Genomic DNA, 144,179 nt, shown 5'->3' on the forward strand with positions numbered 1-144,179 from the left:
ACAAGAAAGAACTAGTGCAACACAGGCTAGTGTTAAATTATTTAACCGCTGTCACTGGAGGATACTGCGTAACTTTGGCCACCCAATTTGGAGTGAAGTGTTGCACCTATGTCACCAATGATACCAGCGACCCCAAGGAGGTGATAGACCGGAAGATGGATGAAATTCTGCAGCTAAAATGGGAATTTTCGGAAGAACCACAATGCTTCAGTGGCTGAAGTAGAGGAGAAGGTAGAGGAATGGGTTTCATGGTTGAACCCAGCGAAGTGGTTCTCAGGCCTAGGGGAATGGGTCCAGGAAATGATCGCAAGCATAGGTAAACTCCTGATCCTCATACTGGTTGTCATCATAGTAATTGGCATATGTGTCCGGTGTGCAGAGCCGTAGCTAGACATTTTGGTGCCCTGTGCGAGAAAGTTCATCGGTGCATATATATTTATATATATATACACACCGGGAGGAAACCCATGCAAGCACTACTGTAAGCCAGCCGGGGGTCTCACCTGCAGACCCCGGCTGGCTACAGCCCCCAGCTGGCTCCGGAACCTGATGCTGTGCGCATGCACAGTTTCAGCCTCCCCTGGAGAAGTCTTTCACTTCTCTAAAAGACTTCTCCTAAATGCCGGGGATATAACTCAGGGGGCCATCTATGGAGAAACAAAGGAACCTGATCTATTCTGCCAGCATACAAAGGCAGACTTACCGCGGCCAGCAACGCCCCCATGCCCTCCTGTGACTCTTGCACGTAATATTATCCAGAGGCAGAGATGGGCACTGCCCTGACCACAGCCACCATTACTGCACCACATTACAGCAGGTACTTTGCTTACATGTGCTCATTATATACAGTATTTACATCACCACCTGATGTGTACCACCTACATCCATGTGTGCAGCAGTGCTCATGTGTCCTGTCTACATGTGGAGTACAATGGGGCAATCGCATCACACACACAGCCATGTCACATTAGGAACATACTAAGGCCTACACAGCTGGTTCACCTACATACATACAAACATACATGACAGGACTATATGTAAGCAGAGATGCCCTCATTTCAACAGGGATAACAGGTGTCCTGTGAGAACCAGGCAATTCCCCCAACACATGTACACCCCGTTTCTCGGAGCTCACCTTTGCCTTGCTCGTCCCTCTCTGCCTTCATCCTGCTGCTGGATCTCCTCCTCCGAGCTCCGATGGCCCAGGTACCATTTCAAATATGGCGCCCGCCGCGAGCCAATCACAGCTCGCGAGACAGCAGCCAATCAGAAGCGGTTGCACCTGATTGGCTTCTGTTTTGCGAGCTGTGATTGGCTCGCACTCAGCACCAATCAAGGGACGCTGCTGGCGCTGTTTCACAGTGCCCAGCGGCAGGTGCGGCAGGCGGCCCAGCTAAAAATTGGATGGCACTGTCTGCTGCCTTCTTGTATATGACTGTCTCCCTACTCTGTGCTGGGCGCCGCGGACAAGCAGCAGCGGCCACCCGGCGCTGGATTGAGAGTGAGAGAATACTATTATATGAGATGGTGGACGGTCGGTGTTCCGCCCTCAGCAATGTTGCGCTCTGTGCGGAGGCACCGACCGCACCACCCTAGCTATGGCCCTGACGGTGTGTTCCTACTGTGGTGAAGTGTGGAAAATGTAAAGATAAGGTAAAACAAAGGAACAAAATTATGATTGTGGTAATTAAAGACAATATGAATACTGAGGTAAATATAGAACTGCATTACAACCCTGAACTACGTAATACCATCATATAATGTATTATCAAAATGTTATTTTAAAAACACCTCAAATAATGTAAGTCCCTATTCCCCCTCAAGACTGCCTTTATAGGATTGATGCATCCCCACATCATTCCCATGATCTTCCAAGATCTGCGGTGTGAGTATAATGGTAGTTTTATGTCCCCTCCCAGAAACACATTATTGATGGATTAAGAATCACCTTGTGCCATCCCATAATAACATTAAATAATATATATAAATGTAAGCCTAAATTAAATTGTAAAATCAGAGTGTGATAGCATGTTGTTCGCAATCAAAGGGTGGACTGTTGAAGCTGGATAATTGGCTGAGACAAGATCAGCTTAAAATTAGATTGAAACGACGCCATCTTGCGACTGGCCGCAAGACACCATCTTGAAAATGAGATTTGCAAGACGCCATTTTGCAAATGGCCGCCCAGCGCCATTTTAGCTAAACTCACACTTAAGTAAATATGGCGATGCCATTATTAGCATCAGGCGATCGCATATTTTACCATACTACATACACACATTAATACACACAGTTGCGCTGTTAACATGTCGCACATAAATTTGAATTTGGGCAACAACATTCTTATGGAAACACGCTTTTGGATTTCATTGCAGAATTACTTGTTGCTTCTAATGTGGGTTTTTCACATAACTATTATCATTTGTATTATCATGCTTATCTGAAACTTTAACTTTGTTTCCAGCCACCAAAAACATGTGTCCTGTTTAAGTTGTCTTTGTTTACTGTGTAAGTTCGGTGCTGTACTGTATATGCTCTTACAGTCATTGTACAATGCGCAGAATTCCAAGGGCTCCTGCTTGTCCTGTTTATCTCTCCTATGGCCTTGAACTCTGTTTTGAAAACATCCCCTTCTTGCTTCCTCCCACCCTCTCCTCCACCCTCTTATCCTTCCCCACTGGAGGAAGAGGATTATCACTGAAGTGCACTTGGCCGGACGCAGGGCTGATAATACTAGGAAGCGCTTAATGGCTCCAGAACAAAAGCTTGTCTTTTCTGTCCTGAATCAACACAGCAGATGGCTTGTGATATGACACAGTCTTAGCAAGTGAATACAGACTCTGCGGGTGGGCTGCACACTGTACACAAGTTGCAACAAAACCTACTCTGTTGTGTAGTGCTGCACTGGAGTAGTCTATGGGGTTGAGCAACATCCTTAAGAATGTCTGACATCCAGGAGAATCTGTCTCCCTGCGTCAATACATTTTAATTATGTGGCCATTCCATTAGTACTGAGAGTGTATTTCATGTCAGGATTGCTCATGGTGTTTGCTAAAATACAAAGAATTTTCATAAATTTTCGAAAACGAAATAAAACATGACTGGTAATATAATACTAGTAATTTACTCATATTTGCCAACTTTTCGGACATCAGATAAAGAAGGGATCGCTGTGAAGTTAGGGCAGGTCCTAATGATGCAAATTGAGTCATATCACCCCACCCCCTGCGGCACGAAAATGCGCATTGTGTCATCAGAGAGTAACATGGAATGGAGAGTAACATGGAGAACTGTTGTCTCAGTCACCATCAAAGTCCACGTTGCAACGGAGGAAAATGTTGTTTTTTCAATTCTAAATCTGTTGTGTGACATTTTCTACTCTAGTTTCCCAACAGTTTTTAGTAGCACATTATTTTTGTTGTTATAATTGTCAATGGAGGTTATTTATGTAGTATAGCAAAGTGTATATTGTGAATAAGACCATCCAGTGTGAATAGGGAAAGATGACAGACTTCCACCGTGCCAAATGTCTCCCCCATTAGAGGATGGACTCAGAGAAGCCAAAGTAGAAACCCGACACTCCAGCCCTGACCTGAAAAAAAGAATCTGTATTTAGGTGCAGGCATCCCACGTAATGACAAACTCCAAAAGAGAAGGACTGAAGTGTCAGGTACCGCCTTGTCAAGTATGGATTAGTATGACATGTAATCACACCAGGGTCCATGGCCTGTGATGACAACAAACTGAACACCCTGTGATACAAGGAGGTATGGACTATCCATAGGTGCAGTTTCGTCTGGTGTTCCCTCAGTGATAACCTGGCCTAACCAGACCCATTATTAGGAACAGAGGGACTGGATACATATTAGTTCATACAGAGGTATATGGAAAATAAGTATGTTTATTTTAACATCCTTGAAATTCACAGAAAACAACACTAAAAAGTTAAAACACATAAAAGGGAAACAATAACCGAGTAACATTACTGTTTTTCGGCCACCTCCAGGTTCTATTGCTCTCATGAGTTTGCACACATTCCAGAAAATGTATCCCCGCACTTCTGTCAATAGCCACTCCACGTTTGGCGAGACCATTTTTGCTACCTGGATCTCATAGACACTGCCATTCGCTTTGAGGCTCTCCACAATTCTTCTGGCAAGAATCAGTCAGATCGAAACCTCAGACCATTGCATCAGCTTTTCTAACATCCCCTGAGCCCTTCCCATGGATTGTCTTTTATGTCCTCAGAAATTCCTACACTCTCCAGGCAAGTTAACTCCATTAGGGACCATAGGCTTTGATCTGCCATTGACTATAGCAATTGGAAATGAGTTGGACTGGCCAAGGGCATGGTGAAGAGATCCCTTCTTTGACTCACCTCTAGGGTGGCTCTGATGTGACTTTGATGGAGACCTAGGGCACTTAGGACATCTATTCTAGATACAAATGTGCAGGATCAGATATTGGGGCTTTGTGCATGCTTTCATTTGTTGGGTTTTGAGATTTTATCCCATTTTTCCTATCAGAGGGGAGAACATTTTTAAAACTGCAAAGTGAATGGGTCAGTAGTTTGACACACATACAACAATGTAATGTATAAACACAGCATTGGATGCTCTTTCCCCTCAAAGTCGTGACACAGGACTGCCCCGACCTGTCATGGGCCATGCTTGTAAGACCTTTGGGACCTTAACAAATCCCTGACCTATTCTTACCTGTTTTGGAAGATTCAACCAATATCCCTTTGTGAGATCTATGATGAACACTTGCCAAATCTTAGGTGGCTGAGGATCTTGTCCACTAGCAACATGGGATAGGTGTCAAGTGTGGAAATACCATGCAAAATTGAGTAGTTCTGCTTTGAGACCATCACAATGGGACTACACCATTCACTTGTGGAATCTATTACCCAAGCCTAAGTATATATTGAACCTCTTGGTTAACTGCCATGCTTTAATCTTCTCCTATAGGGTCTTCACTGGCAGTGACCCCTTGCGGGTAGCAATATAATGCCAAACCAGATTCTCAGAAAAGTATGAGCTCCACCATTAAATCTTCTAAAGACTTGTTCTGCTCAGATGTTAGGAACAGCTCACAAGGGACCCCAGGCTCTGACTTTGAGTTTACATACTACAAAATACATCCAATGTCAAGGTTTACAAATCTATAAAGGGGGAAAACATGTGACAATAGTAGGTTGACAATAGTAGCTAAAGTGTACAGTATGGCTTTTTAGCTGCATATGGGTCACCTGTTAATAATATAGACTAACAGTGTTATTTCAGGAGGACTTTACAAGGAAGCCCTGCAACATGAGAGAGGAGGAGCGAAATTGGGTAGTTTATAACAGTTGGGAGTGGTGAGAGGTAAAATTATTACTTCAATGTTTAAAGGGTCTTTAAATTATTATGTGAGTCTAGAACCATTTGTTATTGTTGTAACTAAATAGCAAATGTGCATGGTAAGATTTGTGATTCTGGTTGTAGGGTCTTCCCATGGGTCTTCTGGGAACTTAATAAGATCCATGACGTTCATGACCGTGTATGACCTGTTTTGTTAGGTTATTATATTATGTTACTATTACAGTATTACAGGCCTGGCAATACTCGCCTCCGAGGTTGCCTGGGGACACAGTTTAGTAAGTCACAGGAAATTGAAGGTTTTCAAGATTCTCAATGCTGTTGGCATCCGCACCTGGTATGACATCTGTATGAATTGTTTGTATTATGCGTTCAAGGAAGTGGTGCCAGTGTAATGTCAGCAGGCTATTTATTACATACTGTTTGTGTACCTTTCCTATTTGCGCCACACAAATACCGTGCCCTTATGCTAACCCTCTAAAAAATGTCCCGTTTGGCTGAAATCTGACTTCCTCAGATTGTCCTACAAAATCCTCAACATTTCTCAGAAATTATAGAAAGAGGCCAGAAACCATTCCTTACACTAGTGCTGAGCCTCGGATAACAATAAAGAACTAGCGCTTGCTGCTTTTTAAAAAGTATTCCGCCCCCCCCCCCTATTACGGATCGCTATTGCGACCTCAGCTGCGATTACGCAAGCAGTTTCACTGCAAAAATATGCTAATGATTGCTATTGCAATGTCTTTGCAGCCTAACATAAATACGTCCACTTTACCTTACACACATCCGTAATACTTAGCAAGTCTGCGAGACCATCGGTAACATCGAGTACCATCGGAGCCTGGCGCACGCTTGCACAAGGCCTGACCTTACTCAGGAATTGCCAACTTCATCGCACGCTATGAGACCTCAGGCTGCGTACGGCATCACAGTGGCTAAGTTATGCACATCCAGACATGTCGGCTGCGGCAGTGTATACACTGCCAGGTGCGGCCAACCAATGATCGGATTAGTCGGGCATGTTGTAGGATTTTGCATGTCCAACTGTCCAATCATCGCTTATTGGCTGCAGACATACACTATACGATTATTGGCTGATCGGGTCGATAATTGCATAATGTGTGCCCAACTTTAGATGCTTAGATATGCGTAATTGGGTAGGAAGCGGACTTCATACAGTAAGGTTATTTTTGCATCGTTTAGAGAACAGAAGCAGGCGCACCAGGAGACGCATATATACACCATTCAGTAGCCAAATTAATTTGCAGGTGCCCGATGACTGGTGCAATTGCACATTGATGATGATGCCAGGATTGCCAGCACTTGCCTGCTACTTCTGATTGACAGAATCACCTCTAACTGAGAAGGAATATTATATCTGCCGTATTGCAGAACAACTTTTTATTGAACTGAAGCGTAATAGTGTAAAAGGCGTTTTTCCCTGTCAAAAGAAATGTTAACAAAGGGCCTGATGGATAGATGTACGCTAATGCATTCGCTGCTGCCATCCCGAACGCAGCTGCTGTGTGAAAATATACTAATGCTGTAGCCGGCTGGAAAAGTATCGAGACGCCCAACGGAGGTTTCACAGATTCAAGCACGTGCCTACAAATACGCAGCATTGGCCGCACTTAGGACCTGATTCAGACCCGTTCGCTAGGATGTGTTCGCACACAGCCAGCCGATTGTTTGTATTCTGCGCATGCATACACAATACGCGTGTGCGAACCGGTGCGAGAGATCGGGAAGCGTACGCTCGCCATCCATAGACAGCCCTGCAGAGTGAGTGACAGAAGAAGCTGTTTGTGGGTGGTGACGGGCTGGCCACTAGAAACGGGGGAGTGGAGGTGCGAACGCAGGCGTGCCTGAGCGTCTTCACGCCGTTTCAGAGGTGCGTATAATTAAGAGGCAGCGTCATAGTACACGTCACCTGGTTGTATTTCACACTGAAGCTTTTCGCAGTGCTTGCGGTAGGGTATGGTCTGCCACAAGCCGTCAATGGTACTCGATGTACCGATGTTTGCATACACTTTCTGGAGACGTGCGCAAGTGGGCGAACTAAGACAGGCTGGTGGGCATCTGCATACACAGAGCGATCGCACGCCAAGACATAGTGGGCATGCTAATGCCTTGCAGTGCGATCGCTTGCCTTGCCGAAATTTGCATATGCATCTAACGTGCGAACGCATCTAGCGAGCGGGTCTGAATCGAGCCCTTAATTCAGTGTTAGCAGTTATGAGTGAGTCTACGTTCACGCAGAATGGCTGCAGGATATGAGACACCAGAGCCTGGTTTACTGCGTAATAGATCGCAGACACTGAATGTTACCCGCCCCAGAAACGGTTGCGACACGCCTGCTTTTTATCCAACACTCCTTGTTACCTGCCCCAAAACAGTTCCTTACAATCACTCTATGAAGTCATTCTCAATGCGAATGGCATCGCTAAGGCACCTTGACACGTGCGCAATGCGACTGTCACGCATGCGCAGTCGGCCAATTATCACTGAACTGCGTAAATATCGGAATAGTGTACATCTCTGAATGAGGCCCAAAGATTTCATTGCTTATGACCTGGTTGGGTGTAAACACGCCGGACATAACCTGCAATATATACTATTGGTGCAGAGCTGGATGCTCATTGTTAGCGTTCTCACTAGGCTGTTTTAGCCCTGTACGATTTCAAAAGGGCAGAATGTGCCCTGCCCATCTTCGCGGCGCCCCGCTAAAACAGCTTGCAGGTGGTGTCCCTACCCTCGGGCCATAGTGTTCCACGGGTGGGGAAAATTGCAGTGTAGCGATCACCTCCGGTGTATAGATGCCGGACGCATGATTCACAGAGAAGGGAGAGCTTGGGGGAAGCCCGGCGAGTCCTTAAGTGCCGGACACGCCCCAAGAGTGATTAAAAGGGGGCGCATATTAAACACACGCCCCCTTTTCTTGTGGCCACGCTCCCTTTTGATGCGCATCAGAGTGCCCTTTCTCTAGGTACGCCACCCTACCCAGCACAGGACCTAGGCCCTCATTCAGAGGCGGTCGGAGGATGCAAGCGGTCGCTCAGAAACTGGGCGGCCGCTTGCATCCTGACTGGCCGCCTCTGTTTCGGTCGCTAGGCTGTGGGTTTACACCCACAGCTCTAACGACCGCTAGGGTGATGGTCGCGATGGTCAGAGACCATCGTGACCATCGGGGCTTACGACGAGACCCGGAAGCTCTCCACTAGTGATGTCAGTGGGGCCTCCCCCAAATGGCAGGCGTTCCCATGGGAACGCCTCCGTTTGGGCTGCCACCCCCCCGGCCCACCTTCCAAACGGGGCGAGCTCTACGACCGGCGCTGTCGGTCGTAGTGGGTCTCACGCATGCGCACGAAGGAGCCGGCTCCCTCGTGCGCATGCACACTGGACAAACATCGAGGCGGCCGTGCGGTCGTAGACCGTACGGTCGCCTCTGAATGAAGGCCCTAGAGTGAACACTACATTGTGATGCCTGTGACTCAGCATATGGGCAGAGAAACGCGCGGCTTATTAGAGTTTAGGCTATGAATGAGTATGCAGCCTAATCAGCAGCAGGGCCCATATGACATACTGACGCCTGTGGCCCAGAAGAACTTCATTTTACTAATAAGGTTCATTGATAAAATGTACGACTGAATCTCAATGTTAAAATTCTTAGATCAGCAAGGGCATATATTGATGATTACATAATAAATAAAAGACAATTTAATAAACATACTATTAATTCATATGAACATACAGAAAGAAATATCACAATTAAGCATGAAAAACTGTGTGATTTAACCTAAAAATTCCAAAATAAAGAAAATAAATGTGCATGAAGCTAGAATAAGGTATTGTACAGATTTACTGTAGTCTGCGTGTCATAGATGCACAATGGTTAGCATTGTTCCCTCGCAATGCTGGGGGCATAGATTCAGCTCCAACCAGGACACTATCTGTGTGGAGTTTATATGTTCTCCCTATGTTTGCATGGGTTTCAATTCCTCTGGGTACTGTGAATTCCTCCCACACTCTAAATAATATACTGTTAGGTTTATTGGGGGTGGGCCGAATGATGAGTGGGGACGGTGCTGTCAAGAGAGGGGGGGATGGAGGAGTGGCGGTGGGCTCCACTGTCATAAGTGCCCTGAGCCCCCCAAAGGCTCAATCCTGTTCTGTCACCGGGGCAGGGACTGATGTGAATGGCTAAAAACTACTTTTGATAGACTATGATGAGACTGTACAAGGTTTCTATTAAGCAGATGACTATTATCACACATTAACATGTCTAAAGGGCCTATTTGTAAATGATTCCGCAGTTTGCTTTGGAAGCCTGCACTGGATGCCTGGAATGTTCACTCAGTATCCAACAACTTTGGAAGATCCAGAGACTGCTCATTCTGATAAGTAAATATCACTCTATCCAGAAAACATGAGGCCAATTTGCTATTTGTATCGGCCACAGCAACCCTAAAGTCATTATACTGATTAGCCATAACAGCATCTTCAGGAAGAATGTCTTTGTATTTTGAACATAGAAATCTGACCTGCTGAATTCCAAAACTAAGCTATTGCCGCGCAATCAAAAGCAGACCGCTCCTGGGCTCCGTCCTCTGGGAACATGTCTGCCAGATGGGCACATGGGATGTTATGGAAGAAGAGCACATACAATATACAGAAGAGCTTTAACATCATCACTTCATGAAACTGCCATGGTACTGTGGCCCTGATTCAGAGCCGGTCGCTCTGACAGAGCGCTCGCTCTGAATCAGGGCCGGTCTTTTTTTTTTTTTAGAACGGCCTCCTGGCCGCTCGCAAAGCTGTGGGTGACCACCGACAGCTATAGCGAGCAGCCATGAAGATGGTCGCGATGGTCAAGACCATTGCGACCATCGGGCTTGCGACGAGACCCTTGTGGTAGGGTCTCGTTGCCGCAAGCCCCAGAGAGATTTCGGCTCTAACAGAGCCGGAATCTCTCCACTGACATCACTGGTGATGTCAGTGGGGCCGCCCCCAAACGGCAGGCGTTCTCATGGGAACGCCTCAGTTTGGGCAGCCACCCCCTGGCCCGCCCACCAAAGGGGGCGTGCTGTCACTCAACATCGACAGCACGCCCCCTTTGGTGCGAGACCCGGAGCGACGGGCAAACCGGGTCTCGCGCATGTGCACGATGGAGCCGGGTCCGTCGTGCGCATGCGCTCTGGGCCACCATCGACCCGGTTGCGAGCGCTCAGCGCTCGCGACCGGGTCTGAATCAGGCCCTGTGTTCTGATCTTGGTCAGTTCATCTTGTTCAAGATTAAATACTTCAATAGGCTTGTTTTGGAACAGCATGGTTAATGAAGCCACGTGATTTAAGGCTATTCAGTATTTCAGGTTTTATAGGTGTATTTGGATCTTTATCTTCCTCAAAATATTTCAAAAGAGGATAATAGCTGTAAAAATATTAAGTGCCTAAACAACCAGCACACTTCACTGATAAGCTGGGCACCCAGCGCAACTTCACCGGTGATGGGACCCGGCATACACACTTGCCTACACCGGGTCCGACGGGGGGGAGAGGGACGTGTCATGTTGCATTCTGCAGCATGACATCGTTAATGACATTCCCTGTCAGTAGGCCCGACAGACGATGTTGCTAACGACCTGCGGAAGCACACCTATCATGCGTACACGCTAGACGATGTACCTGATATGTCGCTCTGATCTGCAGGATCGGACGACATATCATCATGTGTGTACCCACCTATAGGGGGTTGGGTGCAAATTACAGCAGGTATGTGCGCTCCAGACACCTGTGGTATCCAATTAACATATAATTGGTAGCAGGATTTTCAGAGTTGAAAACCCTGCAGCGCGTAAAGAAAAAAAATTATACTCATCTTTCCGGGGGTCTCGGCGGCTCCCGGTGGCTTCCCCTCCAATTCGTCACTGGGGAGGGGGCTGCTGGGAGGCGCAGGGGCTGCTAGAGATGTAGTTCTCCCAGCACCAGCTACAGGGGGGAATACACTCACACCGGGGGGGTTACACACACACTCATGTACACACACTCACTCATACACACTAATAAAAACTCACATACACACACATACTCACCCTGCTGCAGAAGAACCGTCTCCCGACGCTGGATTCAGAAGACACCGCTTCAGAAGGTGAGTAATTAAGGACTAATTAAGCTAATTGGAAACTTCCTATTGCTTAAATTAGTCCTCAGGGGGGGCGCCACCAGAGTTCCAGAGCAAGTCCCACTGATTTTTCTAAAATGAACGATTTTAGGAAAAATCTGGCTCTGGAGGGGCGAGAAACCACGTCCCATTTCCAGTCCCCTAATTGAATAGCAAAACCCTGCGGCTGCGGAAAAAACCTGTGCCGCGTTTTTTTTTTAATTTCCCACCCACAGTTGGATCCCCCCTAGTCTTGAAAGCCAGAGATTCACATGCAGAAAGACCAGCTACTTCTAGAAGCTTGAACAACCAACAGAATACTGCATATAGTAGAGAGGTCTCATACCCGTTTCATTGTCTCTTGCCAGCTTACCCACTTTCCATGTCTCGGATGTTCCCAAGCCTTCACGATGTGCAATACAATGTTGCCGGACTTAGGGGGAGATGTATCAAATCTTCTAAAGAGGAAATGTGGAGAACTTGCCCATAGCAACCAATCAGCTTATAGCTATCATTTTATAGAATGTACTTGATAAATGATAGCTAGAAGCTAATTGGTTGCTATGGCAATGTCCCCACATGTCCTCCTTAGAACGTTTGACACATCTCCCCATAGGTGTGGAGCATCACGTTTCAGACACTATAGAGTTTGCTCAACAACAGGATTCCCCAACAGACATGTACATCATCATTTTCATTAAGTCAAGTTTGTGCATTATATAAAACTCTGCAGACAGCTGAAACTACATTTCACTCTTCCATTTATAACATTTCACCAAATTAGGCTTTGTAGCCTGAAAAATCTATGGGTCTACGGTATTATGGACAAAGCATGGAGCTGTTGCTGCTAGTACATACTGTACATGATGTTATTATGCATAATGCTGTTCATTATCAAAAAACAAAGGCATAGGGGTATATTTACTAAAGTGCAGGTTTTTAGAAGTGGAGATGTTGCCCATAGCAACTAGTCAGATTCTAGCTATTATCTTCTAGGAGGTGCTTGTTAATTATTAAGTAGAATCTGATTAGTTGCTATGGGCAACATCTCCACTTCTAAAAACTGTCACTTTAGTAAATATACCCCATAGATTCTACTTCTACAACTCTCTCCTGTGCACAAATTATTATACAGGCCCAGAAGCATTAAACTACACGTTTTAATAGCCAATAAAACACTCTGGAGCTGATTTAGAGATGTACGCACATCTCCGATGTTTTAAGATCTGCACATGCGCAGGAGCAAGCAGCCGCTTAGGGCTCAGCGGGTCCCAGGGGGCCTGCCGACAAGGCGTCTTTAGGCTTGTGATATAGTTCTGGCCCCTGTCAGCAATGCACATTTATATGGCCAGCTGCCGAGCGCTGCTCTGTCTAATCTCTCTCCTCTCCCCTGCACTGTGTTGTGCTCATGTGACGTCACACAGACAGAGAGGGAGAGAGGAGCCGAGAAGCTTGCTGCTGTCCAGAGAGGGTACAACAAGATTAGAAGGTGAATGCCAGTGCCAAAGTGCTAGTGATTTTTACTGTGGGGTGGCGGTTGGGTGGTAGTTTGGTTGTTTCCAGCAGCACTTCTCACCTACTCCAGAAGCTGGGGAAGGGGGTGGGGGAGTCCGACTGGCTGCACAGGGGGAGTATATTGGTTGTCTCCGGCAGCACTTACCTGCGGGGAGGGTGGTGGGTGCGTTGTGCGGGTAGGGGGGGTATGGTAGTTTCCACCACCACTTATCTGCTCCAGTAGTCCAGGGAAGGAGGGGTGCAGGCCGTGTGGTCGTTGTTTGTTTCCTGCTGCACTAACTTGCTCCAGTAGCCATGGGGGAAAGGGGGGGGCTGCTGGTCCATGGGCTCCAATTGGCTTGCGCCTGGTGCCAGATCTGAATAATGGCGGTGCTCTCTCTCAACTCAAGGGCTGCGCTGCCTGCTGCTGCAGCACCAAATCCAGGCAAGTGGTTGCTGGAGGCACATGGGGAGTGAGGTGAGAGGCTGGAAAGGATGGGGGGGTAATTTGCATGGGTAGGTGCATTGCTGGGGGGTAGGGCATAATGTGTGGTATAATGTTATAAGAGGCATTACTATGGGTGGCATAATGTGTAAGGGGCATTACTGTGTGGTATAATGTATAAGGGGCACTACTACTGTGGGCATTATGTGTATAAAGAATACTACTGTGTGGTGTAATGTGAATGGGTACTAGTGTGGTGTAATGTGAATAAGGGACACTACTGTGTGGTGTAACGTGAATGAGCACTACTGTGCGGTGTAATGTAACTAAGGGACACTACTGTGTGGTGTAATGTAACTAAGGGACACTACTGGGCGGTGTAATGTAACTACGGGTCACTACTGTGTGGTGTAATGTAACTAAGGGACATTATTGTGCGGTGTAATGTAACTAAGGGACACTACTGTGCGGTGCAATGTAATTAAGGGACACTACTGTGCAGTGTAATGTGAGGAAGGGGCACTACTGTGTGGCATCATTTGAATTGGGGGCACTATTGTGTGGTCACATCCCTTGCCAGCGAGACCACACCTGTTTTTATTTGGCGCGCGCTTTCCCTGCTTCAAATATGGATGGGGCACCGATGATCTTTATGTACACAGGGCATCAAAATGTGGCGTAATGTGTATAAAGAATACTACTGTGTGGTGTAACGTCAATGGGCACTAGTGTGGTGTAACGTGAATAAGGGACACTACTGTGTGGTGTAGCGTGAATAAGGGACACTACTGTGCGGTGCAATGTAATTAAGGGACACTACTGTGCAGTGTAATGTGAGGAAGGGGCACTACTGTGTGGCATCATTTGAATTGGGGGCACTATTGTGTGGTCACACCCCTTGCCAGCGAGACACCTGTTTTTGCTTGGCGCGCGCTCTCCCTGCTTCAAATATGGATGGGGGCACCGATGCTCTTTATGTACACAGGGCATTAAAATGTGTAATTACGGCTCTGCTTTGGTGTGCACAGATGTGTCATCTTCTGTGTTCAGCACCCCTGCCCTAAAAAATTCCTACAGTGAACACTATCTAAATAATCTAATCCTCTACAACTGCTGAGCTCAGACTTGGTCAACTGGGAAAATACCTTCCCTTTTCTTTGTCAGTGACCTTCAGTTTTAATAAATATTTTGTATTATAATTACACTGTGTTTTTATGTTCCTTTATAATGTTTGTATTTCAGTAATAATTACATTTTTAAAAGTTGAACATAAGGAGAAAAAACAACAAACAATGTCAGGGAAATAAGTCAGGAATGAAAATATAGTGTTATGGATTGTTTGAGGAAGGGGGGCCCCGAATCAATGTCTTGCTTAGGGCCCCATGAGATTTAAATCCGCCTCTGGATGTGGGTGTGACACGTGGTCATGCCCATAAAATGGCACACAATAAGGGGTGTGGCCTTACAGGCACGAGGTCACATCCCTTTCGCTCAAGGAGTCAGCAGGTGCCGCACCACATGTCACCACTCACAGCCACCATTGCATGGCCGGCATTAGTTTGCAGAAATCGTACAGGTGTGACCAGGTTCGAACATGCATGCTCAGACTGGGGTTGGCCTAAATACGAGGGTCCTAGTTTTTTTCCAGTAGTCCTTGGCACCCCATCAGTGGAAAACCATCATGTTTTGCAAAATGTTCCCTCTCTATACTTCTGGACCGTCATGGAGAGAAGCGCTTCTGGAAGATGGACAGTTTGCAAAAAGTTGCTTATACTGCTTTACACCGAAGTCCCAGGTCTGAACCAGGATTTGGAATGTTTCCAACCCGGATCAGACCTGGGACATACACTTTCAGTACCTACTGTGGTGCCATCCCGGGGTGTAGCAGGGTCGGCACCGTTCACACAGGAGCCGGGTCTGCAGTCAGGGCCGGATTAATAATGGGGCTGATGGAGCTACAGCTCCAGGCCCACCACTAGAATAGGCCCACAACAGCATCTGTTGTGTGGGCTGTTGCAGACAGGATAAAAAAAAATATCTTGCTTCATGCCTTCATTAGCCTGCCAGTTCGAGGCCCCGACCCCTCAACCCCGGCCGAGACCAACCCTCCATCCCCAGCCCGGCTGCTGTGCCGGGGGATCAAACGCTGCCTTCGCCTCGCTGCATGACATCACTGCGTGTGACATCACTAAGATGTTGCCCGCCACCACATTGTCTTGAAGTAGCCCAGCATTGTCCAGCAGTGCTGTGAAGGCGGCCCGGCAGCGGCAGGATGTCTGATCCTCCCAACTGGGGTGAAGTGTCAGTCCTGCTGGCCTAGCTGCTGCTGATAGTATAACTGGCATGGTGTGCATAATGCAGAGCATGCTGTGGCATCAGAGTTTAATATATATATATATATATATATATATATATATATATATATATATATATATATATTCAGTATACTCTAAACATATTATATACACATATATCATTATAATATATATATATATATATATATATACAGTATATACTGTGTATACATATAAATAAATATAGATACATGCATAGATATATATCTACTGTGTGTATATATATATATATATATATATATGCATATGTATATAATACGTCAAATTAATATATGTATGTGTATATAATATAAATAAATATATATGAGTGTATATTAAAAATATGTAGAGAGCATGTATGATTTGTCGATGTCTGAAACAATGGCAAATAAATGCGCAATATTTGTATGAGATAGGAAGGGGCAGGTGCAAGATAAAGATTTTTGTCAGGATGCATACAAACTCAGGGCCTCATTTATCAGCAAGTTTTATCATCGTGTTGTGTATAATAAATGGTGCTCCAACCAATCAGTTCCTAAATGTTATTTTTCAAACAGATGACAGTTGGGAGCTGATTGGCTGGAGCACCATTATCATACGCAATGAATTTTACCACTCGTTGTGAATAAAATAAATTCATTGATAAATTAGGCCCTTAATCCTTACCAAGCTTAATACCCACACTGGACCTTATGCTCATCCCACGGTACAGACCCCCTCCCCCCCGCCATGCTGGTCACACCCCCTATGGCATAACACAATAGGCCCTTCATAAATTTCAGCTCCAGGCCCATGTGGACCTTAATCTGGCACTGGCTGCAGTGACTTGGCTCTTCCAGCGTTGCAGTGGACGCTTAGAGATTATGTAATTGAAGCCACCCAATTAGGTAGCATGTGGAACGATCCGGGCCATCGTGACCGTTTACACCGCAGGGTAGCACGGGAACGACCTTTAGCCAACCCTGCAAGCTCCCCGAGTTGGATCCCCGGGTCCCTGGACCCAGGTGGATCCATTATACTGACAAAAATCCCGGATTAATGCGCGTTCACGTGTAAAAGGGGTATTATAGTGCCATTCACCTTGGGTTTTCCTTACACTCTTGCTGTGCAATTGCATATGTTTATTTATACACATTACACATCATCTGGTCACATCCCCACTCAGGCCCCTAATTTGTCCACATCCCCTTGTAGAGAAATGTATCCCTCCCTGACTTTACTGCATCCTTGTGTAATCTGCAAATCCCAAAACCACGTGAATAATAAAACTTTATGCATCCCCAGAAAACCTAGTGAGGATTAAATCAGGAACGAAAACGTTCACCTCATCTGTGTTTGTTTTTTCATCCTTCTTGTCATTTGCTAATTGAAGTGCTGGTGACACGGAGCAGACCCGCAGAGAGACAGATTACTTTTGATTTGGCTAATTCTGCCTTTTATCACTTAAACAAAGTATTTTCAAAGAGTATACGGAGGTAACCATTCCTATATAAATCTGGACGAAAGCCCCTTTGGAGGCACGCAGTATGTAATTACGCTGGGGTGCTTGATGGATCCGGCAAGTTTAGATTACTTTAGCCCTCTTTACATCTGTGAGTAATCTGCAGGCTGGCTGTACGGAACAGTGGAAAGCGTTAGACCTTTCAGGTTTATACTACTAGTGAGCGAGGCTGAAGTCAATGTTTAACCCTTTTACTGCCAGAGTTTTGAAAATGATCATTAATCGATAATTGCGTTCTAATTAAATAAATTGTAGCTAGGAATTCTAAGTAATTGTATACAACATATTAATACCCCTTTTACACCGGAGCTAAAACCCGGGTTATTGCAGGGTTAACCCGGGTAGCTCCTTGGTGTAAAAGGGGAGAGGGTTGGATTGCCGGGTTAAGTGACCTGGCAATCCAACCCAGGTAACTTGCAGAGTTTAACACGGGATTAACCCTGTAAAACCCTGCAGTGTGAACGGCGCGCTCTGGGTCATGATGACCTGGAGCGCGCCGCATGCCGGCCGATAGGTCCGGCTTCAGTGGCGCTTGGAGATGACGTCATCTCCAAGCGTCCATTTCAACGCCGGAAAAGTCGGGTCTATGCAGACCCGGCTCCGGTGTGAACGGCGCCAACTCAGGAATGTCCTGGGTTGGCGCCGGCTAAATCCCGGGTGTGATCCGGATTGGAACCCTGTTCCAACCCCGGGTCAGACCCGGAATTTAGGTGTAAGAGGGGTATTATTTTAAAAAAGCTATTTTTTTTTAAACATATGTTATTGGGGGAGATGTATCAAGCCTTGGAGGGAGATAAAATGGAAAAGTTGCCCAAAGCAACCGATCAGCTTCTTAAGCTGCATTCACACATAAAGATTTTCTGTCCAACCATATAACTAGTTGATTGGTTGGAATGAAAATCTGGTAATGTATGGGAGTAACTGATGATCAGCAATTTGCTCCTAAATGCCAGAAAACAGATGAAAATGGTCGGTCAGACAAGTTTGTTAAATGTTTGATCTAAACAATTTGTTCAAAGAACAGTTTTTGATCATTTTCCGGCATTTGGGAGCAAATTGCTGATTGTCTTTTGCTTTCATACGTTACCAGATTTTCATTCCAACCATCAACTAGTTGGCTGGTTGGACAGAAAATCTTTACGTGTGTACCCAGCTTAACTGTCATTTATCTAGCACAGTCTTTGAAATGTCAGAAGCTGATACGTTGCTATGGGCAACTGCTACACTTTATCTCTGTCCAAGGCTTGATGCATCTCCTCAATAGTGTAAAAAAAATAATGTTTAACTAAAGTATTAATTCATTTATTTATTTTTAATAGCAGGTGTCACTATTGCAATGGCTATCCACATAAAACTTTATTCTTTGATTATTGAAATCTATGTAGAGCGTAACAATGTAAGTTTTAGCTATATTGTCAGTTACAGTGATCAAATATATTTAATATTACATAGCAATAGTTTTTGTAAATCTATGCTATGCTTTTGATCAGACAAGTATGGAGTACTGGTCTTGCAGACCTTCTGCAGCTGGAGAGTCACAGGTCATATCTCTGGTTTGGTTTCATATTCATATATTACTTAATATGTCGATCCAACCATCTAAAGTGAATAGTACCTCATAGCGCCTCCTTAGCAACAATAAGTTCATATCATGCCACAATATTTCAGCTAAGAGTTAAGTCAGGACACTGAGTCAGCCAGGCTAAGCTCATGATATTTCTTCTGTTGTTCTGTTTAGACTCACTTACATTTTATGGCCACATCGTCATGTTACAGGACTGCGGGGTCTATTCAGCATTGATTTTTTTTTACATGAAAAATACGGAAACTATGATTTCCGTATTTTCTAATGTAAATCCCCTATTCAGCAATGGGTTAATGTAGAAGATAACGCAATTATCTTCTCCACTAATTCCCATCTCGCATAGTACCGCACTATAGGGATCACCCATTGATCTTTACCGTGCTTTAACGCTTTTTGCTATTCAGCATAGAAAAAAGTGTTAAATCACTCGATGAATCATTTCAGAATGGCGTTATATGAAGAAAATGCCTCAAATTTCCCGAAAACTGCGGGAATACGGAAATCATAGTTTCCGTATTTTTTATGCAAAAAATCAATGCCGAAAAGACCCCTATATGTTGTCAGGCGTCAGCTCATGGATACTCTTATATTCTCCTGTTGAAATTGCTGAGACAATCCAGAATGCATACCGCTCCTGCCAGTTCTAGAACTACCCTCACTTCTGGCCCCACTGCAGTGCTGCTGTCTGCTGATAGGCTGGGAGTGCTACCTGGGCTGTGATGCCATAGTATCAATCTGGGAGGAGCAAAGGATCTTGGTTCCTCCTTCCTGCCTGCACAGCTCTCAAGGGTGATAGCACCCAAGGGAAAGGTGGCCTAGGGCAACTACGGACATTCCTCCAGTATTGCACTGGATGAGCGCTAAAACACATACCAGTGTGCTATCTTGTTAATTAGGACATTTCACAGAAACGTACCCTTTGATAGAAATGCTTATCCCAAAGGTTCAAATGCTCTCTCTAAACAACAGTGATTAGTGGGACAATTTATTCCACATAGTAAATCACAGATGAAGGTCAGATCATTTTACTAACTCATTTTAATTAATACAGAGATACAGAAAATCCTAAAGTTTTCAATCCAGTGCTGCTGTATCTCAACCATCAACCCCCTGTATTTCCCTGATACTCCTGTATAACAGAGAGAAGGAATGGCGTATTGTGTGTAATTGCAGTCAGCCCAGTACACTCACACGAGACATTCCGCAATCCAATTGCTGCTGAGGAGTAGTATTCATCCTATGCAGAGAGGTAAAGATTGCTAAGGGCAAGTTTATCTGTTATGTGTTGGATGTTTTAGTATGGTAAGCTCCACATTCTCAGCCTTCAATCACTACTCCACCACCTACTTCTCCGACCCCATCTCAATCAACACTACCTCTCGCCCTATCCGCTTCTCCTGTTGGTCGCCTGGCTTCCTCACTGGTGGAAATATGTGTGTACAGGGCAGAGTTTCTGTACAGACCAGCGGATGCCCTGAGACAACGAACGGCCCAGTTACTTAACCAGTGGAGTGGCTTTATTGTAAGTAAAGCTGGTATGGCTGTACTCACTGTTATACACACTGGTAGATGGATGTCATACAGCTCACCAGCCGGTGAGTATTTGTAGATAGCGGTGCAGGCTGTATTTACTGTATTGTGCCCCCCACTTATCTGTATATATAGTATTATGCTCCCCTCCCTCTTATCTGTATGTCTCTTATTATGCCCCCCCTCCCTTTATGTTGATTATTGTGCCCCCTCCATCTGTATGTCCTACATTGGGCTCTAACCCCTCCCTCATTTGTAATTCCAGTTTTGTGCTCTTCACCCAATGATATATATATATAGTATTGTCCTCCCCTCCATCTGTATGCCCAGTATTGGGCCCCGCTACATCTGTATGTCCTCCATTGGGCTCTAACCCCTCCCTCATCTGTAATTCCAGTATTGTGCTCTTCACCCAATGATATGTACTGTATATATAGTATTGTCCTCCCCTCCGTCTGTATGCCCAGTATTGTGCCCCTCCCCATCTGTAGGTGTACTATTGCGCTCCCCCCCTCATCTGTATGTCCATTATTGTCCCCCCTCATATGTATGTCCATTATTGTGCCCCCACCCTTCCCTCATCAGTATGTCCATTATTGTGCCCCCTTCATCTGTATGTCCATTATTGTGCCCCCTTCATCTATATGTCCTACATTGGGATCTTACTCCTCCCTCATCTGTAATTCCAGTATTGTGCTCTTCACCCAATGTACTGTATATATAGTATTGTCCTCCCCTCCATCTGTATGCCCAGTATTGTGCCCCTCCTCATGTGTATGTGTACTATTGTGCTCCCCCTCCTCATTTGTATGTCCATTATTGTGGCCCCCCTTCCCTCATCTATATGTCCATTATTGTGGCCCCCCTTCCCTCATCTGTATGGCCAGTATTTTGCTCCCCCAGCCATCATCTCTATGTCCTTTATTGTGCTCTCCCCATCTGTATGTCCAGTATTGTGCTTCCCCCACCTCATCTGTATGTCCAATATTGTGCTTCCCCCACCTCATCTGTATGTCCAATATTGTGCTTCCCCCACCTCATCTGTATGTCCAGTATTGTGCTTCCCCCACCTCATCTGTACGGTCATTATTGTACTCCCCATCTCATCTGTATGTCCAACATTGTGCTTCCCCCACCTCATCTGTAAGGTCATTATTGTGCCCTCCATCTGCATGTCCGTTATTGCCCCCCACTATATGTTTATTGTATTCTTCTCCCTACATCCTGCTAGCTCACCTTCTTTTCTCCCCTGTGTTCCTCTGTCTCTGCCGCTTGAATCCTCAATGAGTCTCACACTCTCCAGCAGGTCTTCATTGACAATCAGGCAACAACATAAAGTCATTACATGACATCTGCGACGTTGCCGGGAACGGATACTGCAGGCAGTTGAGATAGAGGGGCGTCTCTTCAGGCAGCCAGGAACAGACGCCACCGGGGCAATGATGAGCTGCTACGGTGGCACCCACACAGGGCCTTGAGCCCTGAGAGTCCAACCTGGTCGCATTGCCCTAGTTACAGCCCTGCTCTGTCTTGTTGCATTTAGTAGTCATCTTAAAATTATAAGGGGTGTCTGTGGTCTGACTGTCACACTTGTTGGTCATCATCATCACTGTGTGCACTGCGTATTGCAGTGTGGCACTACTGCCAGATTAGCACAGCTTCGGTACGGGATGTAGTTATGCGGCCGCCGGTCTTAAGCCTGACTGCAGAATCTCACCAAGGGATTTAACAAAGGTGTTGAAATACCAAAGCCTATGTTAATCCCGACGCCGGAACACTGATCCCTGCCATTCCGATCGTCCACGACGGGTAAGTATAACACTTAGCCCGGGGATAGGGGGATTAGGATTAGGCACCCCCCCAGGGAATGTTAGGGTTAGGCTAGGGGAAGGGGGGGTTAGGGTTATGCACTGGGGGGGAGGTTAGGGTGCAGGAAGGGGGGGTTAGGTTTAGACACCCATGGGGAGCAGGTTAGGGTTAGGCACCCCTAATGGAGGGTTAGGGGGGGGGAGAGGGTTAGGGATAGGTAAAATACTTACCCTGTCGGGATCTCCTCCGTCGGGGAGCCACTGTCGGGATTTGAACTGGCGGCTGAATAGCCGCTGACATTTCAATCCCATTTCCCTTGGGTACAGCTGCAGAATAGTTGTAGTGCTGCAGCTGAAATTCATACAATGTGATCTTCATTTGATATAACAAAGTAATTCCTAAACTGGTTATTCATTTAAAATGATCACTGTGAGCATGTGGGTATGCAATCGGGAAGCCGACTGCCTAAATACCGGCAGCCGGCTTCCCGACTGTCATTTCCCGGAAAGGGTGAAATGCCGGGCGTCTAGATGTAGACGCCCGCATTTCCCCGACGCCGGGAGACCGGCGCCCGGCATCACGATTGTAGTGATGCCGGGCGCCGCGAGCGGACAGCCGTGGGGGGGTGGGTTAGGTTTAGGGCTCCCGGGGGGGACTTAGGGTTAGGCACCCCCCGGGAGGGTTAGGGTTAGGCTAGGGGGAGGGAGGGTTAGGCACCCCCCCGGGGGACTTAGGTTTAGGCAGCGGGGAAGGGTGTGGTTAGGGTTAGGCACTTGGGGGGGAAGTTAGGGTTAGGCACCCCTAAGGAGGGTTAGGGTTGGGGGGTTGGGTTAGGTTAGTAGATACTCACCTATCCACGATCGGGATTTCCAGCGCTGTCGGGCTTCCGCTGCTTTGAACTCTGCTCATGTCGGGCTGCCGCTGACGGGAATCGTCATTCCAGCATGTGGTTGTCATTGTACTGTGACATTTCAGAATTATCACTGTTCTGAAATGAGAAATGGTGAGATATTGGACAGTCAGTGTACTTTGCTTCAGCACCTTCATGCGATATATATTTTTTCTCTATTAATAATAATAAAAACAGAACATGCAGCAATAGAGTGTGATAAAACGCAGACCCAAAGCATGGCTTTTAACAGAAGCTGTAAATTAAAATTATAGCCATCAAACTGAAAGGGATGCAGCTGCTGTACTGGTGCTTTGAGCAGTGGTAGCAGAAATCCATGTAACCTTAATGAGGTCAATAAGGAGGAAAATGGTCATGCTGTAATGAGCCACACGGAACAAGATGACTTACACATTGGTGTCATTAAATAATTTAAGAGAAGTCCCTCTTGTCCCTTAACAGGAGCACGACCTGAAAATCGGAATACCATAATGCCCTCATGTAGTATCCTTCTTAGAACCTGATGTATGCTATTTCAATATCTACGCAGTTGAGCGAATATTGGTCAATTGTGCATACGTCACGGTCGCACTGCGCATGCGCCAAGGTACCGCAGCTCGCAGTGAAGATCACTTCGCAAAGTGATTGCCACTCAGAGACAGTTGGGGGAGGTAACGGGAAGTGGCGATAAAGAACACAGGAGTGTCCTGCCCGTTTTCGGGGCATGTCGTAGTCTGCGTCTGCAATCTCATACGCAGATAAAGAGGTTCTGACGGCTCAGGCGGCCATTCTGCATGACCATAGGGCTACTCAGATGCCCGATTATCGAATGATCTGCGATGGTGGCTGCGTATTTTGCACGCACTTGCTTGGCTCTGGGAAGCCGCCGGTAGGCGTATTAAAACATTTCCAGCCGGCTACAGCATTAGTGTATTTTCACTGTGTTCACATCTCTGCACCAGGTCCTTAGCATTGAAGCAAACTGAGAGGCAACAACATCTGTAATTGGTCAAAGTACAAGGACGCAGCATTGGATCACCTGCAATCCCTTAGTCGCGCAAGCTGGCCGCCGCAGATGAGTAAAAGAGCCCAGGAAATCTCCGTCAGCCGACGGAGATCCTGGCCTCTTCACTGCCCCCCCCCCCCCCCAAGGGCAGCGACACCTCGGTTTTGGGAAACGGAGGCCATTGCCGCCCACTCCACGACCATGAAACAGCAGTCTGTCAATCACTGACAGTCTGCTGCTGGACTGCGTGCAGGATCGCAGACCCGTACTGCACATGCACAGTATGGGTCAGGCGCATGCACAGATTCCCGATAATCAGGAATTCGCGCAATCCCTGTCACTGCGTCCGCAGCTGAATCACCCCTTGAAATCACTCTGCGGACCAACATTGAAGACCATGTCTAGCAGGGCTGCCATCAAGGGGGGAATGCCGTGACTGGAGTCCCGTTCCTGGACAGAAGGGGACCCGTCCACAGTGGCACTGTGTGGCTGCAATCAATCTCCCCTGCTGTTTATAATCTCCGTATGGTAAGCTTTGCCAGGATCAAATATTGTGGATTGATTATGCAGTCTGCCATAGTCAGAATGTATGGATTGCTGATCTGCTCATGAACCTACCAGGGTGTGTATGAAGACAGCCCCAGAACTTGTGTAATTTAAGAGTGTCTCGGTTTTATGGGACTGTGTGACAGTGTGTGGCCCTGACGAAGTTCAAGCCTAGGCAAAAACCTAATCCTGGTCAAACTACACCACCATGCCAAACTTGGTGGAATTAGGTCCAAAACTCTGGCTGTGCATAAAGGACAAACAGACAGACATGCTGTACTGCTACATTCATTGGCCTATGATGCCAAGTTTCAATAAACGCAAAATAAAAGAGCGTGGCAAAATAATGGGGGTTTAAATTGAGAATTTTATATTTTTTACTTGACAGCAGTTGGAGTAACCAAGGCAGCGAAGAAGGGAACAGGCTGCGGCAGATGTTGAAGTTAGTTGTTAGAATGAAAGGCTGCGAGGAGGTAACAGAAGCTGATGCAATGAGTAAATGGTGATAGGAAATCTTCATGGGTGCCCCCCCACCCACCCCCCTAATAAAACTGTAGTGTCATGTGTCGAAGTACAAATGCATATTAGTATCACCAGACCTGTTCTAAACTCCTAACAGCTTACCAGTGACACTAGCATCAGAGAGGGTAAGGAAAATATTTGGACTGAGAATTTTAATGTAGGCAGAGTCTGTCAACTACTACAAGCTGACTAAATCAAATGAAGAATTTGAATATGAATATTTAACAGAAGGTGCAGGAAAAAGCTACTCAGGGTCTGGGATAGACCTTTATGGAGGTCTTTAGGAGTTCAGTAGGTCCTGCCCACCTTTACACAACACCATGTCAAATATGTAATAACCTGTGAATTCAGTTGGATACATGGAATTAAGCATCCAAGAGAACATGCCTTCCTATGTCTTCTACTTTCCTTCTGAGTTCCTGTGTTCTGGAGATGATAGAAGTGGAATGGTCAGGTTCACAACACGGTGGATGCATTATCGCAGCATTGTATGGATAATACCCTAAGATAAGTGATAAGACATGTGGAACCACTTATAGAGGTTTACACCTATAGCAGTCACCTTCCCCTTAAAGCTGAACCCACTTACCGGTACACAGATGCTCCCAGGACCTCAGCCGTAGGTAGCAGAGGATTATCGATTTGGGTTGAAATGTCAAAAGTAAGAAGGTCAACAATGAGTAGGTCGACACCAGATGGTCACGGGCACAAAAGATGGACTAACAAGGTAATATCACCAATTGGATCCTGCGGCGCTGAGACAGTTTCATAAAGTCTTATTATTCTTTTTCAGTACATCCCCAGCTCCATAAATGAGAAATCTAAATGTGGAAAAAAATGACACAATAGTGTAACCCAGTATAACAAATGGTACAATTTTCATGCACTCTCTATAGTTCTGCCTACCAGAAGATATGGTCCACATTAATAAGTAGACAATAGGACATATATGGGAGCGGATAATAACGTTCCACCGATGTTTATATCTCCTTCTACTGCTCCTCCATTTCTTGCATCCAGTGTATATAGAAAAAATTCAAACAGACGGGGATCCCATAGCGTAATACTGCATTTATTAAGACATCCAAAAACAATACTTAACAAAAAAATTGATAAAAATAGGGGGAAATGGCCTCTCACCAGATGGTATGGTCTACCAGATGACACAAGTAGACAAACAAGCAGAAGTCAGGACAATATTCCAGGCATCCCAGGTATACCTACCCGTCCCTCCGTGAGATCCACAATAATTCCCCAATAAGGTTTCTCCAAAGATAGCCAACGCATTTCGATACTTGCCAATATGTATCTTTCTCAAGGCATAATTGAGAAACCTTCAGGAACAGGGTTTTATACCCACTTCACCAATCTTAAAATCATACCTAATACCAGACATAGGCCCTCATTCAGAGCCGTACGCTCTGAGCAGAGCGCACGCTCTGAATGAGGGCCGGGCTCCATTTTCATGGAGCGTCCTCCTGGACGCTCGTATAGCTGTGGGTCACCACCCACAGGCTATACGAGCGTGCATTGTGATGGTCGCGATGGTCGAGACCATCGCGACCATCGAATTTGCGAGCCGGAGCCTGCGGTTGAGGTTTTCAACCGCAAGCTCCGGAGTGATTTTGGCTCTATCAGAGCCAAAATCACTCCCACTGACATCACTAGTGATGTCAGTGGGCCGGCTTTTGACGGGAGGCGTTCCCATGGGAACGCCCCCGTCAGGGAGGCACGCCCCTGGCACGCCCACCAAAGGGGGCGTGCTGTCAATCAACATTGACAGCACGCCCCCTTTGATCGGACACAACGAGCGAAGGACTTTCCTTCGCTCGTCGCGTCTGGCGCATGCGCACGACGGAGCTCCCTCCGTCGTGCGCATGCTCAGTCCATAACATCGACCAACTTGCGAGCGGACAGCCGCTCACGAGTGGGTCTGAATCAGGCCCATAGATCGTCTATCCACTAAAAAACCTAACTACATCACACCTGTATTCCAATCCACTTAATGCCACTCCGTTCATTCTCACGGTCCTACATTCCCGCTCTGAAGTCCCGTCATCAATCCAGCAAGTCGCTTCCCCCACGTCCCGTCCCTCACGTGCTTTCCATCTCTGGCGCACCCAAAAGTGCGTCACTTGGTTCCTTCCAATAGACGCTCCCTGGATAGCTATTACATGTACTATGAGAACCGGAACTTGGCGTACATGTAATAGCTATCCAAGTTTAATGTTTTGCACTATCATTCCTGCCGGTCATTTAAACCTCAGAAACTTTTTTTTTCTTCACATTTTTGAGTTCCTTAGCAATAAGCAAGAGTCCCCTATATGAACAAATTCACCCAAGATATGCTACGCAGATATAAGAACGTTTAAGACAAAATGTTAAGTATTAACGGTTCCCCATCAGTACTGATTACCGGTAGGGAGTCGTATGCAGCTGGGGACCTGGGTTCCAGGTACTGATGATGGCGTGCATGGGCGGAAACCTCAATTTTGTGAATTATAACCTGAGATTACCGGACAGTATTATCCTGAGCTACGGAAATATTATTTCCATAATTTTGGGAGGGCTTTAAAAGAAAGATAGTAATCCCCCCTCCATTCATAGCGATAGGTTTTCTAGTTTGAAAAATAATAACCCCTGTTGGAGTTATCCAATCGATTTGTCAACATTCAGAAAGTCGACAGTCAAAATGTCGATAGGCTCTGACTGTCGACAGTCAAAATGTCGACATGATCATTAGGTTGACAAGCATTTAGGACGACATGGCTAAAATGTCAACACATTCACACTGTTGCCATTTAACATGTCGACACAAAAATGTCAACATATTGTTGATTTTTTTTAGAGTTAGGTAAATGAAAATAACAAAAACAGTCAACATTTTTTGGTAAATGTCGACATTCTGAACGTGCGAACATTTTAACCAATATCTACATATTGATTGTCGACCTAATGACCATGTCGACATTCTGAATATCGAGCTTCTGAATGTTGACAAGTCATACCACGGGATGTAGTTATGACGTTCTCAATCCTGACAGTGTAATCCCAGCAAGGGATTTAACATAGGCGTCAAAATACCGACGCCTATGTTAATCCCAACACCGGAATGCAGAGGACACCGGACCTATCGCCCTCTCTGCCGGGTAAGTATACACTTAGCCCGGGGATGGGGGGGTTAGGATTAGGAACCCCTGGGGGGACTTACGGTTAGGCACCCCCCTAGGAGGGTTAGGCTTAGGGTGAGGGGAGGGGGGTTAGGTTTAGGCACCCATGGGGGGGAGGTTATGGTTAGGCACCCCCTCCGGGAGGGTTAGGTTTAGGCACCCATAGGGGGGAGGTTAGGCACTAGGGGGGGTTAGGGTTAGGCACCCCTAAGGGAGGGTTAGGGGGGGAGGGTTAGGGTACTTACCTCGAGGTGTGGGGATTTCGACCCGCCGGCTGCCGCTGTCGGTATTTGATCCGACAGCTAAACAGCCGCCAGAATTACATACCGATTCCTATACCACACCCTTGTTGGACTACCGTATTATTCCTATACATTGTAAGCGTTTAAACTGACATGGTGAAAATTACCAAAGAAAATCCATTATCATTCGCAGGTGCAGATGTTTAATGAGAACCTACACGTAGAATCCTGCTTTTTGCCATTTTGGAGGGGTGGATTAATGCCGAAGCATTTACTTGTGGTGTTTCTAAGGAATAAAAATCACATTTTGCTTTTGGGCCACTTTAACGAATTTCAATTAAAAAAAAAAAATCTGTTTTGCTCGTTTTGTGTAAATTGTACTTGACGTGTTAGACGGAGCAAATACACTAATAGTATTTTAAGAAAATGCAAAGGCTTCTGAAAGGAACAAGGTATAATTTGTGCGGATACTGCATAACAAAAAGATCAATGATACTGATGTTGGAATATAACAAGTGCAAATATTAAAAATTGGGCTCAGCACAGGAGTGAGAGAATACTCAGCAGTAAAAGAGTTCTACCATACTTCTCTATATTGGTTTACTTAATGGTAATACTTAATCTACGGTTCCTTGAAGGAATGCCCAATATTTTAAATAGTTCCTATGCTGTAAACTGCTGCTTATTTCATGAACAGGTTAAATAGACAGTGACCTAAAGAGCTTGCAATCGAACATCCAACGTAATATAGGATACAAGCCACATACCTCAATGATTTTATGCATGCAATGTTCTTTGGATCTCTTAAGAAAGTAATCGTTCCTAATCCTGCAGTAAAAGCTATTTTAATTTGACTTTAACTGAGGAAAAAATAAATTTGTTGGCACAATACATAATTTATTAAAGTGTGCATATTGCTACCATATGCTGATATGTGAACTGGATGGGGGATATCAGAACATTATTAACATCATTTATCATTATTGTATATTGGCTTTCACAGCACATTACTGCCCATCTGCAGCCACATCATCAGGATATCTACCAATCAGAATAAGTCAGCATAGTAGAATTGATGTATGTCTGTATATACTGCCCAGTCATCGGTTTCAAGTGATTTTTTAGAAAAAAAATTTAAATGGAGTTTTAATATATAGGTTTTCCTGTATTTATACATGTTTTGGGACATTGTATCCAGAATGTTTGGTTTCTGGGTCTTTTCTGTATAATATTTTTTTTTCCTTATTTAAAACAGATTTTATTTTATTTTAGTTGGAGATGTTCGGGTCCGGATTTATGAAATCCGAACACATTCGAATTTAGGGGTTTCGAGTAGAATCAGGTCAAAGTTCGGATCCACTTATCTGTCCCGTTTCGGACCTGAGTCCTGGTTTGGATCTGTTGCCGGTTCGGAACTCTGATTTAAAAAACGAACTTGAGGTTTGGATTCGAACATTTTAGCTGTGTTTATCAATTTTCAATCGATTTTTTAATCGTTTTTTTTTTTATTATTTTTTTTTTTTATCAGAATCCAAAATCAATACCAACATACTTGAGGGTGCTTTTACAAAACCAAAAACACGAGATAAATCCAGATCCAAAAAAACAAAAAGCACATCTCTAAATTCAGTATTATTGCCAATATACCAGAATCAGTGAGAAAAAAAAAAAAGTTTTCCACGTGAATTGGTCTTTATACAGCCTTATTAGATGTGCCTAATCCTGTACAACTATAAAGGTGTATATTGTTTTTGCTACAAAGCATCTGACAAAAATGTTTATTGGTACATCTATCCCCATTACCCCAAAGGCCCCTGCAAGAGTTAATTACGTCTCATGCCTGAAGATGATCATTACACAGTCTCAGTTGTGAAAATGACTCAGAAATCCCAGGGCCCCCACTTTCCTGTGTAACCTGACATCAACTCAGACCTCTATGGTACTGTGAAAGCCCTCCCTGAATCCCCTATCAGCCAGTGCTGTGCAGCAGGCAGGGCTTCAGGTTGTACACAGCCTGCACGTGTACTGGGAGGAGGATGCAGAGGAGTGATGGAAGGAGGGGAGGAAGGAGGGGCAGGGGCTCGCTCCTATATTTTTTTTCTTTTTTTTTTTTTTTTGGTAAGAGGAAACACAGCCGCCAAGCTGAGCTGGAAATCATTAAAAGTCTTGCCTGCCTGCCAGCATGCAAAGACAAGAGCTAAAGATTGAGGCAGGTTCTGTCTTCTCCCCTGGCCATCCTAAGGCTTCCTGCATGTACCACTGCAACAAGGGTTATGTGTCCACTTCAGCCAAGCTCGCCAGGTAAGACCGTAAAATACTGGGACTCACTGTCTGCATCTGGAGTGGGCGGTGGGGCTCAGGGGATCTGCAAGGAAGTCCTCATCGCTGAAAGGGTTGGAGGATTTGTGGAAACAGCAGAGGCAGTTGGTGGGGGGGAGGCGAGCGCAGCTATGGAATGAAATAGGATGTACAGATGTTGCCTGTGTGACTGTACCAAGTGATTTGGAGGCTGTGCCATTCTCTCCGGGCATTGCATCCATTTACAGAGATTTGTCTGAGTGGCTGGACGTTTTCAGGTTGGTCTTGGCTCTCATTACAAAAGTTCCTACTAGGGAAATGACGGAACAGCGTTACCTATGCATTAGATGGAATGTTAAAACACTGCTGTGATAGAAAGTAAAAAAGGGTAAATGAATGGTGAGATGGGAAAATGAAATGAGAAAATATTACTTTCAAAGCATTATATGCCCAGTCAGAACTATTTTTATCCTTGAACCATTACCATGAAGGCACCGACATTTGCCAACACTGCTGTCACCCAGAGAGTTTAAGTCATGTTGGTATTTTGTATTGAGAAGATTTTATACTGTGTGTGGGTACAGCTATCAGGGCGCAATGCTTGGGAGCCTATGCACAGAGTTTGGGTTCCTCATTGCCTGCCATTAGTTCCCCAATCTAAGTAGAAACCTCCCCCCCCCCCCCTGTAGGATTATATGGTAGAGTACACACTGTTAAGGTCATGGTATAGGAATTATTTAGGGTAAAAGTTTGTTTCGCCTACAGAAATATAGCACAGGGTGGAATGGAAACATGTTGATGTTCGAGAATGTAGGAGTTTGGGAAGCATTATGGTGTTTGGGGAAAACAATATGGGCAGAGGAATACAGAGCAAATGGAGACAATATGGTGCTAGATGGACCAAATATTCCCTGTGCTTGCCAGTTTCTAAGGAGGTTAAAATGCAGCTTCACAAATTCTGTCCCGATGATGGGAAATGTTTGTGTATCCGCCATATGCCTGGATCTGTTGATCAGACACATTGTTTCCATACTTATTATTTTTTTATGTTTTGCCTTCTACTCTTTCACAAATCTTAGTCTTAAATCTACAGATCACTGATCTATCCCATAAGAGCACAATGACAGGACCTTATACTCAGCTGCCTGGGAGTAATACAGAAATGCAAAATGCAGATATGGCCAAAGAAGAAGGGTTGTAAACGTCTCTTTTTTCCTCTCTCTTCCCCCCTCATTCTTTCCCATCTCATATCGCTGTCTCCCGCTTCCCTCTCTTCCTTTCCCCTCTGTCTCTGCTTTTCCTCCCTCTCTCTAGTACGGAGGCGAGCAGCACATTTTCAATGCTCTGTAAGGCTTTTGATTCACACAAATCCCTGCCCAGTCTCTGCTTCCAGGCTGATGTTATAAAGGAGACTTTGTGTCATGCAGTGGTGAAACCACTAAACGGAATTTTAGGGGGGATTGCCGGGGGCAGATGACTTTCCGGCATTTTTATGGAAGGGCAGCATTTTAACATAGGATGCTGAATTTATTTATTTATTTTAAAATCTTATTTTATCATATTTCGATGATGGCCAAGTACAGATGTTCTGCGGCATCAGACTAGTCATAGCTCATGAGTATCATTTGGTTTGTCCTCCCCTCATTCTTAAATTCCTCTTGTATGCGATTCTTCAATGTCATTTTTGTTGTGTTGGAGTTTAAGACAAAGTACACATACAATACAGACGCTCCCCTTAGTCCTAGAGGGTGGTCACATATATCCACGAAAAACTCGCACTGTTTAGTCGTCAGTTTTTTTAAAGCATTTTCCTTGCACTATGTATGTGCTGCAATAATACCATTATAAACCTCAGGCATTATTTGGCTGCTGGAAAGCCAAGTAACAGCAGATAGGTGTAAATGAGCCCTCGGGATATCCCCATTTCCAGTGGTTTGGTCTCTGCACAACACAGTAATTGTTGCTTCGAGGTTACAAAACAGTCACAGCATTGCTACTGTGGATGATCATTTCCCATGATGCTCAGCCTGACACTCAGTATAGTCAAGGATCAGCTGTGATGCCAAATGGTGCCCATTGCCAGTATAAATGATGGAGTGTAAATAAAGCAAGATGGGGAGTTTTGTTTTTTTGTATTTTTTTCAATGACACCAAGAAATATTATTGTTATGGCCACACACGTGTTTCTCATTACTACCTATTAAAGTCAGCAATGCTATTTGTGGCAGCACATGACAGTTATCCACGAAAATAGCTCCAAATGCATTAGTACCGGCAATGCCCAAGCATGTCGGCAACTCCCGATGTATATTTTAGGAAACACAAAGAAATGAAAATGGCGCTTCCTGTTTGTCACTTCTTCGATTACGCAAAGGGGAATTTTCATGGGTGGAGGGAAGGTGGTGCTGTCCCAGAAACAGCAAAACTGCCTATGTGAAATGTAACATATTTATAATTTGAAGCCTATTAGGCTTGTGTTTAGAAGTATAGGATTTTCTCTACCCCCCTTTTTATTGTTAATTACTGTCCCTTGCTTTCATTTGTTCTACTGTCTACATGTGCAGACAATTACTTCCCTTTACAGTATAATTATAGCCGATACACAATTTAAGTTGTTGTTTTACATGCCGACCAATATTCACATCCTTCCATTTCACACGAAGCCTATCACCTTTTATACCAAAAGTCCCGGGTCTGACCCTGGGTTTGGACCACGTTTCCAACCCGGATCAGACTCAGGACAGAGCCCTTTTCCACTGCGATGCCAACCCAGGTTAGGCCCTGGTCGGCACTGTTCACATTGGACCCGGGTCTGCAGTGAGCCAGATCTTCCGGCAGTGCAGTGGACGCTTGGAGAGGACGTAATCTCCAAGCGCAGCTGAAGCCGTACAATCAGCTAGCATGCGGCGCGACCCAGGTCATCGTGACCCGGGTCACGCCGTTTATACCCTTCACACTGCCATCAAATAAACCGAGTTACTGCACATGAACGCACAGAACCCGGGTTACTGCGTAGTGTGAAAGGAACCAGTTTAAATAATCCAGGTCGACACGGCATTTCAACCTAGGTAACGAGCAGGGTTGAACATGAGTTCAACCCAGCTCGCGGTGCGAACTGGTAACCTGGGTTAAGGCGACCCGAGTCCCATTTACTGCATAGGGAGAGCTGGCACTTGGAGATGATCTCTTCTCCAAGCGCTGGCTCAGCAGTGATGGTGTTGACATCATCGACCCGGCAAGTCCGAAAGGGGTCTCAGGCAGGTCGCATCTGGGATCGACATCGACGCGTCTACAAATCCCGGGTGCAACCTGCCAATTGTGATCTGAAAGGGGGGTACACTGCAGGGTGACACGGGAACGACGCACGCTCAACCCTGCAAGCTAGCCGGGTCGGATCCCCAGGTCACTGGACCTGGGTTGTTCCATTGACACTGACAAAAATCCCGGGTTGATGCGTGTTCACGTGCATCAACCCAGGATTTTGAAGTCATTGTAAAAGGGGCAGCCATCGGGGACTTTAGTTATCAACATTTTTAAATCACTTTAAGGGAAACTTTGGCGCCTCTATGCAAGTCATACCTCCCAACATTAGATGTTAAGCTAATCGGGAGTGGAGAAGTGGCCACATCATGAATGGTCATGTCCACATCACACAGAGGGCATAGTCAAATCAAGGATAGACCTGTCTGCATTATGGAGTAGGGATGGCCCTTGGTGGGTTGACCATCAATGGTACCATTGGTGATTAACCTCAATGGTGTGAAGCCATCAATGGTTTAGCCCACTGATGGTATTACGCAACATCGATGGTTTCACTCACCGATGGGATTATACAGTAAGACATTCAGAGGTGGGGTGTGGCTTTGTGGGTTGTGTTGGAGGGTGGAGCTAGGCTCAGTGCCCTGGCGCCAGGGAGAAAGAAATAAAACCATTGTTGTGGTCTGTGCCATCGATGGCGGAGAACCATTGGCTCTCTCCCATCGATGGCAAAACCATCAGTTTTAACCATTGATAGACGTTGGCCATCTCTATAATGGAGGGGGCATGTCTTCATGTTTGAAGCTTTCAGTGCTAGGCTGCCCCTAATCCCTCTCTTGTTCCCCTCTTATCACCTTTTCTATGTGCCCGACACCCATTCACTGCATGACTGAGTCATACCTTCCATCTCCTGGGCAGAGCAGCACAATGCAGATCAAGGATTCCAGTTCCAATGCACATTTGTGATCCGATAAGCATGATCACGCCTACACAGATGCCCCTAGAATCAAAAACTTCTGTTACTGCTGCCAGCCATTATTGCCGCAATATTTTGTAAGTTAACAGCGGCAAAAAAATATTTCTATTGCTTGCGAGTAGAGGCAATAGAAAATTGTTTTTTTTTTATCGCCACATAATAGTAAGTAAAGCTGTGTAAACATCAACAGTGGCCAGTGTGTACGCACTGCTAATGACCAAGCTCGCTCCCGTTTGGTCGTCAGTCACATCATCCCTACATGTAGCTCAATCTGACAATCCGGCTGACGACCTCATACAGCTGTTGCCGACATATTGGGCGGTTGGGCACCGGATCGTGTAATGTGTACCGGGCCACCCAATATGTCGGCGGTGCAGTCATACGTCACGTCGCTGGGTACACAAATTGTTAAGTGTGTACCCGGCTTAAGGGCTTTGGTCCTAAACATTCTAGATCATATATTCCCGAACTTAGGGCCTGATTCAGAGCTGAACGCTCTGGCCAGAGCGCTCGCTCTGAATCAGGGCCCTCCTACCTTTTTTTGGAGCGTCCTCATGGACGCTCGCATAGCTGTGGGTTACCACCCACAGCTATAGCGAGCGGCCATGATGATGGTCGCGATGGTCTTGACCATCGCGACCATCGGGTTTGCGACGGAGACCCTGCGGTAGGGTCTCGCTGCCACAAGCCCTGGAGTGATTTTGGCTCCCACTGACATCACTAGTGATGTCAGTGGGGCCGGCTTCAGACGGTAGGCGTTCCCATGGGAACGCCTCCATCTGGCAGGCACGCCCCCAGCACGCCCACCAAAGGGGGCGTGCTGTCAATCAACATCGACAGCACGCCCCTTTGGTGCGAGACCCGGAGCGACAGCTTGGCTGTCGCAGTCCGGGTCTCGCGCATGCGCACGACTGAGCTCCCTCCGTCGTGCGCATGCGCAGTGGGTCAACATCAACCCGTTTGCGAGCGTCCTTTGCTCGCGAACGGGTCTGAATGACCCCCTTAATACCACATTGTAAAAAAAAACAAAAAAACACAGCAACATTACAAGATCAGCCTATACTTACTAGAAGCTTACTGTATTTTGCAAAGAAATACAGAAATCAACCCTTAAATAGTTAAAAAAAAGAAGAAAAGAAATGCATCTGTTTACAACAGAAATTGAAACCAGGCCGGTGTGTTTGTGATTGTGCGTTCATGAGGTGATCTCAGCTGCCTCAGGAAACAGGAACATAACTAACTCATACCAAAGCCGGGTCTGACCAGGGATTTGCAACACGTTTCCAACCCGGATCAGCCCGGGACAGACCCCTTTAACACCGTGGCACCGATCCGGCATTGCAGTGGATGCTTGGAGATGATGTCATCTCCAAGTGCCACTGATGCCGGCCAATCGGGTAGCATGTGGCAGGACCCGGGTCATCGTGACCCAGCTTGGGCCGTTTACACTGAAGGGTGACACGGGAACGACCCATGGCCAACCCTGCAAGCTACCCAAGTTGGATCCCCGATTCACTGGATCCTGGTGGATCCGTTTAAACTTTCAAAAATCCTGGGTTGATGCGCGTTCACGTGTAACAACCTGGAATTTTCATGTCGTTGTGAAAGGGGTATCAGTAACAATGGCCCCTGCAGACCCCGCGGGGCTTGGGGGCACCGAAGGTTCGGATTAAGGGGGGGGCGCGGGGGCCGTTGCTACGGCACAAAACGTCGATCACGATCCAGCAACTGTGAGCGCTAGCGTGGAGCCAAAAGTGCCCAGTGTGGTAAGGTAAGTGTTGCACAAGGGTGTGGGGCCCACTGAGGGCTGTTCTGCACTAGGAGGGGGCACTAGTACTGGGCAACTGCATAACGGCAACTACAGGGGGCACTGCATAATGGGCACTACTACAGGAAGCATTGCATAAGGGGCACTACTACAGGAAGCATGGCATAATGGGCACTACTACAGGAAGCACAGCATAAACGGCAAAACTACTGGGGGCACTGCATAAGGGGCACAACTACAGGGGGCACTGTGTAAGGGGCACTACTACAGGGGGCACTGCAAAAGGGGCACAACTACAGGGGGCACTACTACAGTAAGCACTGCATAAGGGGCGCAACTACAGGGAACATTGCATAAGGGGCACTACTGCAGGGGGCACTGCATAATGGGCACTAAGCTGATATATGCAGAGTTTACATGTTATTACCTATGTTCCCAATAATCTAGTTCTACACGGACATAGAAACTGCAACCTGTCTTCAACTGAGGTGACAGACTGGCAGGAGTGGAGAGGAGGATTAGTGAGGTATATCTTTCAGGGTGGGATGTAATGGCCATTACTGTGTGGCACAATCTGCCTTAAGGAGTATTACTTAGTGTGGCATATAGTGTTATAAAGGGCATTGCTGTGTGGTATAATGTAAGGGGCATTATTGTGTGGCAAGGGGCATTACTGAGTGGCATAATGTGTTATAAGGGGCATTACTCCGTGGCATAATGTGTTGTCAGGGGCATTACGGTGGTCCATAATGTGTTGCAAAGGGCATTATGGTGTGGCATAATGTGTTGTCAGGAGCATAACAGTGTGCCATAATGTAGTGTAAGGGGCATTACTGTGTGACATAATTTGTTAGGGGCATTACTGTATCACAAAAACAAACCTTTTTCGGGAGTGTGCATGCCAGAGGCATGCGCAGAAAAACGTCTTCTTTGTGGAGGGGGTAGAAACATTTTTGGCAGGGAGGAGCAAAATTTATAGTTACGCTACTGAACTGACTGCTGCAAACATCACACACACATAAACCAGGCCGGGGTGTTTGTGAGTGTGCGTTTATTAGGTGCTCTCAGCTGCCTGTGGAATCTGGAACATCACTAACTGACTGCTGCAAACATCACACACACATAAATCAGGTTTTATTTGTCGCTGCCCTCTCCCAAATCAGATTGCCATAAATACAAGAAAATGACATTTTGTGTGGTGAATTGTGATTCATCTGAAATCATTGGTGGATTGATGTCACTGCAGATTTTTACCTCATGTTTTTACAAGCTCTCTTTAATTATTCATCATAAAATACAAGTTGCCTTGCATAAAAAGAGCTTTTAATATTAGTCACAAATGGCGCCTGCTTACTTTTGTTATGGAATGGAGTGGGAGCTCTTGCTCACTATTATCAGTCATTTCTGAACAATGAAGCTAAAAAGGAGCTGAAAGGTCCTTGGGTGGTATTACCTACAGGAAGTAATTTCACCATATAATAAAAATGTATCTCATATATCATACTCCTGAGGGGAAATTTGAGACAAAACATGCCATGCCCCTAACCCAAGCATTCAAGCCATCACCAGACCTTCCTGAATTAAATGCAGAAGGTTACAATGCAATTAAATCATGTCCATTTGGCGAAAGCACATCCTCCCAGCAGGACATACACCTTTCATGGATTGTTGGTAGGCATGATAAGTCCATGCTTGCCATCTTCTCAATGGGCACCTGTAGGAGATCCCTGAGAGGGAGATCCAGCTGCAAGGTGCGAGGGGTGTGACATCGATATTTGCATTATCGCAGCCCCACCCCTGCTGTATAGCGATGTGCTTTGTGCCATTAATCTCCCAGGCTGGCTACTTCAATGGGAAAATGGGCGGGACCCAGGAGGATGGGCTACTTTCCTGTGGGAGACAACCACGGAATTAGGGAGTCTCCTTAACGTTCCGGGAAAGTAGGGAATGTTGCTGACGGGCGGACTGGCCATCTGGCCTGACAGAGCAGCTCCGCCTCCCAACGCTCTGCTTGGCCGCCATGCTGAGATAGATAAGTGCCACGAGGCCACACTCTGTGACACATGACACACCCCTGATACATGTGGCCATGCCCTATTTACATGTGCGTGCACACAAATACAAAACATGCACACAAACAGTGCCAGGACCAATATCTGCCACCATTCTGTCCCTGTGTCCTGTTAAACTCCTGAAGCTTTACGTCAGGGATAGGGAACCTCCTGCCCGGGGGCCTAATAAGGCCCTCGGTATCATTTGGTCTGGCCCTCAGAGCTTTTATCTGTTAGCCTCATCTGGCTGGCAGGGTGTCTAGAATGGCACATTGCAGCCAGAATCTATGCAGCAGTGCCGCCTGGAGCATCCTTATTATGCTCCAGGCGGTCACACCGTTACTCTTACAGCTCCCCAGAACATCCTAAGAATGCTCCGGGCATTACTGTAATCAATGGCGATTGTGGCCCCGCCCCCGTGTGTGACATCACACGGAGGGTGCATGGCCTAAACCAGGCCCACAAATAATGTTATATACATCAAAATGGCCCTCGGCAGAAAAAAGGTTCCCCACCCGTGCTTTACGTACACAGTTATGCATTTTATTAGTATCTATTTCGTCTGGCATTTTAGGTTTAGATGTCCTATAGGCTGCCTAGATCTGCATTTATTATATTTTATAGTGGAGATTTATCTATTTTATAAATCTAATTTTAGACCTGGGGTTTAAGAGCAGAGACATGGGGCCTAACATTACTAAGCCCAAATCAAGCCCCAAATGTGACTGTTAAAATAAAACCTTAAGGAACATACAATACTCAAAATTGACCAGATAATAATAAATATAGTGCATGGTGGATGTAATACCAATGTAGGTAGGTTAAATGGCGTTTTTTTATCAGTTGCTGGATGCAGACAGAATTTATATACATACTGTATCTTCCCAGCTTACAACGCCAATCCTGGCTTTCTCCTGCCGTCAGTCTGTCTTATATATCTACTTCTTATTAGCACATCCCAGTCTAATGCCAAGCTAGTCCTCATTTATATAACTCGCTGCCTCACTCTCAGTGACTCTCGCAGCTCTGACAGCCTTCAAATAATTTAGTGGAGCTAATAAAAAATACTTTACTTTAAAATTGTGTCACAGAAATTTGTTTGTACAGTTAAAATAGAGATAAATATTACATCAGCTTGTCAACCTCAGCCTTGGCTGACTAGAAGCTGCCATGATGGTGCATCTCAGTAGTAGTCAGTATACCAAGGAAAATCCTGCGATATCACAAATGTTTCGCTCTATGAAAAAAATAAGGTTAAAAGGTAAAATAACTAAACAACACAATGTAGTATATTTTACAGCAATATCAAAATGGGGTGATTTACCCATTTTATTTGTAGAATTCTCTTTCTCATATACCTACATTGGTATCATAGGGCCTGATTCAGACCCACTCGCGAGCGGCTGTACGCTCGCAAGTGGATCGATGGTCTGCACTGAGCATGCGCACGACGGAGGGAGCTCCGTCGTGCGCATGCGCCAGACACGACGAGCGAAGGACTTTCCTTCGCTCGTTGTGTCCGATCAAAGGGGGCGTGCTGTCAATGTTGATTGACAGCACGCCCCCTTTGGTGGGCGTGCCGGGGGCGTGCCTCCCTGACGGGGGCGTTCCCACGGGAACGCCTCCCGTCAGAAGCCGGCCCACTGACATCACTAGTGATGTCAGTGGGAGTGATTTTGGCTCTGATAGAGCCAAAATCACTCCGGAGCTTGCGGTTGAAAACCTCAACCGCAGGCTCCGGCTCGCAATTTCGATGGTCGCGATGGTCACGACCATCGCGGCCATCAAAATGCACGCTCGTATAGCCTGTGGGTGGTGACCCACAGCTATACGAGCGTCCAGGAGGACGCTCCATGAAAAAGGAGCCCGGCCCTCATGCAGAGCGTGCGCTCTGCTCAGAGCGTACGGCTCTGAATGAGGGCCATAGTTCAAAAGTCCTAATTACACACTGTCGGTGTCCCACTCATTGCAGAGCCCAATCACTGTGCTTTGAATGACCATTGGACTTGTAGCTTAGCTGGACATTGGGACTGGTAATGTGTATGAATAAAATAATGTGACAGAAGCAGCAACCGGATATATCCACATATATCATATAGCTACATCCTGATCAGCACCAAACTACAGTACAGTGCCTAATCTGACCAATCCATGCCTGGATTTTTTACACTTAAGCTGGGTACACACTACTCGATCCTGGTTCGTGGCCGACAGCACGACTGACGGAATATGTCAGTCAGCATTACGCAATAAACGATATATTGTGCAACCACACGATATATCATTCAGAGGCCACATCCAGGAGCCATGGTGTCGTCAAGATTCTCAGAAGATGCGATGAATGACCTGTGGGAGTGCGCAATAGTCCATACACACTAGACGATGTGCCCAACATATCGGCCCGATCCACCATATTGGACAACATCGTCTAGTGTGTATCCAGCTTTAGCCCCAAATGGATATGCCACAGTTGTTTATACAATAGGGGCTTCTTTGGACAATCAACTGAACACAATATGTCTGATTTTTTTTTCACATTGCTCCCATTAAAAAGTATAATGTCTTCTACGCATAGGGCCCTTCCCTTAATTCCGTCAGTAGATGACAATAATAACCATTATGTTTTTTTTATTATAGCCACTTATCACAACATTTAACGCAGCTATGTATCAATAAAATATCACCCGGCTGGCCAGTTTGTGCATGCCCAGTCCTGGGTGTTACAATCTGCTAATAAAACATATAAATATATATACAAATACATTGTTGTAAAACAGATAAAGAGTACAGCTATTAAAAAAAATTCTTCTGATATTGTCATCCAGTATTGTGATACTCGCTACATAGACCAGGCGAGGGGCGCACAGAGATAAGGAGGGACATTCAAGGGGGCACAGATTAGGAGACGAAGGCCTAGTCCGTCATACATAAAATAAAAGCATGCAAACCTATGCATACTTGCTCCTGCAATTGGGAGTGATGGTGGCATGGCACTGCCAGATGGGCAGACCGGCCCTGGCAGTGTCTTTTAGATCCTGACTGCTCATTCACTTGCAAGTGAATGCAGAGAGGTCAGTGTAGTGTTTTGCATTGACTCCCCGCCCAGACCACAGATGTAAGCGCTGATTACCACCGCATGTCAAACACAAGCACATTTCTCACTGGTGTTTTCAGAATGCCAATGGGTAACCGGCCCTAGAAGCACTACACATTCTCAGACACCAAGTGCATGCAAATACAGAATGTAGAGTCAAACGCATCCTGATCATATCTAGACATGTGACCGGAGAGACAGGGTGTGAAGGGCCGTTCTCACAAAGTGCAGTAAGGGTGTGCAAACGCGGGGGGGGGGGGGGTTCCAGTTGCCCGGAAAACCCCCACCGTTACCTGGTCTATACTAAAGACACTCTACAGTTGTGGCCAAAAGTTTTGAGAATGACACAAGTATTGGTTTTCACAAAGTTTGCTGCTTCAGTGTTTTTAGACCTTTTTGTCAAATGTTACTATGGTATACTAAAGTAAAATTACAGCATCCTCAAGAGGCGGGTGGACAAACAAAAACCCACAAATTCTGACAAACTCCAAACATTGATTAGGCAAGAATGGGCGGCCATCAGTCAGTATGTGGCCCAGAAGTTGATTGACAGCATGCCAGGGCGAATTGCAGAGGTCTTGAAAAAGAAGGGTCAACACTGCAAATATTGACTCTTTGCATAAACTTAATGTAATTGTCAATAAAAGCCTTTGACACTGATGAAATGCTTGTAATTTTACTTCAGTATACCATAGTAACATCTGACAAAAAGGTCTAAAAACACTGAAGCAGCAAACTGTGAAAACCAATACTTGTGTCATTCTCAAAACTTTTGGCCACGGCTCTATAGTGTTATTTATTAATACTATATCACATACACTATTGAGTGTATAAGGAGACTTATGTCAAGGGCTGGGAACCTCTGCCGCTCCGCAAGACTCCCGGACTTGCTCGAGGGCCCCACAGAATAGGGGACTTGGATTGTGGAATGGTGCCCACATCCAGGAAAAAAAACAGAAGCACGTACGGGATCAGTCGCGGGCCCACAAACTTAGTTCTGTCCTCTATGGTCAGTACTACCTGAATGAGCGCACCGCCATGGGAAATCAGTATAGAAATCCCGGTGCTGAGCTTTCATTGGCTGAGACAGACGAGCCTTCCACCTCTCAGCCAATGAACGGGTCCCACCATTGACTTCAATGGTGAGAACAGCGAAGGTTACTTAATGCCACAGCCAGGCTGGCTGTGGCATTACCCCCCACCCCATCCACTAGAAACAGTTCTCGCATTTGTTTCCCCTGTATTTCCAAAACCAGCTCAGAGCCCAGTGCTGGTTGCGCTTAATACAGGGGGCCTCTACGTCTTTTGTCCCCTGAATTTTGGCAACCAGGACTGGTTCTAAATAGCCTGGTGCTGGTTGTGCTTAATATGGGGGACCCCTATGTCATTTCTCCAAAACCCGGTGCTGGTTGTTTTTTTGGGGAGGGGTCAAGCCATTTTTTTTTCTAATTTTACACTCATTTTCATTTTTTAAACACAGAAGCACAGCCGAATCTCACTGATCCCGTCCGTGCTTCTGTGTTTATTTACACACAGATGCATGTATCACGGATCTCCTTGATCCCTGTATGCATCTGTGTAGGTTCAGATATGAAACTCTAATAGAAAAAGGTGTTCTATTTGAGTTTTCTATTTGGGTTCTTTTCTGTGTGTTTTGCGGCTGATTTGCACCATATTTTGGCCGTTAAAACATATACGAATCCTTAGTAAATTTGCAGGTCCTATTGCTTTCTGTGTCAAAGTGCTGCCGAGTTGTTCCGATGGTCTATGTGTCCGAAAACATGTTACGTCTGAGTTACAGGTTTTTGTCGGCAGAGTTTTAGACATCGAATGGAGCAAAGTCGGCAGAGTTTAGACTTTAGTAAATTCCAAATATGCATTTATCGTGTGATTTAGCCGCATTCGATGTCATTCGACCTTAGTAAATTTACTCCTAAGCAGGGCCAGATTAGCAATGGGGCGGATGGAGCTACAGCTCCAGGCCTCCACATAAAAATAGGCCCATTATCATGGCAGGATGATGATGACCAGCTGCCTAGCTGGCCACACAGTTGCCATAAATCATAAGTATTAAACAATTATTTCTGGGCTACTCACAAAATTATGATTTTTCTGTATTTAGGGAGACAGGACCTCATTCAGAGTCGGTCGTTGCGGCCGCACGGTCGTACACCACCGATGTTCGCTAAACTGCGCATGCGTAAAGTTCGCAATGCGCGTGCGCAAACTAGCCGCTACGATCAGAAATTTCTCTCTCCTTGAACACAGCCAGGTCGGTAGTTTGAGTGACAGAATGAGGCGTTTGTGGGTGGTAACAGGGGAAGGTGCTTGAAAACGGGGGAGTGGAGATCCGAACACAGGCGTGCCTAATTATGCGAACAGCGTTTTATGGGAGTGCATAATTAACAAAGTAGTGTCATGGCACACGTGACATGGGAGGTTTTTACACTGACATGATCATAGTGCTTAAGAGAGGGTATGGTCAACCTTAAGCTCTACGACCAGTTCCGATGGTTCCCGATGGTCTTGATTAATCCTTATATGGCCGGAGATGACGTGTAATGCGTACGAGAAGGGGGCGTATTTTTTGTCTTCCGGCCGCTTCCTCCCCTTGGTCGGCCAGCTAACGATCCGAACTTAGGGACGCAACATGCGAGTGCATCATTTGCATATCCGGCCCCTTTTCCCGTACGACCGTGCGGCCGCAACGACCGACACTGAATGAGGTCCACAGTGTGGCTGTACACACCCACTTGGCTCAGACCACACCCACAGAGCATTGGTCACAGCTACCTTGCATCTTATAATAGGCCCTTGAACATTTTCAGTTCCAGGCCCATGTGGCCCTTAATCCGGCCCTGCTCCTAAGTATGTGGCAGACTATAGCTTATTATGTGCTAATTATACCCTCTTCATGGACTGGCCACACTCACTCTGAAATCAAGCATTTGAAAACACCTCTCTAAAAATCCGGCGTTTGCCCCTAGCATGTTCCCTCCAGTGTGGCCTATGCAGACCTGCATGTAAGTGTAAATAATATGCCTATAAGGAGGCGTATCTGTCATACCTAATACAGTGGAGGTGTACTGATGACGCAGACTAGTAGCAAACCATGGGGCATATGCGACCGATTCGGACGCATACTTACCACCTTGTGTTACCTACACCGATGCACCGGTGTAAAATAAGCTACTTTTCTAAGCACGCTTCTATTGAGTAACATACACTCATTTTCCTTCCAAGTCAGCCCTAATATGTGCAATTTAACACATATCACATTTTTGGACAAACATTCCCACGTAAGGTTTTGTGCAATGCAATCTAAATGTAGGATTTGAGCACGTACCACTCCGTGTTAATAAATATGCCTATAGCTTTAAATCTGCGTTTCAAGCCATTCACACATACTTCTCGCGTATTTAGAAAACGTGGATTAGGGCTAAATCCGTATTTCTCATACTCATGTGAAAGAGCTCTCAGTCTTACTGGCCTTTTACTTTTCATGCTAGTTACAATAGGCACTTATTGTATTATCACTGATTAACTGACGGTGCTGCCTAACTAGCCTAAATCTGGCTACTCGAGAGATTATGCCTGGAAGATTAGATTGGGAGACATAGCAGCTCTTGTAGATTCACAGTCAGCTTAGACACCCAGGGTCTCCTGTAAGGTTGGACACATGTTACATGAAAAACCGAGGCATGAATCACAGATGAATAAAAGACGCAATTATTTGTGTATACTGAGTTGGGTGTATCTCACGATGTGTCCTGATCTGCAACAGTAATATATTATCCAGGACAAAATAATATCATATGATTATGTACTAGGAGAAAACAGTAGCATAAGCACATGGTTTATACAAGGAGTAACAAATGCATAGTTACAGTGAGATGTAGTCAGCATTCCGACAGTCAGGATGCCAACGGTCGCAATGCCGACAGATTGCGAAGTTAATTATTAGGGTTAGGGGAATGGTTAGGCACTAGGGGGAGGGTTAGGGTTAGGCTGCGGGAGAGGAGGGTTAGGGTTAGGCTGTGAGACGGGAGTTTTCACGCTGTGGGAGGGGTGGGTTAGAGTTAGGGGGAGGGTTAGGATAAGGCTTATAATACTTAGGGCCGTAGTCAATTTGAGCCGATCCGCGATACTTTTTCGCGGCCAGGACTTTCAGCCTATTTCGCCTGTTTTGTAGGCGGAAAAGTATCACGACCGTCCCTGCTTTACCCCGTATTCAATATGGAAGTACGCGAAAACGGGACCCGGCGTAACTTGAACAAGCGGAAAGTACTGTCAGTTTTGGGGAAATCAGCCTGACACCCCCCAAAAGATGCTCTGACAAGGGGGTTGCCTGTGTTACCCCCCGATTTGGCTTGCTGAAGGTATTTGAGGATTTTAAATGGGCTGAATAGCTGCTAAATAGTGTTTTTGTATACATGGTGCAGAATAGTATTCTGGAGTATTTTTTGCAGAAAATAAGTTATCCCAGCAAATTTGGGGTACTTGAAAATGGGGGTCAGCATATTTAAAAGTTGCTAAAGTGAAGTTTAAAAAATCATGAAAAATCCACCTGCCGCAAACCCCTGCAATGAAAAAAACACCTGGGGCATACTTGGGGACCCCCCCAGAGTCAGAGTCAACATTGTTTTTTTTTCGCCCCCTTTTTCAAAGTAATTTTTTGGAGTGTCCTTAAGTGTTTTGTTTTTTTTTGACACAGTTTACCTTTGGGGGACTGTCTGAAGGCTGCACGGGGGATCCTGCAACGTTGCACCCCAAAACCCCAATTCTGCACTTTTTTCCGCCTCCGATTCATAGGCAAAACTTTTTTGCCTATTACATTGCATTGACTTTCCACCTAGGCGAAAAGTCTTCCAAATTGAATACGGGGTAAAAGTCAAACTGGCGAAAATGACATCATCGGTGAAAAGTTGCCACCAAAAACACACGGAAATGGACTTTTCGCCTCAAATTGAATACGCCCCTTAGAGTCTGTCGGGATTCTGCTTGTCGGGTTGACGCTGTCACTATTCTGATCGTTGGCATCCTGACCGCCGGGATCCTGTACCCAACCCGTTACAGTCCCTGTTTTGTAAATAATATAATGCTGCAATATAATGTCGCAACAGTTTTAGCATTTGTGACGTGATGGGAATGCTAGCAAAAGCCCCTTCCACTGGTGTACAAGCATGCCTCTGGGACGCTCAATTTGTGTGTTTGCAGTCGCAGCCATTGGAAGAACCATCGGGGGTTCACCAGCCCCATGCCAGGTGCAGAATCTACATCAGAGAATGGCCTCCAATGTACGCAATTAAGCATATCTAGTGTGTACAACCTTATCAGCGACGGCACACGGCAAGGGAGCCGGCATCGGCAAGTGCATACACACTTGCCGATGCCGGCAGCAACAGAGCGACGGCGGGGGACATGCTGCATTCGGCAGCATGGCCCTCGCTAACGACATCCCCCGTCGGCCCTGCGTGCAGGAACGCACATCATCGGCGACATAGCGGGTACACACTAGACGATGTGCCCGATATGGCGCTCCTATCCACCGGATCGGACAACATATCGTCTAGTGTGTACCCAGCATTAGTCTGCAACCACTAATGCAATACGCTCCCGACACTCCCATAACACACCTATCAGATGAAATAGAGTATATGATGCAGGCAAATCTGTATATTATGGACGCAAGTGTAAATGTTTTTGGGCATGCTATGCAAATGCATTTTTCTGGAAAGAAACATACAATTTTCCTACACTACATGAGCCCCTGACAGTGCATCTAATTCAGTAACATAAAAGTTAACTTTGAATTATATTATTGTAACAGTGATCACATACAGTATAGAGACCTACAATTAACATTATAATTGTGTCCTTTTAAAGTTGTAATGCAATACTTTACGGGTAGTGTCATATTGGTGGTCTTTTAGCTGCAGTGTGACACAATGGGGAATACTGTAGCTGAATTTATCTTTTACAGTGATTAATTTATTATTTATTAGCATTTCTTAATATAGAGCCCGCATATTCTGTTGCACTTACAATTGGGAACAAAACAGTAATAAAACGAGACAAGATAATAACAGACAGATATAAAAGTATGAGGGCCTTGCTTGCAAGCTTACAATCTACAGATGTGTCCTCATACATTTAGCTTCAATACGCCACATTTAGCTTCAATACGCCACGCAACACAACTTGTGTGACTGAGCCGCCAGGTCAAGGGCAAATGCAGGATTTTTACAGGGGGGTTTACACACACACACACACACACACATATATATATATATATATATATATATATATATATATATATATATATATATATATAATACATACCCACACATAGATATAAATAAACACATATGTCACATACATTACACACACCTACTGTATGTCACACATACATTACACACAACTGCTGAATGTCACACATACATTACACACACACTTACCTTGCAGCAGCTGCTGGTTGTAGACCTGTGATGAGGATGGGACATGGCAGGCTGGCACCATGACATTAGGCCCCTTCCCCTAGCGAGAAAATGCAGCAATTCAAGGGTCAATCAGGAGGGGGGCGGATTCTAATAGAATCACGTCATATTTGCTCCGCCTCCTCCCGATTGACCCGCGAATCACAGCATTTTGCCATGAGGGGGTGGGGCTTAAAAAGATGGTGTCTGTTGTCCAGTCTGTCGGGGGGGGGGGGTGGAGTGCAGCGTCCGTGCCACTCTGCCAGCGTTGGGCATCTTTATTTTGCTAAAAATGTGTGATTGTGCTGATAACCTTGACACCGACAGGGGCTATGTGTAAGAACATTTTTCACACACAGGGCCTGATTCAGTAGCAATCGCAACTGTGATTACGCACGCGATCGGCCGATTGTTGCGTTCTGCGCATGGGTATGCTTCACAGTGCGTGTGCGCGAACACTCCACTGCGATCGGGACTGCGATCGCAGTGACTATGCAGAGTGATTGACAGGAAGTACCATTTGGGGGAGGTGACAGGGGGGGTGGTCGGCGAAACGCAGGCCTGCCAGTGCATTTGAACGCCGTTACAGGGGCGTGCATAAATTAGCCACTGCGATGCCAGACGCAGCTTGGGCTTTCACTGCGTGCGACGAGTTTAGCAATTCCTGAGTAAGGTCAGAGCTTGTGCAAGTGTGTCTGAGGCTGCGACTGTACTCGATGTTACCGATGGTTTCACAGTCGTGCTAAGTATTACGGATGTGTGTAAGGTAAGGTGGGTGTCCTTATGTTGTGTTGTGACGGCATAGCGATCGCAGAGGGTTAGCATATCTTTGCACTGAGACTGTGTACGTAATCGCCATTACAATCGCAGTTGCGATCCGTACTGAATCAGGCCCACAGTGAAATATGCTGTGTGCGCCATTTCATTGTCAGATAACATTTCAATAAAGCTGCATTTGCAGTGGCGTTGGAACCGCTAGGCTTAATCTGTCAGCTGCTACAGTTAGGGGATCACGAGAGGAAAATTACTGGTGTCTAATAACGTTTAGTTCATATTTATGGGGGAATGTGTATGCAACCTTCACTCTAACAGACATAGGGGACTATTTATCAAAAAATAACAGAATACTCAATGAGCAATATGGTCTGCAGCAACTTATCAAGCTTAGGGCAGAGATAGAACCCAGGAAAACAGTGAGTGCGACCTTGATGGAACAGGCAGTGATTGGAGCCACTGTCCAGGCCTCAGTTTATTGCTAAATACCCCCATTACTATATCTACATAACTGAGCACCAGTGTGATGGATAAATAAACCTCATATATATACTGTATATAATCACTGCGGCCAGTTTAGCGATACTCTAAATCCTCCACTGCCAGCCAGTTACCAGGTTTTGGGTCCAGACTTATTTCCGAGTACAGCTGATGCTTTTGCAGATTACTTTTTATACCACTCTCAGCCTCCATGTACATCAGGGATGGGGAACCTCAGGCCCGGGGGCTGTATAAGGCCCGTGGAATCATTTGGTCTGGCCCTCTGAGCTTTTTTCGGCTAGCCTCATCTGGCTAGCAGGGTGCCGAGAATGGCACCCTGCAGCCATAATCTATGGAGCAGTGCCGCCTGGAGCATTCTTAGGACGCTTCAGCCAATCACACCGCTGCCCTTACAGCTCCCTGGAGCATCCTCAGGATGCTCCGGGCATTGCAGTAATCACTGGCAATTGTTGCCCCGCCCCTATGTGACAGCACACATCGGGGGAGTGGCCTACATCGGGCCTGCGAATAGTGTTATATATATCAAAATGGCCCTCGGCAGAAGAAAGGTTCCCCACCCCTGGTGTACATCATACTTACCTACTGGTCACACCCTTCCTTCCTGGAGATGGTACATTATGAAAACAAGACTTGGGTAGAGCTTGATTATGTGATTTAGGGATCAGTATTCCAGTGCTGTGTGCTCTAATTAATTCATATGTGTTTCAGATAATATTTCTTCTTGATTATGACTTGATTTTTTTAGTGAAAGGTCAATGTCATAACATCTGCACGGTTTCTAATGAATTTAATGAAAAATATCGCTTATATTAAAACAACGTTGGTTAAAGGGTTTCTCATCGTCGAAGTTTGAACCCTGATGGTTGTATTTGACAGCGATCAGGCCGTGGGAGATTTGAATGGGATTGTGACTAGTGACTATGTAACAGTGCATGTCTTAGGTGAGGGCCCACTGATGCCATTGTCACCTTCTGTGCCCCCTGCTTTTAAAAAGGAGAGGCATCTGCTAAGCATGCACATCAGGGGTGTTTACCAACTTCATATGCACCACTCAGAAGTGAAGTACGCTGTTATCTCAGGGGGTCTCAGGTACCTTCGGGGCATTGTCACACCGCACACACCCGAGCCCCGTAGCAGCAGCATGTCCAGCTCCCATAGTGATGTCATATCACCCAACTTCTTCAATTATCCCTGACTAATACAACAATGGCATAATTGGCAACCTCTGGGAAGTGAGGGGGGGGCAAGATGGGAATAAGATTTCCATCTTTATTGTCGTCCCCCCCACTCTGTAGTTCTGTGTATAGCGGCATCAAAAAGTGAGGATGGATTTTAAAGAAACGATTCACAGTGAATCGCGTCATTAAGCCCCCGAACCAGCCATTTCCTCGCCAGTCCGGGAGATGTATCCAGACCATTAAGGGGTCTATTTACTAGGCAGTGTTAGGAGACAGAGTGAAAAGTGATAAGAAAGTGATAAGGTGCCAGCCAATCAGCTCCCAACTGTCATTTTTCAAACACAGCCTGTGAGATGACAGTTGGGAGCTGATTGGCTGGCACCTTATCACTTTCTTATCACTTTTCACTCTGTCTCCTAACACTGCTTAGTAAATAGACCCCTAAGAGAGATAAAGTTGAGAAGTTGCCAAATGCAACCAATCAGCTTCTAACTGTTATTTTTTTAAAACTGTGCTAGATAAATGACATAACCTGATTGGTTGCTATGATATATCTCACCCTGAATCTTGTGAGTCTACTGGACATTGTGGGAGTGTAGACAATAATGAGCAATAGAGGTTTAGGGTGAAAGTTTGCTGAAAAGTTTAGGGTAAAACAGTTTAGAACAGGGTTGGGCAATAAGCGACACCCAGCCATGGGCATAACTACCATAGGTGCAAGGGGTCGCAGCTGCTATGGGGCCCAGAGCTGAGGGGGCCCATCTTCCTTGTCAAATTTACATACTGTATGTCATATACATTTTTCACCATTGGGTGGTACATAGGGACCCTTACAAACTTTTGCTATGAGGCCTTAAAATGGCTAGTTACGCCTCTGCCCCCAGCTGCTGTAGAACTACATATCCTAGCATGCCTGGGCACAGTTTTGCTATTTGGCCATGCTAAAACTGTGCTAGGGCATGCTGGGATGTGTAGTTCAAGCTTATTGCCCACCTCTGCTTTAAAATCACATTGCAATGATATTTTAATTTAAGTAACATGACATGAGTTGAGTCTCAGCCAATTTTAGGCATTTAGAGTCAGCACCACTTGGCACAGGCTGTAAATTAAAATGTTTTCCAATTTACACAGGCAGAATGGCTGTGAATGCCGTGTAAGCTGTTTATTGCACCGTTACAGCCCTAGGGCATCACATCTGGGTTTTTTTTTTATGTGTGCAGAGTTCTACTGTTCCCTTTGGCATGGCAGGGGTTAACAGAAAGTGTCCCCGCAGCAGTGATCCCCCAGCATGTCCCAACGCGCTCAGGTAGAGGACTCCCGCCTCTCCTCACCTCAAACCATCTCTCATCCCTCTGCGAGTCACTGCCTGTTCTCACTGCCAAGTCATTTTCTTAGGCCGGCAGTTGGAAATCACACATAGGCTGTTCCAGGAACCTGCAATTACACATCCAGGAAAAGAGGAGAGAGATTGGTGGGCATGTTCCAGGCCTTCTTCCCTTGGAGCTAAAAAAAAAACAAAAACGTGTGAGCTCCTGTAACCCCTTCACTGCCATAAAAGACTGCAAGCTGAAGGGAGAGAGTTAATCCAAACTGCTGTTATGTCAATCACTCCTTGCGGCATTTTGTTTTATTTTTGTCTTTGGGGGGGGGGGGGGGGGGTGTTTAGTGCTCTTTAACCATTCCTTAGCCTGAGAGGAGTACATCATGTTTTTAGAGTAGACAGTGGCAGAGAAGTGGTTAAGGCATATAGCTTTGGGACCCCTTTAATATGTGCTGATAGAAGTGCCATTGTTGGGGAATGGAGGCTTGCAGCTGCAGGCACAGTGTGCTGGTGTGTGCTCTGTCACGAGTTGGTATGGGTACAAAATAGAGTACACTCACATGATTAGCTACATGCAGTGATGTGATTCTGCCAGTAATATCAGTACCCGCTAGTTACCATCCAGTACGGCCATGGCAGAGCCATATACTTATTATTATGTTATTTGAACTTTGAAATGTGCATCACAGTACATACATACATATCTATCTATCTATCTATCTATCTATCTATCTATCTATCTATCTATCTATCTATCTATCTATCTATCTATCTATCTATCTATCTAATACTTGCCAACTCTCCTTGATTGTCAGGGAGACTCCCTGAAATAGCAGCAATCTCCCTGTCTCCCTGAAGAGTCTGGTAATATTCCTGATTGCACCTTACCCCAATTATGTAGCTGTTATATAAAAAAGAAAAACAGAGATATATATAGGGCCGCTTGCAAGCGGGTCGATGTTGGGCCAGTGTTCATGCGCACGACGGAGCCGGCTCCGTCGTGCGCATGCGCGAGACCCAGATAGAGACGGGCAAGCCGTTGCTCCGGGTCTCGTACCAAAGGGGGCGTGCTGTCGATGGTGAGTGACAGCACGCCCCCTTTGGTGGGCGTGCCGGGGGCGTGGCTGCCCAGACGGATGTCAGACGCGCTCGCGAGCGGGTCTGAATCAGGCCCAATGATCCCTATGGCTACGTGCATTTTCTGGAAAGTATTAGTGTGTTTTCATCAACAAGTAGATCTTACTGACTGCTTTGGGGCTCATTTACATTTGGATGCAAATCAATTTTATGAGGCGCCTCTCAGATGTGGCTGCGGAACTAAAAGTCTCAGAATGCCCTGGCAAAGTTCCATAAGCTATAAAGCCACTGGTTGCCTAAGCCTGCTGTGTAGTGCTTTCTTAGAACTTCACTACCCTTCTAGGTTAGTTTTAAATGGGTAGAGTACGGGATGCCGGCGTTCGGGATCCCGGCAGTCAGAATCCCGGTGCCAGCTTCCCAACAGGGTTAGGATACTGACACCTGTCGGTAAGTATGCTAACCCTAACTCTTCCTCCCCACACCCTAAACCTAACCTCCCTCCTTAGTGCCTAAACCTAACACTCCCCCCCCAGTGCTGTACCCTCCCACTAGTGCCTAACCCCACTACTTACCGTGCCGTCGCCGGAATTCTGACTGGTGTCAGGATTTCGGTACTGGCATTCTGAGCGCCGGCATCCTGATAGCCGGGATTTTAACTACCTCCCCCGAGTGTGCCTAACCCTAACCCCCCTTCCCCTAGCCTAAACCTAACCCTCCCGGGGGGGCGCCTAGTCCTAAGTCTACGCGGGAGCCCTAAAACCTACCCCCCCCCCCCCGCGAGCGGCTGTCCGCACCCGGCTTACCTTCGTTCGGTATGTCGGGCATTGGGCTCCCAGCATAGGTCTAATGGCAGGTGTCGGGATTTCAACGCCTTTCATTAGTACCTTACCGGGGTTTGACAGGAAGCCGGCGGTCGGCATTTTGAGCGTCGGCTTCCTGACTGCATCCCATACATATATATATATATATACTGCATAAGTGTGTGTAAATGCAAAAATAATTATTGATGTGATCACTTATACCTGTTAATGATGTCATTACATCAGTAAATTAGAAGTGATATACGCACACCTGACTTTCAGAAGGCTAAGAGAAGTCACCGCAGATCTGTCATGGCACTTATTATGGTCACATACATTTTTGATTTAATCTACAGTTCGGTGTACAGTAATCAGTTATATTATACTGACTTTTGAAGCTGCACAAACTGTCTTCAGGAGTCATTTATCCCTAACTCCCAAACGCTAATATTGTGATGTCCCTCTTCCTGGTCAGCTGCTGCTTGCAAATCTACAGAGATGTCAGTGCGCGGTTGTTTATCTAGTGTGATTGTGCAGCAAAGTACTGTATTTCTCATGCCACCATCAGAGAACGTCCCACGGGAACATCGGAATGGTGGAATTTTGTAGCAGCTATTAAACTATGACCATCACTTTGGTATGTTGCATTAAAAAAACGTTGGTTTAGTTCCCTTGTGATATGGTCGGAAAAACGGTGTGAGCTAAATAATGTACTATGTAAGTGCTGGACGACATTGATGTGACGGTCTCTTGAGGGGGATAACTCACTAATGTCCGAAGTGACCATTACTGGTGGGAAGATTCCAATGGAGTCAGTAATGGCTAAATTACTATTTCAGAGGTTGGGGGGTTTAGGATTGTTTTTACTCCATTAGCAGTCAATAAATTTAAAAACATCAATTTTACCAGTATCTCACCAGCTAAGTAGTTATTCTGACATAATGTACAGTACCTGTCATGCAGTCCTCAGCCTTTGCTTATGAATTAGACGAATTAGACGCTCACCGTCATGGGGGAGCTAGAGAACTTGTTTCGGGTCTTACTGCTCTTCTGTTCCTACGCTCGGCTCCATTGGTGGACCAGAACACATGCTGGAATGAAGGCCCAACTTTAGACAAGTTCTCGCCTGGGGCAGAGATCAAGAATGGGAGTCTCAAGTCTTACCGCAGATCTCTTGAGATTGTTTTTCACACTCTCTCAAGACAGAGTGAAAGGGCCCTATTTACGCATCCTTTTGAGTGTATAGAAAGGACTGATAAGAGTATCTTTGCTCAACAGGTGTAAAAGATCATTGCCCTGTGCTAGAAAACCCTTACTTACCTAATGATATATATGAATGAATATGAATATATATAGCAGCCCCTACATACCTTAGCCTGTATTGTGGGCCTGATTCTCAGTTGTACGGTATGCAGATGTTTTCACAGTTGAGCGATAATCAGCAAACTTTGCATGCGCCTGAGTCGCTCAGCACGTCTCAAGGTGCATTACATTAGTCACTCAGCACATGCCTCAAGCTGCATTACCGTAGTCACTCAGCACATGCCTCAAGGTGCACTACCGTAGTCACTCAGCACATGCCTCAAGGTGCACTTACGTAGTCACTCAGCACATGCCTCAAGGTGCACTACTGTAGTCGCTCAGCACATGCCTCAAGGTGCACTACCGTAGTCACTCAGCACATGCCTCAAGGTGCACTACCGTAGTCGCTCAGCACATGCCTCAAGGTGCACTACCGTAGTCGCTCAGCACATGCCTCAAGGTGCATTACCGTAGTCGCTCAGCACACGCCTCAAGGTGCACTACCGTAGTCGCTCAGCACATGCCTCAAGATGCACTACCGTAGTCGCTCAGCACATGCCTCAAGGTGCACTACCGTAGTCGCTCAGCACATGCCTCAAGGTGCACTACCGTAGTCGCTCAGCACATGCCTCAAGGTGCACTACCGTAGTCGCTCAGCACATGCCTCAAGGTGCACTACCGTAGTCGCTCAGCACATGCCTCAAGGTGCACTACCGTAGCCGCTCAGCACATGCCTCAAGGTGCACTACCGTAGCCGCTCAGCACATGCCTCAAGGTGCACTACCGTAGTCGCTCAGCACATGCCTCAAGGTGCATTACCGTAGTCGCTCAGCACATGCCTCAAGGTGCATTACCGTAGTTGCTCGCAGCAATGTTACCCTTGTTTTGTTTTGTCTTTTAGTTAAGACGAAAGAACTGCAGTAATGTGTTCATATAGGGCCTGATTCAGAGGTGAATGCAGACGCCTTTTGCGACAGCCGCGCCTGCCTCTTTATGCCAATACTGCGACTCATTTTGGGCCTCATTCAGAGATGTCTGCTATTGCAATGTTTACACAGTTGGGCGATTATCGGTCAACTGCACATGCATCACGGCCGCACTGCGCCCATGCCCAGGTACATCTGCACCGCCGCCCGCAGCGAGGTTTCCTTTCACAAAGTGATTGACAGTCTGGAAGCATTTGGGGGAGATAACGGGGAGCGGCGGGGGGCCTGCGTCTGCGAACCTGTATGCAGATAATGTGGTTCCGACGGCTCAGTTCATGCGGCCATTCTGCATGACCATAAAGTTACCCAGATGGCCGACTATCGAATGATTGACGGCGGCGGCGGCTTCGTATTTGTACTTAGTTGCTTGGATCTGTGAAGCCGCCGGTGGGAGTCTCGCTACCTTTCCAGCCGGCTACAGCATTAGTCTATTTTGGAACAGCAGCTGCAATTGCATTAGTGTACATATATGAAACAGCCCTTTGTTCCTAGTGAGACTCCCACTTGCAGCATCGGTGCAAATCCGTCTCGGTGCATCTTTAGATGCAGCATCGATGCACCATCGGTCATACCATCAAAACTTGCACTAGCCCTTTGGTAAGCGTAGTTTCTCCACATGAACTCCCAGGAATACCCCCGAAATCCACAGCTCTTGCCTCCAAATTCGCTCTGCGTCTCCCTGCTGTAACCATCAGGACACGTGCGCAGTGCGAATCCGGCACGTGCGCAGACTTAAAACATCGGCCAACTGCATGTGGCATCGACACTGCCTCCAGCCCCGAATCAGGCTCATAGGGAGAAAATAAAAAGGCTAAACGGGAATAAATAATATAATGATTGTGATTCACAGTTTCCACACTACTGGATTAAGGGCCTGATTCAGAGCCGTTCGCTATTTGCGGTCGTTCGTTTAAAAACAAGGGGTGGCTATTCAAATGAACCGTACGCACATTGCAGTCTGTTCACACCTCTAAGTCTGAACGAGCGAGCAAAACATACGCTCGTTTATTTGTTAAAAACGCCCCCTGGCCGCTCGCACCATACGTCATGTCCGCTATTTATTAGATTAATCGAGTACATCGACAAGCGTATGAACTGCTCGCTATTCTTGTGGTTGGTGTTTGCTACCACAAATTTGCGAGCAGTTCTGGCTCTAAAATAACCCAGTGACGTGGTCAATGACGCTGCTGTTTTAAATATACACACCCATAAAACGCCCGTTTTGACCTTTAAGCACGCCTGCGTTCGGATCTCCACTCCCCATTTTCAACCACCTTCCCCCGTTACCACCCACATACGCCTCATTCTGTCACTCAAAATAGCAGGCACTCGCTATATAGCGTACAAACGATTTTCGGCCGCACTGACTGGTTCGCGCATGCGTACTAAAAAGCGTACGCATGCGCAGATGTGCAAACATCGCTCGGAACGAGCGTACTGCCGCTAACGAGCGGCTCTGAATGAGGGCCTAAGTTGCTAAAAATGAAAATGCAGTAAGTTAAACATAGCACATTGGCTGGTGGGTAAAGTCGTGCATAGAATATGTTTCTCCTTTAGTTCTGTTGCTGAACTATTACTTTTTGCAGATGAAGGATAATGGGCCGGATTCACTACCGTACTGTGATTACGCACGCAATCGGCCGATTGTTGCATTCTGCACATGCATCACAGTGCGCGAACTGATCGCAGTGGCTGCGCAGACCCATCGCAGAGTGATTGACAGGAAGTGACGTTTGTGGGTGGTGACTGGGGTGGGGGGTGGTCGGCGAACCAGTCGGCGTACCAGTGCATTTGGATGTCGTTGCAGGGGGTGTGCATAAATTATCCACTGCAAGCCTGAGCACTCATAGCGTGCGCTGAGGTTAGCAATTCCTGAGTAAGGTCAGAGCTTGTGCAAGTGTGCGTGAGGCTGCGATGGTACTCCATAGTACCGATGGTTTCGCAGTCTTGCTAAACATTTCGGATGTGTGTAAGGTAATGTGGGCGTCCTTATGTTGTGTTACGACGACATAGCTATCGCAATTGATTAGCATACTACTATCGCAGCGAGACTGCACGCGCAATCGCTATTGCATTCGCAGTTGCGATACTTGCTGAATCAGGCCCAATGTGCGTTGTGGCCCGACAGCAGCTGTAGGGTTACTGGTTGGAACTTCTGATCATTGCAGGTAGATCATGAATAGGGTAGGACCCCCAATCCCCGATGGCTCCCGGCCCCGCTCCCCCATTTACTGATGCTCCATGTATTTATTTAATTGTCACTCATGTGTGCTCCTTTAACACTGCTGGTTGTGTGATGAAGGAGATGGTGTCACATCCTCTTCCACTGCTGAGGTCATGTCAAAAGGAAAACCTGCTAGCAGCATGGAGACACGCGAGGGGTTTGGGGGAGGAAATTGGGGGGGTGGATTTCCAGGAAAAGAGGCAGCAAAACCTTCTCCCTCTGGTTTGTCAATTATTCCCCACATGTGAACGTAGCCTTGCCAACTCAGTCTGCTTTTTTTCCCTCTTTGCAGATCTCTAGGATAAAGCTTTAACCATACTCCATGAAGTGACACTTTAGGACTTTCTCTATTGGACCGAAGAGAAACAGGAAAGCAGATTGTGTGTGTGTGTGTTATCTCACTTTCTACACTGGAACACACCTGGATGCCTTCTCGCCAAAGACGCACGGTAAAGAGGAGGGCGGCTGTTTTAACTGAATTGCAGCTTGGAATGTCTTGTGGCTTTGGATAGAAAGACACCTGTAATCCGCTCACCTTGGGTGGGGGGACAAGGAACCGCCTGCATTCATACCACGAGGACATGCCTGGTATTACTGAGCACACACAGAGCTACAGGGCAGAGACAGAAAGCACAGCTATATTTTCTGAATGAAGAGGAAGGCACAGTTTGCAGAACAGGAACAGTCACATACTGTACACAGGCTTGCAACTGGGACATTGACGTTACTGATCTGGATTAACAATCTGCCTAACGCCATTTAAGTATTTCCTGAAAGCAACACACAGTAATTAAATAACATCCAGTTAAATCACAGTGGATCATTATGTTTGCCAAGAGGCTCAGACCAAATAGTAATTCTGCATTGTGAGACTACAGTACCTGCTGTCTGGCACAGGCTGGGAACAAGATAAGGATTTGGATGAAGAGGTGAGTGTCTGCCTACACAGCTCTGTGAGTGCTGGGGGAGCCCTAATGTATTATGCAGTCGCAGGCACTAGACGTGTCTGTGCAGGGTCTTTTTCAGTGATATGGGAAGGGGTGGGAGGGTAAAGTGCGTCCGGCAATCATTTAAAAAAGTTGGCTTCTATGTCTGTCTGTGTATGGGGTGATATGTAAGTAATCGAGGAGCAGACAAATTATTATGGTTTTATGAACAGTCTGTAGATATTCTGCAAGATATGTCTATATGGGCCTGTTTCCCCATCACAGATGGCAGCGTCTACCTGGCATTCGCCCGTCAGTTAATGCAAGTGCCGCTACAAGTTCCTTTCCTCGTGTACTTCCGTCCGGCTGATTGTGCAAGGACTGAGACGCCCAATTTTAGCGCCAGTATACGCTGTAATACCTATTGGTGCATTCTTATACACCACCATTGGTCGCATCACCGGAACTTGCGCAAGCCCTATGGCAATTTCAGTTTCCCAGTCTAACTATGGCCTACGCCCGTGCGTCTGCGAACGCAGCCGCCTGCACTGACACGTACGCGGCACTCCCATAACGCATCCAGTGAACGGCCAGTTGATGTCTGGTTTTCTAGCCACCGCCCATCACTTATCCCCAAATATTTCTGATATCGTCGGTCTCGATCGCAACAGCGCCCTTGTGCATATAACACTGTGTAACGCGTGCGCCCTATGAGTCTTTAGAAATGTTCGCGCGGGTTCAGTTGTAAAAAATGGCTCAACTTACGTGAGCATCGGCACTACGCAGAATCAGGTCCTATATGTCCTACCAGGGGTGCAGCAGAGGGGCAGTGTTATTCCAACAGTGTTAGCAATGCTCTGCAAAAGCGGAACTATGAGGGGTTGGGATGGTACAAGCTTAAGAAACTATGTAACAAAAAAAAAAAGCAGAACAGAACTGGAACATACCTGGTGACAGCAGCTCTTACTAAAGGATGGTTCAACTGTAGGCTCCCAGCAGGGTGAATGCTGAGGACTCGCTTATAGAACTGTAGCAAAGGTTTGTCTGCTTCGCTTGCTTGCACAGCACAGCTCCCTGTCCTACCAATATACAGATGTGTCCACATACATCTAGCCTCCTTGGGTGATAAACAGCCCTTCTAGTGGTGCCATGCCGTGGCGCGACTCGTTAGCGCATAGCGTCTTTCCATGCGAATAGGACGCACAAGCAGCTTCTGCTGATTAAAATGATATGCGGCATGCCGATATTCTGTGTGCAACTGCGGCTGTATCTGCAAGCAAAATGCTACGTTACAGTGTCAGCGGCTGTGACACTATAACGTAGCATTTCACATGCAGATACACCCGAAGTCGCACACAGAATATAGGCATGCCGCATATCATTTTAATCAGCAGAAGCTGCTTGTGTGTCCTATCCGTGCGACTAAGATGAACTGTAAGGGAAAAAGTAACACGAAAAGATGCCCGTGACCGCCCACAGCTTTAGCGAGCAGCCAGGTGATGGTCGCGACCATCGGGCTTGCGACGAGACCCTTGTGGTAGGGTCTCGTCTGCCGCAAGCCCCAGTGAGCTTCCGGCTCTAATAGAGCCGGAAGCTCACTACTGACATCACTCGTGATGTTAGTAGGGCCACCCACAAACGGCAGGTGTTCCTTCAGGAACTCCTCCGTTTGTCCAGCCACCCCCCCGCCACGCCTACAAAACGGGGCGAGCCGTCGATCAACATCAACAGCCGCCCCGTTTGCGCAATGCCCCATCATCGACCCGTTTGCGAGCGGGTCTGAATCAGGCTCATAGTGTATAGAGGGCTATCGATTAATTAAGTTTTACCTTCGATAGCGGAGATATCTCCTGCTTTCCGCCCACCAGCCTTCGCAGCAGCCATCCCCATAGTTGTCTATTGGGACAGTATTTGGATGGAGGGAGGGAGGGAGGGAGAGACGGAGAGAGAGAGATATGAGAGATATGAGATAGACATGAGATAGACAGACAGATATGAGATAGACAAACAGACCCCGATAATTAACATTCTAACTTGCCGCGGATTCCGGTGCAATTCATCATTGCTCCGGTGTGGTGACAGCTGATGCGAAATCAGCTGTCCCTGCGAGTGGCTTCACTGCTCCTTTTCGGAGCAGTGATTCTTTTAACTGCTTCTTTCGGAGCAGTGACGGGACTGCGCACGCACGACCTACAGGTCACGCATGTGCACAAAAGCTCCGACGTCCAGCGGAAGGAGCCAGACAGGGTTGCGAAACACAAGCGGGGGTATTCACCATCTGAAGATGGCGAATGCTACCGCACTCAGGCTCCGAAAATATTGTATTTCCGGAGCTTGATGAATTCTGTCCCCATACTAGTATATGGGGACAGCGGGCCTTTCCGCAAAAGGTAATCAGGAAATATCTGGGATATCTCCTGCTTTACCTCCATGATGAATGGCCCGATAACTTAATTTTTACAATTGTAGGTGAAAAACCTGCTTTTGTAAAAATTAAGTGATGATGAATAGGTCCCTTTGTGTGTTAAGATCGCATAATTAAGCCCCTGTGACGGCATACGCAACCTGAGCTCTAGATACCGGCAGGAACTTTAGCAGTTTGTGAGTGAGGTCTGACCTGCCTTCATTGTGCGTGAGGGTCCGATGGTACTCGATGGTTCCGATGTTTTCGCAGACTTGCAAGGTATTACGGATGTGAGTAAAGGGAAGTGGGCGTCTTTAGGATGGGCTGCAGCGGCAGCATTGCGAACGCAGTTATTTGCATAATTTCACATCAGAACTGCGTACGCACTTGCTGGCGCGATCGCTTCAGCGATCCTTGCTGAATCAGGACCAATGTACCTTGCACAATACATTAGCACTCAGATACCTGGGACCAATGTTACCCTTTGTAATAAATACTGGAGGAACTATATGGATATTTATGTTTATTTGTATTGCAGTAAAGTGTTGCGGCTGTGTTGCTTGTTACATTCAATGGAAATTCTCTGATATGAAGAAAAGTTGTTTTCCTTGTTATTCAAATGTCTCAAACTAAGAAAAATAACTAGATATATAGCTTTCTGGATTATTTATGGGACATATATTCATTGTACCTTTTTTATGTCATATGTACAGTACGCCAGACACTTTAAATCCTGAGGACTACAGCAAGTTGCTGTTTTTTTCTAAATGTGTTTTATGAGGCTTGGTCATCTTATCAACTGACTTCCATGTATCCAGTCGTGATTTATTAGACACAGTTTAAAAAACCTGTTGTCTGTTGATAATAAATGTGTTTGTCCAGGATAAGTAAATGGACAGTTTTATTGATGAGCTATCTTGCTGTGTCAGGACAGTGATAAAAGTCACCAGTACAGTAGCATGTTAAATATTAGTTATTAATTAATATCATAATAACTAGATCAGGATTAAACAGCAGGTCACTCTTAATCCTATAGTAGCTGGGGCTGGATGCTTATCATGCCCATATAACTGGGTCTGGCAGGTTATATTGCCTAAGTAGCTGTGACTGGCATTTTATAATGCATAAGTAGCCTGGCCTGGCTGCTTATTATGCCCATGTAACTGAGGGCCTGATTCAGAGCCGCTCGCTTTTTTTTTTTTTGAATCGGCCTCTTGGTTGCTCGCATAGCTGTGGATGACCACCCACAGCTATTGCGAGCGGCCATGATGATGGTCGTGATGGTCAAGACCATCTCGACCATCGGGCTTGCGATGAGACCCTTGTGGTAGGGTCTCGTGGCCGCAAACCCCAGAGAGATTTCGGCTCTAACAGAGCCGGAATCTCTCCACTGACATCCTCGTGATGTCAGTGGGGCCGCCCCCAAACGGCAGGCGTTCTCATGGGAACGCCTCCGTTTAGGCAGCCACCCCCACGGCCCGCCCACCAAAGAGGGCGAGCTGTCACTCAACATCGACAGCTCGCCCCCTTTGATGCGAGACCCGGAGCGGCGGATTGCCCGACGCTAGCCGAGTCTCGCGCATGTGCATGATGGAGCCGGTTCCGTCGTGCGCATGCGCTGTGGGCCACCATCGACCCGGTTGCGAACGCTCAGCGCCCTGAGTCTGGCAGCTTATAATGCCTAAGTAGCTGGGACTGGCATCTTATAATTCCTAAGTAGCTGGGCCTAGCATCTTATAATTCCTAAGTAGCCTCACCTGGCTGCTTATCATGACCAAATAGCTGGGTCTGGCAGCTTATAATGCCTAAGCAGCTGGGACCGGTGTACATCATGACTAGATAGATGGGTCTGCCAGTTTATAATGCCTTGGTAACTGAGGGCCTGATTCAGTAAGGATTACGCACACAGTTCAACCGATAGTATGCTAATCCATTGCGATCGCTATGCGGTTGCAGCACTATATAAGGATGCCCACTTTACCTTACATACATCCGTAATGTTTAGCAAGACCGCAGAAACACTGGTACAATCGAGTACCATCGTAGCCTCACGCACACTTGCAAATGGTCAGACCTTACTCAGAAATTGCTAACTTCAGCGCACGCTATCAGGCCTCAGGCTGCTTAAGGCATCGCAGTGGATAATTTATGCACGCCCATGCAAGAGCATTCAAACGCCCTGGCACGCCTGCGTTTCGCCGACCACCCCCGTCACCACCCACAAACGGCACTTCCTGTCAATCACTCTGCGAAGGGTCTGCGTAGTCACTGCGATCAAAGTGGCTGGTTTGCGCACTGCGATGCATGTGTATTAGCAACTGCGATCCAAGTTGAATCAGGCCCTGAGAACGGTTGATTATCATACTCCTGACAGACAGGTGTAAATCAAAGATATAAAATATTAAAAGAGCAGTTTATGCAAAACATTTTAGCCCCAAGCCCAATGGCCAACAAGTAGCATAGTTGCCAATTGTCTCTGATTTCCATATTTCAATATCAAGTGACTGTACAATAACATTCCTCTTTTCTGCATGTTAATTGCAATTCCCACCATGTATTTTTATGTAACACCTTCTCATCTGTATTTGTCTTTCTTTATAGATGTAGGGCCTCACTAACTTGGACAGATCCTGTGTCTTGGCCTCTAACCGAGCCTTTATCTTCCTCCAGTAGATGGGGTACACCAGGAGTCAGCATGGCACGCTATAGAAACATAGAATTTGATGACAGATAAGAACCACTTGGCCCATCTAGTCTGCCCCATTTTAAAACATATTGTTACCTCAACCCTTATTGATTTTTACTTCTTCTGAAGGATATCCATAGGTCTATCCCATGCATGTTTAAACTGCTCTACTGTCTTAGCCTCTACCACCTCTGATGGGAGGATATTCCATTTGTCCACTACCCTTTCTGTGAAGTAATTTTTCCTCAAATTTCCCCTGAACCTACCTCCCTCCAGTTTCAGAACATGTCCTCTTGTTCTAATATTTCTCTTTCTTTGAAGAATGTCTCCTTCCTTTACCTTGTTAAAACCCTTTATATATTTGAATGTTTCTATCATGCCCCCCCTATCCATTCTCTGCTCCAAACTATACATATTAAGATCTTTTAGTCTTTCCTGGTACGTTTTGTGGTGTAGACCTTGCACCATTTTAGTTGCCCTTCATTGTACAGTCTCTAATGTATTAATATCCTTCTGGAGATATGGCCTCCAGAACTGAACACAGTATTCGAGATGAGGACGTACCAATGACCTATACAGTGGTATTATCACTTATTTCTTTCTGCTACTGATTCCTCTCCCTATGCAACCAAGCATCTGACTTGCCTTCCTCATTGCTTTGTTACAATGTTTGCTTGCCTTTAAGTCACCTGAAATAGTGATTCCTAGATCCCTTTCCTCTTCAGTAGTTTCCAGTATAGTGCCATTAATACTATATTTAGCCTTTGGATTTTTGAGGACCCAAGTGTATGATCTTGGATTTTTTGGCATTAAACTGTAGTTGTCATGTTCTTGACCATTCCTCTAGTCTACCTAGATCATCAATCATTTGTTTTACCCTCCTGGTGTGTCTACCCTGTTGCATACATTTGTGTCATCTGCAAAAAGGCATAGTTCCCTTCACTACCATTTGCAATGTCACAAATAAAGATATTAAAAAGCTCTGGTCCTAGTACAGATCCCTGAAGTAACTCCACTGGTAACATTTCCCTCTTGAGACTGCACTCCGTTTACTACTATGACCTACTGTATAGGTGTTATGAACCTTGGTCTCACCATTTCCAAAGTAGTAACACATTGGCTCAGAGAGTATAAAATTAATAACCCAAAAATCTAATAATAATCCCTAGGCCTTTTGACTAATATACAATTTTACGATTAAATGCTGGGGAAGTTTTTCAACTATTGATTATTACTTTACCAGACATTTATTTGAGATACAATAGGGAATAAATACTTCACTACAGATATTTATACAATACTATAATATAGATTCTAGCACACCCTAACCAGTTCCCCAGCGGAAGTTTCCCTCCCCATTTGTATAAACTTACTTCAAATTACTCCTTAACTTAAATGCACAAAACGAATCCCCTGATCTATACCCTAAATCAATATCAAAACCTATACCTTAATTTAATACCAATCCCCAATAATCCCAACCCTCACTCTACATACCCACACTAGAGGGCATATCCAATTAGCTGTGGAGTTAATGGAAAATAAATGAATAGCTCCTGGCGTGATTCTCCAGAAATTTTCTGATCTTCCCGCGGTTTAGAATTTGGATTTTAAATTCGAAATTCGGGTTGTGGTTTGCAAAAGTTACGTGATGATTTTATCTGTTTTTTTTTTTTTTAATTATCAATTTTTGTTTAAAAAAAAACCAATAAAACCCCAGATCCAAAACCAAAACACGTGAGGTTGGTTTTGCAAAACTAAAACAGAAAGATGAATCCAGATCCAAAAGCAAAACACGGGGGTCAGCGCACATCTTTAAAGGAAACAATTTTTTATATTATTATAAATGGCCAAACCCTTATTATAACAGGGTCCGAGTTTTTTAGAAGAAGCCTACAGATTTAAAGCGGCAATAATCAATGGCAAAACCAGCCATATTGGTATTGTGCATTGTTGTGTGTTTAAAGCACATTGGGGGACAGGGTGGGATTGCTGGGGTCTGGGCACTAGTTGGGGGGTGGGGACATGGGGAAAAGATGTGGGTGGTGCCAGTTAAATGCCCTATGGAGGTGTTGCCAGAGTGGCATGGCTTTATCCATGTAAACTATGTTTACACCTCCCTAGGCCCCCAGAGAGTCTTGGGCCCGGGAACTTTGTAACCGCCGTCCCCTCTCTGCACCACTGATAGTGGGACAAGCATTTATTACAGAATTTGATTGGTTGCTAAGGGCAATGAATGGTACAGATAGTCCCTACTGCGTGGTAGTATTGCATGTTTATGTTAGATAGGAGTTGCCGTATTTGCAATTTAAGAGCTTCAAAACTCATGGAAACAGATACCATCTTAAATGCAATAGTGAAACTGAACATGATAGTATAAGTAGCCTAATATTTTAAAATGTTAACAGTCAATAATACTATTTTATTCTGTCCCCTGTAAATACATTTGATGATTTATTTCTTCTAGTCTAAAAACCGTGCTGCTGCAACAATAAGAACGGTCTAAGGAGGCGATTAGAGATGACCACTCAGCATACTAGTGGATGGGTTTTGCAATAACATAGGGGTCTAGTTACTAAGCAGTGTTAGGAGACAGAGTGAAAAGTGATAAGTGCCAGCTAATCAGCTCCCAACTGTCATTTTTCAAACACAGCCTGTGAGATGACAGTTGGGAGCTGATTGGCTGGCACTTATCACTTTTCACTCTGTCTCCTAACACTGCTTAGTAAATAGATGTTGTACAGTAGTTCAGTTGTATTTTATTTAACCGAGATATTGTACTAATAGTCCCTATTTCCTGTTCTGTGTAAGCTGGCCTCCATGCCTATTTACAGCTCCTGTTAATAACACTATTTACAGCTCCTGTTAATAACACTAGGGGTATTCAAAATGAAACGTTAACTTCACTGTCGAAGTTAACGTTTCATATCAGAGTTTTTACCTGCGTTAAAGTATCGGGCGCGCTCCTGCTTATACCCGTAGTCAATATAAAATTAACGAAAACGGGAAACTCCGAAGTTGGATTTGCGTAAAGTTACGAATTTTTCCTTAAAAAAATTGTAAGCAGTAAAAACATGGGGGAACACTATGGGTACCCCCGTTTTAGCCTTTAATTGAAAGTCGGGGATTTAAATAACCGCAGCAGGTGTTTTTTCCCAACATTGAAGAAGTGATGCAGAAGAGCACTTAGGTTATTTTTTTCATTTTTTTAAGTGGTCCCATCAAATTTGGGGTACATGAAAATGGGTACTAGCATATTTTTATGTCCCTAAAGTAAGTTTTTAAAAATTCTGTATTTGTGCACCTGCCGCTATAATTCTATTCTAGAAAACATTTGCCGCATACATGCAGAATAGCCCTGAACCTATTTCCGTATTGTTAAACAATTTTTTCCCAATTTTTTTTTTTCACCCCAATTTTTAAATCAATTTTTTGGGGTGTCCCTATTTTTTTTTCAAACTTTTTTTGACACAGTTCTTTTTTAAATGTCATACCCAGGGGTGCAGGCTATTTGTTTAAGCCTGCACCCCTAAACCCCAATTCTGCACTTTTTTTCGACACCTATTCAATGGTGAAAACTTATCCCCGTTTTTTATCAAAGACTTTTCAAAACTGCGATAAGTCTATGAAATTGAATACGGTGTAAAAGTAAAACCTGCGATAATGACGTCATACCTCCGATATTAACGCAAAAACGATGTTATCGCACCCATATTGAATAGCCCTGTTAGTTTTACCACTACTAGCAGTGTTCCTCTGCGTAGCCAGATCATCTAGGAAGCTTGGGACCAGTGGGAAATGAGATGCCTGGAGTACCCTAACCCATTTTTTATGTTTTTTGAGGACTAGAAGGTATATTGCCCGGCTTATATACTTATATTTGCATGGTAGTTTGACCTTGAAATGCTCTCTATGCCATAGGTTACCTAACTCGGTCCTCAAGGCACCCTAACAGTCTATGTTTTAAGGAGAAACATGCTTGGGCACAGGTCACTTAATTTGTACTTCAGTCTTTTCATTTAACTATCTGTGTTCAACCATGGATATTCTTAATAATTGGACCTTTTGGGTGCCTTGAAGACCGAGTTTAGGAACCTCTGCTCTGTGCCAAATTATACTGTAAACCTACGGAGAAAGAAAGTAGATGAGGAAACTTTATGTAAAAAACATATATTGTAGAATATTAGTGAAGACTAGAGCACAGGTTCTCAAACTCGGTCCTCAGGACCCCCAACAGTGCATGTTTTCCGGGTCTCCTTGCAGAATCAAAAGTGAAATAATTAGCTCCACCTGTGGATCTTTTAAAATGTGTCAGTGAGTAGTGAATACACCTGTGCACCTGCTGGGTGACCTGGAAAAAGTGAACCGTGTGGGGTCCTGAGGACCGAGTTTTAGAACAACTGGACTAGACTGATAATACATCTGGACATAAGTTTTGTCAGCTGTAATACTAATTATTTGTTTGTTGTTTTTAATGTAAATATATTTTAATTGTCTTCTGTCTTATATTTCTGTTTTCCAGGGAAATGCCCTGAAACAAGAAAGAAAACGTAACCATAGTGTTGATAACTCCACCATACTTTGAGGGAGAACTCCCAGACTTTTCGAAGAAATTTAATTTGGTGCACAGACTGTATGGTCCCTTCACTCCCATGGTTTTCCCTGTGTGAGCTGAGCAGATGGAGTCTCTGGGTAAATCAGCAATATGGCTGCGGGATGAGCTGGACTCTCCTGCGCAGAGTGTTCGCATCCTGGACTGTCGTAGCAGGGAGCTTTACGACTCTTCACACGTGGAGAAAGCTCTTCATGTAGCGTTGCCGGGGCTGATGCTTCGCAGGCTACGCAAAGGCAACCTCTCTGCCCATTCCTTGCTCCCGGGGTCCCCTCCAGCGGTGAGAGAGGTGGCACTGCTGTATGATGAGTGCACTGCCAGCCTCCCAGGACGCCAAACTGAGGAACAGGAACCGATCCTTGTGACTCTTCTTCATAAGCTCCGGAAGGAAGGGTGCCAAGCCTACTACTTGCAAGGTAAGGAGACTTTATTTTGAGACAGTTACTATGACAATTGCGCAACCCTCTTGAACTTGGATAAACCAAAAACAAATACATTTGTATATATAGTCAAATAAATTGCATACTTGGATGACAGGCGGTGACTCAGTGTTTAAGCAGCAATGTCATTATTTATTAGTAGGTAGTTATTTTATGAATTCAATCATGTGAGTTTCAGAAGTTAGAAGAAGTAAAAAAGTTACTTCCAAGAAATGCTTCTGCAACAGAAAAGTTTTGCAGAGGTGTTTTCTCCAGCCTAAAGCTGCACACACACATAAAGATTTTCTGTCCAATCATCCAACTAGATGATTGGTTGGAATGAAAATCTGGTAACGTATGGGAGTAAATGATGATCAGCAATTTGCTCCTAAATGCCAGAAAACAGATGAAAATGGTCGGTCAGACAAGTTTGTTAAATGTTTGATCTAAACAATTTGTTCAAACAACAGTTTTTGTCCATTTTCCAGCGTTTGGGAGCAAATCGCTGATTGTCATTTGCTTTCATACCTTACCAGATTTTCCTTCCAACCAATCAACTAGTTGGATGGTTGGACAGAAAATCTTTACGTGTGTATGCACCTTAAGCCTTTTGTCCCATCCACTCAGTATTCATTATCTATTGCTAATGCCGTATCCCTGTTTAACTAGCAAAATCCTGGTGGTTTGTGCAAAAAACCCCCAGAAAGTTCTGGTGGCTAGTATAAAAAAACATTCCCAAGTTTGGGTGGCTGTTATTAAAAACACAATAGACCCAAGTTCTAATGGGATGTAGTCAGAAAGCCGATAATCACAATATCGACAGCGGCATCCTGATGGTCAGAGGTGGATGTACTGTGAAACTAATGAAGCTTAAGCTTAAGAGCCCCTAACCCTGGAGGGGCCCTGCGGCAATTTTTTTTAATGAGTGAATTTTTCAACAAAATCAATGGAGTGTTTCAAGTGTGTGTTATTAAAATAAGGTTATTTTATTGATAGAATCATAAGCCAATGGGTTGAAGTACTTAATATTGACCTTAGAATATGCTCTACAGGGGGGGTTTCTGAGTACCCAGAAATCCCCCCTGGTCAGTACTGGCTGGCACACACTCCATGTACAGCTCTAACTAGAGGATTGCTCTTATGAGCTGGCCGGGCGCAGAGTAGAGAGCTGCTGTCAGTGTCACTGCTGAGTGCAGTACAGCCAGGTGCCAAAAGATGCTCCCATCACCATTTGTGCTGTCCTACCTGCCAGAAGTCGGCCCTGCAGTGCTGACCACAAACTGAAAGCTGAGCTGACTGAGGGATGGCATGCAGCTCAGAGCCGGGAGCATGCAGTGTGGGGGAGAGACCTGACTCAGAGGGATTTCAGAGATCCCAGTAGTAGTAGTGCCCCCTGTGTAATGCCCCCAGTAGTAATGCCCCTTGTGTAATGCCCCCAGTAGTAGTAGTGCCCCGTATAATGCCACCAGTAGTAATGCCCCCTGTGTAATGCCGCCAGTAGTAGTAGTGCCCCCTGTGTAATGCCCCCAGTAGTAGTAGTGCCCCCTGTGTAATGCTCCCAGTAGTTATGCCCCCTCCGCTTATGCAAAAAAAACAAAAACAACAATTACCTTAAGCCCCGCTCCTACGTGCCTCCGGTCCGCCTGGCTGCTCCAAGTCCTGTGAAGTTACTATGGGAGAGACGTCATGACAAGTCTCCGATAGTGCCCGCGGGGGGAGCGGAACCGGCATTGCGAGGAGGGAGCCGGGTGCCCGCTGGTAACAAAATATCAGCGGGCATCCGGTAAATGGAGCCTCCCTGCGGCGCCGGTCTAAGGTGGGTCGGAGGAGGTGGAACTGGTTCCGTCTCCAAATAGAAGTGACGGAGCGCAGTTCCGCCCCGTTCCAGTCTATCTATCTATCTATCTATCTATGTACAGTATTTATCTATCTACAGTCTCTCTCACTGGGGGGTTTCTATATCTATTTATCTATCTATAGTATCTATCTATCTATCTATTTACAGTGTCTCACTCTCTGGGGGGTTTCTACATCTATCTAACTATCTATAGTCTCTCACTCTCTGGGGGTTTCTACATCTCCACCACTTGGACCTCAAGATCCTTTGGACCTTGTTGGATGTTGTCCTATTGTTGCTGGTTGCAAAGGGGCCCCCATAACAGTTCAAGCTTCAGGGCCCCAAAAATTTGGATTCAACAATGAGTACAATACAGTGCAGGGCAATGACCAGGTTTATATACATTGCTGCATTAGTGATCATAAAACTCAAATATGCAATAGGGCGTAGGCAACCAGGTGTTAGGCGCCCGGGGGAGGAGTACATGACATTATAAGTAAGGAGAAGCACAAAAGGGTAGAGGGCCCTGCTCGTGAGTTTACATTCTAAAAGGGCGGGGCAGACACACACATGTGACACAGATGGGGTAGACATCGGATATCCATGCTATCATTGGATGATAACGACCCTGTTGCCCCAGTGATAGCACCAGCTACTCCTGCACCTCGCGCACAGTTACTGCTCTGTAATGTCAGTTCCGTGCAGTTTGTTCATGTACAAAGCGCATCTGCAGAGATGGTGAATTAAAACAAGACATTCTCCTGCTGCCCTCTGTCCTACTCACAGATACCAGCCTAAGGCAGCCGTGTCACCTGCAAGGTATAAACGCAGACTAAGCAAAGTACTGAAGAAATGAGACATTAAACCAAAATATCACATTTCCCTGAAACATAATATTTTACCCAATGAAATACATTGCACGTCTTAATCACATTTCACTTTACACAACATATTACAATTATTGTTATTTATAGTTTTTCCTTTAAGTGTTCTCATTAAGCTGCCACATAAACTAATCCCTTGTTCTGTTTGCCATTTTTTAAATCAATAAATATTATTTTATATATAAGTATAAACATTAGAGCATGATTATACGTCAGATAAAGGACATCTGAAGAGGGATTCAGTATGATTGGTTCATATCCCGACAGCGGCACCCCGTCAGCCGCGAAAATCCCGATCGTCGAAAGGTAAGTATTCACTAACCTATTCTCTCCCCTAACCCTAACCTCCCCCCTCTAAGTGCCTAAGCCTAACCCCCTAACCCCCTTTCCCCACTGCCTAAACCTAAGTCCCCCGGGGGGTGCCTAACCCTAACCTCCCCCCGGGGGTGCCTAACCCTAACCCTCCCTTCCCCTAGCCTAACCCTAAACTCCCAGGGGGGTTGCCTAACCCTAAGTCCCCCCTGGAACCCTAAACCTAACCCTTCACCCCCACGTTGCTGTCCACGCCCGGCGCCCGGCTTACCTTCGATCGGTAAGCTGGGTGTCGGGTCCCGGCATAGGTAAAATGACAGGCGTCGGGATTTCGATGCCTGTCATTTAGCCCTTGCCGGGATTAGACAGCCGGGAAGCTGACGGTCGGGATTCCGTCCATCGGCTTCCCCTGACAACGGGAACATAGAAGCTATTTAAGCAATTATCCCCCACATGTTCCTCCATCTGGTGACCCTCACTGTTACCCTGGGTCTGACTGGGGCATGAAGGGCCCACCAGGGGAATGCAGTAGCAGGAGCCTATGCTTAAGCGCGGTGGCCATCCCCCACAGGGGATGTGGCCAACCACCACAGAGGCTTGGCCAGCCATTCGAGAGACAATATGAATACTACAGTGCATGGGCTGAGCCCCTTTATAAATAAATATATATATATATAGTAAATACTAATAGCTCATGCAGTATTGTCTAAAACAGTGGTTATCAAACTCGGTCCCCAGGACCCCACACAGTTCATGTTTTGCAGGTCACCCAGCAGGTGCACAGGTGTACTCATTACTCATTGACACATCTTAAAAGATCAACAGGTGAAGCTAATTCTTTCAATTGGTATTCTGTCAGGAGACCTGCAAAACATGCACTGTTTGGAGTCCTGAGGACCGAGTTTGAGAACCTGTGGTCTAAAAGATTGTGCATTGTAGTGAATATAGCATAGTCCTGGGAATGCAGTATAATGTAAGGGGATGCGGTCAATATCCGCCTGCGTGGATTCTGGCGTTTAGAATCCTGGCGCGGCATCCCGACCGCCGGATCCCGAAGGTAAATAGCGGGGTTGGGATTAAGCACTAGGGGGAGGGTTAAGGTTAGGCACTAAGGGGGGAGGGTTAGCTTTAGGGTGCGGGGAGGGGGAAGTTAGGTTTGGGGACTAGGGTGTGAGGTTAGGTTCAGGCACCGGGTAGGGAGGGTTAGGGTAGAGAGAGGGGGAGGGTTAGAATACCGACCGACAAGTGTCAGTATTCTAACCCTGTTGGGTATCCGGCGTCAGGATTCTGATCGCTGGGATCACGTACCCATCTCTAATGTAAAACATGTATAATAATAAAGCACATGATGGTGACCCTGTCTATATATATATCACATTAATGCGCTCTGTATATGATAGGGGACCCCTCTACTCACCAGCCAGTGTCTAAAACTCAATGAGAACTGCATTAAGTCTAGTAAAGGCCAAATACATGCCATTGTATAAAAAAAAAAGAAAAACTGTTCAATGATCTAAGAAGTTATTACCAAAGGGATGACTTAAGTGTTGGTTACTTTTTATTTTTTACCACACTTAGGGACTAATGAGTTTTATCACTAAAACGAGTGATAAATATCACTGTGTATGATAAATGGTGCTCCAGCCAATCAGCTCCCAACTGTCAACTGTTAGTAAAATGACAGTTAGGAGCTGATTGGCTGGAGCACCATTTATCATACACAGTGACATTTATCACTCGTTATGTTGCGGGGCACACGGGTCCATGGGGGACACCCTGTACCCATATTATTTTAAACTCACCTGTCCATGGTCCCGCATCAGGTGTCAGTGCTGCTCAGAGCACCGAAAAATGGCCGCCACCGCCTTTTTTCCCACGTTCTGCGCATGCGCAGTAGACTCCGGGCACACTCTAGTGCCCGGAGTCTACTAATGCTATGGTGGCTGGCCAGCCGCATCAGTCGGCTGCCGGCCACCTGGGAGATGGGAGGGGGCCCTGCACGTGGAGTGCACACGGGCCCCCTCCTCTCTTAAGACGCCCCTGTGTGCATTTGTACCTGCCAGCTGTTTGGCTCAGCTACTGATCAGAGAGACGTTAGTTTGAATGCCTCTCCAAGCAGTGTCTCCTCTACAATTGGTCATTGTGACATAACTGGGAGCCAAACACCGGTAACTGGAGGACCCAGAGGCCAAGATATGACCACAGTAGGCATCTGTTTAATTGTATTATGTTTTAAATGATTACCTTCAGTAAACCTAATATTATACAAAACAAATTGTTAAGAATTGTACTCAGGGCCTGATTCAGCAAGGATCGCAAGTGCTAAGACGCACGCATTCGGACGATTTTCGTGATCTGCTCATGCGTATGCTTCGCATTGCGCGAATTAGCCAGTGCGATCGGGAATAAGATCACAGTGTGTACGCAGGCCCATCGCAGAGTGATTGACAGGAAGTGCCGTTCGTGGGTGGTGACGGGGGGGGGGTCGAGCGAACGCAGGTGTGTCAGTGCATTTCAATGCCGTTACAGGGATGTGCATAATTAAGCCCCTGCAACGGCATACGCAACCTGAGCTCTAGATACCGGCAGGAAGTTTAGCAGTTTGTGAGTGAGGGTCTGACCTGCCTTAATTGTGCATAAGGCTCTGATTGTACTCGATGGCACCAATGTTTATGCAGACTTGCAAGGTGTTACGGATGTGAGTAAAAGGGAAGTGGGCATCTTTATGTTGTTCTACGGCGCCATTGCGATCGCACTCATTTGCATAATCTCGCAGCAGAACTGCGTACGCGCTTGCTGCCATGATCGCATCAGCGCTCCGTGATGAATCAGTGTGTAGATCAAAGAAAGTGGTATTATGTGGATCAGTGGTGTCAAACTCGGGCCCTTCAACTTTTGTGGGACTACATATCTCAGCATGCCCTGCCACAGTTTTAGCATGCCCTAATAGCAAAACTGTGGCACTGCATGCTGGGATGTGTAGTTCCACTGCAGCTGGAGGGCCTGAGTTTGACAACACTAATGTAGATGGTCAATAAGTCACACAATGAACTTTTCAGAAACATTTCCAGGAACCAACCTTCAGAACCCTGGGTTACGGCTTTGACACTTGAGACTGTCATGTGTATGAATGTATGAAACTCAGAAAGCGATGCTCTCACTATGAATTATGTCCTCCGGTTTTCCTGTCAAGTAACCTACACACACGCACAAGTTAATTGAAGTATAAACCAACTCTAGTGCATTTATAGAACCTTCCTGTCGATGGCCAGACCTTCACCGGGGACTTATGAGAACATCACCTATTTATAGCAGTTCTGCAAGTCGGCAGTCAATAGTTCACTTATTGCCTTTGTTGTCCAGATCAGAATGTTTCACAATTCATCATGTGTAATTCTCTATTTACTGCAAATGATTCAATGTAGAGGACAGTAAGCTGTAACTGTACATGTCATCTAAGACGGCTCTATGGTTTGGGCTTACAAAATCAGCTCATCTTCAGTCATTTTCTGTCCGTTGCAGTCAGTCGGACCTACATATTGTTTGCAGTTTCTGATAACAAGCTAAAAAGACACAGAAACAAAATACATACAGACATTACAGTTACAGCCCATTAATGCGCATTGTGTTATGTTGTATTGAAAATGGTAAGAAATCTTTTCAGCTACCAGGAAACAGTACAGTCCAGGGAGCACAATAGAGATGGAGAAAGCACAGATATAGACAGAAGAAATTATAGAATGAGGATTGTTGTAACATTATATTACAATTAATTCCATCTAAGAAAAATTACAGGACGGATTCAGGGACGCATGCAAGTCAGGTACAATTGCATTTCATTGCGTGCACGGAAATAAATGGGGATATTCACCATGTATTCAACGGCTCATCATTGCGGCCTCACCGCCTGATAGGATAAGTAGCCACCATCACTATCAGTGTGGACTTGTACCTGCCTGTACTTGGCACAGGAGGTCCGTCTGAGTTTGCCCAATTCTGCATAGACCACAATTCAGACAACATTCCAACATGAATTTAGCAGACATCCGGTTGCCACCCAGTTTTGCTAACTGCGTCCATCTCTGAATCAGGCCTTATATGTAGACAAATATTTAGACATGTTAAAATGATGGACAGGGTCAAAATTCAGACAGTTAAAATGTAGACATTTAACTATTTTGACGCAGGCAGCTCTTAGCGGTGACTAAAAGTCGCCCAGCCCCAAACAGTCGCAGCCTGTGATTGACAGACTGTTCCTCAGGGGGGCGCTGCATGCAACGATACAAGCCCCGTGCTGCACATGAGCAGATGGGGTCCTGTGCAGACGCCCCACCATCGGATGTACGCTAACCATCGGGCTTGCGTTCATCTCTGAATGAGGCCCGTAGTCCATGTCTAAATTTTGGTTGTCTAAATACCTGTCAACATTGTGGTGTTTAAAGGGCAGATTTATCAAAGTATCAGCCAATCAGCTCCTGTAATTTTTCAAACACAGCCTGTAAAATGACAGTTAGAAGCTGATTGGTTGGTACTTTATCTCTCTCCAAGCTTTGATACATCTGCCCCTAAGTTTTGAATGTCTACTCACTGAACGGCCATCATCTGCTTGTGCCCTCGGGCCCCAGCGGCCGGGGGGGGGCTGAGACCCGGTGGGCGGGTCGGGGACGTGTCCCTCCTCGTGACTGCCGCTGTGTGTGGACGGGTGGTCTGCAGACCGCCCGTACACACCTGCCGATGGACAGATACAGTATGCATGCAGACATATCTATCCATCGGCTGTGCAGCACAGTCAATGTGATATGTCGGTGAATGCCGACGTTCACCGACATATCGCGGGTACACACTGCCCGACCGGGAAGCACATACATTGGCCGATCAATAGATCAGCCAATGTATCTATCAGTGTGTACCCAGCTTAAGTAAAGTAACCCAACCCCGTCTATACTGTATCATTAATTAGATCTAGTCAAGAGAGTAAATAGAAATGTGGCAAAAGTATACCTTACGCCTACTTTCAGTTGAAGCAGCCATTTTGTCATCTGAAGCAACCTTTTCCTCCCGCCTCAGTGATATATGGAGTTCATATGTCATAGTGAATTCATAGACTAAATTCTCATGAATATTGGTGTAGTAAAATGTCTGCCTCCATGGTTGGAGAAGAAAAGTTCACTTTACATAGAATGATGTTTGATTTCTATGTTAATAGATTTATTTTCTCTTTCACAGGTGGCTTCAGCAAGTTTCAGGCTGAATTCCCTCACCATTGTGAAACCAACCTAGACTCCACCAGTTGTGCCAGTAGCTCACCGCTGCCACCAACTCCAGTGCTAGGATTAGGAGGCCTGTGCATTGCCTCTGACTGCTCTGATGTCGAGTCTGACCTTGACCGGGAGCCGCTGAGCGGGGTGGACTCCGAAGGCATGAGCCCACGCAACCAGCCCCCGTCATTCCCTGTGCAAATTCTGCCACATTTATACCTGGGAAGTGCAAGGGATTCTGGGAACATGGACACTCTGGCCAAGCTAGGTATTCGATACATCCTTAATGTCACCCCAAATCTACCCAATATCTTTGAGAAAGATGGCGAGTTCCACTACAAGCAGATCCCTATATCTGACCACTGGAGTCAAAACTTATCTCAATTTTTCCCAGAAGCCATTGAGTTTATTGGTGAGTATAAAGCTAACATTATATATGTCATACTATAAATACATTATTTACCTGTTTGATAGAATTGCATTTGAGATATATTTAACACAGTGCTAGCTGTGAGTTATAATAAGATGCCACGTGCCTGTTTGCACTTATTTGTCTGGGAATGGAGAGTTCACATGGGAAGGGAATAGACGATTGGTTCACCTGCTTATACAGTACAAGCCAAACCGTCCATCTCTATCCTGAGACAGACGGAACTTGTCTGGACCTGTCTTTCAGAAGAAATGGGCATTATGGTACGTGATCTGGGTGGCGATAATGCGAGCACACTGGACTGTTTTCTCTAGTGGGAGTGGCATTGGTGTGTCGCTTGAGTCCCGTGCCATTCTGAGTTGTGGACACTCTGGGCCTCATTCAGAGGCGGTCGGAGGATGCAAGTGGTCGCTCAGAAACTGGGCGGCCACTTGCATCCTGACCGCCCGCCTCTGTTGCGGTCGTTAGGCTGTGGGTTAACACCCACAGCTCTAATGACCGCTTGGGTGATGGTCGCGATGGTCAGAGACCATCGCAACCATCGGGGCTTACGACGAGACCCTAGGGTAGGGTCTCACTTGTCGTAAGCCCCGGAGAGCTTCTGGCTCTGTCAGAGCCGGAAGCTCTCCACTGACATCACTAGTGATGTCAGTGGGGCCTCCCCCAAACGGCAGGCGTTCCCATGGGAACGCCTCCGTTTGGGCTGCCACCCCCCCGGCCCGCCTTCCAAACGGGGAAAGCTGTCAATCAACAACGATAGCTCGCCCCCTTTGGAAAGAGACCCGCTACAACCGCCGCTGTCAGTCGTAGCGGGTCTCACGCATGCGCACGAGGGAGCCGGCAAAACATCGAGGCAGCCGTGCGGTCGTAGACCGTACGGCCGCCTCTGAATAAGGTCCTCTGTTTCAGATGGATCTCTTATACCTAGGATGGGGCTGGTGCAAGTGCCAATAATAATGTTTGCGACTGTGGACAGAAAAACAGTGGGCGGCGCCCCTTCCCACTTGAAGCCGCACGGATCCCTGCTTTACCCTACGTAACATTGCATTAGCAAATCGCTCAGAATCAGGCACACTGTATAGAATGAATGGTATACAGTATATGGCAAGTGTAGCCCTTTCTTTTATGAACTCTTTGGACTCTGGAGCTCATTCAGACCCGCTTGCAAGTTGCGTCTGCTCGCTGGCAAAAAGGGGCTGGAACTTTAAGGACGCCCATAATGTTTTAGCGAGCTACGGCAAAGTGCGCACGCAAGTGTATATAGACGCCCCCTTGCCGCTCGCAACACAAGTCATCTCCGGAAAATGTAGGATTAATCGGAACCATTGAGAGCCATCAGAGCTGCTCGCAGCCCTTGAGGTTGCCTTAAACCGCCGCAAGCACAGCGATCAGTGCGGGCTGAAATACATGCAGGTGACGTGTACAATGACGCTACTTTGCTAATTATGCACGCCCAATAAACAGCGTTTATGGCGGCCTGACACGCCTGCGTCCGCAACACCACTCCCCTGTTTACAAGCACCTTCCCCAGTTACCACCCACAAAAGGCGCTATCTGTCACTAAAAGCAGCGACCTGATAGTGGCTTACGAGCAACCAAAAACAGATTGCAAAGACTGGCTTGTGCACGCGCACTGCGAATTATACGTATGCACAGACGGACAGAAAATCGCTCAGAGCGAGCGAGCGCAACTTAGCGACCGGGTCTGAATCAGGTCCTCTACCCAAAATTATTTTATTTACTTTTGTGTAGAATTATCCTTTAAAATTAAAAATCCATCCATAGTCTTACATATTGCTATGTTTATATATTGACCTATATGAGCTATAACAATCCACTTTGAGATAAACTATTGATCACATAACAGTGGCAATAAATAATAGGTAGCAAATGAAGCTCATCGGCGCGTAGCTATCTGGGCATCTTAAGGACATGTTTGTGTGTGCATGTCTTTGAGACTGCCCTTCAGACTGGTAATTTGCTGCCTCCCGGATAGGGTTACCTTAATGGACGTCCCTCCTCCCTCTTGCTCTGCCACTTATTGCTTTGTCTGAGAGCTATTTTTAAATGACTCCTCTCAGTGGTGTTATGGGGAGTGTTGTTTGATGAAAGCACGCGTATTGTTGGATAATGATGGAGTGCCTTCTACTGGCCCTGGGTTAAATACTTACACCTTATTTTCTCCTTGAACCAAAGCATTGTCATTGTATAACTGAAGACATGCTGCCACTGGTATCATAATGATCACCTAATATGTTAATGATTGTAGTCTTTAAGGTTCTGATGCTATGTTGACACCCCCATTCCACCTCTCCGGTTGCAAGGCTAGTTGCATCCATACTGCAATCTCGCATTTGCGTGCGCTTGTTGTACGGACGTGTGCAATGGACAAAATACGCGAAATGTTCTGCGGAGACTGGCCCCCTATGTCTGTATGTATCCGTACATTTCCTGGGTGGAGTCAGAGAAATGACCAGGATTACATCTAATGCAAACAAGGGTCAGTGGCACAACGACCGTCCCTACGTGTGGACTGTCTGCTTTTGGGTCCCTTTGGTTCTATTCCATATATGTACCAGGCCAGCCTCTGTGCATGGGCACAAAGCATAGTATGCTTACAGTAAATACATAGAAAATGATGAAAGCGCTAATAATGGTCTGTAAAAATACTATACAGCGAGAATTGAAATAAGTAACATCATAATATAATAGAGCATGTGCTCATAAGAAAAAATGTTTATGGACCTTTTAGGGTTTAGGAAGTCTGCTCCTTGCTGCAGGACCACAGAAAATAACTTTCCCTATCTTTCCCTAACAAACCCACTGGGCTCTCCCTTACTTTGCATCTTGTAAACACAAGCAGGTTCTCAGAGCACGTTTGAAAACCATTGTAATCAAATTTTATTTCAGATTTCAAACGCAGCCCAGTCGTGGCCAATGGAACGCTGTCCCTATTTCATGATTGTAATAGTGATTCTCCCCGTTTCTTTTACAGATGAGGCAGCTTCCCACAACTGTGGGGTACTTGTGCATTGTCTGGCTGGCATCAGTAGATCCGTCACTGTCACTGTCGCCTACCTCATGCAGAAGCTCAACCTATCCCTTAACGATGCCTACGATTTTGTCAAGCGCAAGAAGACCAACATCTCCCCCAATTTCAACTTCATGGGTCAATTGCTGGATTTTGAAAAAAGTTTGGGCCTCAGTAGCCCAGATGACAATCGGCCACCTGGCCACTCTTTCTTTACCAGTCCATCCAGCGATGATGTCTTCGAACTGGACTCTTTAGACTCCACGTAGGACAGTTCTTTGGGATTTTCACTACGAGTGTTTTCATATATTATCTTTTTTCATTCCTTTTGTGAGCCTAACCAGCTCAGATATAAGGGGGCAGCTATGGATAGGCTGCAGGAAAAAATGGTCACCCCTACACGACTGTGGAGATCAAATATGGAGAGCATGACTCTGTGTTAAACTGAAGGGAGGTATAGAGTATTGAGCAGGCATTTCCAAGACCTATTCCCCCCTAAGGCGGTTCCAGTCTGGTGTGAATTAATATGAATGACCAAGGTCTTCATAGAGGATGATAAGATGATCACGAGTAAGAACCAAAGCATTTAAACCGAAAGATGACCTTACAGAAGACTCTTGTTGAGAATTTGCAGAAGACCAGCAGCAATTTGCATGGAGCAAAACATTGTAGCCTTCGATGTAAGATGGCAGCCAGTAAGCTATTAGCACTATGCTACCCTTCCAGCATCAAATGGGTTAGTATTGTTCTATGATCTGATTATTATTATTATTATTATTATTTTAATAGCTGAATTTTAAAGCAGAGGCATCAGATGCTCTAAATGAAACATAGTCAACTGGGAATACAAACTAAAATCAGGAACATACCATGCTCCTTTTTTAAATGGATCACGACAAGGACTGACTCACTTGTTTTGCTTGAACTGGAATAATAAATCCTGTGAGCGGAATCTAGAAGTTTACAAAGGGAAGAAGCAGGTGGTGAATATACAAATTCCATCTGTAGCCCACATACAAAGATCGAGCTCTACTTCACTACTGCACGGGACGATTCCAGGCCAATCTGGGGTTGGACATCAAGTACAAAGCCATGTGTTTCTCTTTTGACTTTTGTACAGTGTTTTCTTTTCTAATGTTTTGCTAGCTTTGCAATTGAAATTTGATTGTGTATCTCCTTGGCACATTACTATAGGTGACTTTTCTATGATATCACTCTTCTCAGGCCCAAGGCTATAATAATGTACAAAAAAAACAAAACCTCAGGATTACTTCTGGCATTTAAAGACCCACTCTAGGACACAGCTCCTGTGGGCAGAAGTGCAGTTGTCAAGTTTTTGTGTTAACACACAGCTCTTAAAAAAAGTATTACATAAACTCCGCAGCCCTGCAGTGCAGGATGGGAATTATTACTGCCTAGTGTCATGGATTTCAATAAGGTCCTAGTGAGTAAGGTTTGAACAGACACACAGCCATATATGGTCTAGAAAAGACAAACGTATAGGTAAATGGGTTCTAAGTAGGATAACAAAGTATTAACTCATGGGTTAGATATAGATGTTCTGGACAATTACTAAAATCAGGACTTTTTTTTTTTTTGCTCATTTTTTAAATTTTTTTAAAAAAGAATATTTAAAAACACTTTGCCACCGCAAATTACCAAAAAAAAAAGTCAGTTTTTCTCAGCTGCCTTAAAACAGGGGTGAAAGCTCCTATGGCTCCTGAAATTTTAAATCTGACTAGTATGTACAGTATTTGGGTTTGTACCATAGAAAAGTGTATTATTTGTATTCCCACTAGTTCCTAAAAAAAATGGTTAGCTCTTTAAGATATATGTACTTTTATTTATATCCGACCCCCAAGGTCTTAAAGGCTTGTGGGAAACAGGGTTATGTGGAAAATATTTTGTTATTCACCAAATAGGCCTGAAATTTAGCACTTCGTAAAGAAATATTGCTTTTTGAAAATAGCATGTAGTTTGCTTCCAGTTGGTTAAAACACTAGAATGGAAGGCACAACGATCAACAGATATTTCTGCTACTTTTTTTTTTTTTTAATCATAGTGGGCAATAGGAATGTACAATTAGTGAAAGTTACCCCTCCACCCTCTTTGTAGCCTATTTATTAAGCTTACATTTATCACAGCCAAAAAAAAATGTATTGCTGTAATTTAAAATTGTTAGCGACTCAGCAGCCACAGTGCAAACTATCCAGAGTGATGAAGGGGAACCCCTGCTCTGTTATACTGAACAATATGTGGTGTCCTGCTGCACGCAGAGATAAATCTAGAAGCCCAGCTTGAGCTTCCAGTTTCACTACCAGTACCAAAGACGAAAAAATATTAAAAGTGCTCAAATAAAACCACAAAGATTTCATATATAAAAATATAGCGGAAGATATAAAATGTTATATTATATCTACTTTTTTTTTTTCACCCCAGATTTTTTTAGGATGTGGGGCAATTGTCCCATTTATGTCAAATAGATCTGCAATTAAAATGATAATTTATTTCATAATATTTTTTTTTTTAATTCCTTGCCAAGTACCGCTCTGAGGTATTTAGCCCCCCCCCCCCACACTCAAAAACCCTTGAGAATGATAATTTTATTACATTGGGTGAAGCAGAAAAAAACAAACACTATTGCTGACAAAAACACCAGTTTTCACCAACAACAGCGCATTTCACCCATTTGTCCTGCATATTGGTCTCTTGTGTAACCTCACAGCCCTGTTTATCTATTATGGATTTAATATTGGTAAAAAAATTTAATTGTCTTGCCAAGTTCCACTCTGGGGTACTTAGGCCCTCCCATGCAAAAGCCATTTAGATTTACCCTTTTATTTTGTAGGATGTAGCAGAAAAGAGAAAAAAACAATGTTGCTGACAAAAACACCAGTTTTCACCACAAACAATGGCGCATTTCGCCGCCCTTGTCCTGCAAATTGTTCTCTTGTGTCACCTCACAGCACTATATATTTATCTATTATGGATTCTTGAAAACTGCAATAAATATGTACAGGTGCTGCATTGTTTATAAATACTGGTTATATCAGTCAAATATGAAAACGACTAGTTTAATCTGTATAACAAATGTATTGTATATGTTACAATTTTTCCAACTTTTCTTAAAACCTAAAGATGTCCCTTTTGATACTGAGTGACGCTGAGAATTGGTCATTGACTAATTCTGTAAACCCAGCTTTATTGACACCTGGAGGCCAGACAAAATACTACAGTAGAAAAAGGGTACATTTTTTTCCTAGCTTTTGTAATCTGTACCTCTCAAAAGTGACGGTTCACATGTTTTAACCAGAATGTTAAGTCTACGTTACAAAATATTAGACTTTGGGGGAGATGTATCAAATCGTGGAGAGAGCTAAAGTGGAGAGAGGTACAGTACCCAAAAACCAGCTACTAACTGTCATTTTTCAAACACAGCCTGTAAAATTACAGTTAGAAGCTGATTGGTTGGTACTTTATCTCTCTCCAAGTTTTGATACATCCGCCCCCTCCTTTAACTTTTCATAATCACTCGCCCAAGTACACCAAGTTTTAAGACACCGGAGGTGCTAATGTCTTCTATTAAAAAATTGCTATTTTAGTTTTTATTCAAATTAATATTGAAACCAGAGTTTCATAATAACACTTACTGAATTTTTGTAGGAGAAGTAATGAGGTTCTAGCCATGTAATGACGGAAATGTGAACCTTTTGGGCAGATGGTCAGATATTATCAGCAGTATAAAAAAAAAAAACATCTTAAGGAGATGTTCATACTATTTATATGATTTGTGGTTTTTTTTTAGCACTGTCGTGTTATATTCTTCTGTGTTGGATAGGTCTGCCACCCAGTGTTATCTCAAATTTCAAAATAGTGGTCTGTATTTGTGTGGTTTTTCTTTGCTATACATTCTGCAATCCCTCCATAGGACTTCCTGTTTCTTATAACACAAAAACCTCATCTGATACCGTGGTGCTACACAACAGGGATTAACCCCTGTCGGAATGCAGAAGCCAACAGCACCAAGCTACATACAAAATAAGCCAGAGTTAGCCTTTACAGTAGTATATACGAGTATATAGGCTTGCCGTATCAACTCTTTAATTCAGGACACATGGTAATTACACAGGTTCTGTGGCTGATTGAAACCAGGTGAAATGGAGACTTGAAGTCAGCCAGCCACAGAATCTGTGTAATTCATATGTCCTGAATTAAAGGGACGATATATGATGATATATCATACAGGCACTTGTTAAGTATGTATATATATATATATATATATATATAATTTTATAATTAATATATATTTATATACATTATGTAGACAAAAGTGATTGGACACCCCCGCTCAAGTGAAATTGTCCAATGCATACCATTGCATGCGAGTTCCAAATGTCCATTAATGTGACGTTTTTCACAAAAACACTTGGTAGGGAGGTCCATGCACTTGCAGTTGTATGGAAACAACAAATATTTTAATCAGGACGACAATGACACCTGTCAGTGTTTCCACGGCGACGCTGGACTGGTATACAGAAAATTCGGTAACCCAGATGGACTGGCCAGCTCCGAGTCCAGATCTTAACCCCATTGTGAACCTCTGGGACGAATTGGAACACCGGGTGCATTCTAGGCCGAATCGACATTCAGTGTCACAGTTGGTCATTGTACTTAAGACGGAATGGCAAAACATACCGCCTGCTATTTTCCAGGAACTTGTGGACAGTTTGCCAAGAAGGGTCTCTGCAGTAATCACTGCACGTGGTGGACCTACAAAGTACTGACATCAATAACATCTTGTTGATCTTTTTTCTATCAGTGTCTAATCACTTTTGTCTAAATAGTGTATATATATATTTATCTATCTATGGGTTGGGTATGAAATCCTGGCTGTCGGGATGCCGCTGGTCAGAATACAGACAGTGGCATCCTGACAGCCAGAATCCCCCCTAGTGCCTAAACCTAACCTCCCCCACTAGTGCCTAAACCTAATCTCCCCCTCCCCGCATCCTAATCCTAACACTCCCTACCCGGTGCCTATCCCTAACCCTCCCCCTAATGCCTAACCCCGCTACCTAACCCTAACACCCCGATATTTACCTTCGGGATGCCGGCGATCAGGATACTGGTGCCGGGATCCCGACCTATCAGGATTTTGGCACCGGTATTCAGACCGTCGGCATCCTGCATGCCGACTACATCCCCTATCTATCCATCTATCTGTCTATACGACTGTCCATTCTGTCTCAACTCCCTCTCTTCTTCTCTGTCTCTCACACACGTTATTTGTAACTAGCTTGTATTGCTAGTTAGTTAACTCATTGACAGTTGATTTAGGATTATGTATGTGTTAAAAACTGCATTTTGAAATGTAGCTTTCTGGACCATGTTTTAGACCAATTGTTGATATTCAGGGGTGTGTAACATCTCTTATTCAGGGGTGTGTAACATCAGATTATATGGACATCTCTTAAGCTTTGTACCAGCTACTAGAATGTATCTTTAGGACTCAGTAGGTTTAAGATAGTCTTATAGGAAGGATGGCCACTTATACTTGTTACCTACACAAACTGGAGGCGAGCATTTTGTGGACGCAGTCAAATATTAATGAGGTTACAGCCTCACAAGTCACTTCACTAGTGCGCAAACTGCTTCATGCCTTAGTTTTGCCACTAATTCTTAGTGAATTGATGGGTAACATTCCCATCAGTATTGGCTCAAACAACTGGATGTCCCAAGTGTGGCACAGGTACATTGTTTTAAGAATGAAACCTAAATAGATACATTTAAATATGTATATAATATATATATATATATATATATATTATATATATATATATACTGTATATATTTTTTTTGCACAACAAAAAAGTAAAGCAACCTTTGTTATACCCAATTGCACAGCTGGCACATTTTTTTTCTTTTTAATTTCTTTTAAGGATGTGACCGTCCTTTAAGGATTTGACATTTAATACACAGAAGTACTTGCTGGCTTGTGGACATTGCAGCCCCACATTGTTTAATTGAATTTCATATAATGGAAAAAAAAATTAGTGTTCTAATCCCACACCCAAAATGTGAGACAGTCAGTGCTGGCGTTTAGCTGTCTATGTTACTGTGTCACCTGGCACCGCTGCTCGTCTCCATGAGTCAAGTCTTTCTCTTTTAGACATTCACTTATGTAAACCTCTGTTTATTGTTGGCAAGAACCAAAGAAAAACATTTGAAGTGAATTCTGGCTCCTCCCGTCACACCTTAACAATCTGTCCTTGTAAGCCGGAGAAAAAACCTTTGCCTCATTCTCCTGATCTATTTTCTTAAGGCTGCGTTAGTAGGTAATAACCAGTTGTTGAGTGCCGCCAGTGTTCCCGATAAGGACTTTATAGACAACCATTTGTGCAGGAATGTGGGGGAAACATCTCATAGATTGGTTTTGGAGGGCAGCTATGACGTTGTCTTTATGCTAATTCTGCGGACGATTTCTTAATAATGAGACGCCCACTAAGACGTCGCACCATCGGATGCATCGGCAAAACTTTCTCCGTCCTGTGTGAGCAGTTCTGCATCTAAGGGAATCGGTATGATATCCCGACACTCAGGATGCCGGCTGTCAATAGCCTGACAGCGGCATCCCGATGCCTACAATCCCAACAGGGGAACAGTAAGTACTGTTCCCCTGCCACATTCACCCCCTAACCCTCCTTTACTGTACCCTAACACTATCCCTCCCTACCCTGCACCCTAACCCTCCCGGTTAGTGCCTAAACCTAACCCTCCCACATTAGTGCCTAACCATAACTTCTCCCCTGGTGGTGTCTAACCCTAACACACCTCCCCACCCCTCTGCAGCCTAACCCTATCCTCCCCATAGTGCCTAACCCTCCCACCCACAGCCTATCCCTAATATTTTAACATAGCACAGCTTAACTGTCGATATTGTGGTGTCAACATTGTAAATGTCGATCTGTTGACTACATCCCTTCTGACACATGGCGTTTGTTCAGGCAACAGTTGGGCAGACAGAAGACTCTTCGTAAAGTGCAAAGTAAGCTTTACCAGTGCACTTAGTTTTGCTTAGCGGATTAGATTAATGAAATGAAATAAGGAGTTAAAGACCCTAGACTTTCAATAGAACCCATTTTATACCTCCATGTCGCACTTTGATGGTGGAGGACTTATAGAGGTGGAGCAATGCAGTGGTAAGGAAGCCATAAATTAGACAAAACCAAGCAGTATTTTGAGAGAAAAATGGAAACATTTACTAAGTGAAAGGGGAGGTTCTAAACAGTAGGAGGTGGGATTTCAGGTGTGACTCTGGAGATCGTTTTGCTACAGCGCCCAATGAGGAGCACTTTCAGTTTGCAGAGACGTCTGTCAAAAGCGGCGAATAGGCACATGATTTGAGATGTAGTGCACAGGCCGTGCAGACTGATGCAAAGCCTAGGGGGTCTATTTACTAAGCCTTGGATGGAGATAAAGTGAATGATAAAGTTCCAGCCAATCAGCTCCTAACTGCCATGTTACAAGATGTGTTTGAAACATGACAGGAGCTGTTTGGCTGGTACTTTATCTCAGTTCACTTTGCCTCCATCCAAGGCTTATTAAATAGACCCTTAGGTGCTGTGGGTGCACATTCTGAGACTGATCTCATGAATATTAGCTACTGAGCCTACGTTGGAGCCGAGAGCTTGCATCTACGGGCGATTCAGTGTGATACGTAGCTCTGTTGCATCTCACTTGCGTCTGAAATTGGGCATAAGTGACTGGCAACAGGGCATTTGTGCGTAGGCAAAGTATTCTGAAGGCATGTCATGAGTGTGTAGGCCGAATTGCAGGTCTGATTTCAGGTGGATCCCTTGTTCCAAGCATAGAGTGGTACAAGTCTGCACTGATAGTGGTTGCCTGCAGCGAATCTCCCCATTTATTTACTAGCATGCGCTGCGGCTGACTTCTGTGCATGTCTATATCAGCTTCTTCGTGCTTTGTGAATGAACGCCAACATTTTCCACAAGGAATGAGTCACAAGCAAACATCTGCAAATAATTCCGCAAGCATTGGAATCATTGATGTATGCTGTTCATAAATAGCATTTTATTCTGGCCAGAGCAAATGCTGGAGATCTTTCTTGCAGACTTATCTGGTGTGTCAGTCTGTCCTGCAGCTTATACTACTGCCACCAGAGCAGTGTCTATCCCTAATGCTGCAGTACACTCATTGCACCTCGTTCCATATGGAAATCTGAAAAATGCTCTACTGAAGTAGTTCCTTAATGATAGAGGCTCCGTTGAGTGTAGTGCTCAACCCTGATGCAGAATTGACACCACTAGGCAAGTCTAATTATTTTAGGTACTTGTGTACTTTACGGACTCATTGCAGAGAGAACCCAAGTGTCCTAAACTCATTATTCTAATCAATCATGGTAATGTCTAAATCCCTTTCACGGAGAGGACCCTGACGTCATCAGCCAGTGCCCAGCGTCATTCCCAGTGCCCAGCGTCATTCCCTACCATCCAAGTGGGCATAGGGGGGAAATATAACCTTGTGGCGAGCAACTGAGTCCGAAGCGTGGTGAGCGCAGCGAGTCCGCGAGGGGACAACTTTCTTCTTTAGGTGGGGACGACTTTCGGTACTTGTGTACGTAAAGTACACAAGTACCATTTAAAACATTCATTGGGTTCTCTCTGCAATGAGTCTGTAAAATACACAAGTACCTTATTTTAACCCGCAGGAGAGAATGGACATTGGTGATGTCATAGAAACACCGAACCCGATCAGTATTCCATGCAGGTGCACTGCATAATGCACAAAGGTAACATAAGGATAACATGTTATACCAAGAAATAAACAAATGGCTGATCAACATAAACCTAATTGGTGGGAAGTTATACAGAGAAAATAATTCAAACATGATTTAGGTAAAAAACTTAGATAAATATTTCTCTGTTTGCGTCTGCAATCAGTGTCATTAAAATAAAACGTCAATTAGTGTTTGTACTGTAGGTCTATTATATCTATGCAAATTACTTGTACAGCAGATAGGTCTCATCCTTTAATATCTCGTACCCTGCTCACATAAGTTGCCAGATTTACAACTTCCTAGGCTATACATAAAACTATAGTAGAGTGTCACTTTATAAGCATCTGGCTGCTAATTACATGGTAACTTTTGTGTAGACGTGATGGTTACTGTAGCTGTATTTTATTTTTTTTACAACTTTAGTCATTTTCAAGAAAATAACTTTCAAACTTATTTGTACAAGTTCACTGGGGCTAAAGGATAACTCCACATTCTGGAGCTTTCTTGCTAATGAAAACGATTAATATTTATTTATAAAACAGCGCCAGTATACTGCATAATTCTTTACAATTGGGGACAGTAAAAAATGAGACAGAGTATTAACAAACAGGCAAAAAAAAGCCTTAATAGACCCCTGTTGCATGCTTACAATCTACAGGGAAAAGAATATCAAAATGTAATCTCTATTCTATCTTTAGTCCTTTTCTGTACATACTTTCTAATAGGGTGTATTTAGTACTTACCTGTCTTTAAGCTCTTGTGACCTTTGCGGAGGAAGGGGAGGGGGGTTTGAATAAAGTGGGGGATTTTAATTAAATTATTCTGCCCCTGTCCTCCCCCCTCTGCCTTCACTGCGCCAGTTTACCGTCATCAACAGATTTGAACCTGGTATCTCAAAGATCTGTTTTATTATGAAAATGGGCAAGAGCTGTGGCAAAGTTAATTGCTGCAAAAACACCGATATAGGGATTATAGAGATTGGTTAGGAATCCAGTGTGCAAAATAGACCTCAGAGTAGACGGTAGTGGAGTTAGCCGTTAATAATCTCAATTTCTTAACTTGCATAAACTACACTGAGCTGGTGGCTGAATGCCACAAGGATAAAAATTGCTGTGGGGTCCCCATAATATTCCTAGTAAAGATTTCTACATTGACACTCAAATGAAACTGATTTGATGTATACCGTACTTTGCCTACTTTTTTAACTCCTCACTAGGAGAAGCCAGGAGTGGAGTTGCAGCTGACCACTGAGGGGGCGTGGCCAGGTGTTTTTTTCATTGAGCCCGCCCCCACCGCAACATTATCCTCCGTAATATTGGCCTCACCGCCTCTCCCACGGACCCTCGATTTCCATTATTATTTGCTCCATCCACTTTACTAGGAAATGGGCAGAATGCGGGAGATCCACCCACTCGTCCGGGGGACTACCCAAAAAATCTGGCATTTCCCAGACATTCCAGGATAGTAGGTAGGTATACATGAGCATGCTGGATAACCAGGCTTGTGTATCATTGGCCAAATTCAGTATAGAAATAAAAGGAGATTATATTCCTCATAAATGATAGTAAACAGTGCAGATATAGGAGTCTGATTTATAGATGCTCCTTGGAGCAAAACTGATGTACTGACAGGGATAGAGATAAAATTGTGAAATATATATCACCAACCAATCAGCTCCAAACTATCATTTCGTAAACACAGCCTGCAAAATGTAAGTTAGAAGCTGATTGGTTGGTGGTATATATCTCCCAATTTTATCTCACATCAAGCTTTGATACATATGCCCCTTACTGTAGATGTGCCTTCCAGAGATTGGTAAATTGGAGAAGACCGCGGTCCCCGCTGAAAAACCTGGGTGCTGCGTTATTCTTTGTTACTTAGCTGAATGAAGGAGATGGCTCTGATGATCCCTGTATTCAGTCTATGGCCAATTGCTGGGATGCTTAAATCATGCAGAAACGCTGTTTCCACCTGATTTATGGGGCTGATACATTTGATAAATAGGCCCCTAAATCAGTCCCACAGTGATGATAATCCTAGAGTGAAGTGTATCATTGCTCTTCGGGAGGAAAAAAAAAACAATCTTCAGTTTGATGTTTTTTTATTGTGAAATTCTTCTTGTCAGTAAATTGTGACAGTGCAAACACAAACATAGGGTTAATAATATTGGACCATGTTTTCCCTAATTTACAGTATGTTTCCCGAAACACAAAGTATTTAGACTCACATCCAGGTGGCTCGGTCGGAAGGAATTGCTGGCTGCTGCATTTTGCAACTCACAACCTGTTTTCCCCACTAACTGTACATTGACAATGATTAGGTTAGGAACTGAGGAAGTTCCGTCTTTCACCTGTCAAAATAACTCTAGATTGGAAAGAGAAGTAAAATGTATTATGCAAGTTCGGGGATCTACTATTTTAATTAATGACTTGTATATTCATTTTTTGTTGTACGATTTTTAAATAAAATAAAATAAAATGCACTTTTTTTTTCTATACCTGTGCAATGGTCTATTATTGTCCTTGAACATGAATTGAGCAGTTCAGATAGAAAGGATGAATAGCCAACACTATAGCCCTAGGGGACATATTTACTAATAATTGTGTTTCAGACCCGATAATTATAATTTCTTGTTGTCGCTATTTGTGGTAATAAGAAATTATACTTTGCCCGAATGTACTATTTACATACATGGACAGGGGCTATGAAAGTGCCCATCCTTCCCATGTGTACAAAGTGAAATGATCACAATTGCGATTGTTTCACTTCTGCTTTGGGGTTCTGCAATTGAGCCGGCCATTGCCAAGGAGGCCTCCAGAGGAACTCTCTCCTGAGAAGCTTTGTGAAATGTAGACCATAGGCTACAGCGGCTGATGCCATCTGAAGATGGCGCTAAGCTGCCAGGGTCACACTCCGGAATGCTTCCCATTGCATAGCTTGGTAAGTCTGACAGCTTCGCAGCCCCCCATAGAATCTTATGGGGGCTGCGGCTGCTGTCGAAACTAACTGTGGCAGATATGGAGATCTCTTCTGTGGTCTCTCCTTCATACATTTGGGGGATCCTGAATATTTGCGAGTATCCCCTCAAAAAACTGTTGATTTCGGGGGATATGCCTCAAATATTCAATGATAAATAAGCCCCTAAATGAGAAGGCTGCTTAGACAGGAATGGATTCAAAATATATTGCTGAAGTGTAATACAGCATGATTTATAATACCAGGAAAAGCAGATTACATCCTTCATTATGTATTATCATTAATACCTGTTCCACTCACACATTTAGTTTAATGTTTTCCACTGTGCCATATGCCTCTAATGTTATTCTAATCTTTAGCTGTGAAGCACATTTGCATTTCTCTTAATTTGGTATCTACGGATGATTAACAAATCTTCTTTCTCTAAAAATAGAATCAGTAAAGAAACACAAACAACAATTATCCCTGGTGAGTAATCCCCCCTATAAGTCACCAAGCAGCAAGTATCTGTCGTTCTGTAGAGTCACCCTTTGACCCTTGGCTACTTTTTGGACCCGAAGGGGAGGTCTAGGGGAGAAAGTGCAAAGGGAGGCATCATCATCATGTAACGGTGGCTTGATCTATACGTATCGTGTCATCAAGGCCCTTCACAAGAGAGGTAACGGCTTCCGGGAGGATGACCTGTGCTACGGACCCCCCACCACCACCCTGCCATAATTTGGTAGCCTTCTGGATGTTTTGTGAGAGTAGGCCTGTATGAGAAAATTGGAACCATTGTATATTTGTAGTTCTCCGCTGCTATCCAATTTGAGCTTCCATCATAGTAAGGTTAATCACTGGAAGCTTTGGGCCTCTGATCCTGCACATATCTCACCATTGCCACCATGAGAGACCAGATCATGCTGTGCACCTGTCTGCTCTGCTTCCCGTAAACCTCACAGATAACATGTCAACAGAATAGTAGGAACTCAATGGTGCCACTATGTGAAATGACATAAAAAGGTACAGATGACAATTAAACTCAGTTCTTCAGTAGCTTGCATGCCCCTTGATCTGATGGAAGAGCCCCTGTACATGGAGAAGGGCAGTAACCTGTTTGAGAGGAGGATAGAGCCAGCAGCAGCAGCAGCAAAGTTATGAGCAAGTAATTGTCATTAGATTTTAAATATATGGCTATGTGACAGTGACAGATGAAGGGTTCCCTCGTAAAGAGTTCCCATAACGCGAGAGGTGGCCGCTGCGATTAGGCATTCTGGCTACAGTTATTGTTCCTGGTTTAGGGAACAGTTGGAGGCTGGAAGGATTGATCTTTGCTGTAGGGGATGGTTATGTTGCAGCATAATCCTGAATGACTGTGACACTGCTGTAGAACATCATATATATACATATATATATATATTATATATATATATATATAACCTATTATGGCTGCAATTAAGAACTATGCTGGTGGAGAGAGGAGACCGTTGTCAAATTTCAAAGCATAGTAACATCTGCTAAAGTATTGTGCTGGTGTGAGAAGGCATTAACATGTGCTTAAAACCATTTACATTTATGATAGAGGAGATTGGTATTAGGAATGTCTTTATGTAACTTTATGCACCCATAAAGATCGCACTATGGGGCCTAATTATGATGTTAATAATCGAGGTCTGAAAAGACTCCGATAATTAACATTCTAATATCTGTGATATTTCCCACTTTACCTTCTTGATGAATGGCCCGATAACTTAATTTTTACAATTGCAGGTGAAAATGTGCATTTTCACCTGCTTTTGTGAAAATTAAGTGATGATGAATAGGCCCCTTAATGTTATCATCCATGTCCACCTTCTATAAACTTAGGGCCTGATTCTGACCCACTCGCGAGCGCTGTACGCTCGCAAGCGGGTCGATGGTGCCTAAGTGCGCACACGCACGACGGAGGGAGCTCCGTCGTGCGCATGCGCGAGACCCGGTGAGCGACGGGGAAACCGTCGCTCGGGGTCTCGCACCAAAGGGTGCGTGCTGTCGATGGAGAGTGACAGCACGCCCCCTTTGGTGGGCGTGCCGGGGGCATGGCTGCCAGACGGAGGCGTTCCCATGAGAACGTCTACCGTCTGGGACCGGCCCCACTGACATCACTAGTGATGTCAGTGGGAGTGATTTGGCTCTGATAGAGCCAAAATCACTCCAGGGCTTGCGGCAGCGAGACCCTACCGCAGGGTCTCGTCGCAAGCCGATGGTCGCGATGGTCTTGACCATCGCGACCATCATCATGGACGCTCGCATAAGCTGTGGGTGGTAACCCACAGCTATGCGAGCATCCAAGAGGCCGCTCCAAGAATAGGTAGGAGGGCCCTGATTCAGAGCGAGCGCTCTGGTCAGAGCGTCCGGCTCTGAATCAGGCCCTTAATCTGTTAATTCACCCATAACCTAACCTCGGTTTACAAATAAGTGGTCTATGTACTAATAATCGCCAAACAGCTGCAATTATTATCTATCCATATCGCAGGGGTATTTTTAATCTATCATGAAAATATCCCCGCTATGTACAAAGGGAAACTCGCAGGGACTGCGGTTGCGGTAACTACTATCCCTGCAAGTTATATTTCAGACATTTAGTAGAAGTCTTTCACGTTTGTGAAAGACTTCCCAGGGGGAAGCTGACACTGCGTATGCGCACAGTGTCAGCTTGCGGAGTGGGACGGAGCCTGCGGGAGGCATGACACCTCCTTCTGCATGACCATATTATAGCCATCGCATCTACTACCATGTTAGCAGCTGTGATAGCCTCTGCATCCGCAGCTGAATCACCCGCTGAGAGCTTAGGCTGAGGTGGAACCTTCTTAAAGGAACACCTCTCCTATGTGTATGTCCCAGGTTATTACTGCAGACAACACAGTGACGGGCAATAAAGTCTGCAGCGTTTCACCATGACCTCATGCCTCTGTATCTATGAAGACAAGAAGCGAAATCACAGCGATGACACACAGTACAGGGCTGTAGAGGCTTTAGGCTTCCGTTCCCATCGGCTCCTTTCCCTCAGCACTCACCAGCATCCTGCAAGCTGCTCCCAGGGCAGACTTTCCTGCACATAAAGGGGAAGTGTAGCTTCCGGACATGGCACTGATAAGCAGTGTTAGTGTATTTCCTAACACAGGATGACGATATGTTAACTGTTTCCAGACAACAACCTCTTTACTCACAGTTATACACTCCATTATGGAACACTTTCAAAATAAAAATTAGTAACACTTCAGGGATAAAGTCTAATATTGCAATATTAGGAATATCACTAAATACAGATGGGATCTTCACAAAGATCCTTCATTCAGTTACAGCTATTTTCCAGTAGCTGTAAAGGCTCCCAGGCTGATGTTGGCTTTTGTATAAGAGGTTGATGAGTAGGGAGTCAGGAACACAGTCCCATTTTTGGAGTGTACATATGTTGTGGTGGGAGAGCAGGCAGGGCCTGTTCTACATTTAGGCAGCTGCCTAGGATGCTGGGACCTGGAGGTAACCTGTCAGGTTATGGCCTAGGATCGGTCGTTACCTCAGCACCGGCTTTCCCTGATCTCTCCAGTGGTCAGAAGCCAGGTGCGGGGACGAGTGACGCACTGAGGATTATACCTGGGGTCTGCTAGGACATCCATGTGCTGCTCCGTGATTTGGTTTCTGCAGATACCATCATGAACGCAGCCATGACAGTCTACATCACCTGATTAGCCCTTTACCTAATAGTAGCAATGGTTACTGTCAGCTGACACTGTCCTCCAATGGACTGCTACCTTAGGTTATTTAGCTGGGCTCTGGACAACAGGAAGTTGCCTGTACAATGTCATTACTTCCAGTGAATACTTGCTGTTGCAGTGTTCCAGGTTCCAAGCTCCTTTCATCTAGTGATATCTTCCTAGTGTTGATCCACAGTGTGTGTACTCAGTACATCTTCCAAATACCATCTCCTAAGTATCATTCTCCTGTGCCAGTTCTGCGTCTGGATCTACAGTGAGTGTACTCAGTACATCATCCGAGTATTATATCCTAAGTGTCATTCTACTGTGCCAGTTCTGCGTCTGGATCCACAGTGTATGTACTCATCCCAGAAAAAAAGGGATTTGCCCTCCAGCACACTGCAGCAAAATCAACAAAAAATACTTAAATCCTACATGATAATAGAGATTCAGAGGTATTAGTTACATACATTTGCAAATATATGAATAAGTGCCAGGCCATCGTCAAGGCTCCTCTCTACTGGTGGCCCTAACATCAAGGGGTTCACGTCCGAGATGCAAGGTTCCCCAAAAAATTCCAGCCAAGGACCATCCCCAGGGAATTACATGAAAAGGGGAAAAAAGGTGATAGTGAAGTGTAAAGAATAGATGTGTAAAGATAAATCAATAAGTGTTAATGAAATAAGAAAGAATTAAAATTACATAAATAATAAACAAACAATTAGAAAGGTGATAAAAAAATTTCTATGTGAATTAAGTGGTGATGCCCTGAAAAAGATCCAGCCAGAACAACTCCGGGGGCCCCACTCCCAAATGCTCACCCCAAAATAATTATTGCTACATAATAGTAGCACCCACTGTGGGTCATATAATTACAAATTGGTGTACTGCATAATAACAGCACATGTATAAGCTGAGAGCAGACTCACTTTGGAGGCACCCCAGAAACCTTCACATGGCACTATAAGGACCAGCACATCCTCCCAATGCTGGCCCCCTTCATGCCTCTCAAGACTGCAAACAAAAAGTATGGTGGTTGCTCATATCAGCTTAATGACATAGCACAGGTGCTTGTAAAGGGCGGGGTTTACACTGAACACAGAAAAAAAGGGATTTGCCCTCCAGCACACTGCAGCAAAATCAACAAAAAATTAGAAAGGTGATAAAAAAATATCTATGTGAATTAAGTGGTGATGCCCTGAAAAAGATCCAGCCAGAACAACATATTTTCTTTACACTTCAAGTGGGTAGGGTCGTGTTGAAGTGATTCGCTGTGCGATGTGACCTCTCCTACTGCTGCAAAATACTGCATATTGCATCATTTTGCAACACGGGTGGTGCCATGATGATGTGATTCATGGTGCCATTCCACCTGCATTTGCCCGTGGGACCTCTGTAATCTAGAAGAGGGGTGTACGGCAAAGTCGGCAACTACAGACTAGGGATGACCACTGACGAGTCTACCATTGGTGGTTTCCTTCGATGGTGCTATTAGTGGTTTACGTCAATACAGCGCCTAGAGGCAGGATTCAGTGGGCCAATAAGGGAACTGGATGGGGCTTCATGGGTCGCATCGGGACCAGAGTTAAACTTCATGCCCCCGGCACTGGGATAAAAAAAAGTAAATATTGTAGGGCTCTCTACCATCGATGGTGGAAAACTATGAAATCTCCGCCATCAATGGTGAAACCATCAACAATCAGTGGCAAATCATCTATATATATTTTAAACATAATTGCACGCACTCCAACATGATCCCTTCCACCAAGGTATAAAATGCTCTGCTCCTCGGTAGGGATGGCCATCGGTGGGGTGTCCATCGATGGTTACCATCGATGGGCCCATCGGTGATTACCATTGATGGTACACAAACCATCTATGGTGAACCATTGATGGTTTGCACCCCCTCGATGTCACCTCTGCTGCGAGCACGGCGGGCCAATAAAAAATGGGGGTCGGGCTTAGTAGCTGCCAGAGGTGGGGCTAAACTCCGTCCTGCCACTAAAAAAGAGAACCAATGGTGCCATCAATGGCAAAACTAGTTAACATCAGCCATCAATGTTTTGGAAGAATTGATGGTTGATGGCTATCTCTGCTCCTGGGTTTCCCACTATAGGATTGTAGTCACCTGTGTTAAAATAATTCATTTATGAAAAGGGTGCACAAGTGACTGCAATCACAGATTAAGAAGGAAGCCCACGGGCAGAGCATTTGTGCCATGTTGCAACTATGACTAAAGTAAATATCCTTTTGTCAGGCTTTTATCTCCTCATTCTATAAATCAAAGAAAAGAAACCATGTCGCTCTTTATGTAATTACACATCCTCTTTCCAGTATATGATCACAATCACAGTAACAAGTTTCTCTCCTCCCCACCACTTGTCACTTACAGATTAATAGGGTTAACATCCCATTATTTCCTGCTGCACTTCCACTGGCTGACCCCTCAGCACACACATATATACTCAGCTCCGTTACATCCTCTAATACATCATCACCCCAGCAAGCTGTGTTATTTGTGTAGGCCCTAATGACTTATTTAGTCCTGTAGCTGCACGTGGTATCCATGGCAACAGCACTGAGGGCCATCCGGCCGAGGCTGGGCCGCCTCTGTCAGCATCCTTCCTATCCTGCATTGCCGATTCTGCTTTCTGAAAGGGGAAGTGAACCTCACCTACAGTATGTGCACAGTAACCTCCACTCAACATCAATCTGCAAACTAGCTTTGGCTAAAAATAAAAGTTGCTTTGAAGACGGTGTAAAGTGGCCAGTATACAGACAGAATCTGAGTGTTAGGTCTCTATTATTATGCCGTACTCTTGCCAGCTCTAGCCCACCTTGGCGAAATCTTCTACATGCTTGGTCATAACATGCATGTACAGTACCACTGCAATCCTTCCGCTATCAAAATCTCGGTCATGATAGCACAATACATAAAACTGACAAATTTATCATTTAAATAAATCAGAATAATATCTATATATATATATATATATATATATATATATATATTTTTTTTTTTTTTTTTTTTTAAAGAAAAACTATATATGATATGTATTTTTTTTTAGCAGGGCTTCCTGTTGCACTTCTGAATGAAATCTGGATAATCGGGAGGTTCGATATCAAATTGTAGTTGCCCACTAGTGTATTTCCCTTGTTCCTCATCGGGAGATATGGCTTGCGGACTTAGATTGCGGCATGTTTACAGGTGCGAAAACGGACGATCAGAAGAGTAGAGTGGATGATGGGTATTTCTTAAACACAAATTAGGGGTATATAAAAGTCGATTTTAATCGGTTTTGATCACACTCTACTCTCCCCCGAGAACAGCACCTTCCCACACTGCCCCAAGTGGTTGCCCACTTACTGAGCAAAAGTGGGTAGTCTGGGGAAGGTGATGACAGGATTTGCACTGAATTGCCTGTAATATCGGCACTGTATGTGAAGCGATCAAGCCGCCATGCCCCGCCCCCTCCCCCGTACCACCCACCTATGGCGATCCACACCCCCCTGCTGCGAGGAGGCAACTGACCTGACTGCCCCCACCTGGAAAGTTGATTTCGATTGATTTAAAAATCAATGAAAATTGATCAACATCGATGTTGTGTTTCTGGGGCTAAATCACACATTTACTAACGTACAATTTTTTTTTAAGTATTAGTAAATGTGTGATTAAGCCCAAGAAACACATCGATGTTGATAGATTTTTTTACATCGATTTTCATTGATTTTAAATCAATCAAACTCGATTAAAATGGGCCCTTAGTAAATATACAACTTAGAGTCTAATTTTGCCCTGAAGTGCAGAAATGAGATGTCATTTTGCAGGATGGGATAATTTGAATGAGATGAAAAGGTCAAGAGCTATGTGTATATCTAACTGCTCTTCAAAATATATATTAAAGAAATACTTGCCTACTCTTAATAATGTCTGGGAGACTCTGGATATAGTGCCGGCCCTGCCTAATTTGGTGCCCTAGGCAAGAATCTAAGGGCCCCCCCCATGCCCACGGACCTAATTCTCTAGTGATCTAAGGTGGTAATGCGTAAAGGGTGTTCTACTGGGACTTGCCGACCTTGGCGGGCACAGAGAGGGTAGCCTTCCCCTCAGGCATCAGTGCCACTACTCAGCCGCCAGCTATTTGAGTCTCGCCGGACTTCATCTGACCGGCAATGGACTAGTGTAAGCATTTTTGCAAGAGCCCCCTTACCACCAGGTCTTAGGCATCTTCGAGTCTTCTGGCTTTACCCAGCATTTTCTGTCTTCCTTCTGCTGCCTCTTCTAGTCTTCTGTCTTCCAGCATGGCGTCTTCCACTTCTCTTTGGGAACTCTTCTATACTCCTGTTCCGCCATTGTACTGACTTTGCTTGACTCACTCCTGCTAACAAAAGCCGCAGCACGGTGACAGAACAATGATGCAGCGAGCCGCAATTGGCTTGCTTGCCAACTCCTGATTGGCTGCTAGTCCGCAAACCACTATTGGCTCGCGGCCAATGCCAAATTTGAAAAGTGGCTGCTCAATCGGTACTGGGATCTGAAGTCCAGTCTTATTGCCAGCCACAGATGTGTCTCCAGTAGGACACATCTCTACACCCGTCCAGAGTCTGGTGGATTTCCAGACTGAATGGGTGGTGCCCCTCTGTCACTTGCAGATATCCCTCTCGGGGCCATAACAAGGGTAATGTGACATGTTCCATGGCGCAGGGCAGGGGGCACTGTTCGGGCCTGTCAATTTTCTATTTATAATCATTCTCATTTGTAACTTCCTCTTCTTTTATCCCTGGCATCTCCTGGCCGCCCCTATCTCGCCAACTCCCCCTCCAACTCCCCCTCCATCTGGCCACCTCCCCAAGCACCTTCAGTCACATCCTCTTTTATGTAACACACATTTCAAAATACTGTCATACCTGGGTCTCAAACCTATCACCTCTCACATAGCAGTCAGACACCTTACACATGGAGCTATCTGTCTAAGAATTTCTGATGGCAGTACTGAACACAGCCACCGATTCCCGACAAAGGTGTTACCAGCACACCTCAAGTACCCTTGCCGGTGAGTTCAGCTGCCGATGCAGGGTACATACATGGACCTCTCCGCTGCTGATTTTTGCTGCATATACACTACAAGCAGCACTCTTTCTATATGTGCAGTCGGTGATCTACACTGCCAGCTCCAGGCTTGTGTCTGGCTCCTCTGATGGACAAATCCTGCTACAGGTGCAGCATCACAAGTGCTCCCCTATATCTAAAGCTGGTATTTGTACAGTAACACCTGGATAACAGTGGCACAATGGAAATGGTACCTCTTCATCATCATATGGGACAAATCAGATTTGTCATAGCTCTTCCCCATGATGCCATGTCTCTTTTATGGCTCTGATCCCTCTGGAAATGTCGCTATGTAGTTAATAAACCTACCATCGGGATGCTGGCTGCCGAATTCCTGGCGACGGAAAACCGAGCTGCGGGCAGAAGACTGGCGCTGGAATCCCGACAACAGTGGAGATACCAATGTCGGAATCCCAACAGCCAGCATCTCGACCGTAAGTATAGAGGGGCAACGGTTTTAGAGTTAGGCACAATGGGGTGGTTAGGGTTAGGCTGTGGGAGAGGGAAGCTTAGGGTTAGGCACCCCCAGGGGCGGGTTAGGGTTAGGCACCACCGGGGGGGGGGGCTTAGGTTTAGGCACTAAGGGGGGAGGGTTAGGTTTAGGCACTAACAGGGGGGTTAGGGTGTGGGGTAGGGAGGCTTTGGGTTAGGATGCAGGAAAGGAGGGTTAAGGAGTGAAGGGGGGAGGGTTAACATACTTACCTAACTCCTGTCGAGATTCTGAGCATCGGGATGCCGCTGTCGGTCTTTTGACAGCTGGCATCCTGACTGCCGGTCTCCCATACCCAACCCAGCTCTCCCTCTGTGATTCTGGCAGCTGCCTCTGGTAAACGTGCAGCTCTTCCTTTTAAACCTGCAAATTTATATATAAAACTAGCAGCTTTCTCTGTTATACTGGTAGATCTCTCCATTAGACTGTCAGCTCTCTTTGTTATACTGGCAAGTTTTCATAAGGGAATTTGCATTCAGCCTCTCTGACTGTGGGCCTGATTCAGGGCCTGATTCTGACCCGCTCGCGAGCGCTGTACGCTCGCAAGCGGATCGATGGTGCCTAAGTGCGCATGCGCACGACGGAGAGAGCTCCGTTGTGCGCATGCACGAGACCCGGCGAGCGACGGGGAATCCATCGCTCGGGGTCTCGCACTAAAGGGGGCGTGCTGTCGATGTTGAGTGACAGCACACCCCCTTTGGTGGGCGTGCCGGGGGCATGGCTGCCAGACGGAGGCATTCCCATGGGAACGCCTACCGTCTGGGTCCGGCCCCACTGACATCACTAGTGATGTCAGTGGGAGTGATTTTGGCTCTGATAGAGCCAAAATCACTCCTGGGCTTGCGGCCAAGAGACCCTACCGCAGGGTCTCGTCGCAAGCCCGATGGTCGCGATGGTCTTGACCATCGCGACCATCATCATGGATGCTCGCTAAAGCTGCGGGTCAGAGCGTCCGGCTCTGAATCAGTCCCTCTGACCCGCTCGCGAGCACTGTACGCTCGCAAGCGGGTCGATGGTGCCTAAGTGCGCATGCGCATGACGGAGGGAGCTCCGTCGTGCGCATGCGCGAGACCCGGCGAGCGACGGGGAATCCGTCGCTCGGGGTCTCGCACCAAAGGGGGCGTGCTGTCGATGGTGACTGACAGCACGCCCCCTTTGGTGGGTGTGCCGGGGGCATGGCTGCCCAGACGGAGGCGTTCCCATGGGAACGCCTACCGTCTGGGTCCGGCCCCACTGACATGTCAGTGGGAGTGATTTTGGCTCTGATAGAGCCAAAATCACTCCTGGCCTTGCGGCCAAGAGACCCTACCGCAGGGTCTCGTCGCAAGCCCGATGGGCGCGATGGTCATGACCATCTAGACCATCTTTTTGGCCGCTCGCATATGCTGTGGGTGGTCACGAGGCCGCTCCAAGAATAGGTAGGAGGGCCCTGATTCAGAGCGAGCGCTCTGGTCAGAGCGTCCGGCTCTGAATCAGGCCCTGTGCCTCTACAATAGTAATTTCTCTGCTCACTAGCAGGCTTCCTATTCTCAGCTGCATGGTTTTACAGTACACCCTCCTTTAGCTTCTCTCAGTCAGGCCATGGTCCTGGCAATGAATGTGCCTCCTTCTTGCCTGGCCAAACTATTTGATGCTTAACTGCTCATTAGTGGTGGTCTCTCGTCATTTCTAGCCACCCAGTTTCTTGGGCATAGCTTTCAAATCAAAGTATTGGACTGTACCAGCCGGCAGCATCTCCTCCTTATCGGGCTACTTTTCCAGGGTTCTTGTTCTGTTTTGAAAGAAGTTTTTTATATGACAGGAAAAAACGCTACTGCCACATAAACTTAAAATACCCCTAGCTATCCGCTTAATGTAGAGTGTAATCCCGCAATGTTGTAAATTCCAAATCAGGCATTTTATAACCATGGAATATCCTCATTTACTCAGCAAGGAAAGCTTTCTGCTTTCCCATTTACTTGATTCGAAATTCATAGCCAAACGCGATCATTTATTTGTGTCATCTTTTATCTAATTTTGGGTACCAGTCAATCTGCTAACTGGCATAGATGCACTTATCAAAGCATTAATCATCCCAAGCTTGGCAAGCCAACGTCTGTCAGCAGAATGCGAATGAGGACAGTGTACAAACCGGCCCTGTCGGCTGCTCACTACAGTCCTAATCGTCCGCTGTGGATGACAGCAGCGTGTCTATTGGCCCCCTTGGAGAAAAGTCAACGAATATTCATGGTGTTAGACAACAGCGATCGGCTGCATGTAGATTGTAATGTATAACAGGTGTTAGAGGAAAGAAAAAAAAAAAGATAAATCTGTGTGTGCCTGAGGGACTTTAAATGTTAAAGATCCTTATTGAGGGCTGCGTATAGATTGTGGCTTCCTTCTGGGTGCAAATACAATGTTAAGTGCTCCCAGCAAGTACCCAGCCCATTACATTAGGAGCAGCAGTGACTGATCCCGCTGGGGGATTACTGAGGAGGGGGTGAGTGGGCGTGTGGAGAATGACTGTAAATGCATGTTTCAGATGAGTCTATCCTGTGTGTGTTCTGGTGATCTCACCAGCCAGCAAAGCCCCGGGGAGGGGAAAGTACATGGAGCTGTAACTGTTCCAGATTATCATCTCTACATATCAGATTGAAAATTATATTTACAGATTCTGTTACTCCCATTAAGCCCAACGGCCGTATAGCACATATGCTGTGAATAATGGGACTGATCCAGCAAGGATCGCAACTGCTAAAACGTACGCAGACGGGCCATTGTTGCGTACTGCGCATGGGGTATGGATCGCAGTGTGCATGCGTGAATGCCTCACTACGATCGGGACTGCCTGGGTACGCAGACCCATCGCGGAGTGGTTGACAGGAAGTACAGTTTGGGGGTGGTGATGAGGGGAGGGGGGGTGGAGAAAGGCAGGCGCGCCAGTGCGTTTGAACGCCGTTGCAGGGGCGTGCATAAATTAGCCACAGTGTCGGCATACGCAGCCTGAGCTCTCACTGCGTGCAGGAAAATAGCAATTTAGTGGTAGGGTCAGACCTGCCTTAAATGTGCGAGTGGCTCCGATGTACTTCGATGTTACCGATGTTTTGGCAGGATTGCAAGGTATTACATATGTGCGAGAGGGGAAGTGGGCGTCTGCATATTGTCCGTGCAAGTGCTTTGCGATTGCAATTATTAGTATACTTTCACAGCAGAACTCCGTGCGCGCATCAGCGATCCTTGCTGAATCAGGCCCAATGTACACTGGACCTCATTCAGAGTGCCGCACGGTCGTACGCCACCGATGTTTGCTAAACTGCGCATGCGTAAAGTTCGCAATGCGCGTGCGCAATCTAGCCGCTACGATCAGAAATTTCTCTCTCCTTGAACACAGCCAGGTCGGTAGTTTGAGTGACAGATTGAGGCGTTTGTGGGTGGTAACATGGGAAGGTGCTTGAAAACGGGGGAGTGGAGATCCGAACGCAGGCGTGCCTAATTATGCGAACAGCGTTTTATGGGAGTGCATAATTAACAAAGTAGCGTCATGGCACATGTGACAAGGGAGGTTTTTACACTGACTTGATCGTAGTGCTTAAGAGAGGGTATGGTCAACCTTAAGCTCTACGACCAGTTCCGATGGTCCCCGATGGTCTCGATTAATCCTTATATGGCCGGAGATGACGTGTAATGCGTATGAGAAGGGGGCGTATTTTGTATCTTTCGGCCGCTTCCTCCCCTTGGTCGGGCAGCTAACGATCCGAACTTAGGGATGCAACATGCGAGTGCATCATTTGCATATCCGGCCCCTTTTCCCGTACGACCGTGCGGCCGCAACGACCGACTCTGAATGAGGTCCACAGTGTGGATAGTGTCTGGATCATACAGGTATTATCCTCACTGTCACAATGTCACAATAAAACCCAGATATACAGTATTTTCATAATGATATTTCATCTATAACAATTACAGCAAGAAAACTGACATTTAAAGGAATTTTAATATCTTGGCTCCATTTCTTGTCCTATCTTCTCCAGTCTCGTTTCCTAACCTGATCTGTTTTCTCCCCCCATCCCTCCATTCCCCTCATTATAATGGTGCAGATATGATCATTCAACCCAGAGCCATAACTAGACTTTTTGGTGCCCTGTGCCAGAGAGAGCATTGGTGCCCCTCTCCCATTTTTCAAATAGGAACATAAGACGCACCCAAAAATGGGCCATGGCCTCATGGGGAAGGGCCAGGGAAGAGATAGGGGAGGCCAGGAGATGCTGGGGATAAAAGAGGAGGAAGCTACCAGTGAGGATGATTATAAACAGAAAACTGAAAGGCCCAAACAGCGCCCCCTGCCCTGCGCTACCCTGTGCCATGGCACATGTCGCACTGCCCTAGTTACAGGATGGGTACGAATCCGACCCTGGAAGCCTGACACATCATAATCCCGACGCCGGCTGGTAAGTATATTTAACCTTCCCCTCTCCCCCCCCAAACTCTAACCCTCCCTTGGGGGTGCTTAACCCTAAGACTCAGGGGGGGGTACCTAACCCTATCCCCCCCTCCCCGAACTCTAAACCTAACCCTCCTGGGGGGGTACCTAACCCTAACCTCCCCACTGGTGGTGCCTACCCCTAAGCCCCCCTTCCTCTAGCCTGACCTAACCCTCCCGGAGGGGGTGCCTAACCCTAAGTCCCCCAAGGGTGCCTAAACCTAACTCTTCCCCCCCCCGCGGCTAACAGGTCGCGATGCCCGGCTAACCTTCGTTCGGTATGCCAGGAGTCGGGATTTCGGCGTGGGGCTATTGATAGGTGTCGGTATTTAGACTCCTATCTTTTGTCCCATGCCAGGCTTTCAGTGTCGGAATTCTGGCGGTCGGCATTTCAACCGCCGGCATCCTGACTACATCTCCCTAGTTGCGGCCCTGATTCAACCTGTTGGTGCAAAGACTGGACCTGTGCACACACGTCTGGTGGCCCAAATTACAGGTGAAAGGAAAGGGTGCCATAGGGCCCAACAGTGTGGCTGCCAATGAGCACAATACCGTACAGACTACACTCATCGGCTGGCTATATAGGCATATCTTCCAACCACTGGCGTCACTAGGAGGGTGCGGGCTGCACCGGGTGACAACCTCCGAGGGGGTAACACCAAAATAGCAGAGTTGCTCTCCTATTTTGGTGTCACCCCCTCGAATGGTGTCACTGAGAAGACAGTACCCGGAGAAAGGCAGGGGGAAGCCCACTGTGTGCCGAGAACAGGAACGCCCCCAAGATCGGCACACATAAGGGGGCATGGCTTTGCGGGATGAAGCCACGTACTTCCGCAAAGCCATGCCCCTTTCGCTCGCGCGCATACAGTGAGATGAAGAACACCAACCAGCCAATCTGCCGCACCGGATGTCACCCAGGTAAGTGATGCCTATGCATCCAACTGTCCCTAATTTCCACCCACAGTCCCTGGTTATAAAGAGCTGTCCCTGGAAATATCTGTATTTTTTAGTATTGACTGAGGGGATTATATATGAAGCAGGGATGACCCCTGTTTGCCAAAGGAAGGGGTAATCTCTGCTTCATCCTATTTAACAAGAAGGCTGCCACAGAGACATGATAGATTCTACTGCGGCCCCTGTCATCTCCACTGGTTAATTCAACAAGTCACGGTAAGCTCTCCTTCGTCACTGGGTAATGCCATCTTGAATAAAATGAAAAGAGGACGGTGACTTGGTTGTACATTTACCTAGCTGTGGCTTTTGCAAAGCACCGCAAAATGTCTAATAATAAGTGCAAAACACACTGGGTTATATATACCCCATGGAGCAGAGAGAGAAGATTGTATTGGGTTCTGCTAAACTGTGAAGAATTGCTTTCTTGTCATGTGACGTTAGATGTGACAAAGGAGAGACCATTGGGGCAGGTGCTTGTACTCGGCTTTGAGCAGTTGCAGTGAAAGCAATGGCCCGGATGTGATTATATTGCATGTGCGGAGCGATGTCATGGGAAAAGCAACGTTTACGCTCAGTATTTGCAGGAACATAGGGCCTGATTCAGAGGCGCTCGCAAAAAGCGAGCGCTCGCTCTGAATCAGGGCGGCGGCTTTTATTTTTTTACCCGGCCTCCTGGCCGCTCGCTAAGCTGTGGGTGACCACCCACATTTTGCGAGCAGCAAGGTGATGGTCGCGACCATTGCGACCATCGGGCTTGAGACGAGACCCTTGTGATAGGGTCTCGTTCTCGCAAGCCCCAGTGAGCTTCCTGCTCTAATAGCAACCTCCGTTTGACCAGCAACCCCCCCCCGCCTACAAAACGGGGCGAGCGGTCGATCAACATCGACAGCCGCCCCGTTTGTAGCGAGCCCCGGAGCGTGCGCAGTGCCCCACCAACGACCCGCTTGCGAGCGCATAGCGCTTGCGAGCGGGTCTGAATCAGGCCCATAGAGCATGGTTCAGAGGTGGACGCAATCGTGATGTTTGCGCAGTTGAGCGATTATTTACTACTGCTCATGCACGGAAAGTCCTGTAAAACCCTACAGCGCACTACTACTGAGTGTGCACAGAGGGCCTGATTCATCAAGGAAAGCAGATGCTAATACGCAGGCAATTGGTGGATGTTTATGCTCTGCGCATGCGTATGCATTCCCTAGCAATTGCAATGGGAACTGCAATTGCTGAGGCTACGCAGACCCAAAGAAGAGTGATTGACAGGAAGTACCATTTGTGGGTGGTGACGGGGGGTGGTCGGACGAACGCAGGCGTGCGTATAAGCAGAATCGCGATCCGTAGTGAATCTGGCCCAGAGACCGCTGCTGCGTATGGGATTGCTCCCATTTGAGCTGGCGGTGGATAGCCCTGGTGGTGCCTGGACAGTTACTGAGAGGTGGCCTGAAGTGAACGCAAAAAAAAGCTCATAGGCATATTATGGGAGTGTCATGGGCAGTGTGGGAATATAGGGCATGAAGGGCCTCAGAGCCGTAACTAGACTTTTTGGTGCCCTGTGCCAGAAAGAGCATTGGTGCCCCCCTCAATTTTCAAAGGGACATAATACACCCAAAAAAGGGGAATGGCCTCATGGGGAAGGGCCAGGGAAGAGATAGGAGAGGCCAGGAGCTGCTGGGGATGAAATAAGAGGAAGCTACAAGTGAGAATGATAATAAACTAAAATTTGACAGGCCCAAACAGCGCCCCCTGACCTGTGGTGCCCTGTGTGATGGCACCGGCCGAACTACCCTAGCTACGGCCCTGAAGGGCCTACCAGGAGAATGCAGTGGTAGGGGCCCATGCTTAAGAGGTGTGGCCAGCCTCCAGAGGGGGTGTGGCCAGCCACCACAGAGGCATGGCTAACCATTAGAGAGTGCATGGTCTGGGCCCCTTTATATATATACATAGTAAAGAAATAGTGATAGTGCATGCATGAAAATGTACCAGATTGATAACTATAATGTATCCTGGAAATGCACTATAATGGAATATATGCACAGTCTGCAACCAGACCCCAAGAGAAGTGGATGGGCCTTTAGGCAGTGGAGCCCACTGGATATTTTCCTTGTCCCGCTGTGGGCAAGTCCAACCCTGGTCATGGACATGTAAATGAACGCGGTTGCGTTCTCAAATGCAGATCCATGGCCACAAAGGCCATGTTTAGAGGATTTTAAGAAAGAGACACTGCCAGCCATAGGCTGCCGTAAGTGTCAATGATGCAAGTGATGATATGCTTGTGGAGTATTTACAACCACCGGAGGAGCTGCACTGTCCACAAACATTGAAAGTGGGCGTATCAGGGTTTGCACGGTCTGTCCTATGCTAGTACACAAAGGGGCGGCTGAAACCAGCATTTGCATATTACCGCTGCTGCAACTACACCAAAATTTTCATCCACACATGCCATCGCGTCCGCCTCTGCATCATACGCACATGCCTGGTTGCTCAGATGTTTGATGGGTGTATGGTAGCTTATTCTTATATTAAACATTGCCTGGTCTGGCAATAGGCCACTAACGATAAGGCATTAAACAGAAGTCTCAAAGTTGTGTAAGAAGTAGCAGTTTAATTGGGATTTGATGGAGTGTTTGCCATCAGGCATTGGGAATGAGTGGATTTCAGACCTGGGTTATATATACAAAATGGGGTGATTTTATTAGATTTTGGCCTGGGCATAATCAATATACATATATTAGAAGCAGCCAGGGCTGGACTGGCCATCTGGCACTTCTGGCAAATGCCAGAAGGGCCGATGGCCTGATGGGCCGGTCCGGATTGAAACCCTGGCCGAGCAGCTCAACCTCAGCTGGGATACTGGGAGACGGGGGCGTGCGTTGAGGCTACGCCCCCATGCGATCAAACCACACCCAGTGTGGTGAGGTCATGCCCCAGTGCGACAAGGCCACACCGCCTTTTCACGTGCGCATGCGCACTGGGATTCATGCATGGGCTGTTATGCAGCCCCAGTCCGTCCCTGGCAGCAGCATACATACTTACTTTCCAGGGATGTCAGGGAGACTCCGGAAAGTGTAGATGGCCCCCCCGCATACTGCCCATTTTCATAAAACTGTAAAGCAGGGTTCCAAGGGAAGGCAACAAGGCCAATTGGCTCTGTCCCCTCTTTATAGACCCGTGATTTACACCATTATGCAATGAGGGGGCGGGGCCTAATGTCGTGAAAGGACCCCCACCGTCCCATCCCATCAGCTGTCAGCTGCATGTCCAAGTATGAGGGGGCCATTGATGGAGACTTGGCAACATTGGCCCTTTAGCAAGTGCAAAAGATACTCCTCCTAACAGGTGCATATTCACGGTTCTTCAGCTACAGTTGCATAAACACATCTTTAATGTACTCATCCTATGTGCAGTGTCCCTTCCCTCTCTGTCCCACCTCTCCAAGGGCAGGCGGCTGTGAGAGGCACAATTGCACAAATCTACATAGGGGTTCACTTTCTGAGTAAAATCATACAAGTTAGGCTCCATAATGTTTGAGTCCACTAAATTTCCTTGTGCAGTACAGTAGAGTTTTTGATTTGCAGCAGATGCTGTGTAAGGAAATGACAAGGCTGTATGTTTCCTCAATGGAAAATGGAAGCGCAAAACAAACATGACCTTAAAGTGAAAACAGTACAACGTTGCCACCTTGTGGTAAAGTGTGTTGGTGACAGGGAAAATTACTTGTTCATACAAAACCTCTTGAACAGATGAAAAGCATCTTACAACATTGAAAACTGAAACTATGGGTTCTCTAACAACGTCAAAACAAACTTGCCATTGTGATGAAGGGAGCATAAAATAAGTAATAACAATTTTTAAATATGATGCAGATTATAAAAAACATATTTGGTAAAATGATGACTGGTTAAATGTACTGTCTTAAGTCCTAAGTGATCATTTTACAAAAGTTTATTTACTAAGTATTGGGTTCTCAACCCGGCGCTTCTGATTGTGTTTGTGCCTGAAATGTAAAAATGCAATGATTTTGCTAGTCATGTTTTGCTAGTAAAATCATTGTCCTTTTAAATTTCGGGCATAAACATGTTTAGAAGTTCCGGGTTTTAAAAAATAATGCTTAGTAAATGAGCCCCTGCGTCTGATTGGGGCCAGGTCTGTGGATGATAGACGGATGGTTTTATGTATTTATATTAATTAAGTTATTTATATAGCGCACACATATTTCACATATTCTACAACAGTGGTCTTCAACCATGATTGGGGTGGGAGCTACTTGAGGAAAATTAGACATCTTGAAGAGCCACTTTTTATTTTTGAAAGCCAAAATCTGGCTAATAACCAAATTGTTCATTGAAAAACAACACCTGTATTAATACAGTGATAAAGGGGTCTATTTACTAAGGTTTGGAAGGAGATAAAATGAACAGAGATAAAGTGCCAGCCAATCAGCTCCTAACTGCGATTTTTCAAACACAGCCTGTGACATGACAGTTGGGCATGGGCGCCGAGAGGGGGGGGAGCGGGTACAGTTTACCCGGGCTTGCTAGAGGGGCCTGGCGGGGCCTGAGTCCGGCGTCGCCCCCCCCCCCCTCCCTCACAGCAGCTCAGCACACAGCTTGTGCTGGGCTGCTGTGTGAGATGGCTCGCGGCTGCTGCAGCAGCTGGAGCAGTCTCCTATGGCTGTGGGGGGGAGCCATCACACTGATCGCGCCCCCCTTCTGCTTAGCACCAGGCTGGGGGACGTACAGCGCCCCCCCTCCCCAGCGCGCAGCTTAGTGGCGCTGAAAAAAAATCATCATTGTTTTTTTCAAGGGGGCGTGGCCACGCCTCCCACGATTAGGCCACGCCCCCCATTACCCAGGGCCCGGACAGGCTCTCAACGGCCCTGCAGTTGGGAGCTGGTTGGCTGGGACTTTACCTCCTTTCAAAGCTTAGTAAATAGGCCCCATGTAAGATGGACTCACATACCATTTTGATGTGCTCAGTTGTGATGTTCATGGAGAGTGGTCAGCGGGAAGCAGGGAGCTGCTGGATTATTTATGCAGGCAGAACACAGTGGATGGCCAGGTCTCACGCCCTCTTTCAAAGTGCCCGATCTCTACTGTGATGCTCGTGGAGAATGGTCAGTGGGGAGCAGGGTGTTGCTGGATGTATTATGCAGGTGGGACAGTGGATGGCCTTTTCAAAGGGCCCAATCTGTACCTGTAGAGAACAGCCAGCGGGGAGTAGGGTGCTGCTGGATGTATTAAGGCTATACACGCGGTCATCGATGAGCCTGCTGGCAGTGACTGTCATGCACTGCCTCCGCACCACGTATGACATCCTATGCGTGGCTTGTGCGCCGTGAGTTCAGTGCCATCAGGCAAGCCACTGCCGGGCTGCCATAAGGAGAACTACCCGGATTGTGGCCATGAGCCACCGGTAGCTCGTGAGCGATGGATTGGCGAAAGTGATTCTACAGAGACTCTTGCTTCTGCTGGTGGCACAGAAAAATTAGCTTTTCTTGCAGCTGCTGCAATCTTCTATATGCAGTTGCTGAATGGTGAAAATGTCCTGAAATTTTTCTGGCCACAGACAGCATCTCCTGCATGCCCCTGTCATTTGAAAAAAAATTCTGCTCCACCAAATTGATTGTGTGAGCAAAACATGGGACATGTTCAAATTCATCCAGCTGTAATGCTCTCACAATATTTGTGGCTTTAACAGAAATCAAAAAGCCAGAGGAGAGTCCAAGCTGGGTAAGCCATTTTGCAATGACATCCCTGAATTTTTCTAAGAGGTTGACACCGTTATGCCTCTTAGTGAAGTCGGTGATACAGAGAGGAGCCTGCCTAGGAATGAGCTGACATTTTTTTTTGCTACCTACTGCTGCTGCTGCTGAGGGCAATACACCCACCCAGTGGGCTGTCAAAGTTATGTAATTTTTTGTTTGCCCCTATCACTTAACCACATATCTGTGGCTACGTGGACAATGGGTACAATGGCATTTTGTAGGCAAATAATTACTTCTTTTTTTTTAACGTCCGGTACAGACTAGGAATTGCTTTTCTAGTAAAATAGAATCAAGATGGAATTTGGTAGCGGGGACACAGGACCTCAATTAACTGTCTAAAACCTGATGCATTAATGGTGGATATTGGAATCAGATCTAATACTAGCATAGCCATCATGGTGTCAGTGATCTTGTCACAACCCTGGCTAGTTTTTACCTTTTGCCATGAGACTTACCTCTGCCAGCTGCTTTGTGGATCTGTGTGTGCAATTCGCCTGGGAGATCTGCTCTAAATCATACTGGCTGTAACACTTATGTGTGTGCATTTGGACTGTGCTCTCCTCTCCCCTCCCCATTGATTATTCACCTGGATCCTTTCCTGTCTGTGAACACTGCTAGTCTTGATTGGAATTGCAGGTGTAGTGCTGACTCTCAGTGCTGCAGATGTTTGCTCTCTCTGCATGTTGTGCCCTCCACCACTCAGAATGCTACTGCCAGACCACCTGACTGTATCCACCAATTCCTGTGAGACCCATGGTATAAACATCCTCCTCTGATAGCATTCAGGGCCTGAACATCTCGTTACCTCCCATGGTGTATAAAGTGTGCTATTTCTGTCTCTCTGTGTACAAGTGTATCCCAGGCTCCTGCTGGCGGTATCCCCTGGTGCATCTGGAAAACTTGCTGGTTTTCAGACCAGTCATCCTGCTAACAACAATACCTGGCATACCCAGAAATCCTTCTAACAGCAATACTTGGCATATCCAGAAATCCTGCTAACAGCAAGCCTTCCTGCCGGTCCCAGTCCGGTTCCTCCAAGTTATCTACTGGTTCTCAGTCCAATTCAGCAAGTCTACCTACTGGTACCCCGTCCAGCTCAGCAAACCTGTTTTTTTAAACTATTACTAGTAGTCTTCTTGGTCCACTTCTGGGTTGAAGATCCACCTCCAGCAACAGCAGGCCTAGCGCTCAAGGCTTATTTTGAGGAACCCTGGATAGAGGAGGACCTAGGTAGCCTTAGCAAATTGGATGCAGGATTAGCTCAGATCATTAGTGAAGATATTGATGATGAAGGTGTTGGATCTAGCTTTTTAACAAAAGTTTCTGATTTTGACAAACTTTTCATGAAGGCACTGCAAATGATGTAACAGGGTGGAGGTTTCTAGATGGTTAAGGTTCCTACCAATACTTACTGTGGCTTTACAAATGCTACAGATGGCAAGACAATTGTTGACAGGATTTGGGTAGAAATAATTCCACACATAAGAGGTGAATTTTTTCATCTTATGCCCAGGCATGACAATGGCCTTTTGCTTATCATGGGCAAGAACTGCTCCCACTGATGCCTCACTTACACAAACAACATCATCATCTTCAACATCCTCATTAGTGCTGGCATCAGCTACACAAATATCCCCCTCATCCTGTTGCACTTCCATAGTAGCATCCTCAATTTATACGTCAGCATCTTTACTTGTATTGCTCATCCACACATTGGCAGAGGGTGCATATATAGTGGAAGGAGTCTTCTCTATGAGTACAGTATCATTAAGGTCAGGCTCACACAGTACTCGGTGACACACTTAGACTCTCCTCAGGGATTTGTGATGTTTCTGAACACATAGTTTGTTCTACTGCCTTAGTGGGGTTTTTTTAGCACTGACATTCCAGTTTCAATTTTTTTTGACACCTCATCTAGACTCAAAGTGATATGGTATTGCATGATCATGTGAGGCAGAAGAAGATGCATGACTGATAGCAGTTGCAGAACCACCACTCAGAAATAAAGGACAAGGCCTGAGCCTTTCCTTGTCACTGCATGTGGTGTATGGCATATTGGCAATTTTATGTTGTTCTGCAGGAAACTTTCCCTTTATTAGAGGTATTTTTTTCTTTAACAATGTAAAATATTAATTTGAGTTCAGATGCCTTGACTTAAACCCTCTATGCCCTTGAGCATCGGCTTTAGTGGATGACGTTGAAGGACTAGTATTGTCATGACCGGTGGCAGCAGCTGCAGCACTAGTATTTGGTTGCTGCTCCTGCTCTTCTCTTGACTGATCGTCATGATCCACATTGATGAACACAAAACAACAACAGCTTTTTTTGTCACTAATGACAACTCTCACTACAGCACACACCAGTTGTGCAAAAAACTATTTTTATTTTTGGTCACTAATGACAACTCACACCCTGAAGTCGCAGCACTTATATTTATGTGAACGCATTTGGGTACAGCTAGACAAAGACAAAAAACAGTGGTTAATGCTGCCATATATGGAGCTCTGGGCTGCAATGTAATTAATGCATGATGTAATGATCAGCAGCACCAGTGCAACACACTTAGGGGCTGATTCAGTAACGATCGCGAATTTGCATGGAACGCAGCTGTGAAAATATGCAATGCTTTCCAAAGCTCAGCCACCATACTGCTTTCTCATATTCGTCCAATGTCGCACCTCTGCTTAAACAGCATTACCATCAACACACATCAGGCAGTCACGCAGCATTTACAACAGGTCTGACCAGCCACAGACAGTGCAAGTTTACCCACACGCAGAGAGCTCTCAAGCTGCCTATGGAATCTAAGAGGCTAATTTATGCACGCCCAGGAAACGGCATTCAAATGGACAGACACACCTGCGTTCTTCCGTCCACCCTCCCGTCACCACCCCCAAACGCTGACAGCCTGTCACTCACTTTGTGATGGATTCCTCCGTGTGTCCGTAGTCTCAGTGCAATCGCTGCACAGGCACAGTACGGCTTAAACGGATGCACAATAATAAACAATTGGTGAATGTACATCCATAATCGCACTTGCGTACGCTACTGAATCAGGCCCTTAGACAATAGATGTCCCATCCCAAAAATGAATGAGTTACCTCTGACGAAGCTGCGATTGACAGAGAAACGAGTTTGGCGGACCCTATATTCCCCGGATTACCATACCAGATTGACCTGGTTCATCAAATAACAGCAAAGAATTCCGTTCTGGTCCTATTGAGCCATACCTCCCCAATCCTTTCAGGAGTACAGGTACACCCCAAGCGGGACAGCACAGAGCTGCAAGAATACCTCAATTCTCCTGTTGAATTCCCATCACCCCCTTTTATGGGACTGCACAGAGCTGCAGGAATTATTTAATCCGCATGAACATCTCTACTGGATGGTATGGACACTTACTTTTGGACACGGTAACACATTCATTTTCCTACCTGCAGGTTAGGTTTGATTTTTGAACCAGTGACTTGTACACTTTACATCGGGACGCTCGCATTATATTTTTATTTTTTTTACTATAATACACCTTTTATTTGTTCACCAATTTTATGGATATATAATTCTATATAATATGTATCAATACATTTTTGCTTTAGGACCCATTCTGTGCAGTGGTTTTATACACTTACAATATCTTTGCGCTGTTCCTATTTTTGCATGCAGCTGTAAGGATTACTGTATACTGGTCCTGAGTCAGCTAGGATCGCAGTTGCTAATATGCACGCAATCAGCCGATCGTTGCGTTCTGCACATGTGTATGCATCGCGGTGCGCAAACGAGCCATTAGAATCGGGACTACGATCGCAGAGGCTACGCAGACCCCTCGCAGAGTGATTGATAGGAAGCACCGTTTGTGGATGATGACAAGGGGGTGGTCGGGGAAACGCAGGCATGCCAGTGCGTTTGCACACCGTTTCAGGGGTGTGCATAAATTAGCCACTGCGATGCCATACGCAGTGTTGCACTGGTGCTGCTGATCATTACAGCATGCATTCATTACATTGCAGCCCAGAGTGCCATATACGGCAGCATTAACCACTGTTTTTTTTTTCTTTGTCTAGCTGTACCCAACTGCGTTCACATAAATATAAGTGCTGCGACTTCAGGGTGTGACCAAAAATAAAATATATATATTTTTTTGTACAACTGGTGTGTGCTGTAGTGAGAGTTGTTATTAGTGACAAAAAAAAGTTGTTTCCGGGATTCTGAGCAGCGGCAATGTGTGCTCCAGAATATTCACTACATTCCCCTCCCACAGTCCAAAACCTACTATACTGTATATTAGTGTGTTTGTGGGGTGGGAAATGTAGACCGTACGATCCCCAGGGCTTAAGCACGTCTTGCTGTAAGGGAAAGACAGCTTGCTAAAAGGTGTAGTCCTTATGATAATGGTCTTATCATCTCTCTACTGCTACTGCCCTTACATAAACATTATGAGATCTAAGAATAATGTTACAAATGAAATACAATAAAATAAGTATAAAATAAAATCAATAATGAAACGTAATGAAAATAAACCACTAATATTACCAATGATATTTTTTTATTTGGTAAGATGTTATTTGATAAGTGGCCGATGGTGTTATTGGACAATGCAACAAGGTGACGGCCTCGGCCCAAGCGGATCTTTTCATCACCTTCTATGGGCACATTCCAGATGGATGACAGAACGTGCGCTACAACCAGCTGTAGTCTTGATCTAAAGGGAATTCAATGAAAGTTTCAGATCATCAATTCATAGGAAGAATTAAACATTTATGTTTTAACAATAGTGAGAATACTCTAAGTATAACAGCAATGACAGAGAAATTGTAACCAGAATACAATTCCCCAAATAATTCTAATGAAAAGTATATAATGACAAAGTGTAATGACAAAGTGTAAGCAATCATAGTTTTAGTTATGTAAAAATAAAAAAGTAATTTTTATCCCAATTTTTAATTTGTAATCCAATGGGATTGTGTTATACAGTACATGGAATCCACAGGTAAATATTTTTAGTTTGTCATCCAATGGGATCTTCTTAATTTTAAAGCAAATACATTTTAAATATTTTTATCTACAGGAAAATCTTTTTAATTGGTAGTCACATTGATTTTTTTCTTCTTGTAATTTATAGGAACTCTTCCTAATGTGTAATCCTCAAGAAATAACAAAAAAAAAAATACTATGAGGCGCCATTCCTGTCAATTAATTTCCTATTGATTTCAATAGAGTATCTATGTGTAGCACACAACTCCATTGTAACAAATGGGCCACTGGAATGTCCATTGACAGGAATGGGAAAAATACAGCACAATGTTGGTATAACCAATAGCATATACAGATGCAGGATCAAAGGGTCTCTACCCAGCCTCTTGTCTTATTATCCCGTCCCACCCCCACTGATGAACCTGAATAAAGTGTAGATGATAAATTAATAACCCATCTTTGAAGCCTGTTTAATGCACATACTATTAAATTGGAATCTACTATACATGAGCTATCAGATTATGGGACTGTTTTATACAACACATACTAGTACCTAATTGAGTATCTGATTTATATGCCAGCCATCAGATTGGGGTCTTCTTAGTATACTAAACACCAGATTGGGTTCTGCTTAGTATACTGGTCACCAGATTGGGCTCTGCTTAGTATACTTTCCAGCAGATTGGGGTCTTCTTAGTATATTGGCCACCAGATTGGGGTCTGCTTAGTATACTAACCACCAGATTGGGTTCTGCTTAGTATACTGGTCACCAGATTGGGGTCTTCTTAGTATACTGGCCACCAGATTGGGGTCTGCTTAGTATACTGGCCACCAGATTGGGCTCTGCTTAGTATACTTTCCACCAGATTGGGGTCTTCTTAGTATATTGGCCACCAGATTGGGGTCTGTTTAGTATACTGGTCACTAGATTGGGGTCTTCTTAGCATACTGGCCACCAGATTGGGGTCTGCTTAGTATACTGGCCACCTAATTGGGGTCTACTTAGTATACTGGCCACCAGATTGGAGTCTGCTTAGTATACTGGCCACCAGATTGGGGTCTGCTTAGTATACTGGCCACCAGATTGGGGTCTGCTTAGTATACTGGCCACCAGATTGGATTCCTTATACATGCAGATCATCTCCACCTTGGGGTATTTTATTTGGACACAGGATTTTTATTTCCTAAATTGAGAATAAGTGAGCTCATCACTACATCTGGAGGTTCTCCGAAGTATTTGAGACACTATCCCTAATAGATCTCGCTGTATAAAACTGTCTTTTAAACCCCATGGAGCGGCTAAGTGTGGATATGGTGTATTCATCTACATACTATATACCTATACCTGTTTGTACTTTAGAATTGTTATTGATATACTAAGATATATATATTTATTTATTTTTATTTTTTTGTAATACACATGCTAATATAGTTACAGTTATGGAGAAATTAAGATCCGCAATATATTTGTGACTGAGAATTTTTAAATGAAGGTATAGTACTGACCAGAATGGTCTCTTTTTAGTATAGTAGCCAAAAGGAAGGAGGGCCCTGCTAGAGAGAGCTTACATTCAAAAGGGAAAAGATTAAAATAGTGGCACAAGGGGGTGACATGAAGAGGGTTTGGGGAGGAGGTGGGAAGGGTAACTACTCTCATATCCTCAAGGGCAGTATTAATTAAATAGAAATAGAGCATATGACTTCCGGTGGGCGGACCAAACAACCTGGCCGCACTTTTAATGGGCTCCCAAGCCGGCTCCATATAGCCGAGACATAGCGCCGCCGGAGAGACTCACTGCCTCACCTAAAGCCACCCTGAGGTCTCTGGGATAACGCGGGTAAGAGCGGCGCATGCCCCGGCCCCCCGCACTGCCCCACAACACCGGAGTACAGCCGCATTGGAAAAGCGGCACTGCCCGCGGCCGCCATCTTGGATCGCGGCCGGGCATAATTTCTCCCCTCCACACTTTCAGCAACAGCCACCGGAGCTATCATTGGACCCATAGGAACAAGCGGGACGCCTGGACACCGTTTCAGGGACGCCCCTCAGTTACAAGATCCCCGCTGGCCACACATCACCCGCGGCCGCCATTTCTTGAGACCTGACTAAGCTACTGCAGCAAGCGCTTACCTCCTTTCACAATCCTCTCTGTTTGCTGCTCACACCAGGGAGCAGGGTGGTGTAGCTGGGTCCTCATACTGTGATCTTGTCCTGTCTGGTCCAAGGATAGTGCTCACAAGCCATACTATAAGTTTTAATTTACAGACCCAGTGTCATATATATCCTGAACACCTGGGGCTCCCCCTAGTGGCTCCTGATTAAATCGCACATCACATCCCTATACCATGGAGAAGTTTGTGGCCAGACCACAGCGTGCACCTAAAGGTCAAACTACTAAAGGGAAAGACAAAAATGTAGCTCCATCATCATCCCCTGACTCTCCTACTTCACCTCCAGCTGACAATATTCTGGACGGAACCTCTAAATTGACTCAATTTAGTACCGCCTCAATAGCTAAAGCCCAAGAAATATCTGAGCTTCTTTCTCCCTTGCTTGACAAAAAACTGTCCGGCCTCAAAGAAGCTATAGAATCAGCAGTTTCGCAACTTAAGGAACATGGTCGACGCTTTACGGAAGCAGAACAACGTATCTCCAATGTTGAAGATGAGCTAACAGAGGCACAAAGCGTAATACGTACACAGGAATCAGCGATCTCTGCTATGCAGGAAAAATTGGAAGACTTAGAGAATAGGAATCGCCGCAACAATTTAAGGTTAATAGGCCTACCGGAATCTGTTAAGCAAAGAGATCTCATGGATTTCGTCTCTAAATGGTTACCCTCTGAGCTCAATTGCTCGGCTTCTTCCAATACCCTCATCATAGAACGAGTTCACCGCATAGGCCCTGACCGTGCTTCTGACCAGAGAAGACCTAGGCCTGTCATAATGAAAATGTTGAACTACCTAGACAAAACTCGCATACTGGACGCCTACCGCAAATCAGAAGGCCTCACCTATCAGGGACACAAATTGTTGTTGTTTCAGGACTTCTCGTATCAAGTAGCAATGAAAAGAAGGGAATACTCCACTATTTGTAAAGCATTATTTGATCTGGGACTGAGATTTGCATTAATGTACCCTGCGAAGCTGAAAGTCCTACATAACGGCAAACAACACTTTTTCGATTCTCCATCGTCTGCAAAGACTTTCCTGGACTCTCTAACTGACCAAATCACTCCTCAAAATGATATCGTGACTTAAGAAGATACATTTAATTGTACAAATCCGTCTCCTATCGCAAACATGGAGAGTTTGTTATTGGAAATATATATCTTATGCTTGTTTTCAAGATTTCTGGTTATTTTGACAACTGCTAAACGTCAACGGCAGAATTGTCAAGATAATCTCTGGTTTGTTGTTTTCTCCCCTTCCTTTTACACATTTACCATTCCTCCTCTTTTATATCCCCTTTTTTATTTTCTTTTATTTCTTTTTTTCAATTATCGATACTTTTATACCTCACTGGGTTTAAATAGGCCCGTAGAGCCTTATTTTTTGGTTCTTAAAATTTTCAAAAATTGTAAGACTGCATTATGTTTGTTATATTCCATACATTATGGCAGGTCATGTTTTTGTTTTTGTTTTTGTTTTTGTGTTATGTGTATTTTTGTAATGGCACTTTCAAGGTTTTACTGCAGGCGCTCTCTGCATGCTGGGACTGAGAGCGTGATGGTCTATTTACGATGGTTCATTTTTTTGATCTACAGAACAGGTATAGGATAATACAATGTCTCACTCTATTGCTGATCTCACTAAAACACAAAAAAACATAAGATTTTTAACTTGGAACGTAGAGGGTTTAAACACCCCGATTAAACGGCGTAAAATACTACAACAACTTAAAAAATTTAAACCTGACATAGCAGTGCTACAGGAGACCCATTGGAGACAGGGTGACCCTAATACTCTTAGAGACTCATGGATAAAAGATTATACAGCTGCATCTTTCACATCTAAAAAAAGAGGGGTGCTGGTGATTTTCCATAAATCTTTAAAATACACAGTTGTAGACTCGATCCTGGACACCGAGGGCAGATTTCTTTTTCTTAAACTGAATTTAGAAGGTGAATTAATCACGCTTGTCACTTTGTACGCTCCCACAGGTCACAACAATGCATTCTTCTCCGATCTCTACGCCCGACTCCAGAATTGGGCAGAAGGCGCCCTCGTCATAGGAGGAGACTTCAACACTACTCTTTCTCCTAGTCTGGACAGAACGGGAGCACCCGGTGAGTGGCGGGGCAGCACATCTCCAACGCTACAACTACTAATTGAATCCCTCGCCCTAGTAGACCCATGGAGACACCTCCACCCCTTAGCACGTGATTACACGTTTTACTCCCACCCCCACCACTCCTCAGCTAGATTGGACTTCTGGCTGGTCTCAAGCTCATTAATTAATAGGATTCAAACATCTCATATAGAAAACATAATCATCTCCGATCATGCGCCTACATGGTTCACGTTACAACTATCTACCCCCAAAACATCTTCCTTCAATTGGAGATTCCCCTCATACTTATTCACTTCTCCAGACTTCAAAAAATACTTAGAACAACAATTTCTTAATTATAATAATGATAATGCTTCTCATATTGGCGACATATCATTGTTCTGGGCCGCATCTAAACCAGTAGTGAGAGGGCATATTATGGGATATGTTTCCCATAAACGCCGTAAACTTAACACACGTTTCACGGAATTGAGTAACGCCCTATCACAATCGTATGCCATTATGCTGCAAAATAACAACACAGAGACACGGCGGAATTATTTGAATAACAAAAATTTATATGACACATTGTGCACTGAAAGAGCCCAATATTATCTAGATTTCCAGAAACATCGCTATTTCCGTTGGGGAAATAAAGCGGGCAAACTGCTAGCTAATATAGTGAGAAGTCAGAAAACATCCTCTCCCATTCTTTCTCTTAAAGGTCCCCTAGGATCATTACATACCAACGAGGACATTGCGGCCTCTTTCTTACAATATTACACAGACTTATACTCCGCACAGGATGATAACCCTGTTCTGGGGATGAACTTTTTGAAAGAGGCTAATCTACCTTCCCTCTCTGAAGAGGCCCGCGACTCCCTAACAACTCCTGTTTCGGAGTTGGAGGTTGCTCTAACTATCAAGTCCCTGGCCAACGGAAAGACACCCGGCCCAGATGGCCTTAGTGCCGAGTACTACAAAATATTAAATCCACTTGTAACCCCTCATTTAGTTTCCTTATTTAATTCAATATTGAAGGGAACCTCAACACCACCAGACTTTAACCAGGCCCGAATTATCCTTCTCTTGAAACCTGAGAAAGACCCTACGCTGACCCAATCATATAGGCCAATATCTCTGCTCAACCAGGACTTCAAAATCCTCACTGGTATTATCGCTCAACGTTTACAATTAGTATTGCCACATCTCATACACACCGCACAAACTGGGTTTATGAAAGGACGACACTCAGTGATCAACGTCCGACATTTGATTGCAGGATTAACTAAATCTCACCAAATGAGAAATAACCAAACGCTCCTTGTCAGCTGCGACGCTGACAAGGCCTTTGATAGGGTGTCGTGGAACCACCTCCTGCGCATCTTCCAGCTACAACATTTTGGTCCCGAATTTATTACATTATTCAAAACAATATACCACACCCCTATAGCATTCCTAACAGTTAACGGCCTGAATACTCCATCCCTTAGACTACATAGGGGAACCCGACAGGGTTGTCCCCTATCTCCTTTATTATTTAACCTGGCTATAGATCCTCTTATCCGCACCTTTTTGCTATGTCAACAATGGCAGGGAATAAATATCGGAAGTAATACTTTGAAAGTCTCCGCGTATGCGGATGACTTATTACTGTATTTTGAGAACCCACATTCTGCCATACCTAAACTCCTTCATATCCTGAAAAACTTCCATATTATCTCTGGTTTTTTGATAAATTATAACAAAACAGAGGCCTTGGCCCTACACTCGGACGTCACAAAAAACTGGAAAAATTCTTTCCCATTTAAATGGGCCAAAACAACTCTAAAATACCTAGGCCTTAATATCCCGGCACATCCCTCCGCCCTATACTCAGTCAATTTCCCTGCTTTAATACAACGTACACTTTTAGATTTTAAAAAATGGAAACATCTCCCACTCTCATATCTCGGTAGATGTCAATTAATTAAAATGATATCTTTTCCTAGGATTTTATATCTTTTTCAGATGCTCCCCTTGCTTCCTTTAGAATCTGATTTAAAATTGATTAACAAAGCGATCAGCAAGTTCATTTGGGCGAACAAAAAACCCAGGATTTCATTATTCAAACTCAGACAACCACCTGCTTTAGGCGGAATTAATCTCCCTTGCTTAAAATCTTATGCTATTGCGTCAAATTACCGATACGCAATTGACTGGATTAGAGGAACAAATGGATTTGCTGACACGCTAATAGAGCAATCTTTTAGTGTTGAAATGCCATTAGCTAGTTTGCTACACACACGACCCTTGTCCTTTCCACCTCACGTAGTACAAAATCTACTACTACATACTACATGCTTGGCTTGGCGCCGAGCCAGAACTCAAATGAGAGTCCCTCCCAATGTCTCCTTGTTCCTTCCTATCGGCCATAACCCAGGGTTTGATGCTGGTTTTCTAACACAAACTTTCAAAACCTGGAACACACAGGGATTGCGTTACATATATCAATTATTGGATCTCTCCACAATGACTATTTACTCTCATAACCAAATACAGGAAAAATTTCCCTGTATCCAAATCCCTTTATTTATATATTTCCAAATACGTAGTTATGTCAATACTTTACTCCCTAAAATTCCCATTATACCTGGGAAAAATGGTTTGGATGATGTGCTGTCTCGCTGCCTCTCTATGTCATTTTCCACTTCTATGCTATACACCTATATACGCCGGGAAATAAATTTGGAAGTGGAGACGGTGGGATTTGCCAAGTGGCATTCCACATTCCCTAACATACCCCTATCCACCATTTTGAAATCTTTTGTTAGACTCAATAAGCAATTAATTTCGGCTTCATACGCGGAAATGCAATATAAATTATTGCATCGTGCCTATTTCACCCCCAAATTAAGACTCATCACAGGTACTTCCACAGACTCAAATTGTTTTAAATGTGGTCAACCTGATGCAGATCTAATGCATTGTATGTGGCACTGTGCGGAGGTACAGAGGTTCTGGTCCTTGGTACACACCTATATTTCCACCAAGTTGGGAATTGCCTTTGAACTAACACCCGAGTGGGCTATGTGGGATATTGTACCATCATCTGGATCATCCTGTGCCCCTGGAGGTGCCCGTCTATTACTAGCAAAGATTGCAGCAGCTGCAAAAAAAACAATATTATCTCAATGGATATCCACTGACACTTTAACACTCAGTCTTTTACAACCTAGAATTACGCACCTATTTAATATGGATTGGTTAGAACTATCCCTTAATAAAGACAAGGAAGCAGAGAAGTTCTTTAATATTTGGCTCCCATATGTTCACACATTAACACCTCAGGTTAAAGACACGCTTCGAGCTGCAGTTCAACTTACAGCCTGGTATAATGAAGAAACCTTGTCTTCAGGTGAACCACCATTTTAATTCCTGTATTGTTACGTTCCTCATGGATACATTGTATTGCACATCACTGTTGTGGTCTTGTTGATGTCTTGCCATTTTCTGATCAATATGTTATATTGTTTATTGCGGTTTTACAATAAAAATATGTTTTAAAAAAAGAAATAGAGCATATTTTACTACAAGCATAGCTTCATTCTAAAACATTATAATGAAAGACTAGATATATTATATATTATTGGAATATATCAGTTTTTCCAGTTTTATCTGGAGGTTTTTCATGCTTATGTTCACATTTCTTAGTTTTATATATTTAGCTTATCTAATAGACCTGTCCACTGCTGGACACAATAAATGTAAGACTGACAAATATTTTTATTTCATTTACAACTATAATGGACTATGGACCTCATTCAGAGTCGGTCGCAAGCGCTCAGCGCTTGCAACCGGCTCGATGTTTTGGTCCTGCGCTCGTGCAGCGGCCGCACTGCGCGTGCGCAAGCCTTGGAGTGAGAGAGAAACTCTCTCGTTTTGGAGCTCACCTCACTACAAAAGGTGCGGCTGTCGATGTTGATCGTCAGCTCGTCCCGTTTTGTAGGCGGGGTGGGGGGGTGGTTACACAAACGGAGGCATTCCTGACGGAACGCTTGGCGTTTTGTGGGCGGCCGCACTGACATCAGCAGTGATGTCAGTGGGGAGTTTCCTGCTCGATCAGAGCAGGAAGCTCCCTGGGGCTTGCGGTTGCCGAGACCCAACCTTAGGGTCTCGTCGCAAGCCCCGATGGTCGCGATGGTCTTGACCATCGCGACCATCAACCTGGTCGGTTGCGAAGCTGTGGGTGGTAACCCGCAGCTTAGCTAGCGACCAGGAGGCCGGACAAAAAAAAAAGAAGCGACCGCCCTCATTCAGAGAGAGCGATCGCTTCTTGCGACTGCCTCTGAATGAGGGCCAGTGTCTCTGCCAGGTAATTTCCATTACAAGAAATGTATTTTTCCTTTCTCCAAATTGTGTATAAATTATGATACACGAGGAGTAATATGAGATGTAAATGTCAGTGTAATAAGAATTACATTGGTATGTAGGGGTTAGGGTTAGGCACAAGGGGGAGGGTTAGGGTTAGGCACTATGGGGAGGGTTAGGGTTAGCCACTAGGGGGGAGGGCTAGGTTTAGGCACTAGGGGGGAGGCCTAGGTTTACAGTGCTGGGTTGTATATGGGTTGTATAAATGCAAAGTCATAAGGAAAGTGAAACTAGACACAATAATACTGAGAGCACTTACGGTATTGCCAGATGTTTCCTTGGCATTGCCAGATGTTTCCTTGGCATACAGATCACAGGGGGCAATTTATGTCGCAAACCCCTAAAAGAGTAAACAGACACCATATTACTTAAATTACTCCATGAGAACATTATACAACTTAATGAGGCTGATAAACGTCATTGGGACACTGTCCTCCTCATTTTATACTCATCAGTTATTCTATATTTTATAATACAGAAAGATAAATATATTACAATGACATTTAAGTAAAATGTAATATGCTCTATGATAGTTACTGAGATGCAAAGATTAGTATATGAATGGGATCCATAACTAGATATTATGGCAGAGCTGTAACTAGACATTGTGGTGCCCTGTGTGAGAAGGAGCATCAGTGCCCCCCCCCCATGTCATATTTTGATATTACTCTTAGGGCCTGATTCAGAGACGGACGCTCTGAAAGAGCGCTCGCTCTGAATCAGGGAGTTTTTTTTCTTATTTTGGAGCGGCCAGATTGATGGTCGCGATGGTCAAGACCATCGCGACCATCGGGCTTGCAATGAGACCCTTGTGGTAGGGTCTCATGGCCGCAAGCCCCAGAGAGCTTTCGGCTCTAACAGAACCGGAAGCTCTCCCACTGACATCACTGGTGATGTCAGTGGGGCCGCCTCCAAACGGCAAGTGTTCCGTTGGGAACGCTACCCGTTTGGCCGGCCACCCCCCTGGCCCGCCCACCAAACATGGCGAGCTGTCACTCACCATCGACAGCTCGCCCCCTTTGGTGCGAGCCCCGGAGCGACAGAGCACCCATCGCTAGCCGAGTCTCGCGCATGCGCACGACGGAGTCAGCTCCGTCGTGCGCATGCCCAGTGGGTAAACATCGACCCGGTTGCGAGCACTCAGCGCTTGCAACCGGGTCTGAATCAGGCCCTTAGTTTGCAACACTGGAGGGGCCATGGCAAATGTTCCTGTACCAGTCTGGTCCTGGGGCTCTTGTCTGTTAATATTGTTTGTGCCCATTTTGTGTGTTTAAATGCAGGAAGGTATGTACATAGGGTCTGATTCAGCTTGGATCGCAGTTGATAATACGCATGCAATCGGCCGATGGTTGCGTTTTGCGCATGTGTACGCATCACAGTGCGCGTGCCATCTACTGCAATCAGGACTGCTATTGCAGAGGCTACACAGACCCATCACAGAGTGATTAACAGGAAGTGCCATTTGTGGGTGGTGATGGGGGGGGTTGTCGGTGAAATGCAGGCGTGCCAGTGCGTTCGCACGCTGTTTCAGGGGCGTGCATAAATTAGTCACTGCGAAGCCATACGCAGCCTGAGGCCTCATAGGGTGTGTGGCTGTCAGCAATTTCTGGGTAAGGTCAGGGCTTGTACAAGTGTCTGTATGGGTCCGATGGTACTCGTTTGTTCCGATGGTTTCGCTATTCTGCTGAGTATTATGGATGTGCGTATGGTAAAGTGGGCACCTTATGTAGTGCTGAGTATTATGGATGTGTGTATGGTAAAGTGGGCATCCTTATGTAGTGCTGAGTATTATGGATGTGTGTATGGTAAAGTGGGCGTCCTTATGTAGTGCTGAGTATTATGGATGTGCGTATGGTAAAGTGGGCATCCTTATGTAGTGCTGAGTATTATGGATGTGTGTATGGTAAAGTGGGCACCTTATGTAGTGCTGAGTATTATGGATGTGTGTATGGTAAAGTGGGCGTCCTTATGTAGTGCTGAGTATTATGGATGTGCGTATGGTAAAGTGGGCATCTTTATGTAGTGCTGAGTATTATGGACACAATTCCCTAACAGTAGAGGCTGGCAGTAGTGTCCTTACATTATATTCCCCATGGTGTAACGTAATATAGTATAATATATGTGTTCCAGTGAGTCCCTGACTGCTGCATACATACTATACATATTTTATATTAGCCTTACTATAGGTAAAATGGTGTAACTGTCAGTATGAGGACACTGTGATATGTGTAACCTATTTATGCTGTGACTGTGCACTGGAGTCCTGTGTGTCAAAGTGACACTCACACTGGGCCCTTCTATGTAGGATACTGGCGCCGGACCTGTCACGCTGCCTGCCGCTGCTGCCGTCTCCTGCACTCCCATGTCCCAACTTCCAACAAACAGCTTCTCTTGGAACTGTGAGAGCTGAAGAGAGACGTCATGACATCTCTCCCGTCCCTGCAGGTGGGTCAGGAGGCGGAGCAACCTGAGAGTGACAGGCAGGGCTGCAGCTACAGTAATGTAGCCAGGTGCAGTGCTACTAATACATAGCAGTGGGCGCCCAGTGGCATATAGAGATTGCGCCAGGCAGCCGGATCCGTCCACAGGGCATGTTACACCCTAGTTATGACCCTGTATTATGGTATATCAAGAACATTTAAATAGAACTAGCTAAAAATATTTCATAATAATCTATTCTTATTTATAAATAACTATTTTTCATTATGTTCAATTTTTATCCATAATTCCCATTGTAACATATTGTTCATGCGATACCAGCACAAAGTACGTACGTGCATCTCATAAGAACAATGTCCCTGGAACTGAGCCTGTTGTCCTTCCAGTCCGGCCCTACGGAAAATAATACAGAAATGGTACAGTTACTATTATGTCTGGTATATGTTGTGCATCAGTTATTCAATGGATTATAGCTTGTAAGTATAAACCTCTATTTGTTCCTATTGTTCCCAGGTCAGTCGCTTCCTTTGCCTAATCTGCATTACAGTCCTATGTAATATACACCCCTCCATTACAGCATACCCCAAGGCAGACTTTTTTTTTTTTTTTTTTATATTGCACAGCTGTAAAGACCACCATATGCACACACATCCCAGCATGGTAACTTGCGGGGTAACTACAATTTGTATTGCTGTGATAAACTGTGATGCAGATTGTTAATCCACAACTATGATAAACAGACCCCTTAAACTTTTAATTACATGGTACAAGAATACCTGGAGGACGAGTCTCAGCTGAACATTGGTTGCTCTGGCGCCTTCAGGGATCTTGTGGGCCAGACTCAGATGGTGCGCCTTCACCTGCAGGAGGAAGGGTGACAGCAGAGAGTTAGTTACTGGGCACCGGCACACTCAGAGTACACAGGGAGACAGGAGATTATGGATGGGTAACCTACGTGTCCTCACACAGACAGGTAATACCACAGGTGTATCTTTTATGACTGATTGAGCCTGTAGTAGATATTTCTAATATATTTTAATTGGCAGCTGAATTTCTAATAGAATTTCAGTATTTATTTATATAATACTACAATCTATGACTAGATATATTATATATAATTGGAATATACTGTATTTGTTTTACTAGTTTTATCTGGAGGTTTTTCAAGCCTTTGTTCACATTTCTTAGTTTTATATATTTAGCTTATCTTAGTGTCCGTGATTCAATTCAGCGCACTGTTAAGTCGGAGAATGACGGTTCTCGTGACTTTACATGGGTGTTTAATCGCAAGAAATGCCATTCTCCGACTAAAGTGCCGGCCACGAGGCTGTTAGCGCACTTTTGTCGGGTTTCTCCTCGCACCCCCACGAGGGCGCGAGAAGAAATCCTTTAGTTAGGCCAAACATCAGGCTGAATTGATTAGCTCTGATAGCTCCCTCCCGGGGCTATTCATCATCGCTTTGATTTGAACCGCGGCCACTTTCAATTATTTTATTTCATTGACAACATATACGATGTATATGTCAGTGTAATAAGCATTACATTGTATGACAAAGAAATATATAAATACTAGGACATAAAGGAAAAGGTAAGTAACCACAATGACACTGAAAGCACTTACCTCAGGTATTGCCAGGTGTTTTCTTGGCCTAGGGATCACGGGTTCAGGTACTGCCAGGTGTTTTCTTGGCATAGGGACCACGGCCTCGGGTACTGCCAGGTGTTTTTTTTGGCATAGGGACCACGGCCTCAGGTACTGCCAGGTGTTTTTTTGGCATATGGACCACAGGGGGCAAGTTATGCAGCCAAGCCCTAAAAAGAGGAAACAGACACATTTGCACCTAAAGGACTCCATGAAAATATAATAATATCTAAGGTTAGTATAATATAATAATGTACCAATAGCTACCTATTATGGTGTATTATGATTAACATTTATATAGTAATAGCTAAAAAAAGACCATCACAATCTATTCTTATCTGTAAATTAAAGTGATTTTAATTATTTAACATTTCTATTCATAAATCATATTGTTACATATTGTTCATGTGATATCTGCACAAAGTACTTACTCAGAGCGTCTCATAGGACCAGCGTTACTGGAACTGGGCGCTTTGTCCTTATGGTCCTTATGGGCTGGCTCTATGGAAAAGAATATAGAAATAGTACAGTTACTACTTGGTCTGGTATATGTTTTGCTTCAGTTAGTCAATGGATAATAGTTTGGAAGTGTAAACCCCTATTTGTTCCTATTGTTCCTGGATCAGTTGCTTCCTTTGCCTAATCTGTAACTGTAAAGACAGCATATGTACATACCTCCCAACCACCCAGCATGGTAACTTGTGGTGTAACTACAATCTGTATTGCTGTGATAAGTGGTGATGCAGATTGTTAGTGCACAACTATGATAAACCGACTCCTCAATCTTTTCATTATAAGATACAAAATAACCTGGAGGATGAGGGTCTTTCAGCTGCACTTTGTCTTCTCTTGCAGCCTCAGGGATTTTGTGTAGGGCACAAACATGGTTCCTCTCCACCTGCAGGAGGAAGGGTAAATAGTAGAGAGTAAATTACTGGGCACCGGCATACTCAGAGAAAACAGGAGACAAGAGACTATGGATGGGTAACCTACGTGTCCTCACACTGGGGCCTATTCATCAACCGATAAATGGCCTGGTAACCATGCGGAAACGCTAGTTTCCATATATTTAGGCTAATCATCATCAGGGGTCCCAAATGGACAACCTGATATTCAGCAAACTCTGAAAACTAAAAGTTTTTAGAGTTTGCTTCCGAGAACAAGCGCCATCTTTCAGTTTTTGGAGTTTGCTGAATACCAAGGGGGTCCTATCAGACCCCTGATGATGAATGGCCCGGTAATTTAAATATGAAGAAACTAGCGTTTCTGCATGGTTACCGGGCCATGTATCATTTGATGAATAGGTACCTTAAACTTTTAATTACATGGTACAAGAATACCTGGGGGACGAGTCTCAGCTGAACATTGATTTTTCTGGCACCCTCAGGGATCTTATGGGCCAGACTCAGATGGTGCGCCTTCACCTGCAGGAGGAAGGGTGACAGCAGAGAGTTAGTTACTGGGCACCGGCACACTCAGAGTACACAGGGAGACAGGAGATTATGGATGGGTAACCTACGTGTCCTCACACAGACATGTAATACTACAGGTGTAGCTTTTATGACTGATTGAGCCTGTAGTAGATATTTCTAACAAATTTTAATCAGCAGCTGAATTTCTAATAGAATTTCAGTATTTAATTGTATAATACTACAATGGATGACTAGATGTATTACAGTATATATAATTGGAATAAATTAGTTTTACTAGTTTTATCTGGAGGATTTTCATATTTCGCTTATCTTATTGGCAGCAATTCAATTCAGCATGCTGTTAAGTCGGATAATGGCGGTTCTCATGACTTAACATGGGTGTTTACTTGTGAGAACCGGAATTCTCCGACTAAAGTGCCGGCCGCAAGGCTGTTTGCACACTTTATCCAGTTTCTCCTAGCACCCCCAGGAGGGTGCGAGAAGAAATCCTTTAGTCCGGCCAAACATGAGGCTGAATTGATTAGCTCTGATAGCTCCCTCCCAGGGCTATTCATCATCGCTTTGATTTGAATCGTGGCCATGGAATTGTTCACTACAAATTATATTTATTTCATTTACAACATATAAGATGTTAATATCAGTGTAATAAGCATTACATTGTATGACAAAGAGATATATAAATACTAGGACATAAAGGAAAAGGTAAGTAACCACAATGAGACTGAAATCACTTACCTCAGGTATTGCCAGGTGTTTTCTTGGCATAGGGACCACGGCCTCAGGTACTGCCAGGTGATTTCTTTGCATAGGGACCACAGGGGGCAGTTTATGCAGCCAAGCCCTAGAAAGAGAAAACAGACACATTTGCACCTAAAGGACTCCATGAAAATGTAATAATATCTAAGGTTAGTATAATATTATAATGTACCCATAGCTACCTATTATGGCGTATTATGATTAACATTTATATAGTAATAGCTAAAAAAAGATTTCATCACAATCTATTCTTATCTATAAATTACAGTGATTTTCATCATTTTACATTTCTATCCATAAATCACATTGTTACATATTGTTCATGTGATATCTGCACAAAGTACTTACTCAGAGCATCTCATAGGACCAGCATTACTGGAACTGGGTGCTTTGTCCTTATGGTCCTTATGGGCTGGCTCTATGGAAAAGAATATAGAAATAGTACAGTTACTACTCTGTCTGGTATATGTTTTGCGTCAGTTAGTCAATGGAATATAGAGCCTGATTCAGACCTGCTCGCGAGCGCATAGCCATTGCGCACGTGCGGGAGCCCCGGAGCGAGTGAGAACTTCACTCGCTCCGGGGCTCACTACAAGACGGGGCGGCTGTCGATGTTGATCGACAGCTCACCCTGTTTTGTAGACAGGTAGGGGGGGTGGCTGAACAAACGGAGGCATTCCTGAAGGAACACCTGCCATTTGTTGGTGGCCCTACTGACATCACTCGTGATGTCAGTAGTGGACATCCTGCTCTATTAGAGCAGGAAGTCCACTCGGGCTTGCGAGACCTGAGATCCTACCACAGGGTCTCCTCGCAAACCCAATGGTCGCAATAATCGTGACCATCGCCAGGCCGCCCGCTAAAGCTGTGGGTGGTCACCCACAGCTTAGTGAGCGGCCTGGAGACTGGGTTAAGAAAAAAAAATGCCCTGATTCAGAGCGTGCGCTCGCAAATATCGAGCGCCTCTGAATCAGGGCCATACTTTGGAAGTGTAAACCCCTATTTGTTCCTATTGTTCCTTGGTCAGTTGCTTCCTTTGCCTAATCTATAACTGTAAATACCAGCATATGTACATACCTCCCAAGCACCCAGCATGATAACTTGTGGTGTAACTACAATATGTATTGCTGTGATAAGTGGTGATGCAGATAGTAATTGCACAACTATGATAAACCGCCTCCTCAATCTTTTCATTACAAGAGACAAAAATACCTGGAGGATGAGGGTCTTTCAGCTGCACTTTGCCTTCTCTTGCAGCCTCAGGAATTTTGTGGGGGGCATAAACATGGTTCCTCTCCACCTGTAGGATGAAGGGTAAACAGCAGAGAGTAAGTTACTGGGCACTGGCACACTCAGAGAAAACAGGGAGACAAGAGATTATGGATGGGTAACCTACGTGTCCTCACACTGGGGCCTATTCATCAACCGATAAATGGCCCGGTAACCATGTGGAAATGCTAGTTTACATATATTTAGGCTATTCATCATCATGGACCACCTGATATTCAGCGAACTCCGAAAAGTGAAAGTTTTTAGAGTTTGCTTCCGAGAACAAGCGCCATCTTTCAGTTTTCGGAGTTTGCTGAATACCAAAGGGGTCCTATCAGACCCCTGATGATGAATGGCCCTGTAACTTAAATATCGAGAAACTAGCGTTTCCGCATGGTTACCAGGCCATGTATCGTTTGATGAATAGGTCCCTTAAATTTTTAATTACATGGTACAAGAATACCTGGGGGACGAGTCTCAGCTGAACATTGATTTTTCTGGCACCCTCAGGGATCTTGTGGGCCAGACTCAGATGGTGCGCCTTCACCTGCAGGAGGAAGGGTGACAGCAGAGAGTTAGTTACTGGGCACCGGCACACTCAGAGTACACAGGGAGACAGGAGATTATGGATGGGTAACCTACGTGCCCTCACACAGACATGTAATACCACAGGTGTAGCTTTTATGATTGAGCCTGTAGTAGATATTTCTAACATATTTGAATTGGCAGTTGAATTTCTAATAGAATTTCAGTATTTAATTATATAATACTACAATGTATGACTAGATATATTATATATAAATGGAATAAATTAGTTTTACTAGTTTTATCTGGAGGTTTTTCATGCCTTTGTTAACATTTCTAAATTTAGCTTATCTTATTGGCCGCGATTCAATTCAGCGCGCTGTTAAGTCAGAGAATGGCAGTTCTCACGACTTAACATGGGTGTTTAGTCGTGAGAACTGCCATTCTCCGGCTAAAGTGCCGGCCGCAAGGCTGTTATTGCACTTTTGTTGGATTTCTCCTCGCAGCCCCAGGAGGGTGCGAGAAGAAATCCTTTAGTCGGGCCAACATCAGGCTGAATTGATTAGCTCTGGTAGCTCACTCCCGGGGCTATTCATCATCGCTTTGAAATAAATTGCAGCCATGGACTTGTTCACTATCAATTATTTTTATTAAATTTACAATTATAATGGACTAGATTTTTGCAAGATCATTTGTATTACAAGAAACCTATTTTTTCTTTCTCATATTGTGTATAAATTGTGACACTTGTGGAGTAATATAAGATGTAAATGTCAGTGTAATAAGTATTATATTGTATGAAAAAAATATATAAATACTAGGACATAAAGGAAAAGGTAAGTAACCACAATGACACTGAAAGCCCTTACCTCAGGTATTGCCAGGTGTTTTCTTGGCATAGGGACCACGGCCTCAGGTACTGCCAGGTGTTTTTTTGGCATAGGGACCACAGCCTCAGGTACTGCCAGGTGTTTTCTTGGCATAGGGACCACAGGGGGCAGTTTATGCAGCCAAGCCCTAGAAAGAGAAAACAGACACATTTGCACCTAAAGGACTCCATGAAAATTTAATAATATCTAAGGTTAGTATAATATTATAATGTACCCATAGCTACCTATTATGGCGTATTATGATTAACATTTATATAGTAATAGCTAAAAAAAGATTTCATCACAATCTATTCTTATCTAGAAATTACAGTGATTTTCATCATTTTACATTTCTATCCATAAATCACATTGTTACATATTGTTCATGTGATATCTGCACAAAGTACTTACTCAGAGCATCTCATAGGACCAACGTTACTGGAACTGGGTGCTTTGTCCTTATGGGCTGGCTCTATGGAAAAGAATATAGAAATAGTACAGTTACTACTCTATCTGGTATATGTTTTGCGTCAGTTAGTCAATGAAATATAAAACCTGATTCAGACCTGCTCGCGAGCGCATAGCGCTCGCAAGCAGGTCGATGGTGGGCCATTGCGCACGTGTGGGAGCTCCGGAGCGAGTGAGAACTTCACTCGCTCTGGGGCTCACTACAAGACGGGGCGGCTGTCGATGTTGATCGACAGCTCACCCTGTTTTGTAGACAGGTAGGGGGGGGTGGCTGAACAAACGGAGGCATTCCTGAAGGAACACCTGCCATTTGTTGGTGGCCCTACTGACATCACTCGTGATGTCAGTAGTGGACTTCCTGCTCTATTAGAGCAGGAAGTCCACTCGGGCTTGAGAGACCTGAGATCCTACCACAGGGTCTCCTCGCAAACCCAATGGTCGCAATAATCGTGACCATCGCCAGGCCGCCCCCTAAAGCTGTGGGTGGTCACCCACAGCTTAGTGAGCGGCCTGGAGACCGGGTAAGGAAAAAAAAAATGCCCTGATTCAGAGCGTGCGCTCGCAAATATCGAGCGCCTCTGAATCAGGGCCATACTTTGGAAGTGTAAACCCCTATTTGTTCCTATTGTTCCTTGGTCAGTTGCTTCCTTTGCCTAATCTATAACTGTAAATACCAGCATATGTACATACCTCCCAAGCACCCAGCATGATAACTTGTGGTGTAACTACAATATGTATTGCTGTGATAAGTGGTGATGCAGATAGTAATTGCACAACTATGATAAACCGCCTCCTCAATCTTTTCATTACAAGAGACAAAAATACCTGGAGGATGAGGGTCTTTCAGCTGCACTTTGCCTTCTCTTGCAGCCTCAGGAATTTTGTGGGGGGCATAAACATGGTTCCTCTCCACCTGTAGGATGAAGGGTAAATAGTAGAGAGTAAGTTACTGGGCACTGGCACACTCAGAGAAAACAGGGAGACAAGAGATTATGGATGGGTAACCTACGTGTCCTCACACTGGGGCCTATTCATCAACCGATAAATGGCCCGGTAACCATGCGGAAATGCTAGTTTACATATATTTAGGCTATTCATCATCAGGGATCCCAAATGGACCACCTGATATTCAGCAAACTCCGAAAAGTGAAAGTTTTTAGAGTTTGCTTCCGAGAACAAGCGCCATCTTTCAGTTTTCGGAGTTTGCTGAATACCAAAGGGGTCCTATCAGACCCCTGATGATGAATGGCCCTGTAACTTAAATATCGAGAACTAGCGTTTCCGCATGGTTACCAGGCCATGTATCGTTTGATGAATAGGTCCCTTAAACTTTTAATTACATGGTACAAGAATACCTGGGGGACAAGTCTCAGCTGAACATTGATTTTTCTGGCACCCTCAGGGATCTTGTGGGCCAGACTCAGATGGTGCGCCTTCACCTGCAGGAGGAAGGGTGACAGCAGAGAGTTAGTTACTGGGCACCGGCACACTCAGAGTACACAGGGAGACAGGAGATTATGGATGGGTAACCTACGTGTCCTCACACAGACATGTAATACCACAGGTGTAGCTTTTATGATTGAGTCTGTAGTAGATATTTCTAACATATTTGAATTGGCAGTTGAATTTCTAATAGAATTTCAGTATTTAATTATATAATACTACAATGTATGACTAGATATATTATATATAAATGGAATAAATTAGTTTTACTAGTTTTATCTGGAGGTTTTTCATGCCTTTGTTAACATTTCTAAATTTAGCTTATCTTATTGGCCGCGATTCAATTCAGCGCGCTGTTAAGTCAGAGAATGGCAGTTCTCACGACTTAACATGGGTGTTTAGTCGTGAGAACTGCCATTCTCCGGCTAAAGTGCCGGCCGCAAGGCTGTTATTGCACTTTTGTTGGATTTCTCCTCGCAGCCCCAGGAGGGTGCGAGAAGAAATCCTTTAGTCGGGCCAACATCAGGCTGAATTGATTAGCTCTGGTAGCTCACTCCCGGGGCTATTCATCATCGCTTTTAAATAAATTGCAGCCATGGACTTGTTCACTATCAATTATTTTTATTAAATTTACAATTATAATGGACTAGATTTTTGCAAGATCATTTGTATTACAAGAAACCTATTTTTTCTTTCTCATATTGTGTATAAATTGTGACACTTGTGGAGTAATATAAGATGTAAATGTCATTGTAATAAGTATTATATTGTATGAAAAAAATATATAAATACTAGGACATAAAGGAAAAGGTAAGTAACCACAATGACACTGAAAGCCCTTACCTCAGGTATTGCCAGGTATTTTCTTGGTATAGGTTCCATGGTCTCAGGTACTGCCAGGTGCTTTCTTGGTATAGGGACCACGACCTCAGGTATTGCCAGGTGTTTTCTTGGTATAGGTTCCACGGTCTCAGGTACTGCCAGGTGCTTTCTTGGTATAGGGACCACGACCTCAGGTACTGCCAGGTGTTTTTTTGGCATGGGGATCACAGCCTCAGGTACTGCCAGGTGTTTTTTTGGCATGGGGATCATGGCCTCAGGTACTGCCAGGTGTTTTATTGGCATAGGGACCACGGCCTCAGTTATTGCCAGGTGTTTTTTTGGCATGAGGACCACGGCTTCAGTTATTGCCAAGTGTTTTATTGGCATAGGGACCACGGCCTCAGGTACTGCCAGGTGTTTATCTAGCATGAGGACCATGGCCTCAGGTACTGCCAGGTCTTTTCTTGATGTAGGGACCACGGCCTTAGGTACTGCCAGGTGTTTATCTAGCATGAGAACCATGGCCTCAGGTACTGCCAGGTCTTTTCTTGGCATAGGGACCACAGCCTTAGGTGCTGCCAGGTTTTTATCTGGCATAAGGACCATGGCCTCAGGTACTGCCAGGTCATTTCTTGGCATAGGGACCACGGATGACAATTTAGGCAGCAAAGCCCTAAAAAGAGAAAACAGATACATTTGCACCTAAAGGACTCCATGAGAATGTAACAATAGCTAAGGTTAGTACAATATAATAATGTACCCATAGCTACATATTATGGTGTATTATTATTAACATTTATATAGTAATAGCTAAAAAAATACTTCACAACTATCTTTTCTTATCTATAAATTACACTAATTGTCATAATTTTACATTTTTATACATAAATCACATTGTTACTTATTGTTCATGTGATATCTGCACAAAGTACTTACTCAGAGCGTCTCATAGGACCAGTGTTACTGGAACTGGGGGTTTTGTCCTTATGGTCCTTATGGGCTGGCTCTATGGAAAAGAATACAGAAATAGTACAGTTACTACTATGTCTGGTATATGTTTTGCTTCAGTTAGTCAATGGATTATAGTTTGGAAATGTAAACCCCTATTTGTTCCTATTGTTCCTGGATCAGTTGCTTCCTTTGCCTAATCTGTAACTGTAAAGACAGTATATGTACATACCTCCCAACCACCCAGCATGGTAACTTGTGGTGTAACTACAATCTGTATTGCTGGGATAAGTGGTGATGCAGATTGTTAGTGCACAACTATGATAAACAGACCCCTCAATCTTTTCATTATAAGATACAAAATTACCTGGAGGACGAGGGATTCATTACAAGAAAAAAGAATACCTGGAAGTTGAGGGTCTTCTTGCTGCACTTTGCTTTCTCTTGCAGCCTGAGGGATTTTGTGGGGGGCACAAACACGGTTCCTCTCCACCTGCAGGAAGGGTAATCAGCAGAGAGTTATGCTGGGTACTCACTGGCTGATCAATTGATCGGCCAATATATCTGCAGGCCGTCGGCAAGTGTGTACACACGATATGTCAGTGAATCGTGTCATTCACAGACATATTGCATTGACTGTGCTGCACAGCTGATGGGACAGATATGTCTGCAGACTGCAAGTGTGTACAGACCACCCGTACATACAAAGCGGCAGCCGTGGGGAGGGGGGCGGCCCCGACCCACCTCCCTGCCAGCGGGACCAGTGGCTGCCAGATAGATGATGGCCATTTAGTATGTATGAACGACCATCATCTAAATATATATTTGCAGATCACTCGATCTGCAGATATATCTTTCAGGTGTGTATGTACCCACCTTTAGTTACTGGGCACTGACACACTCAGAGAAAACAGGGAGACAGTATATTATGGATGGGTAACCTACGTGTCCTCGCACAGACATATAATACCACAGGTGTAGCTTTTATCACTGATTGAGCCTGTAGTAAATATTTTTAACATATTTTAATTGACAGCTGAATTTTCAATAGAAAGTAAATGATCACATTCCAACCAATCTTCTAATAAAACTGATTTGAATGTTCATAATGTTTGTTTTATTTAATAATAAATCCCTTGTTGCACCACAGTTATACCCAGTAACATAGATACATATACAGTTACCCCTTGGGGGCTGCTCACCAGTGTTTTGATGTACTTGGCCTTGCTCCCATAGGTGAGTGTGCTGCGAGAGTCTTCATAGGCAGCATCCGCAGGGCTGATGTGTGTGATCATCACCATTCTGCTCCTGCCACTCAGTGCGCCCTGTAATAGATAAAGCTCTGGTTATAGGGGAGATCACTGAGTAATCCTTACACATTGTAATGAGCAGTCTAAAGATCTACTACTATTGTTTTATGCTATGTTTGTGAGAAACAAATGATTGCACTAATTACTAATATCATAGTTGATTTTAGCCATTGTATGAGATAAAACAACAGAACATTGTGTTAGGAGCAATATTCCTGATGACTGGGGTTCAGGCATAGATGCTGTGGCCACATCCCCTGTACACAGGACCTCAGCATTTACAATGGGGATTGGCCACACCCCCATACACTAGACCACACCCCATTAGTATCAGGGCATAATAAAGTCTCTTAATTGACCTGTTTGATAACTCACATTCATTTTCCTAAATGCTTATATCCCAAAATGCTATCTAAGAAGTGACTAATGCTACTTATACATCAGCCATGGGTGTATCCAGGGGCTTATTAAGAGATGTCAGTTCACTGACGGCAGCCGGGGAGAGAGGAGGGGAAGTGAACATGGGCCCCCTCCTCTCTCCCCGGCCCCCTTCTCTCTCCCCGGCTGCTGTCAGCGACCTGAATGCAGCAGTAGGCTCTGGGCACTAGAGTGTGCCCGGAGTCTACTGTGCATGTGTAGATCACCAGGAAAACGGCGCGTCAGCCATTTTCCTGGTGACTTCCTACTGCACATGCGCAATATGCTGGAAAAATAGCAATACGTGGGACTTAGGAGTGGCATTGTCGGACTGGGGCATGAAGAGCCCACCGGGGGAAGGCAGTGGTAGGGGCCCATGTTTAGAGGGTGTGGCAAGCCTCTAGAGGGATGTAGCTAGCCACCACAGAATCTTGGCTAACCATTATAGAAGACATAGCCTGCAGAGAACATGGATACTACAGTGTATGGTCTGTTTATCCATGTTCCTGCTCTGCCAGGTAACTGACTCTGTAATAGAGTAACAATGTATCATTCCAGCCAGTCTGACCCTAAGGAGTGGTAAGTATAAAAAAAAAAAAAGTGCAGGGTGTGCGGTGCGGTCCCCCCCTAAACTGCACACCCTGCACCCATTATAAATAAGCCCCTGGGTGTATCTATAATATGTGCAGGGTATATGGGTTACATGTCCAGTAGTCTCACACTGCACCCTGCACCCATAACTTATACTTAACACTCTGCTAATGCTGCTGTAATAACCAATGTAGTCACCGGGAAAATGACATGGGTGCCATATTTCCAAAGCACATGCCCAGTAGAGAAAGCTCAGTGCCAGAGTATAATTAGTGCATGTGCCTGTAAGAGAAGGGGGAGGCCTGCATGGAGACTGCACACAGGGCCCTTCTCTCTTATCACTGTCCCTGACATTAGGTACAGTTGTATGGTCATATGTGTGTAGGAAATCTCATAGTAATAACATACCTTTAGCAGCCAGGTCAGTTTGCTGTCCCGATAATTGATATGGCCGCTTGGTCTCTTGCGTAGCGCCATAATGCAGTTCCTTAGGGCCAGAAGGGAGCGGTTTATATAGCCACTTTCTCTCAGGGTTTGGCCAGTGTTCTTAGTCTGATATAGAAACAGAAATGATAATGAAGACACATCTGACTTCAGTCACAGTGTGGATGTGGTACAAGCACATAAACTATTGTATGATAAAACTAATTACACAATTTACTCCATTTGTGTCCTAAGACAGTGACTCCCATTCACCTTTGTTCTAGTTAGTGATATTGGTAGAAATGCTTTTCTTACTGCATGTAATTTATCCCAAGCTACTAAAGAAAACAAAATATAACTCAATTATTAGTATCATTAAATTGATGCTGGTTTATGTTATCAATTAAAAAATAACTTTGATCAAAATTTTATATAATTTGTTATGAGTAAGGTCTCAGTGGGTGGGGGTCACAGAATGTATGTAACCAAGGGGGAGATGGCCGGTAACAGATTGGGAATCATGGCTCTAAGGGGAGAAAGGCCACACTAAGGGGGTCATTCAGACCCATTCGCGAGCAAAGGACGCTCGCAAACGGGTCGATGTTGAGGGAGCTCCGTCGTGCATATGCGCGAGACCCGGACTGCGACAGCCAAGCTGTCGCTCCGGGTCTTGCACCAAAGGGGGCGTGCTGTCGATGTTGATTGACAGCACGCCCCCTTTGGTGGGCCTGCCGGGGGCATGACGGCCAGACGGAGGCGTTCCTATGGGAACGCCTACCGTCTGAAGCCGGCACCACTGACATCACTAGTGATGTCAGTGGGAGTGATTTTGGCTCTGCTAGAGAATCACTCCAGGGCTTGCGGAAGCGAGACCCTACCGTCTTGACCATCGCGACCATCATCATGGATGCTCGCATAAGCTGTGGGTGGTAACCCACAGCTATGCGAGCGTCCATGAGGACGCTCCTAAAAAAGGTAGGAGGGCCCTGATTCAGAGCGAGCGCTCTGGTCAGAGCGTTCAGCTCTGAATCAGGCCCTTAGGGAGTACTACAAACACAAGAAAAAAGTGCTATACACATGAAAGGCTCTGTTATAGCCATCTAAAAAGAGCTATTTTTACTACAAAAAGATGCAAAAACAAACTACAATGTTCATAAGAGCTTTAATCAAAGAAAAGAGCTTACAGTACATGCCACCTCAGACTACAGAACAATGACTACCCTAGGACTACTTAGCTCTCTGATAATTATACACATAATGGATGTCATTTACGTTACAAAAGTGCAAGAGCAGATATGGTTTCGCCATACACACCAAGTTGTGCGAGCAGGGCCGTAACTAGCTATGGGCCACGGTTGCCGCGTCCACCCAGACAAGCTCTAGGTGGACTATCTGTGCTCACTGGTGCAAAACCAAAGCATTTAGCATAGTGCAGTTTTA

General features: G+C 45.1%; 3 protein-coding genes across 3 annotated transcripts in view; 1 reads left to right on the forward strand and 2 right to left on the reverse strand.

Moving 5' to 3' along the window:
* The first annotated feature begins 30,734 nt into the window (after nt 1-30,734).
* DUSP9 (dual specificity phosphatase 9) lies at nt 30,735-85,201 on the forward strand. Its single transcript, XM_088462904.1, has 5 exons — nt 30,735-30,890; nt 58,966-59,602; nt 69,212-69,717; nt 77,980-78,423; nt 81,437-85,201. The coding sequence occupies exons 3-5, from the start codon at nt 69,369-69,371 to the stop codon at nt 81,739-81,741; spliced, it is 1,098 nt and encodes a 365-aa protein (XP_088319030.1). The 5' UTR covers nt 30,735-30,890; nt 58,966-59,602; nt 69,212-69,368; the 3' UTR covers nt 81,742-85,201.
* A 40,823-nt stretch (nt 85,202-126,024) lies between these two features.
* Nucleotides 126,025-133,452, reverse strand: LOC148443382 (uncharacterized). The gene is made up of 9 exons (XM_088462905.1): nt 133,285-133,452; nt 132,806-132,889; nt 132,276-132,363; nt 131,897-131,966; nt 131,445-131,635; nt 130,600-130,683; nt 130,159-130,216; nt 127,644-127,724; nt 126,025-126,122 (listed from the first exon to the last, which is right to left on the reverse strand). Exons 1-5 carry the CDS (start codon nt 133,450-133,452, stop codon nt 131,488-131,490), a joined length of 558 nt encoding a protein of 185 aa, XP_088319031.1. The 3' UTR covers nt 126,025-126,122; nt 127,644-127,724; nt 130,159-130,216; nt 130,600-130,683; nt 131,445-131,487.
* A 6,040-nt stretch (nt 133,453-139,492) lies between these two features.
* The window catches only part of LOC148443383 (kinesin-like protein KIF19), a 20,984-nt gene continuing 16,297 nt past the window's right edge, over nt 139,493-144,179 (reverse strand). Inside the window, exons 7-12 of the mRNA XM_088462906.1 lie at nt 142,725-142,868; nt 141,201-141,323; nt 140,404-140,491; nt 139,987-140,056; nt 139,612-139,723; nt 139,493-139,513 (exon numbers count right to left, since the gene is read on the reverse strand). Coding sequence (XP_088319032.1) covers nt 139,493-139,513; nt 139,612-139,723; nt 139,987-140,056; nt 140,404-140,491; nt 141,201-141,323; nt 142,725-142,868 — 558 coding nt within the window. The remainder of the gene's footprint in view (nt 139,514-139,611; nt 139,724-139,986; nt 140,057-140,403; nt 140,492-141,200; nt 141,324-142,724; nt 142,869-144,179) is intronic.

This window comes from Taudactylus pleione, unplaced genomic scaffold (genome assembly GCF_031769625.1).
Source record: "Taudactylus pleione unplaced genomic scaffold, aTauple2 ptg001288l, whole genome shotgun sequence".
Taxonomy (NCBI): domain Eukaryota; kingdom Metazoa; phylum Chordata; class Amphibia; order Anura; family Myobatrachidae; genus Taudactylus; species Taudactylus pleione.

Excerpts from the sequence above, each read along its gene's own strand:
- DUSP9 (XM_088462904.1), top strand. The coding sequence starts at position 69,369 with ATGGAGTCTCTGGGTAAATCAGCAATATGGCTGCGGGATGAGCTGGAC. Across the intron at positions 69,718-77,979 it reads CCAAGCCTACTACTTGCAAG|GTGGCTTCAGCAAGTTTCAG; the intron begins GTAAGGAGACTT and ends TCTCTTTCACAG. Across the intron at positions 78,424-81,436 it reads AGAAGCCATTGAGTTTATTG|ATGAGGCAGCTTCCCACAAC; the intron begins GTGAGTATAAAG and ends TTTCTTTTACAG.
- LOC148443382 (XM_088462905.1), bottom strand. The coding sequence starts at position 133,452 with ATGAATAGCCCTGGGAGGGAGCTATCAGAGCTAATCAATTCAGCCTCA. Across the intron at positions 132,890-133,284 it reads GAGAATTCCGGTTCTCACAA|GTGAAGGCGCACCATCTGAG; the intron begins GTAAACACCCAT and ends TTCCTCCTGCAG. Across the intron at positions 132,364-132,805 it reads AGCTGAGACTCGTCCCCCAG|GTGGAGAGGAACCATGTTTG; the intron begins GTATTCTTGTAC and ends TTCCTCCTGCAG.